At 42.8% G+C, this 144179-nt stretch overlaps 1 protein-coding gene and 1 long non-coding RNA gene across 5 annotated transcripts; both read left to right on the top strand.

The window, feature by feature from the left end:
* Window positions 1–23473: 23473 nt before the first annotated feature.
* Window positions 23474–142141, top strand: LYN (LYN proto-oncogene, Src family tyrosine kinase). Of its 4 annotated transcripts, none has more exons than XM_059166422.1 (13): window positions 23474–23620; window positions 79044–79180; window positions 81819–81864; window positions 82630–82735; window positions 84256–84354; window positions 84476–84579; window positions 85111–85260; window positions 86261–86413; window positions 100991–101173; window positions 103187–103263; window positions 128377–128530; window positions 131188–131319; window positions 140657–142141. In XM_059166422.1, the coding sequence occupies exons 2-13, from the start codon at window positions 79049–79051 to the stop codon at window positions 140857–140859; spliced, it is 1539 nt and encodes a 512-aa protein (XP_059022405.1). In that variant the 5' UTR covers window positions 23474–23620; window positions 79044–79048; the 3' UTR covers window positions 140860–142141. The 4 variants fall into 4 exon arrangements, with proteins under 4 accessions (XP_059022405.1, XP_059022407.1, XP_059022408.1 ...); XM_059166424.1 differs by having other exon boundaries at window positions 23475–23620; window positions 79044–79117; XM_059166425.1 differs by lacking the exon at window positions 23474–23620 and adding an exon at window positions 71817–72183 and having other exon boundaries at window positions 79044–79117.
* LOC131826821 (uncharacterized) lies at window positions 103270–107096 on the top strand. The gene is made up of 2 exons (XR_009351770.1): window positions 103270–105935; window positions 106620–107096. It is a non-coding gene; the product is annotated as an uncharacterized LOC131826821 (long non-coding RNA).
* Window positions 142142–144179: the final 2038 nt, after the last annotated feature.

Genomic DNA, 144179 nt, shown 5'->3' with positions numbered 1-144179 from the left:
TCATTTTCTTTAGATAAGCCCTACTGTATCTTTATATTGATTTGGTAGATTAACAAACCTTCACCCTTTTCTTTTATCCTATTTCACACACTGGACAGACATCTAGTCTTCAGATCCAGCTCTTCCCCCTGGAGATGCATTTCCAGTTCCTACTAATTCCCCTGTGAGTCACATCTACCCTGCTACAGCTGTAAGAAGTATTTTGGGGGACACACTCCCCCAGGATGGCCAATGTGCACCTTCCTGCGTGAATGTGCACTGGAACTCCCCGCTGTTCTCCTACCCTTCGCCAGTAACTCCTATCTGAGCTATGTTGTAAGTTTTCCGCCCCGTGATCTGGAGCCATTCATCCATGGATTCTGAATTAGACACAGCAGAAAGAGTTTGAAAGGTCGAAAACAGAACTGTTCCCCTTTCGGTACCAAAATAAAGCATTCCTTGCATTTCCCTGAAATTTCTTCTTCCTCTTCTACCTCTTCTTCTTCTCTTTTGCGATCATCTATTGAGAATTTCCCATGAGCCAAGATACAAAAGATACTGAAGTTTAGTGAGTTCAAAGGTTCCCAAACTTGAGTTCTGGCTGAGACATAACAGAGCCCCTGCCCTTGCCCTCCATATTGTGAGCACTCAGATACGATGAGCAGGGTCCACCTCCCTTCACCCTAGCTTCCCAACCCTGCCATCAAATTCCAGCCCCTTAACCCACAAGAAGCATCAGGACTGCAGTAATTCCCAAAGCTGCTTTATGTCATCCTCTCCCTGTCTTCCTAGCATTGGTCAGTGACTCTCTACTGTCCACTAAATGAAGTCACAACTCCTTGCCTTAGTATTCAAGACAGCGTAATCAGACCTCAGCCATCCCATCATCTTTATTTTCCAGACTACCTCAATGCCTCCCCATGGTGGACCCACATTTCAATATTTCTTCCCCAGATATGACACTCCACACACACACACACACACACACACACACGTATATGCCTGCATGCAAACATACATATGCAATATAACATACCATACACACACATCTGTGTATGTGTGTGTATGTGTATGTACTCCTACATAAACAGACACAGACATCCTTACAACACACTCTTACATACACGTCCTTACCCACACACCCCTGAGCACAACAGGCATCCTACACACACAAATGTCTTTGCACATACTCACACCTTACACACTCATCTATGTACATGCATTCCTCTGTACACACACTTTCCCCTACATACACACACCCTTATACACATACAAATAGCATTCCCATACACATACACCTAAATACATACTCTATAGACACACATGTACATGCAAGCACATACACACCCAACACACATGCATGCGTTCGGCCACTATCTGAAAACAGATGAAAGTGGAAGAAACTAGGGTTACATGTTATCATTTTACATTTCCAATGATGGGACTAAGGGAAATTTTCTCTTTGTTAAATTATTTTCATAATGTTATTTGGCAATTAATATATACGAAGAGGAGAAAGATCACTTCAGGGAATGTAGTCAAGAAGTTTTTGTGCGGTGGAGACATTTTAGGCCACCTAAGTAAGATGGTGTAAATAACTGCATTTTTTTAAAAAAGAGGAAGAAGAAGCACCTTTGTGTGTCTTCATTTTGTTTTTCTTTTTAAAAAGATTATGGAACTGAATTTTTTAATTTAAAATTTTATTTTGGGATACCTGGGTGGCTCAGGTGGTTAAGCATCTCACTCTTGATTTCTGCTCAGGTCATGATCTCAGGATCATGAGATCGAGCCCCGCATCAGGCTCCAGGCTTAACGTGGAGTCTGCTTGTCTCTCTTCCTCTGTTCTTCCTTCCATTCTCTTTCTTTCTCTCCAATAAATTAATAAAGAAAATCTGTAAAATTTCTTAATTTTATTTTATTTTATTTTTTTAATTTAAACTCTAGTTAGTTAACATATAGTTCAATTTTGGTTTCAGGAGTAAAGTTCAGTGTTTCATCATTTACATATAACATCCAGTGTTCATCATCACAAGCGCCCTTCTTTTTTTTTTTTTTTTTTTTAAAGATTTTATTTATTTATCAGAGAGAGAGAGAGGGAGAGAGAGCGAGCACAGGCAGACAGAATGGCAGGCAGAGGCAGAGGGAGAAGCAGGCTCCCCGCTGAGCAAGGAGCCCAATGCGGGACTCGATCCCAGGACGCTGGGATCATGACCTGAGCCGAAGGCAGCTGTTCAGCCAACTGAGCCACCCAGGCATCCCACAAGCGCCCTTCTTAATGCCCATGGCCCAACTAGCCCATCTCCCTGCCCACCTCCCGTCCAGCATACCCCCAGTTTATTCTCTACAGTTAAAAGTCTCCTGTTATTTATTTCCCTCTCACCCTCTTTGTCCCCCTCCGGGAATGTTCATCCATTTTGTTTCTTAAATTTCACATGTAAGTGAAATCACGTGGTATTTTGTCCTTCTCTGACTGAGTTATTTCCCTTAGCATAATTCTCTCTAAGTCTATCCATATCGTTGATATGACAAGATTTCGTTCTTTTTGATGGCTGAATAGTATATGGAATTTGTTCTTCTTCATCACAATGAGAAAGTGTTGCCATTCCTTATGATGTGAGGCTGTTTTTCTTCTTATTCAGTTACTGATGAATTTTTGCAATATGTCACTTTTGTATGGCTCCAGGATTAAGAAATTCTTTAGTAGAGCAAGTGCTATCCTAGCTTTGCAAAGCAATGATGAAACACAGAGATTCCATCAAGAGATATCTTCCTCAGACCACTTACTATCAACCATTCACAGAGGTAGAACTATGAGAGCTTTCGAGAGTTCAGACAGCAGGCTTGACTTCATGCTCTTTATACATTCTGGGTTCTCATCAACTGTATGTGTGAGGTTCAATTTCTTTCATTTGTAAAAGAATTAGAGTAGATACTTTTATATTAGGACAAATATACTTTGTTATCCTCAAATCTATGTATTAATATTTATGAGGAGAAAAGAACTCTGCACAATAAAACCATTTCCGATATGTCAAGTTTTATAGTGAGTCATGGGTCTGTCTAACCAGATAAATGTTAACAGGACATCCTGTAGGCACCATGCAGTTTTTCGAATGCTTCTAAGTTTTTCTTTTTTTCTTTTCTTTTCTTTCCTTATTTTTTTTTTCTGGCTCTGCATGAGACACAAAGGCAACCCAAATTTTACCGAATACTAAAATATGTGCTAATGATAGCTGCAATTATGTACAAAAAGAAAGAATTGTAAAGATACTCTGGAAGGACTTTGTGTTTGATAACATCTCTGCAAAGTAGATTTTTATTTTAGAGCACAAATCCTCTTTCTGGTGACATTTATTCATTTGTACTTTTTCTACCCTTACTTCTACTCTTGCCTTCCCATGTGCTTGGTATTGGCTACTTTTTTTTTTTTTTTTTTTTTTTTTACTTTTACTCAAAAATAAGAGACTTCTCTAAAAGGCTAAAGGGGATATAATTTTGTTTGGTAACGTGCTGTTTTCTACAGAGTTCTCACATCTACTTTGAAATGATTTTACATTTCTTCCCAACAGAATGCTGACAGACTCCTCAGATCAAGTAGACAGTAGACCATGGGCCACTAATGAAAATGGTGTAGGCTTCACCAGAATAGAACAAAAGCCAGCTAATATGTATAAACAAGATGAACAATTAAGAAATTAATAAGTTTATTATTTAGGTTTTCTTTAAAGAATAAACTTTGGGGTTTCTTTAGCAAGAATGACCCTTAGTAAACATTAACAAATTGAATTGTAATTGGTTTTTTCAAGTGTCCTCAAATATCTGAAGTATTTTATTTCATATCAAAAAATGAAAATCATCAATCTAACCTAAAAGATAAACGTGTGGGGCACTTGGGTGGCTCAGTGGGTTAAGCCTCTGCTCAGGTCATGATCTCAGCGTCCTGGAATGGAGTCCCACATCGGGCTCTCTGCTCAGTGGGAAGCCTGCTTCCCCCCCCCCCTCTGCCTGCCTCTCAGCCTACTTGTAATCTCTCTCTCTCTGTCAAATAAAATCTTTAAAAAAAAAAAAAACAAAGATAAACGTGCAATTAGTTGAGCTTCATGCAACATTTAACTACAAGTATTAACATATTTACTTAAGTACTACATGATAATTATTCTTTCTGACTGGCTGTGGGATAGTGGGCAAGTTACTTAGCTTCTCTGAGCCTTACTTTCCCAATCAGCTACCTAGGGATTAACAATACCAACAGCAAATCATTGCTTTGAGAGGTAAATAAAACAACATCCAGCATGTGTCCTGCTTAGCACAGAATGAAAGCAAAGCAATCACGGCAGGTCAAATGACCAGCAAGTTCTGGAGTCAGAACACCTGTGTTCTGGCCAGGAACCACCAATTTACAAGTTTGATACTGGGCAAGGATTTTCTCTTTCCTGACTCCCAGCTTTCTTACGTTGAGATGAAACAAAATGAACACGTGAAGTCCCCTGCGTACGGCTGGCCGTTGGTAGGCAGCTACCGGATTCCCTTTCCTGATCCCTCCTGGTTCTCTATTTACTATAACATTCAAGGGGACAATAGCAAAAAGCTTGACAGATTTCTACTGAGGAGAGGAAATAAGTAGTGTCGTCAGTGTATATAGGTGATTTCAGACTGTAAGAATGGTGGTATTCCCTGAGATAAATCACAGTTTTACACAAAGGAAGCCTTTGTGAAAAATAGGTGGCATCTCAGAGCTGCCTAAGAGGATGCGTGTGGCAAATGCAGCACAATCACCCTAGCGAGATGGAATGGTAGCTACGGCTTCCACATCCACACCATCACTGATCCTATAGCTAGCTCATTTAACGGACTCAGCCTCACTTATGGGAATTGGGTTGCTATTCGCTGGTTAGTGCAATGCGAGGGGTGCAAGATGTATACACTGATCCTAAAGCTGGAAACCGGGGCGCCTGGGTGGCTCAGTCAGTTAAGCATCTGCCTTTGGCTCAGGTCATGATTCCAGGGTCCTGGGATCAAGTCCCTCATCAGGCTTCTTGCTCAGTGGGGAGCCTGCTTCTCCCTCTGTGCATGCACGTGTGCTCTCTCTCTCTGTCAAATAAATAAACAAAATCTTAAAAAGAAAAAAAGTAAGTAAAAAAAGTCTGGAAACAGAATCCAGTTTTCAGAAATCTCATCACATCCTTGAATTTCTCACTTCCAACAGAGTTGTGCCAATGAGGGTCTTAGACTTAAGACCTGCTATACCTTCTGGCCACTTCCAATGGACCCTCTTCCTGGGGGTCAGGGTGGAGAATGGGGGTTTGTGGGGGTATTTCTTATTCCTGTTTCCAATCTTATACCGCACATATGTCATAATACAGGCCGAACACACATATGTACACAGATATACACTTACAGTCTCTTCAACCTCATTTAATAAATTGTCCTAAAATTTGAATTCCACCTCTCCACCTGTCTGTTAGCCTAACATATTTGATGGCTCTAGCATGATTGGTTCTCAATCATTTCCTGAGCCTGTTTCTTTGCAGCCCCCTTTTCTCAGGGCTGAAAGCCAGGCAGACTGACAGAGGAATAAGTAAACATTAAGCCTGATCTCTTGGGGTCATTTTTGTTCTCTTGGGAATATGCCCTAATCAACCATGTACTGGAGCAGTATTCTAAACTTTCAAGTTCAGATCACAAAAACATTCACATGTAAAGGAACTTGAGAAGATGTGGCCTTAGTTTTCCAGTCATCCCATAAAGTTTTCTTTGTTTCCATTTAACAGAAGCATCTAGGTGCACTAGTTTATATGAATTCATAATAGTTAGTGAAGATTTAATCTCCCTAATATGAGTAATCTTCTTACCACCTCTTTTGCATGCAGATGCCCCTCAAATGATTTTCCTTATTGAAGCCAAAAGCTGCTTCTGATTGGTCTAGGCAAAAATGGGGTTTTATGCTGCTCACATAATTGCTGCAGGTTGGTCTCCCGGAATTATCTTCTCAGGGAAAGTGCTCTGAACAGGCAAGAGAAGTCCTCTGACCACGTCTTGCTATCAGAGGCATAGACTCTGAAACCTGGAAGTTCCTCCAGATGCCATACAGACCAGCCTCTTAGTTTAAGTGAGGAAACCAAGGTTTCATAGCTAATGAATGGTGAAGCCAGAGCTGAAACAGAAATCTTACAAGTCCTATGCAATGTCCTTTCTTTTAAAGAAAGGTTATATTTTTTTTTATTTAATTTTTTATTTTTTATAAACATATATTTTTATCCCCAGGGGTACAGGTCTGTGAATCGCCAGGTTTACACACTTCACAGCACTCACCAAAGCACATACCCTCCCCAATGTCCATAATCCCACCCCCTTCTCCCAACCCCCCTCCCCCCAGAAACCCTCAGTTTGTTTTGTGAGATTAAGAGTCACTTATGGTTTGTCTCCCTCCCAATCCCATCTTGTTTCATTGATTCTTCTCCTACCCACTTAAGCCCCCATGTTGCATCACCACTTCCTCATATCAGGGAGATCATATGATAGTTGTCTTTCTCTGCTTGACTTATTTCGCTAAGCATGATACGCTCTAGTTCCATCCATGTTGTTGCAAGATTTCATTTCTTTTGATGGCTGCATAGTATCCCATTGTGTATATATACCACATCTTCTTGATCCATTCATCTGTTGATGGACATCTAGGTTCTTTCCATAGTTTGGCTATTGTGGACATTGCTGCTATAAACATTCGGGTGCACGTGCCCCTTTGGATCACTACGTTTGTATCTTTAGGGTAAATACCCAATAGTGCAATTGCTGGGTCATAGGGCAGTTCTATTTTCAACATTTTGAGGAACCTCCATGCTGTTTTCCAGAGTGGCTGCACCAGCTTGCATTCCCACCAACAGTGTAGGAGGGTTGCCTTTCAAAGAAAGGTTATATTTTTTATTTTTATTTTTATTTTATTTTATTTTATTTTTTTTAAGATTTTATTTATTTATTTGACAGAGAGAGATCACAAGTAGGCAGAGAGGCAGGCAGAGAGAGAGGAGGAAGCAGGCTCCCTGCTGAGCAGAGAGCCTGATGCGGGACTCGATCCCAGGACCCTGAGATCATGACCTGAGCCGAAGGCAGCGGCTCAACCCACTGAGCCACCCAGGCGCCCGAAAGGTTATATTTTTTAAAGAATTTTAAATTTATTTATGAGAAAGACTGTGCAGGAGTAGGGGGGTTGGGGGCAGAGGGAGAGGGAGAAGCAGACTCCCCACTGAGCAAGGAGCCTGATGCAGGACTCTATCCCAAGACCCCAGATCATGATGTGAGCCAAAGACAGGCACTTAACCGACTAAGTCACCCAGGCACTCAAAGACAGGTTATTTTTTATCACCAGCTTAAATCCCAGAGAACTTGGGCTTTATTGATACACCAAAACATAACATTATTTTGTTTATAAAATTAATTTTTAATATACTGGAAAACTCATATCTAAGAACTATTCATTGAGCAGCTTCACATGTCTGGCATTGCACCAGACACGGGGACAGAAAGGTTTGGAAGACACCATCCTCAGCTGAAAGAAGCTCAGGGTCCTCCTGGATATACCTGTTGAACACGACTTGGGATGTTCATGTCCATCTGCATTTGAAGCTGGAAACAGACAGGTAAGGTAGGTTGTCGTTAAAGACTAGTGCATCATGGAAAGCAATGGAATGCCCCCTGTTCTGGTTCAGAAGACATGAGTTGAGTCCCAGTCTCTCATTCATGAGTTACATGACTTGGAGCAAGACTCTTTAATCTTTCTGTGTCACACTTCCTTCATTTGTAGAATAAGGGTCAGAGTAGCCAGAGTGATTTTGAGGGCTAAATGATATAATACATGCAATGTGCCTTGAACTCATTAATTGTTACTTACATTCCCTGTTGTTGAAAAGCAGATGTAGAAATCACATCTACCTTCTGTACTTAAAAGACTTTTTTAAAATTTCAAGTTAGTTAACATATAGTGTATTATTAGTTTCAGAGGTAAAATTTAGTGATTCATCAGTTGCATTTAACGCCCAGTGCTCACCATGCCAAATGCCCTCCTTAATGCCCATCACCCAGTTAGCCCAACCCTCCACCTTCCCCCCGACAAAACACCTCAGTGTGTTCCATATAATTAAGAGTCTCTTATGATTAGCCTCTCTCTGCTTTTAAGTTGAATGAAACAATGTGTTCCAAAATAATTTGTAAAATATTATTGTTATGTTTCTTTTACCCCAATATTATCATGACCGTTAGCTTACTCGTTTCTTTCCAATTCAAGCATTCCAAGCACTTAACCAAAATCCATCTGTCCACCTTCCAAAAACCACAAAGACCAGAATAAGGAGAGGATAATTTAAGGAAGAAGTTGTGTTTCTGTCTGCCTGACTTCGTTGCTATTGGTTCAAAGTCATTTTTGCATTCACTAAGCTCCCAGAGAATTTAGGTGGTAATTCCAGTCTTTGATCATATCAAGATTTTGTTTTTGTTTTTTGTTTTATCTCTGTGGTGTTTACTGAAACACTAATCTATATTTGTCATAAATATATTAAAGATACTAAGATATTAAGGATTAATAAAGATATTAATACTTTTGTAACATGTTGAACCATGTAAAATTGCCAATATTCAACCATGTTTGGATATGTAAAAATGGCAGTTTCATATGGTCAAACCCAAATTTTTTTTAAGATTTTATATATTTATTTGACAGAGAGAGAGATCACAACTAGGTAGAGAGGCAGGCAGAGAGAGAGAGGGGGAAGTGGGCTCCCTGCTGAGCAGAGAGCCTGACACGGGGCTCCATTCCAGGACCCTGAGATCATGACCAGAGCTGAAGGCAGAGGCTTAACCCACTGAGCCACCCAGGTGCCCCTCAAACCCAATATTTATTCAAGAGCAGTGATCATAGGAATATTAGAAAGTGTCTTGGGGTGCCTAGGTGGCTCAGTCAGTTGAGTGTCTGCCTTTCACTCAGGTCATGATCTCAGGATTCCGGGATCAAGTCCCACATCAGGTTCCCTGCTCGGTGGAGAGTCTGTTTCTTCCTCACCCTCTGCCCCTCTGCCGGCTTGTGGTCTCTCTCTCAAATAAATAAATAAAATCTTTAAAAAGAAAGACTCTCCCTTGATAAACATTTAGCTATAAGATGGTTTCATAACACATACCTGAGGGCAGCTTATAGGGATCTTTCAAGCAATCCATTTGGGATGAAACTAAGCCCAGTGTCTAGAGTGGAATGCTAAATGAAATAATGGAGGTTGTACTAGTTGGGAATTAGGATATGCAGGTAGCAGTGCCTGTCGTGCACTGGATGAGTTGAATCTCTGAGTCATATCATGGAAGCTCTCTGAATCACAGGTCCTCACACCCAGTAGAAGAAACCTTGAATGCATGGCTCTGCCTATTTCTTGGAGTCGGGCAAGAAGAGCCTGGCCTGCCTCTACATGGTAGAGGCCCTGCCCCGGCACACCTTGTCCCTCCCAAGAGGAGTCTGTGAGTTCATGCTTTCCTGGAGCTTGTGCCTCCTCCCAACCCATGTTCCAAGTACCACTAACCACAGAGTCCCTGCTCAGATCTCCACCCCCAGGGAACAGAGCATGGCAGCATGCACTGCCCTATGTGGAGAGGTGGCCGAGACCATTGTCTGCGGAGATGCAGATCCATGTGGATATGTGGGTTAGAAAGACCACACTGCTACATGAAGACTGCCCAGAGTGAGGACCAGAGGGGAGAGGAGCAGGGTGGGTGGCAGTGCACAGGAAGGGGCTTCAGCCAGCCCTGGTACTGCCACACTCTGATGCACTCCTTCTAGGGGTCTGAGAATTCTAATGTCATAAGTCCTTTTGAAGGTTCTCATGTGTCATCTTGGCTAGGCCATGTACCCAGATATCTGGTCGCACACCAGTGTAAATGTTGCTGTGAGGGCATTTTTAAGATGTGGTGACAATTTCAATTAGTGGATTTTGAGTAAAGTAGATTACCCTTTCTGCCATGGGTGGGCCTTTTCCAAGCAGTTGAAGTCCTTGATGGCAAAGACTGTGGTCCCCTGAGAAAGGAGGAATTCTGCTCCTACATTGCCTTTGAACTTGAGCTGCAACTGGAGATTTGGGACTTCTATCTTCCATAACTGCATGAGCTGATTTCCCTAAAATAAATTTCTCTCTTCTGCTCTCATACTACATGATATTGATTCTGATTCTCTGAAGTATCTAATACAAAGGTTTACTTTTCAAGGGAAGAGGATAGATCATATTTTATCCAGCACTGAATTTATGGAGATTATATATGTATATGTTAGACGTGTATTATTTGGACCTCTCACAAATGGTCCCACAAATATTAGGGCTGAGCCTGAGAATATGTCTGCAGTTCCCACATTGTGAACACAGAGGTCCTAAATATGTGTGCTTTAGCTAAGTACAGCGAGTGCTGTGTAGATCCCCATTGCTACCAGATGGTCAAACCTTGACATTAAATGTACAGAAGAATCAAGAAAAGAAGGCAATAGGAAGAAGTAGTAGGGTGCGGTGGAAAGGCCGTAGACTTGGCTAATTAAACCTAGAGCCAAATTGTGCTTCTGTTATCCACAAGGTGTGAGTGAATGATCCACGTGAAAATGGCTTGTAACTCCTCTGTGGCATCGTTTTCATCATGTGGAAGACAGAGGAAACAAGATGGGTCTCAAAGATTGTTGTGAAAACTACATATGTGATATCTCTAAGTGACTTGCCCAGCTCCTGAAGCAGAGTAGGGACCCAAGAACTAGATACTTTGCTAGGGCTGCTGTAACAAAGGCCTACAAACTAGTGGCTTAAGCAGTAGAAATCTGCTGGCTCACAGTTCTGGAGGCCAGAAGTCCAAGATCAAGGTTTTGACAGGCTTGATTCCTTCTGAGGCTGCGAGGAAGAGCCTGCACGGTGCCTCCTTCCTAGCTTCTGCTGGCTTGCTGGCAACATCTGGCAATCCTTGGCTTCATCTTTATGCAGCATTCTCCCTGTGTGTAGGCATGGCTATCTATTCACATTTTCCTTTTTTTTTCTTACAAGGACAGTCATATTGAATTGGGGCCCACCCTAGGGACCTCTCTTAACTTGATTATCTACAAAGATCCTGTTTCCAAATAATGTCACATCCATGGGCACTGGAGATAAGGACTTCAACATCTTTTGGAGGACATGATTCAACCCAGAACAACAACTATTAGCAGCTGTTACCTATGAGCCAAAGTAAAATACTGCTTCTCTGGGTTCCAACAGAGCAGCAGTAGCCTCTCCTGCCATATTAACTCTTCATTTGGCAAACTCGCTCTCAAGACCTGCTGCTTCCATGCGCTGTGCTCAGTGCTAAGGGTAACAGCACACAAAATCAAAAAACAAGAAACAGACCTGGACCCTCCATCAGGAGCTCGCCTTCTGTAGGAAGGAGCTCTGGTGTAGGAGCTCCATGTAGATAAATAACAATATTAGAAGAAAGGCATAAAGTGACAAGTGTCAACAGAGCTAGAGGTGACTTCCCACAGGATTCTAAGGTCTGAAGAGATGCAATGAATCTAAAGAAGCTTTAGGGAATTTTTGAGGAGCTGGCATTTGAACCGGTCCTTGAAAGATGGTTACAAATTGGCCAGGTAAAGATGGAGGGAAAAGGCGACACATGAAAAGGAGGACATAAAGCTGTATGTCCGTGTGAACTAAGACACATAAAAATGTCCTCAGTATCTCGTGCACTTCAAGTCTTAGCTGGGCTTCTGTTCCTCCTTCCCACCTCTTCCCCTCGCACCATCGCTTTATGCAGAGACTAGGAAAATCGAGTCATTTGCCAGACTTCACAGGACCTAGATGAGCTAGATATGACTCACTTTATAGATGTGCAAACCAAATCAAATTAAGTATAGTCTACCCAGTAATCACAAAGGACCTCTTTTGATATCCTTGGGTCATGTAAATGAGCAATTCAGGCTCAAAATTATATCTTTTAATCAAAACTCTCCCATTGGGTAGTAAGACAAATACATATACTCTTAAGTCCTGAATTAATGTGATTTTTTTCTCTTATGACTTTGAATCTTATCTACAATCAGATCTGAAGAATTCTTAAGTAAGAACCAAATATTATATCTCATAGGACAGTATATTTTTAGGATAGTGGTATCCTCAGAGCTTAACAATAGCGAATCAAAATAAACAGGACTTGAAAGGAACAGACACACATAAACTATTTAGATCAACAAAAAGTCACACCCAGTGTCAGAGAAAATCATAAACCCACCCTGGAATGAACTCTACCTTTAGAGGATGGTTGAGATTTTCCCAAGGGACCTGCAGGAATCCTCTGCATTTTGTGGACATTTGAATAATGTGCAGGTGCAGTTGAATAATGACCACAGTGAGGCCACGGAGGTCCCCCATAACAGTTCAGCTATCACTAGCTTGTTGGTCTGTGCTGTTCTGTGAAGACAAGTCAATGGGGTTTAAATTAAAGCACACCAAAAGGGGTGCCTGGGTGGCTCAGTTGGTTAAGTGTCTGTCTTCAGCTTAGGTCATGATCTCGGGGTCTTGGGATCAAGCTCTACGTTGATCTCCCTGCTCAGTGGGGAGCCTGCTTCTGCCTCTCCCTCTGCCCCCACCCCACTCATGCTCTTGCTCTCTCTCTCTGTCAAATAAATTAATAAAATCATTTCTAAAAAACCCCAAACAAATAAAAAATAAAGCACACCAACACCTCTTTCCACATAGTTAGAATCTTAGAGTCCACTGAAATACTCCCCTTCTCACAGCAGTGGTAATAACCAAATCATGTTATCAGGCAGGCTCTCCAGAGAACTGGGAGTACTCAGCTGGGAGGACTTAGGGCGAAGAACAGAAGTAGCCTTTGGAACTAAATTCATTCAAAGGCAGCACAGACAGAGAGACAACATCCAAGGCGGTCACCAGTGACCATAATTTCCATAAAAATGACATTAACATTGGTCAATGCAGATAAAGAATGTCACCAGAACATGAAATCGTGATCAACTTGACACAATCATCTTCATCTTCATCTGCCTATGTCTTCACACGACAGCCCTTCGGGAGGAATTGTATTCAGCATATGTCTTCTTTCTGGTCTGTGACGAGTACTTGGTGAACAGAAATATGGGGGGGGGGGACTGAAACGGTAGGGGGATGAATGACAGGTGATAGCAATAGCTAGACCCCAGGGGACCAGCACATCATCAAAGTTTCTGAGGGACAATTCTGTCAACACAGAGTGACATAGAGTTCTGGGAAGAAGGCTGGGTTTGTTTTCATACTGGGAAAGGAGTGCAAACATCCACAGGCATGTCATTCATGCTCACGATTTAAACTAGTTCACTGTCATGTCTATGATTGTGGGCAAGGCAGCAGCATAGTCCCAGGGTCCTGCCTCAGACACATTGCGCTGCTCGCACCAGGCGACAGTGAGGGCTCTTGAAGATCAGGAGCAGCTGTGTTCTCTCTGACAGCTGGTCCCAAGTGCATTTCTCGGGACACGCATCCCCTACGCCCATGAGTTGGGACACAGGCACACTTGGGCCCCTTCCTAAAGACCCACAGTGACATCACTGTGCTACTTGGTGCCTGTGAGGCTGGTTTCATCTCAAGATCCCCCAAATAATTTAATCATGACAACTTTCTACATGTAACGCCTATTCATATTTGATGAACAGTTTGAGAAATTCTGCTTTGCGGTAATTTACGCATAAACAATATTTTATGAAAATCTTTTGAAACCTGAAAGGGCTTTTATTATTTTTCTTTTTCCTTATTTATTCCCTTTTTATTAAGAAGCATTTGTGCTAAACTCACTTCTTTTTTTTTTCTTTTTCTGGTAACACAGGATTGACTTTTTTAAAAGCTTAATGTTTTACTCACCCATTTTTATGTATACAAGCAATTCTGTTACAAATGGAGGTGCTGGGGCGACGGGGAGGCCCTGGGTGAAGTTGTTGCTATGAGGATGGCCGGTTTTCAGATGCGGAGCATGGTGGAGCCCACTACAAGACTAGAAGTGAACCTCTGAGACACAGAGAAGAGACAAGGGGAGAAAGGATGGAATGGGCAGAGCCGTGTATCCAGGAAGGAGGAAAATTCAGGTCCTAAGCCTGGACCAAAGCCTACACCCACAGCTCTGGGGCTGGAATCCAGCCTACTGGGCAAGCCCTCTTTCAGACACACTTACGTCATGGTGGTACCCAACCCAACTCAGGTAGCCTGTGCTTTCTGGATGAGGAGAAGAACTTAAAAGAAGATGGTGTAGAAACAGTTGGGAGGGCCTCAAAGCACCGCAGCTGAACACTGACTGCTACACCTTGTCTGCCCCCACGGCTCAACCCACTTGAGCCGGATGCTGCCCAGTTTCTGACAGTGGGCTTGCTGGCCTCTGCTCGCCCTTTGAGACCAGCACCCCAACCTCTGCCCCCTTTGTTAATGGCTTGTTTGTTGCTCTAACATTAAATGTGATTAAGAGAGCTGGATCTTCCAGAGGAAATTAAGTTTTCAACCAAGCTTTCAAGCTTGTTATCTCTATGTTGCTCCCCTGGACTTCCAAAGCGACAGGCCACACTTGCCCTGGGTCAGGAGGTGGGGGAGAGGGAGTCTCTTTCTGCAGCTCTTTCCTACCCAGCACCTCCCCAGGCTCCAGCCCTGCTTCTAGACTCTTCTTCCCTCAAAGCCCACCTCTTCCTGCATGATGTCCCAGGCACCATGTGACCCCTTACCATCAGTCCTCCCACCACCACCTTCATCCAAACTGTCAGGCTTAATGCTCAAAACATCCTAAGAACTTTCTGATTCAGCTACATCATGGGGTACCTTGGTTGGCTCAGTTGGTAGAGCATGTGACTCTTGATCTCAGGGTTGTGAATTCAAGTCCCACACCAAGTGTAGAGATTACAATAAATAAATAAATAAACAAACAAACAAACTGCCTCATGAGGCTGCTCTGAAAATTAAGTGGTTTTTATGCTTTTTTGTTTGATACTTGCTACTTATTTTTCAAAGCTCTATAACTCCTTTGACAGACACAATCCAATTCCAGAAAGTTCTTTCTGTTCGAATGTCGTAAGTTCCATCATTTGGCAACCATCACAGCAGTTATTGACTCAGGCAAGAATCATCAATGGGTGATGCTAAGCTAGTGGGTAAAGTTTGATGAAAAACAGGAGACTTATACAATTATCAAGGTATTTCCCTACAAGATACTGACTCATTATAAAGGGAAAAATAGTGACTTTAGAGTAGAAAAACTAGGCAGATACCACCTTAATTAAGTGACCAAACTTCACCTCACTGGCAAGGACAGAAATGAGCCATCTGTGACTCCTGATAGCTGCACTGACAAGAATGAGCAGCGCTTCATTTGAGGGATGCTTCTGCCAGATATGCATAGCCTGAACCTAATTATGAGGAAATACCACATAAGTCCAAAACAAAGCGTGATTCGGGATGTTCTTTTGCTATGAAGTGTATTTGTGGGACAATTGCTGAGATATGAATGGCTGCAGATTAATTAATAGTGTCATATCACTGTTATTTTCATGATAAGATAATGTTTTTAGGAAATACCCACCAAAGGATTTAGGAGTAAAAGGGCATCAGGTCTGTAACTTACTCTCAAACAACAGTTCAGAAAAACTTACCGATTGATAAAGAGCACAAATCATTTGGAGAATCTGACTGAAGGACAGATCGTGATTCTTTGTGCTCATTTTGGAACTTTTCTTTAAGTCTGAGGTTATGAAAAGCTAAATACACGAGTACCTAGATACCATAAGAGCACCTAGAAAGGAAGTTTGGGCTCTCTAGAATTAGAACTGGGGACAGAGCATATCCCAGATTGGGAGACCAGCTTGGTTTGAGGGGCTAGGCACCCTTCCTAAAGATCAAAGATCTGGAAGGAGGGGAATGTGGCACTGGAGCCTCCTCCCTCCAAGAGAAAACAGAAATGAAGTCACAGGCAATTCTCCCTCTTACCTTCTGGACATTCCCCAGTAAACCCCCAGACCCCCAATCTGACCACACAAGACTTTTTTGTACACATAGTTTACTATTGTGGTCTAATTGTCATGTATCACAATCTTGTGTTTCATCAAGTGACAAATAATTTTATTATAAGTTTGACAAGATTCTAACCTCAATTAGGTTATTGGTATGCTTGCCATTATTATTTAACTCAGTTTTTTAAATAACTGCTCGTTCAGGTAGTTTGGTTATTCCTTTAGAAAGTCCAAGGATTGATAAGGATTCAGCTCAGGCACGTTGCATTGCTTCTGTGGTATTCCAGGCTGAGAAGCTGGGACTTTCCAGAAGGCATTGTAAGCCAAGTGTTGGAGCTTGAGCTATGATGTCAGGTGGAGAGAATGGAGTTTAAATCCAGTGTGTACCACTTCAAGGTGAAGTTGGGTGGGTCATCTTCCTTTTTTGAGGCTCTCTTCTTATCTATCAAACACAGAAAAGAAAGCCCAGTTGTTGTGAGGAGTGGTAGGTAAGTGTTAACATAAAACAGCCCAACCTGTCCGGTTCTTCACTGCTAGTTGTGACAGAAATGCCTGGAAATCACCCTCTTCCCAGCGAACTCTGGATGAGTCAGCACTCAAGCTTGCCTCTGTAAACACCTGCAGGATCCCTCCAGCAAAGTGAACCCTCTCCGGCCTGCAACCTTTCCAGCTGTTTTTAGGTCAGTGGATGCCTGATATGATAAATAGACAGTTTAATTAAATTGAAACTTAGAAAAATGAGTGAAAGAGTTGTTTCTATGTAAACTAAGCTGAATATTTGGAAAGAGTTACAGGTAAAATGGTAAAAATAATAATTCTGCTGATTTAGGAATTATTTAGGTGAGGGTGAAGAGGCTCTGGCCAGAGACTGTGGGAGAGATGGCTTTGGGAACCCTTCCTCTGCTTCCACAAAGCTGTAACTGTAAATAAGAGAGGAGGGTTCATGGGTGTGGTTTAGGGAAGAAAGATGACACAGAAGGCCAAGCTGGGGATTCATACTCAGGGGCAATCTCCTGGCATCACCTGAGAGATGGGCAGTGAGGGAAGGAATGTGAATGCAATTTTAGGTTGAAGTTCAAGTCAAATATCTAAGGCACATTTACATTACCTTTTTTTTTTTTAATTTCCCCCCCTTTAAACATCTTTTTTGATTCATTAGTCCCTTAGACTAATTAGTCCCTTAGTACACATTAGATGAAAGGCCTTCTGATATATTTTATTAGGAACACTGCTGGTAGGTAGAAACCATTTTTTGGGCATATACAAGTAGCCCGTATTCTCCGAGGGTGTTGACTGGGCTCCTTCCCAGTGGTTCCTCATCTTTGCTGCTCATCAGCACAAGCTGGGGAGCTCTGATGATCTAGTCCCTCTCACTCCATCCCGGGACTTTGATTCAATTATCTGAGTAGGGCCTGGGTAGGTGATTCTCATGTGCCACCAGGGTGAGGGACCACTGCTCTGTATGATTTGCAACGTGGGCCTCAAGTCTGTGACCATCTTTGCGAGAGTCAGATGAAGAGTCTTAGCCTCCACTCTGTTCCTCCCTGCAAAGCCAACCAGGAAGGGAGCTTGTGGAGAAAATCGGTAAGACTCCCTGAGTTGTTGGAAGGAGTCTGATCTCCTGGAAGGCAGCTCCCAGAAAAGTAAAAGGGGCATTGGGACAGTCCACGCCATGGCAGTGGGACAAGCGGCAGGTCAGATGGCAGGATGGGTAGGATGGCGTGAGAGTATGGGCTGAGATTGTCATTCCTCATCAGCCCTAAAGTGCCACGATCCAGCACAGAAAGATGAAGATTGTGTTGGAGGAACATTTCCTTGAAGTCAGACATTTTATTTTCCTCTCAGTGGATTTTGGATGGTCTTATGCACAATCGATTCTCATTGTTTGTGGTCATCACAGTCTGTAAAGTTGCCACACACAGTGAATTAGCTAATATTGAACCACTGTTCCTGGGAGGAAGACAGGGTTCAGTTGCTGAGAGCCTCTGGCCATCGCATGTTCATCAATTGATGGATAAGCGATCTCATTTTGTGTGGTTCTGTTTAAAGACACTTTATTTAATGTATACGGTTGACGCACTGACATTGAACTCATGGCCAACAGCACCATAACTCACGCCTGAATAAAGCTTATCTAACACATGCCTTTCATCCATAAGGTACATCCCAGCTTTCTTGTGCTCAGAGCACTAGACAGCATTTCGGCACTACCCTCAGGAGACATTTTAAACAGTGAAATCAACACAAAGCAGAAAAATGCAAAAAACCTGGCACTAAACAAATCCTCAAAGGATATGGGTTTATGGTACAAGAGCTTGAACAAAAAGGCAGAGCATCGCCTTCTTTGACCTCTGCGGGGTACGTGTGCATGAGGAGATGAAGATTCTCACTGCTGTGCTCATGCCCATGCCTGGCTGTGAGAGCACTGTGAGTATTGATTTTGGGGTTATGCTTAAGTTTTTGTGAGTAGGTGAATTTGCAGATATGGAATTTGAAAGAACGAGGATTGCCTATCCATACTTGGTGCCATTTCCACTACTTCTTCCTCTTGTCCTGCTCAGTCATATCCCTCACTTTCTTCAAAAGTCTGCTTTCCCTGCCAAGAGGGATCTTTGTTGATTTACAACCTTCCTCTGATCATTTGTGTGTTCAATTCCCATCTGAGAATACCCTTGAGACAACTCAGTCCATCAGTCAATGAACCAACCAATACTAATGAAGTATTTTAAAGCACCCAACAGAACTTTTCTGTTTCAAGATTTTATTTTTAAGTAATCTTTACACCCAATGTGAGGCTTGAACTCACAATTCCGAGAACAACAGTCGCATGCTTTACTATCTGAGCGAATAGAACTTTTGAGAAGTATGGTGGGAGAAAGATAAATACAAGAAGCAATGACTTCCAAAGAGTGGTTTGCTATTTACTAGCAGTTGAGGAGAGAAAGTTACCATGTGAAACAAAGGCAAAACATGTTGGAAAGGACCTACGTCTAGTTTACAGAGAATGTTGCACACTACAGGTGCTCTAGATGTCTAGAAAAGAAAGATACCAATGAAGTCTTTAAATAAAGCTTTTCTAAGACATGGAACTTTCATGGGACTTTTAAAAAATGTTATATTTTATTTATTTGACAGAGCAAGAGAGCACAAGCAGGGAGAATACCAGAGGGAGAAGGAGCAGACTCCCGCTGAGCAGGGACCCCGATGCAGGACTCGATCCCAGGATCCTGAGATCATGACCTGAGCTGAAGGCAGACACCTGACCATCTGAACCACACAGAAGCCCCTAGAACTTTCATGGGACTTAAGAGAGACACATATGGAGAGTAGGTGGGGAAATTTTCAGGATATATGAATGCAGCCTGAGAAGTGGGAATAGATATTGATTTCTTCCCCCACCCCAAATAAGAATAATGACAGGAACCTAGGAACAGGAACCTATATACATGCTTGATGTAAGGAGTTAGAAGTGATAGAGCTGAGTGTAAGCCCCGCTCTGCCTGATGATGCTTTGTTCCTTGTTCTGTCAGACATTTTCCCAAAACCACTGACAGGACACTCCAGATGGATGAACCAGCACCAAACATTTTGTGTCCCAATCACATGTCTTTTGTCAGGATCTCAAGGACTCATTGGTAATAGGAGCTATTTTAATTTAGGGCCGTTATATTTGAGAGGTCATCCTGAAGAAAGATCCAAGAAACGGGGTCTAAGGTAGTGCATTACTCCATAGGATCCGTAACATATTTCATTCACACATTCAATACTTTCCAACATGTAACCCACTCCCTCCTCTTTAGCAGTAAACTAAGCAGCTACATACTAGTGAACATCACGGGTATAAACCATCCTACCTCCTCTTGTTGCCTGAGGCAATACTTTGCAAACCTTCACTGTCTGTTACCAGTAATCAACTACTGCTGTAGAGGATTCTGTTATGGTGGCTACGTGACCATGGCCCTAGCCTCGCGGGGGGGGGGGGGGGACCAGCCTCCTAAGAATGTTGTTAATAACCCACACTTACATGGTCAATTAATCTACAGTAAAGAGGGTAAGAATATTCATTGTGGGAAAAGACAGCCTCTTCAATAAATTGTGCTGGGAAAAAGAAACAGCTACATGCAAAAGAATGAAACTGGTCCACTTTCTTACATCATACACAAAAATGAACTCAAAATGGATTAAAGACCTAAATGTAAGACCTGAACCCATAAAACTCCTAGGAGAAAACATAGGCAGTAAACTCTTGGACATCAGCTAGAGCTGTTTTTCTAGATATGTCTCCTGAAGCAAGGGAAACAAAAGCAAAAACAAAATATTGGGACTTCATCAAAATAAAAAGCCTCTGCACAGCAAAGGAAGCCATCATCATGATGAAAAGGCAACCTCTTGAAGAGAAAAGGATATTTGCAGATGATATACCTGATTCAAAATCTATAAAAAACTTATACAACTCAACACCAAAAACCCCAAAACAAAACAAAAACCCACCCCAAATAATCTGATTAAAAAAAGGTAGGGGTGAGCCTGCTGGTGGGTATTAAGGAGCACACTGGAGCACTAGGTGTCGTACGTAAACAATGAATTTTGGAACACTGAAAAAGTAAAATTTAAAAAAAAATGTACAGGAAACTGAACAGGTATTTTTCCAAAGAAGACATCCAGATGGCCAGCAGACACATGAAAAGATGCTCAGCATCACTAATCTTCAGGGAAATAAAATTAAAACCCCAATGAGAGCACCTCACACCTGTAAGAATGGCTAAAATCAAAAATTGGTGGGAATGCAAGCTGGTGGGAATGCAAGCTGGTACAGCCACTCTGGAAAATAGCATGGAGGTTCCTCAAAATGTTGAAAATAGAGCTACCCTATGACCCAGCAATCACACTACTGGGTATTTACCCTAAAGATACAAACGTAGTGATCCAAAGGAGCACGTGCACCCGAATGTTTATAGCAGCAATGTCCACAATAGCCCAACTATGGAAAGAACCTAGATGTCCATCAACAGATGAATGGATCAAGAAGATGTGGTATATATACACAATGGAATACTATGCAGCCATCAAAAGAAATGAAATCTTGCCATTTGCAACAACATGGATGGAACTAGAGCGTATCATGCTTAGCGAAATAAGTCAAGCAGAGAAAGACAACTATAATATGATCTCCCTGATATGAGGAAGAGGTGATGCAACATGGGGGCTTAAGTGGGTAGGAGAAGAATCAATGAAACAAGATGGGATTGGGAGGGAGACAAACCATAAGTGACTCTTAATCTCACAAAACAAACTGAGGATTGCTGGGGGGAGGAGGGTTGGGAGAAGGGGGGGTGGGGTTATGGACATTGGGGAGGGTATGTGCTTTGGTGAGTGCTGTGAAGTGTGTAAACCTGGCGATTCACAGACCTGTACCCCTGGGGATAAAAATACATGTTTATAAAAAAATTAAAAATTAATAAAAAAAAGAAAAGAAAATAAATAAAGCAAGAAATAACAGATGTTGGGGAGGATGTGGAGAAAAAGGAACCTTCATACACTGTTGGTGGGAATGTAAACTGATGCACCCACTGTGGAAAACAGTATGGAGGTTCCTCAAAAAATTAAAAATAGTTTGTGTGTGCACACACACAATAGAACATCATTCAGCCATAAAAATAGGATAAGATCTTGTCATTTGTGACAACATGGATGGATCTATAGAGCATTGTGCTAAGTGAAATAAGTCAGACTGAGAAAGACAAATACCATATGATTTCACTTATATGTGGGATCTAAAAGATAAAACAAGTGAACAAACAAAGCAGAAACAGACCCCTAAATACAGAGGACAAACTGATGGTTGCCAGAGGAGATAGGGGTGGTGTTGGGCAAAAGAGGTGAAGGGGAGTGGGAACTAACAGGCTTTCAGTTATGGAATGAATAAGTCATGGGAATGAAAAGTACAGCATAGGGAATATAGTCAATGATATTGCAATAGTGTTATATGATAGCAGATTGTAACTACACTAGTGGTGAGCATAGCATTAACGTATAGACTTGTTGAATTACCATAAATGTAACATTGTGTGTCAACTACAGTTTGATTTTTAATTTAAAAAAATTTTTAGGATTATTTATTCAATAATTTGAGACAGAGAGAGCATGCCTGCGGGTGTGTGGTGCACAAGCAGGGGGGAGGGGCAGAGGGGAGAGGAAGAAGCAGATTCCTGGCTGAGCAGGAATCCTTAGGAGGGGCTCAATCCCAGGACCCTGGGATCAAGACCCCAGCTGAAGGCAGACACTTAACCGACTTGGCCACCCAGGCGCCCCTATACTTTAATTTAAAAGAATAGTAATTTAAAGAAAGAACATATTAATGAAAGGTAATCAATCTAAAGGGCTTAGTGAAATGTCTGGCACCTGATAGGCCCTATGTGTTTGCTGTTATTAATACAAAGAGGAAATCTCCTACAGGGCACTGTTTATTTCCCTGTAAATTCTACACTGCAGTGTAATGTTGGGATACTAGTGACTCTCGCTTAGAACAATTGGTCATCCGCTGTGACTGGGACTAATATTATAATTTTGGATTTCTATGTGGCTTTTACCGAGTAGAACATGGGCTTGACGATGCAATCATTCTTTCCACAAACATTGATTATGCGCTTGCTGTGTGCCCAGCACTGTGCTTCATGCCGGGAGGGAGAGAGCGCAGGAATGAACGGGTAACAGCTACTATCACTGTGTTCTAGGCACAGTGAGAACCCTTTACAAAGGCATTTCATCCTCCCAGTGGCCCTCCGAGGTAGGCACCCTCATCTCCATTTTCCTGGGAGGACATCGAAGTTTTGAGGAATTGACAGGCCATTCAACTCCATAGTCACCCTCCGCCCCCAACTCTACACACGGAACATCCCCGTGCACAACCTTAGGCAGCTTATTCTGTACTGATTACTAAGAACTCAGTGAGACCCTGAACACCCACTCGGCACAACTCATCCCTCTTGTTTGAGAACTCCAGATGTGGGGGATCAGAGCGCGCCCCCTCTGCTGCCAGGGCCACCCAGCTTCCTGACAATACGGAGTAGGATGTTAAAGAAGCAAAGGAGACGCGAGAGGTTTTCTCGCCAGGCTACCACGTCCAGGCTCCAGAGATCTCCTTGGAAGATCCTTCTGTCCCCGTAACAGGAGGAAACAGGAGGATGCTGGGCCCCAGCGGCTCCACATTCTCGAGCACCACGATGAGAGGCTAAGTTTCTCTGCCATCAAAGCTCGCGCGACGGCCACACCAAAGACCCAAACCTTGGGCAGGGGCCAAACGGTCACTTCCCCGCCCTCCCGGCGCAGTATGCAAATCCGAGCACCAGGAAGTAGCTGGGACCTCTCGGCGGAGCCCTGCGACAGCCAGTTCCTCTCCCGCCGCTCCGGCCAGTCCGCCGCTCGATCCCCTGCCGTGGCGCCGCCGGGCCCGACGCGCTGCAGCCTCCAGCCCGCGGCAGGCGCGGCGGCCGCGCCACCCAGGGCCCCGAGCCCGCAGCCTGCCCTGCGCGGGCCCCGCGGGGCCGCCCCGTCGCGCCCCCGGCTCTGAACTCGAGTCACCGTGGAGCGCCGCCGCCGCCGCCCCGCAACTTTCACCCGGAGCTGGTGAGTCCCAAGGGCGAGCCCTGGGGTGGGCTCCGGCGCCGGGGCGGGGCGGGCGGGAGAGGCGGCGGTGCCACTGGCCGGAGTCCCGTGTGCCCGGGCGGCCCTGGGCCGGGGGTTGGGGTGGCCGCCAGCGCGCGCCGCCTCCTGGCAGCACGGGCGCGGACCCGGGCGGTGAGGGCACCCAGGTGCCTCCAGCCTGTGGGTGGCCGGGCCCTGGAGAGCGGGGGACGCGGGGGCGGGCAGCTCCGCAGGTGTCCTTCCCGCGGCGGCGCACACGGGGGCGGTGGGAGGTGTGGGCGCCGACCAGAGGGCTGGTTGCGGTCCCAGTTCTGGCCACTATCGGTGCGCCTCGGGGAAGCCCATCTCCGCGCAGAGCGGGCGCGCGGCGGGGATCCTGGCAGGGACTCCTCGGGTTGCACAATCCGGTCTCCCCTCTGGGCTCCGGGCTCCCCGAGGTGAGGGATGGGACTCTGCTTGGGCTGTCTGCCGGGCCCGCGGGCAGTTCCACTCCTCGGGAGCCCCGGGCGGGAGCGTGACGTCGAGGGGCTGCGGCAAAGGCTGGTGCGCACCCTCCGGTGGAGCCCGGCGCCTCCCGGCCTGCAGACCGGCAGTCCGGTGCCTTAGCCCGCCGAGAGGAAGCGAGAGTTATTTTAAGAATTCAGGGGTTGCCTTTCCTTCGCCCTGGGGGAAGGGTGAAAGCGTCAGTTCCCGCTTTCCGGCGTTATCTCAGCCCAGCGCGGCGTCTTCTCCAAGCTGTGCGTTTGTAACGTTCCTGCTAATAGCTGACGTGGTCGTCTGGTTGTATTTCCTTGAGTGTTTGTATGTGTGTGTGTTTGAATTATCCCAAACCCACCCAGCTTCTTTGCCAGAAACTCCAGTTGAGTCTGGGCCTTGCAGTTTCCTAGCTGCACGTCAACTTGGGCCTATTATTGAAATTACCTTTGTGGGTTTTTTTCATCTCTGGGAGAACATGTTTACCTTCGGAGCTATTTATTGCATGTAAAGCCCCAAGCGCATACACAGGCTTTCCATAAATGGCGCTGTTATTAATACATTGCAAATAATTCTATCCATTAAAGCAAGGGTTCTCTGGTTCTTTGCAGTTTGTTGATTTTAAAGCTGGAACTTTGTGTCTGATTCAGCCATCTGACCTTCCTAGTAAAGCTGCTTAATAAATACACCAGAGATTTGCTGTCTGCGAAGCTACGTCTGGGAATCTCACTCACCCTGAGCACTAGCACTTAAGGATGTTTGGCTTTTTTTCTGATTTGTTGGCTGCTCCTCATGCTGCCTGTAGCGTTTAGGAGGGCAGACCTATTTGTCCCGGTATAGGTGAAAGCTAAGGGGAACAGGCACTGAAGGAGTATAGGAATTTCCTAAGTCCCCAGAAGTCCTTCCTGAGGAAGCGAACTTTGCTGGAAAACGGTGGGGTTTAGTTAGTCCTGGATTTTCCTTTTGAGGTAAGGAGATAAATGTCTTGAGGCTTGAAGAAATTTAATTTGATCCCAAGGGACTTTTGGTGACCAGGCCTCTTTGGATGCAGAGTAGGGTAAAACCCTCTTCCTGAGTGAAGGGTAGAGGTCAGCCCATGTAAGGAAAGAGAGAACAGGAGCTGGAAAACCTAAATTTGGGTCTCTCCCATCATTGACTAGAGCTGTGATACAGAATAAGTTGGGTTAATGACTTGGGTCATTTATGCAGCCAACATTTCCTTCACAGCAGTAACCAGAGTTATATTCTGATTTGTCCGTGTGTGTCTAGTGTTTTCACCACTGCAGTGAAAGCTCTCTGAAAACAGCTCTGTCTTGTCCAAAACGCTAGCTAACCCCAATGCCTATCATGCAGTCAGGCTTACTTGGAAGAGGGAATGAAGGTTGGCTCTGAGTTTGGCTCTGCGCAAGGCCAAGGAACAAGGCTGGTTCCTTAGGCATTTGAAGCCCTCTGGCCTCTCTCCTGGTTTCTAAAACAGGGATTTTTGACTGTCTAGTTAACCCAGTGTCAGTGTTCTAAGTGGGAATCTTTACACAGGACAATTTATTCTGCTGTTTTCCTGGGGCCAAGGGTTTGACCTGGAGTGGTGAGGTGTAACTTGGAAAAGTAGTTCATCTAATCAAAAAGACCTACTTTATTTTAGAGTCATAGATGTTGCCAAGATATATGAAGACTTTGCAATATCCCCCCCCCCCCCCGCCAAACACCAGGGTGTTATTGTTGATTTTTTTTTTTTTAGTAGAAAAGTGGTCCACAGTTTTGTGAAGCTATGACTCTCAAAACCCCCTTAGTTCCATTCTATTTGTATTAAAAAATAAATCACCAAAACATCTGAGATGTCAGTTGGTTCAAATGAATACACAGAGATATAATTTAACAACCTTAAAGGATATTGTCCATAAACCCATACAAATGTAAATCGGTATAAATAAGAATACAATGTGTACATGTCTACGGTATGAAAAGTTGTTACATCTCAATCACACTGCTGATCCCATGACCTCCATGTCCTCAGGCATGGATAGTATTAACATTGAAAGGTCACTACAGTCATTAGTTGGGACACTGACCAATGACTCATTGATGACAGAGGTGGCCTCAGATCACTCTTGGGCTCTACCCGGCAGTGACTGTGCTCACACCTTTTGCTTGTTGGAAGAGATTCCTGAGAATTGCTGATTCCAGTCTCAAAAGCATACTGAGCTCTGATTTCATTTGAACCTCCCATGGATCCCAGGGTAGGCAGGGACAGGTACAAAAAAAAAGAGGCTTGGTGTCATGTCCAAGGTTACAGACCTGGTTAAGTGGCACCACTGGGCAGAGTAGGTATGTTTTCTGGCTCTAACTTTAGAGTGTTCCCCACTTTTCTGCCTTTGCTTCTGTAATAGGTATTCAATTACATAAAAGAAATTATCACTTAATAAACATTTTTAAACAGGGAACCACAAGGTAATTTTCTTTTATGACTTGGTAATTGTATCGTCAAGCTGGGCATTAAAGGCATACTCAGGAGGTGAGTTTCTGTGCCTTTCAGCACTGCTTCCTGCTTGGGGAGGGAGTAGCCCTAGTAACAGCCAAGGTGACAGCTATATGGGCTGTTGCCCAAACAGCTCTAGTGACTGTCTTGGGGCTATCAGGGCTTACTGGTTCAAAAAGAAACACCCAGGTAACACTTTACCAAAGGGTTATCTGCGACTAGAAGTTCCTTCCCTGAACCATGCAGGCCTCCTTGTGTGGTGGTTAGAACAGTGAGAGCATCATTTGCAGTGAAAATATAAAGTAGGGGAGACAGGATCCATAAGATGCTCATTAAAGTATGCATTCCTTTACTGAGCACCTGCTATGGGCCAGGCGCCCCTCAAAGCCCACACTTTTACAATGGACACACACTGCCTACCATCTCTAAAGATTGGTGATGAAGAGAAGGACATACAAGAGGAAGTTCCTTTTTTTTTTTTTTCCCAGTCAGAACTATTGAAAGATTTCTTACAGCTGTCCAGTTTCCTGATACTTAAATTGTGAAATGTTGAGTTGACGCTATCATCATTTCTGAAATTTATTTTGAGTAAGTTCCCATTTAGAGGAGAAGCCCAAGTGTAGACAATGTATGGGAATCTGCCAGTTGAGGAATTAGAATTTTTGGAACAGCCCCATTTTAAGACTTGGACCTTCTTTTGGATATCTTTGGCTTAAGTTAGCTGGAAGGGCTGTCTTGTAATTTAGAAGAGCAAGTTCGAATAATGACTTGGGATGATGTGTTAAAAATGTATGTCCATGCTGACAAGTTGCAGGGCCAGAGAATATAGCCTTTGTTCTTTATTCTTGGACTTTTTCCTCAACCTTGTTCTGTGCTTCACTTTCTCTTAGTACTGTCAACGTTCCTTATCTGCCACAAAACTATTTCTTGAAAGTTCTGTTTGCCATGGGGATGTCATTTTCATTTATATAGAATTCGTTCAGAGTTTTATTATTTGACTGTCTTTGTTAACATTCACGTATTCCCAGTCTCCCTTCTCTGGCCCCTCTCCTCAGCTCTCTGCCTGTCTCCTTTCAAGGTCCCCAAACCATGAATTGACACAAGAGGAGCTGAGCATTTATGGGAAGAGATTATTAGTTTGTTTGTGTTGTTGTAACTGTTCATTTCTTGTGATGCTGACTTATATAAATGATGCCCAGTAAAATTATATGAATAAGGAGGATCCCTTTACAGAATCCACCTGAGAGGGTGTTTCTTAATGTTCTAGGCTCTGCCCCCATTGGCTTGTAGAACACTGGGCAGAGGTCTGAGCTATTCCTGCAGCTCAGAGGGTCTTTTAAATTTGTCTTCTCTCCTTTTGACAGTTCACACCTCAGGCAAGTCAAGTAATGCAGTGTCTGCCCACACTCCCACCCTTCCGTGAACATCTGAACTCATTCTTGATCCCAAGCCATGCTGATTGAAAGGTCTTTGCCAACATGTCGCTCCAGCCCTCCTTCCTCTATCTGTTGGTACAACATCTGGTGGGGAGCTGTCACGACTTCCTTGGGCCCACTTTTCAGCACTGGTGAGGTGATCTGCATCCAACTGATGCAATGACGTTCTTCTTGGCTTTTGGGCCTTCAGGGTGCCTCTGCTCTTCCTGTAAATGTTAACCCCCACGGGGGTGAGGGGAACAGAGAAGCTCGTCTGAGAGAGACCCTCTGGAGAGGGAGGACCACTTCTGCTTTCCAAGGGGAAGCTGTGTCACGGAGAGCAGAACTGTAGCCAGCAGCCTGACAGGAGGCCCGAGGGAGGGGGCCGGCAAGGAAGTGATACTTCCTCCTGCTTCAAAGGCCCCAGACCCAGTCATTTGCCTGCAGCCCCACCTTCCATACCATAGAACGCGGCTTTTTCCTCAGGGTTTTTTCTACCACCCTCTACTCTGTTCATTTTCAGCTTGCCCCTGAGAGAGGGGGAGGAAGGAAAAGAATGAATGTAGTCATCGCTGGAGAGCCTTCTGAGGTGAAACCCATGGTGGCCATGCTTGATTTTCAACATCAGAAAGATGTACCTTTTGATATTCATCATGGTGGAAACCATTGTGAAAATCTTAGTGGGTGTTTTGAAATCTTTTAATATTCAGGCAATAAAATAGTTTCTTAATCTAGTTATAATGGTTCAGTTCTATTTTTAAAATTATTTAAGCTCTATCCTCTAATTTTTGGGGATAGAACAGTGACTTTCATGCTTCTTTGACCACACCCCACATCAAAAAATAGGTTTTATCTTGTGCCCGAATGCAAAGAAGAAAAGAGAAAGAAAGAAACACAATTTGGTAAAGAATGCCTCCTTCTAGCTCATTGGGTAGTATTACCCAGAGCAGTCCCTTTGAGACCAGCAGCATGGAAGAGTCTATTAGAGTTTAAAACCAATGGGGGAGGGGCACCTGGGTGTCTCAGTGGGTTAAGCCTCTGTCTTCCTCTCTGGTCATGATCTCAGGGTTCTGGGATGGAGCCCTGCATCCTGTGGGCCCTCTGTGCAGCAGGGAGCCTGCTTCCCCCCTCTCTCTGCCTGTCTCTAATAAATAAATAAAATCTTTGAAAAATAAATAAATAAACCCATGGAGGAGCCCAGAATTCCACAAGCTCCAGTCCGTTAGGAGACTTATTAAGCAAATACAAATTCAGATACATCCATAACAATGGAACACCTTGAATATATCTTTAAACATAGTATTAAATTACATTGCTAAAATGAAAAGTGTTTTTAAAAAGTTGAATCACTATATTGTACACCAGAAACTAATATAACATTGTATGTTAGCTCTACTAGAATTAAAATTTAAAAAATAAAAATAAATAAATTAACAAATTAAAAAAAAATAAAAGGTTTAACACATATGTGTAGGTAACTATGGTACTATTTTTGAAATAAAATATGCATTGGTGGGACACTAATCTGTAAGCTATGTATATCAGTAATTATACTAAAGTTTTAATAGGGATTATTTCTGCGTTATCGGTGAATGCTGGGGTTTTTTTTTTTTTTTGCCTTTGTACGTCTTTTTATTTTTAAATTTTTTTAATTTTTCTAAAATTTTTATTTATTTTTAAAAATATTTTATGTATGTATGTATGTATTTCAGATAGAGAGAGAGCGAGAGCATGAGTGGGAGCAGGAACAGAAAGAGGGAAAAGGGAGCCTGATGCAAGGCTTGGCCCCAAGACCCCAGCATCCTGGGACCATGACCTGAGCTGAAGGCAGCCACTTAACTGAGTGAACTACCCAGGTGCCCACATCTTTATTTTTTTAAAAAGAGAATCACTTACATGATTTGAAAATAGCAGTATAATGAGTGATGACACGAAGCCAGTGTGAGTGCAAGGGAAAGGGAAGAGCAATCAGAAAACACTGGGGCAAAAGTGGCCGTTATGGCTCTTGTGTGGATATAATTGTAAGCAGACCTGCCCCTGGAGGAATTTATGCATTATGAATGTTGTAAATAGATATAATATTTTCTTTTTCTTTCTTACTTTTTAAAAAGATTTTATTTATTTATTTATTTGAAACAAAGAAAGTGTGTGCGCATAATGGGGCAGAGGGAGGGGGAAAGGTGGGGCTCCATCTCTAGATCACCACCTGAGCTGATGGCAGACGCCTAACCCACTGAGCCACCCAGGTGCCCCAGATACAACATTTTCTTAAGGGAATGTCCACTTCTTATGTTTAGTTGTATTTAGTATGGAACTTATTTCTTGAGTAACTTGTGCAGGAGTCATTCCAAGGCCCAAGAACTTGTTCTAGTAAGGTGGCAGTTGGCGTGGAAAATCATTGCCCAGAATATGAAATGTTGGATTTTATTGTGTAAAAGGGAAACTTATTGGAGCCTTTTGGTGAGAAGCCAGTTTTGTTTCCATCACAATCAACTTACTACCTAGACTCTTGGCTGCATTTGGTGCTGCCAAATGATGAAGAGATAATAAGCACTTGTTGACTGCTCTGAATTAGGTGGATGATTTGCCCAGGAGCTAACAGGCGCTTCCACAGAGATTAATTTGGGGTCGAAAAGTAACATTTATTGTTGTTTTACATGACATTGGAAGGCGTAAGCTATTAGTCACAAACACTTAGGTATTTGGTCCCTGTCCTAAATGGTCATCTTACCCAACATACTCTTGGTAATGGTAGCACTGTTAAAGAAGTAAGCAGTTAATTTAAGGTCTAAGTTTCTGTGATATTTAAAAGGAGAATATGTTGTAAAGCAGCAGCTTGGTATTGGGATCATGTTTATGATATATAAATTAGTTTATCAGAAGAATTACCATAACTAGGAATGGCAGTATCTGACAAATGGCAAAGATGCCAGCAACTAACTACCTTGCATAATCAGATATGTCAGACTGATCATCTGTTGTATTCAGTGCCTTTGAGGGATGATTAATTTGACGGGAAATAATATAAAATGGTAAAAAGAAAATGGGCTTCCAAGTTAAACAGATCTGAGTGCCTGTCTTGGTTCCCCTGCTTAGGACTTTAGGTAAGTTACTTAAGCTCACCATTTATAATACCCAAGTCTGTGGTGGTGATTGGCAGAGTTCTCATCTCCTAATGCTGTTTCTGGTACACAGTAGGTACAGAATAAAAGGGACTGCATCCTTAAATAATGAGAGGCTTCATGAGAGAGTGACAGACATATAGTATTATAGACACAGTCCCTGGCTTCAAATGAAATTTTAATACGGAATTCATGGTCATCAGTATAATCAAATGAGCACTGTTAAGAGTTGGTTTTTGTCTTTCTAAACAAAAGCCTGGTTGTTGTCTCTCTGGATAATGGGCCACATTGGCTTTTTGAATTGTTCCAAACTTAATAGATTAAAATGTATATAAAAAAGAAACTCTAACAAATTAAATCTCCTAACTGCCTGTGTATCTTTTACTTTATGGAGTTCAGTTATTTTTTAAAGTTTTAAATGAATTATTATGAATATATTACCAAATGAATTAATATAACCACTAAATGAGAATTGTAATTTTCCTTAAATTTGTTTACATGTGGATAATCTTTCTAAAGTCTAGTAGAAAAAAAATTTCTGAACACTTTAGTGAATGACCCTCAAATGTTACTTTGTTGCTATGGTTATAAGTCTTCAGCAAAGATAGGACTATACAATTAAACAAATGACATGACCCATCCAGTGTCACGTGTCAACCCTTGGGCTCTTGACGCCACCTCTCTGCCTTGTTATTTGATAGTTGAATCATAGAATCTTGTAGAAGGAGGAGATTTTGGTGGTGTGTCTTAAGATAACCCTTAGCAGGTAGTCACTTTCCCTTGAACCTAAGGTCTCAAATGTTAGTTTCTTCCCAGGTTTATCCCTAATGCAGGTGGTGGAAGCCACATAATGAGAAGCACCAGGACCAGGATAAGGTGCTCAAAGTGGCCCATTTCATTTGTGGACAGCTGTAGGTATTAGAAAGCTCTCTCTATCATGCTATAATTTTTCATCTCCATAATTTCTGCCTTCTGCTTCTAGTTCTACCTTCTAGCACTGTTTTGATACATTTGAAGCTGTGGCTGTCACTTTGGGATATGGAAGGACATTATCGATTGCCTGTCCACCCAGCAAGCACCTCTCTTGCTAACAGAACCCAGATTGTTTCAGGATCCATCTTCTCTGTGGAAGGCTCAGCAGAAGTTTTCTCCATCCCCATTGATAGGGTGGCCCTAACTGGTCAGAGGCTCCTACTCTGGTTGTTTCATAAATGGGTGTACTTTGGTATGGACAAAATCAGTAAAGCAAAGTAATGTTCCATAGATGGTCCCAAGATATAAATAGAAAAGGAGTGGAAGGGGGGAAGAGAAGAGAAGTGAGAGATAAATGGGGAATAAAGAAACAAAATAAACCTCACTGGAGAGTCAAGAAATTGGAAGAAAAATACTATAAGTTATCTTGATTACTAATTTGTAATGTGCACAGTATGTGGTTGTTCACTCTGTATTCTTTTTTTCTCTAGTCACACAGACTGGCATGGGATTATTAGTAATTACTGGGTTTCCATAACTACAATTTATTTTTCAAATGTCTATTTATTGAGTATTGTGTGTTGAACATTTTAGTGGGTGCTCTGGGGAAAACAAACATTGGATGTGTGAGATTCCTATCCTTAAGAGTTTATTGTACTCTTTTCTCTCTGGCTGGTTCACCGATCACAAGGCTGACAAATTAATATGCCATAAGGCAGGACAGGAACCTTGCTCAGGAGGTCCCTGGGCATCTTAATCAGTGCCCAGAAACCAATACCTTTGGGAAGAAAGAAGGCAGCATATGAGGTGGATAGAACACAGGATGTGGAATTATCACCTTTGGGCTCAAATTCCAGTTCTGTCCCTTCCTAGCTGTGGGACTGCTGACAAGCTGCTGGCCTTGCTAGCCCCAGGCACCCCTCCCCCCCCGCCGGTTGTGAGGATTCCAAGATGCAATGGATTCAGAACTAGTTACACGTGAAGCACAGAGTCAGTGGTTGCTGTGAAATCGTTAGTATCAAAAGAAATTACATAGCTGCTATCAGAACAACAAAAACAGAAACCAGAAGATAGCAAGTGTCAGTGAGGATGTGGAAAAACTGGAACTCTTGTGCACTGCTAGTGGGAATGTGGGTTGGTGCAGCCACTGTGGAAAACATGGCGGCAGTTCCTCAAAAAATTAAACATAGAATTACCATATGATCCAGCAATTCTATTTTGGTATATACACCCCCAAAATTGAAAGCAGGGTCTCAAAGGATTATTTGTACACCTGTGTTCATAGCAGCATTATTCTCAAGAGCTGAGGGGTGGAAGAAACCCAAGTGTCCATCAGCAGATGCGTGGACAAACAAAATGTGGGATGTACATACACTGGAATATTATTCAGCCCTAAAAAGAACATTCTGACATGTGCTAAATGGTGGATGAACCTTGCGAGAATAGAATAGGAGGGTTAAGAGAGGGTAAGAGCCAGTCACAAAAGGACAAAGACAGATTTCTCTGACTTAAGTTGGAGTTACATCCAAATAAACCCATGCATTTCATATGCACTAACCTGCTGAACTTCAGAGCTGAGCCTCGCCTGCCTGAAATATACTCAGAACACTTAACATTGGCCGATATCATTTAATGAAAGTCTCTTTCATAATAAGGTGTTGAATATCTCATGTAATGTATTGAATTATGTACTACTTGTTGCTAGCCTGTGAAATGATCCCAGTTCACGATTCCAGGTGCAGTTTCTACTGAATGCATATTATTTTGGCACCATTGTAGAGTAAAAAATAAAAATCATAGGTCAGGGACCAACTGTATTGTATGATTTCGCTCACCTGAGGTCCTCCTGGAGAAGTCAGATTCATAGAGACAGAAAGTAGAATGGTGGTTATCAGGGGCTGGGGGCGGAGGACACAGGAGTGTATGTTTAACGGCTTTAGAGTTTTAGTTTTGCAAGATGAAAGGAGTTCTGGAAGTGGATGGTGGTGATAGTAACACAAGAGGAATGAGCTTAATGCTGCTGAGTTGAACACTTAAGAACTGTTAAGATGTCAATATGTGTATTTTATCACAATTAAAAAAAATTTTTTTTAATATCTTTTATTTATTTATTTGAGAGAGAGAGAGCCGGAGAGGGGAGAGGGTCTGAGGGAGAAGCAGACTCTCTGCGGAGCGGGGAGCCCAACACAGGGCTTGATCCTGAAACTCTGGGATCATGGCCTGAACAGAAGGTAGACCATTACCCGACTGAGCCACCCAGGACCCTCATTGGGTCCCCTGCAGGACCTTTTAGAACAGGTTGGACTAGATAGCTTTAAAAGGTGCTTTCTGATTTGATCATGCTGTTTTTTTTCTGGCCACGTACTCACCGATACTGATACGGAGGACTATTACTGATGGAATTTTTTCTCCTAGGTTCAAAGGGGAGCTTTTTTAAAAGCTTTCCCCAGGCAGGAGTGGTCTTTTTCTTTTAACTGGAGATTAACGTACATGTAGCAAAGCAGCTTAAGGCCAACCCTTGTGTAACCAACCCCACAGCCCAGCTCAAAAAGCAGATCGGTGCCCATCCCAGCGTCTCCCTGTGGCACCCCCAAAGAATACTTGTTTCCCTCAAAGGCATCTCGTCCCGCTCCTAGTTTTAATTTAGTTTCCAGTGTCGGCTTTTTAACAATAAGGTGTAAGCAACTGAAAAGCAGTACAAAGCCATTTGGTTTGGCAGATAAACAGATTTTCAAGCTGTGGGTTTGGCAGGCACTGGCCTCTCTCCCCCGTGTGTGGAATGACTGCAGTTCAGTCAGAGAGCAAGTCCTTGTCCTGTTTCAGACCCTGGCTATTCAGCTGCAAAAATTCTCACAGGGGAGTTTGATCAGAGCCTCATTTAAAGACCTTTTTATTCAACCATTAGTTAGTAAAATGAGGCGGCCCTAGCCACGTACAGCTTGCTTTTCTGCCCATCTCTGCCCAGTTAAGAGAATTTATAAATACAAAGATGTAAATGTGGGTGTGATAAACGTAGTTTCCAGTGACTTTCATGTAATCAAACATCGTGCTGTGTGCCACAAAACCCACCTGTGCACAGACATTGGAAAGAACTAGTAGTTTTGGGAATTCTGTGATACTATTCCTCAGGAAAATAGGACTTCTTTTTCTGACATGAAGGTGCACAGTACCCTCATTACTGACTGTTCTGGCTCACATAGTTTTGACATTTATTTTTGCTGGAGGGGAGAGAAAGCCAAGATTTGACCTGTGGAATATATTAACCCATGAAGGAATGCTTCGTTTATTCATCATTCAGAAAATAGTTCTTGGACATTCAGCAGTCATGATATGTAAGCATATGACCCATGGTCACATCCATTTTGCTCTAAGTGGCAGGATCGTGCCATATAGACTCAAGAAGTACAAATATTTTAAAAACTAGACTGAGGAGTACAAGTTTCTAGCTCATGTGAAAAAGGAAGAACACATGCAGTACTGAAGTGAGGTCTTCCTGCGAGAAGGTCACAGGCTGTGGTCTGGGTCAAGGTCCGGGGGAACCACATGCTGGGAGGCCAGGAGGAACCCAAGGATTGACTGCCTGCAGCCCACAGCCTTTGGCCACAGCGTCTGAGCATGGCCCCTCAGTGCTCTCACCACGTACATCTCCTGGCAGCTGCGGGCACTACAGAAGAGTTGAAGACACACTGAGCCTGGAAACGGAGGGAGGGCAGGGCTAGGCGCAGGAGTCTGACCACAGCAGGACCATTTTCGGGTGAGACGTGTGTTCTTCACTTGAGGACAAAAAAAGTGGAGAAGCAACTTCGTGGTATTCCTTACTTACCCAACTGAAGAACTAGGGGTGTGCACCAGTGGAAGCATGGTCACTTGCGAGGAATGGGGTGGCCATGGCATGAACTTGGAGTGTCTGAGGAACAGGGTGATGTCATGGTTTCATAGATTCGGGAATCAGGACTTGGGTTCTAATCCACGGATGTCCTGCTCTTGGCTCAAGGCCGGAGCTGAAGCCCTTTTCCATTCCCAAGTCAGTAATGATACTTTTGTCTCCTACTCCAGCCCATTGTTGCAGAGATGAAATGGGGTAATAGACCTGATAGGCCTGGGCTAAATCTAACTCACCACACACTTGTGGCTGTTGTTTGGGGCTCAACTTTACTACCCCTGGCCTTTTCTTTTCTTTCTTTCTTTCTTTCTTTCTTTCTTTCTTTCTGTCTTTCTTTCTTTCTTTCTTTTCCTTCTTTTCAGGCAAAAGGCAAAGGGAAAACATTTCCTTTATTATTAGGCTGTCCTTAAGCATGGGAAGTAAAGCAGTTAAAAAAAAAAAAAAAAAAAGAGCTAGTTTTATGGGTAAAGAAACAGAGGGAATAAAAACCTTGCCAAATTTGGTCAGGATTCATCCTTAGGCTCCCTCATCTCGATTTAAATGCCCTGGTTGCAGGACCCCAGTGAAATCAATGGTGTGAGTAGTTCCAGGGACCCCTGTGCCCTGGCCGGAGAGGGGGTTCCATGCAGGCTCTCCCTCCATGCAAACCTTCTCATTGACCTTGGAGCAACCTTGACCCTCCCGACAAGGAGATGAGGGACAAGTGTTAGTACATTGGCCTTGATTCATGTGACTTCTATCATGCCATATAAATCCAGATTTTAGGCTAAGGAAAATGGTCTTCTCTATTGTATCTTAAAAGATACTTTTTCTCCTTCTAATAATAGATTACATGATGTTTGACATCTTGCTGAATTAGAAACACTTTGAGATCAGAACAAGCTTCTCAGATGCTAAGCAGACCTCTGAGTTCACCTGTGGCATTCAGGAGGGTCTTGACTGCATGGGACCCTCCAGTTCTAACAGTAGAAGGGCTGGTAAACCCCCCACCCCACCTTACTACTTTGGCTTTCTCCCCATGTAATAAAAAGTGTACTATTTAATATGTGCTCCAAAATATTTAAAAAATCCCTTTGGTAGAGAGATACAGCACTCTAAGCCATCAGAATAACTTTTAAGATCAATAAACATTATTTTAAGAGTAACAAATTTAAATGAAAATAGATTTGCTTTTAAGAGACAATTAAGTTTTGGGTGCCTGGGTGGCTCAGTGGGTTAGGCCACTGCCTTCGGCTCAGGTCGTGATCTCAGGGTCCTGGGATCGAGTCCCGCATCGGGCTCTCTGCTCAGCGGGGAGCCTGCTTCCCTCTCTCTCTCTCTGCCTGCCTCTCCATCTATTTGTGACCTCTCTCTGTCAAATAAATAAAATCTTAAAAAAAAGAAACAACTAAGGTTTTTTTTTGTGTTTTTTTTTAAGTTGACTTTTAAAATTTTGCTCTACAGTTCTGATTTTAAATAAATGTATATAGATTCATTCAACCACCATCTTAATAAGGTTGCAGAATGTTCTGTCTGCCCCCGGCATCTGACAACTGTTGATCTGCTCTCTGTCACTGTTTTGCCTTTTTCAGAATGTAATAGAAATTGAATCCTAATGTCTGTGACCTTTTTTACAGTATGGCCTTATTGAGATATAATTCATGTACCATATAATTTACCCATTTAAGTAAGGTATGCAATTCAGGGAGTTTTAATTCATTCACAGAAGTGAGTTACCATTACCACAGTCAATTGAAGAATATTTTGATAACACCTTAGAGAAATACTGTACCCATGAACAGTCACTGCCATTTCCCCCAAGCCCCTGAACTTCCCTTGCCCTGGGCAGCCACCACTCATCCACTTTCTTTTCATATAGATTCCAGGCAACTGTTTTTAATGATATTTTGTGCATGGCTTTTGATGTTTCCCAGACTGAACTGTTTACAGTTTTATTAATTTAACATTGCAGAATTTCTGTGTAATTCATAATGCAGTTTCTGTAAAGCTCAATATTGTTAGCTGGGTGAGAACCTTTATTCTGTCTTTTATCAAGAAGGATACTCAAAGTAGTTTTTTCCCTTTTAGATCTTCAACCTAAAATAAATAAAGTTCCTCTCCAAGAGAAGACTCTAAGATTGTAAAGGGCAGTGTTATTAACACTGGAACATAAATCATTTGGGAGGGAATCCTGGAAAGCTGAGCTTTAAATTCTGAGGGTAAACTGGGCATTTTGCCCTGCCACATTCTGCTGTCCAGCCCTCCCTGCTGCCCGAGGGCGATGACGATGCTTTTAACTACCAGGTTTACTTTGTGGGGAGATGGTATCTGGAAGCCCCAGCTTCCCCACCTGGAGAATGGCCGTGACGGTTGCTTCTCACAGACTCTCAGAAGCATCAAGTGAAATATGATCATTTGAGCCAGTGCTTCTTAGTGAGAGGTAATGTCATGTAGGGACAGTGGATAGAGGACCTGGTCACATGACCTGGCTCTACATTTGCAGGTATAAATTCTCACTGTGGGAGGTATAATCTTGGGCAAGGCACTTGACTTCTGGTCATCTCCATGTGGCCATCTGTTCTGTGACGATTAATTATAGATGGTCTTTGGAAGTTTAGCTGTGATCATTTATGTGGATATACTCAAAACATAATAGAGTTGTAACAATATTTAATATTGCTTTTCTTTTGGTAAAGTAATCATTTTTGGCCATCAGAGTCTTCAGGGAGCTTATTCCTTGCAACTCTATGTAAATTACTGAAAAGATTTTGCAAAGGCCGTGGCAGTCTGAACTTAGATGCATGCTTGGACTTGAGCCAACACTGCGTTTTGAAATGTTTGTTGAGGCTTAGAAGCACAGTGTGTTGCCAAAAGGGAAAGAATGTTTGGATGAACGATGGACAAAGGAGAAACCCATACCAGGATGACTTAAAGTTTTCCATGCATTGCTTAGAGTCTTTAGGGAGCAAAAGGAACTTTCTGGTCTTTAGGTCTTCAAATCCAGACTGTCTTACTGAACAAGAGCTAATGATGAGACACAGGATCCAATTTGCAATCATTTTTTTTAGACAAAAGACTGACCTTTCAGAATCAGGGAGGAAAAGGAGCTGGAAATGATTAGTTTTGGTGCAGAAGGGTTCTTAATTCCAAGAGTTTTATAATTATGCCAGCACAGTTATGACTTGTTTTACTTTTGTATCAAACAATATTTGCCTTTCACAGAAAATATAATGGAAATAGCAATTTTATTGACAATGTGTCCTCTTTTAGGTGACTGATTCCTTACAAGGTGTGTTATTGATATTCTTGTTATTGATAAGGAAACCAAGGCTCAGAGATAACAAATTATCTTTGTTAGCTCCTTTAGCTAAGCTCCTAAGTAAATAGAACCTGATCCAGCTTGACTCCCAAGTTGGTATGTTTCGCAGGCATACCTCAGAGATACTCCAAGTTCAGTTCCCAACCACCGCAGTAAGGCGCAAATTGCAATCAAGAGAGTCAAATGAATTTTTTGCTTTCCCAGTGCATAAAAAAGTTCTGTTCACACTATACTGTGGTCTTTTAGGTGTGCAATAGCATATGTCTAAAAAGAATGTACATACCTTAGTGAAAGAATACTTATTGTTAAAAAATGCTAACCATCATCTGAGCTTTCAGTGAGTTATAATCACTGCTCACAGATTGCCCTAACAGGTATAATCATAATGAAAAAGTTTAAAATATTGTGAGAATTACCAAAGTGTGACATAGGGGCATGGAATCAGTAAATGTTGTTGGAAAAAGCAAAGTGTAATAAAATGAGATACCTGTATTTAACTTTGAAAGTTTATTTTCATTTATTTATTTTTTAAAGATTTTATTTATTTAGTTCAGAGAGAGAGAGGGAGAAGCAGACTCCCTGCTGAGCAGGGAGCTGACAGCCCTGGGATCCTTGTTTGAGCCAAAGGCAGATGCTTCACTGAGCCACCTCGCCATACCTGAAAGGCTATTATTATTTTTTTAAAATTGTGACTATAACATGTAGAAGGTAATGTTCACTTTAGCTTATCAAGTGGACTTTATACATTTACTTAAATGAAAATAGAGGAACATGGTTGCTCCTGAGAGATTAATAATAAAAATGACACGGCAGACATTTTTTGAGCACACACGGTGCGTCATTAACACTTGCTAAGTTCTTCTTCTTTTAATCCTCACAACAAACCTTTTGAAATCGGTACAGTTATCTTCCCGTTTTTGCAGACAAATAAAGATTAATTAACCACAGCATCACATGGCTCTGCTGGCTGGAGCTGGAACTTGAACCCAGAAAGTCTGGCTGTCAAGCTCAGCGCTGCGGCTGAATCTAATGTCTATTTGATCTTGCAGAAGACAGAAGCCTGGACACTAGAAACCAGCCAGAGCAAGAGAGAGCCCCTGCCCCCAGTTCTGCCAGTCTGGTGTGGCTTTTACTATGGCCACCGCTTGAAATGATGAAGAGCAAAAATTGTGTTGGAATTGCACTGAAACTTTATATGAACATCACATTAGAAGTTTAAAGCTCCATCAAGGGGCGCCTGGATGGCTCAGTGGGTTAAGCCTCTGCCTTCAGCTCAGGTCATGATCTCAGGGTCCTGGGATCAAGCCGCCGCATCCATCGGACTCTCTGCTCAGCAGGGGGCCTGCTTTCCCTTCTCTCTGCCTGCCTGCCTACTTGTGATCTCTGTCAAATACATGAATAAAAAATTAAGAAAAAAAAAAAAGCTCCATCAAGATTAAGCCGGTTGAATTTATCCACATTAACTTCAGCTGGCGACTCAGTCAGATCTATTAGAGTTGCCACCCCTTGCTGGGAAGGAATAATTTTCCTCTTCCACCAAAGCAAAGCAAATAATTTGTTGAACCATGATTGGATTAAGGCTTTTCTTCAGTACTTAGCTCACATTTTTCTTTTGCTAATTACTTCCGTAGCTTGCATTTTTCTTGCCATTAAGCAGTAACTCTTCAGTATCACACACTTACTTGCTGACTCTATACCTTGAAATGCTGCTGCAAATCCTCACCGTTAGGAAGGTTAAGACTGTGGTTAATAGATGACGAGTGGCAATGGGTGGGATAATAGAGAACTTCAGACAGGGGAGTTGTACGGCCATCTCCAGCTCGTTCCCCTTCGCTTTTCTTTGTGGCATTCATGCCATGGGTCTCGATGCCTGAGTCAAGCTGCTTTATTCCCTGGGAGGCTGTGGGAACTATAGGGCCAGTACATTTGCTCATCACTTGGGCACATCATGGTGGACTGTCCCCTACCTAGCTTTTTCCATTTCTGAATGGTGGCTCTCTGAAAGGAATTTTTAAAAAATGGATAAGACTTCCTTTTCCTTTAAAAAAGGAAAACACTTTGGACTCTTTTTGCTTTCTTTCACTGCTGGGGTGTCAGCTGGTTCTTTGAGTAAACCCCAGATTTGTCTTGAGGAAGTCGGTCTAAGTAAAAGTGCTTTGACATTGACTTTAACAGAAGCAGAGCTCTTAACTCTCAAGGCCAGCCCTTGTGCTCATTCTTGAACTCGTGCAGGATTTTTTCTTGGTACACCCTGTGGCTAACCGGAAACACTTCTGGTGATTTCCCTGGACTAACAGTCTCTAAATATAGCAGCTTCAGGCTTGATGTTGAGTAAAGGTGCTGTGTTATGCTTGTTTTCTGTGGGGTGAAGGTCTTGGCGCCAACATTTTTCATGCCAATACAGAAGAAACACCGGGCGTACATTTAAATAAACTTCGTCGACTGATGGTTCAGAATCCTTGCTGGACCTTCGAGAACCTTCGGGAACCTTTGGGCCATAAAACCACTGCGCCATCCTGAACCTGAGTTGGAGGCAGCAAGGAGGGAGCTCCCAGCCTAATAGCTGGTGCTGAGTCCTTATCTGGGTTCCTAACTCAACCAAGACAACAGATGAGAACAGCCAAAATCAAAACAGGCTGAGGACTGTGATTTGGGTTAATATACTTCCCCAGGGCAATGACGGATTCATTCCAGGACAGACATAGCGGGGAATCTGGGGTTAGAAAAGCCAGATGAGTCACTGATTACATATCGTCATTTAAAAAGTGTCTTGTATTGATATGAATGGGAAGGTGTCTTCACATTGGAGCAAAGAGAAGAGTAGAGCCCTACTTTGAGATATTTCTTTCAAGCCGTTGAAAGAACCAAGTGACCTCGTGACGAAGAGTGAAAATGGTAAGGCTTCTGCGCGCATGACTTGTGGGACAAAGTTGAAAAAGATGAAGTATACTTTAATAAGAGAACAGTGATGCACTGGATTACTTCTGGTTTTGACAGCCAGTGCTTCAGGAAATGAACAGGTTGGAAATTTTCTACTGTTCTACATTTTATTTTTAAAGTCAGGGGAGAAATTATTTCTGTGGAAGCTTCTTTTTATTTCTGTGTTGATAGTTTTAATGTAAGGATATTGGAGTTTATTGAGACCCTCCCGTTTAAAAGTGATTTCTACCTATTTATGGTTAGCCCATTGTTTGCTAATGTAGAATGTAGAGTGTTTTATCCTTTATGCAGATTTTGAGGTCTCAAACATGAAGTGGCTTTGTTTTATCAGTCATAAAAGCATTTGTTCTCTGACTGATTATAAACAATGAGGTTGAATGACTCTTGACATAAAGGAAAATGATAGCAATAGTTTTATAATAGATAAATCTGAGATAAGTATAAGAATTCTGTTTTTCCTAAAATGTACCCCAAAGCTAATCCTTTGTAATTTTTTTTTAATGGCTATAGTATAACCTTACTGTTGGCTGTCAGGTTTATAAGAACTGAGATAAAGTTCACAGCAGCAAAAATATAATTAGAAGACAACTCTCCAGCATACTAGCAAATACATCATAATTATGGACTCTGTAGATAAATTAGAGCTTTACTTTCTTTCCTGAGCACTGTTTTCTGTTTTGCGTTCAGGTATGGGGTCAGACTGGCAGTAGATAAATCCTAATCCCCATTCCTGAATAAGGGCAGGGAATTGTAATGCCATTTGGGATCGTTATTGTTGTAGTTAACCGGCAGGGCAACTGAAATTCAATCATCCATGGCATTCCCATTGCTGTGATTTCAGTCCTGGCATGGAGTTCAGGATTTGCTAAAGTTTCCTAACAAAATTGGATAGTGCCTTTCTTTTCAAAAGCAGGTGAGGGGGTGCCTGGGTGGCTCAGTGGGTTAAGCCTCTGCCTTCGGCTCAAGTCATGATCTCAGGGTCCTGGGATCAAGCCCTGCCTGGGCCTCTCTGCTCAGTAGGGAGCCTGCTTCCACCTCTCTCTCTGCCTACCTGTGATCTCTCTCTCTCTGTCTGTCAAATAAATAAGATTAAAAAAAAAAAAAAAGCAAGTGAGGTTGTAGTGTGGGGGTTTTGTAGTTAGTTCTCAATCCTGGCTGCTCATGGGAATCAGTGGGAAGGCATTTAAACCTTCCCATGCCAAGCTGGACCTCCAATTAGATGGGAATAGTGGGAAATCCAGATTCTGTCCTTTTGAGAGTTCTCCTCAAGATTCTGCTTACGTATCAAGGTTGACAACCATTTCACTAGATCTGGCCATCATAGATTTTTTGGGCTATTGTAAGAAAACATTCAGATCAATGAATTAGGGTGGAACTGTTAATGCCTGGTCATTTTCCAGACGAATGACTTATGTCCTGCAGTGTGGAGACATGCCCAGGGAAGGTGCCTAGCTAGGAGTTCCCCCTTCGCAGAAAGTAACTGCAGTGGGCACGAATTAGGAGGGTGGACAGTTTCCGGGGTTCAGAGTGCTTGTTCCACTATCTCCCCCACACACTTAGAAGCATCTGGAATGGTACAGGGACATACCACCTGCTGGGACAGTCTCATTCACCAAAACAGCTTTGTCTTGGCTGTGTTTTAAGGTGTATGGGGTCCACAGAGCTTCCGTCACTCAGGGACCTCACATTCAGGCATGGAGTGTCTCCCATGTGCAAGGGGCTCACTCCCTTTTCCTTCAGGACATGGCTCCAGCAGTCCTGAAGGTTTTACACTGGTCTTGACTTCTGTCAAAGTGACCCATGAGTGAGAAGGGAGTATGTGTAGGAAACTACAATAGCATAGTTCCATCAGAAATCATCATTCAGTAGGATTTTTTTTTTCTTCTCTTTCAACATGCAACAGGTTGACTGTTGGGCTCAGAAATAGGGAACCTGTTTAGTCAGAGGCATGGGATGACAAGGTCTGCCCTGTGAACCCAGGGCACCTTACCCCATCTCAGAGCTACTCTTTTGTCAGATGTTAGAATTCATGATCAAGATTCGTTTCTGTTTTTGTTTTAAGATTTTATTTATTTATTTGAGAGAGAGAGTGAGAGTGAGCATGATGGGGGGTGGGGTAGAGGGAGAAACAGACTCTGTGATGAGCAGGAAGCCTGATGTGGGACTCAGTCCCAGGACCCCGGGATCATGACCTGAGCTGAAGGCAGACACCCTACCAACTGAGCCACCCAGGCGCCCTCAGGATTCATTCTGAAAGAGTATATGAATGCGCTTTGTTGAAAAAGTAAGGAATGAAATAAATCCTATTTAATCTCCAGCTGAGCTGTGGTAAGAAACCTCCTGCCTGAGAGAGAAGGAACAGCCCTCTGGGAAACCAGTAACCCTGTCCAAGAGGGGTTACTTTCCTCTTTCTGCAGCATTCATGGTGGTTCAGTGAGCCATCAGTGTCCATTAAAAAAAAAAATCATCCCAAAATGCTAGCAAGGATGTAGGGACACAAGAGTAAAAAATGGGACAGCTCCTGCCAGACACCCTTTGGCAGCTTCATATAAAATTCAACATCCATCTGCCTCACAATCCAACATCTCCACGCCTAGGTATTTATGCAGGAGGAATGAAAACATACATCCGCAAAATGACATGTGCAAAGATGTATGTAGCACCCTTTTTCATAATATGTCTAAAAGAACCAAAAACCCTAGAAATGTCTTGAATACCCATCATCAGAAGAGTGGTTCAATACATTTGGATCGCAGACTCATAACATGGAGTACGACGAGACCAAAAAAAAAGAGATGCCGACACATGCAAGAACTGGGGGAGGCTCACAAACATGTTAAGGAAAAGAAATGCACATCCTGGATGATTGCATTTGCGTGAAGTTCAAGAGAAGTGCTCCCAGGGAGATTGTGACTTGGGAAAGGACAGAGGGGACTGTCTGGGGTGACAGGAATGTTTTGTATCTTGTTTTGGAAGCTGGGTAGGTGGATGTGGACATACACCGATATCAATCTCAGATAGCATTGAAGAACTGTGCATTTCATTAGATATACATACTTGTTTGGGTGGATCATCAGAATTTATTTTTCTTGATTTTTTACAATTGTGGTAGAATATACATAAATGCAACATTTAGCATTGTATCCATTTTTAAGTGTGCTGTGGCATTAAGTACATTCATACTCTTGGGCAGCCATCACCACCGTTCATCTCCAGAACACGATATGAATACATTTTGCTTCAATAAGAAAAGCAAACTGAAGATAATGTCATGTGGTTAGGTCCAGTTAAGCTCTAACTGAGGTAGTAACCTGGTGCATGGGTGAAGCCAACCCTGACGCTACTTTTGTCTGTGGCCCCGAAGCATGTTGAGCGTATGTCTGCTGTGGTATCTGTCATATTTTACCAGCATTAGCATTGATTTGCCTGTTTCTCCTGCTGGTCCCTGAATTCCCGAGGGTGGAGAGTGTCTTGCTCATCCTCTTTTCCCCAGCATCCATGTAAGTGAGGTTTTCGTGAAAGTGTGCTGAACGCCAAATGGTCCCAATGTCAGATTTTGGCTTGGTACACTTCCATGCTCTTCTTCTTCTTTTTAAAATTTTATTTACTTATTTGACAGGCAGAGAGAGAGAGAGAGAGAGAGAGAGCACAAGCAGGTGGAGTGGCAGGCAGAGGGAGAGGGAGAAACGGGTTCCCTGCTGAGCAGGGAGCCCAACGCAGGGCTTTGATCCCAGCGCCTGAGATCCTGACCCGAGCCAAAGGCAGACGCTTAACTGACTGAGCCACACAGGTGCCCTCTCCACGCTCGTCTTAAAGAAAATATGAGTCTGTATTTTTCACAACTCCCTCTGTAAAATGGTTAAAGAAACTGTGAGAACTTAGAATTTTGAAATGGGGAATATTTAGTAGGACTTCCTGGAACTGCTTGATTCTGTTTAACATGCGTGTTTTATCTCTTTTCTTCCTTCTTGCCGGAGTCTGCTTCTGGACTCCCACACCCAACACCATGACTTAGGAACTTCCCTTTCTCCTGTGCCCTGTGGTTTCCTGTCCTGCCTCCAAATCATCTATCTAAACAACACAAAAGAGCCTGAGCGACCACTGAAAATATTTTATCCTCCTAACAGCTCAGAAGGGTTGAAACTAAAACTTAAGGTTTTTCTTCTTTAGAAACTCCACGATTTCCCAGGAATAAGGAGGAGCATAAACTCGTGGAGGGTAACCATACGATGCTGTTTAAGGCCACGGCCATGGTTCTCTTGGGCTGTGCCACAGATGGTCTACTGGCAGCCCCTTCTCCCTCTTCTGAGCCTAAAAGCCAAAAATAGGGTTAAACGTGATAAGGGCTTCCATCTCCAGGCAGCTGAACAATTTGTACCATTTCTAATTGTGCATTCCCGTTTGGATATAATTTTCAATATAGATTAAGCATTTTATCCTGGATCTCCAATTTTATGCATTTTCTTCACAATAAGGCTATCAGCTTAGATTTTAAAAAAGTGATTTGCTTAGGGCTCAAAGGGTCCTTGTTTTCAACCTGTCTTGTGATTTTCATCTTGTTACCTTTGAATTAGGCTTATGGCATCTCTGCTTTTTATAGCATTCATATCAACACTTGGGTCTTTTGGCTTGCTCCTAAATTTTTTGAATTACAGATTTAAAATATAATGAAACCCTCCACTATCATCGTGTACTGAGTAAGACACTGCTCCTGATGACTCTGAACTTGGACCGGTGGGCAGCACCACCGTGCAATCGTTGGAAAGGCGTATTTGCTGGCTGTTAGGAGAAAGTCTGCATTTGGTGCAGGAAAGGTCATTCAGGGATGCCACCATTTTACCGTAGACGTTGAACATGTGGAAGTGAAGACCATTTGGAATTTAAGGAAATTTGTTTCATTTATTTATTCACCTCATTTATTTCATCTCGTTTATTCAACTCATTTATTTATTCATCAGCAAATACATAAAGAGAGATTGTTAAATGCCAGGTTCCGTTCTGGAGACAGTGAACAAAAGACAGAGGGTTCTGCTCTAATGATGCATACATTGCCAATAGGATGGAAAGACAGTATGCTAATAAATGTTTTCAAGCTGGATGAAGGGGCTCTGAGGAAAGTAAGACTGGGTAATGTGACAGAGAGCATGTTGAGAAGGGCACTAGTTTAGCTAGGTTGGTGGGGGGAGGATCTCTTTTGAGTTGTGATCTGCATGATGTGGAAGACAAGGAGAGGAAGAGGATTTTAGAGAAAGGGGATGGCAAGTGCAAAGGTCCTGAGGTGGGGATGAACTTGAGTGTCTGCAGGGAAGAAGGACATCTCCTATGGCTGAAGCCAGGGGGTGGGAGACTTTGGAGAGGCAAGCAGAGGGCCCTCTCCAAGTACTCCCACATTCTCTGATCACAGGCCTTCAAGACTTTGGTAAAGAACTTAGTTTTTATTCTAAATTCTGAAGAAAGCTGTGGGAGGGTTTTAATCTGTAAAGATTTGGCTATGTGGGGAATACAGGGGCAGACAAGGCTGGGTGATTGAGCAAAGAAAATACAGGATGTAAGAAAATACAGGATGTAAGATTCAATTTACTTATCAGGTAAACGATGAATCATTTTTTAGTGTAAGTGTGTCCCGTGCAAAAATGAATTACCGTAACTGTGAAATTCCGATGTCACTGGGTGTCTTGTGTTTTATCTGGTGGTTGGGGCACCTGTGCCCTTGGAGCTGAGGAGGGTCAGACTGGGGACAGTTTATGCTTGTCGATGACAAAACCTTGCTGCTGAGTTGGGTTTGGGGACTGAGAAAAAGAAGAATCAGGGTGAGTTGGTTTTCATCCTCAAGAGTTGAGGGTGCCCTTCACTGAGATGGAGATGGTGGGAGTGGTCTTGTGTGTGTGTGATGAGGACATGTCTTATTTAAGGGTATAGCAAACAGGAAGTGGAGACACAGAAGCCTGATTCTGAGTGAGCTGAATGTCATTGTGATTTGTTCCCCGTCCGTCCTCATCTCCTCCAGCATTTTCTCTTCCCTTTCCCCATCTATTTCTACTCAGAGAATAGCATGACGGGCACAAGCCACTTTCTAAATGAACCCCAAAATGGGAAAAGTCAGTGCACTTCATAGGAGCCTAAAGTATATTTCTGTTTCACTGTGTAACAGATTTCTGTGTGCCTCTTTTGTCATGTACCTTTAGGGATACCTTGATAGGCTTAGTGAAGGAAAATGATTTTTGCAACAAAGAGGTTATGTGGGCGGTGAAAGAGAAGATAAACCAGGCTCAAAGTGTCTGAGTTACAACATTTACAAAATCCAGCATTACAACTAGACCCGACCATGGTTGCACTTAAGTGCTTTCTGAAACTGTAGCTCAAATAGGAAATTCTTTCATTTGGAGTAAAAAGCAAGAGTTTATAAGCACAGCTGCAAAAATGAATTTCCTGATAAAAAATATCTTTTGAAAAAATGGACTATAAATATTATAATTTCCTTTAAGGTGGCCATTGTAAAAAGTTTATTCACCTTGACTTTATTATTACAATTATTATTTTTTTCTGTGCGGGGCTCGATCCCAGGACCTGGGACCATGACCTGAGCCGAAGGCAGAGGCCTAATCCACTGAGCCACCCAGGCATCCCTTGACTTTTTTCTTTATAGTATAATAGCACTTTAGCATATAAGCATTTTGATTAGAGAGGATTTGGATGTAAGATGGCTTCGGATCCAGAGAATGTTTTTTTTGTTTGTTTGTTTGTTTGTTTGTTTGTTTTTTAAGATTTTTTCTTTATTTATTTGAGCAGAGTGGGAGCCTCAAGCAGACTCCCTGCTGAGCGGGGAGTCCAAAGACTGGTCCCATGCCAAGACCCCAGGATCATGACCTGAGCTGAAAGCAGAGACTTAACCAACTGAGCTACCCAGACACCCCCAGAGAATGTTATAAACCAAAATTGGATGTATTCCATGACTTTTTCTGTTTTCCCTACCCATTCTTTTCTCTCTCTGTCTCTCGTTTTTTCCCCTCTACCCCTTCTATTTAAATCTTTTAGGTAGGAATTTTACCAAAAATTCACATTAAAGTACAAAGAGTTAATGAAGTTTACTATGTCATTCTCTTTCCAAAGAATCTCACATTTTGTAGGGGACTCAGTATCACCTAAGTCAAATCACTGTAAGAATTACCTGTATTGTTTGCTACCTATGCCCTCAACTCCCATACGGATGCTACTTCCATGGTCTGTCGAGTGCAGGGCCCAAGAATCTTTCTCACCAACGTGCGGGTCATTCCTGTGAACAGGCAGGTCTGGAATGCACTGGATTGCATGAGGGGATGACAGTGTCACAGTTAGATTCCAGCTAGGGTAGAGGTATGAGTGGGGAAGCCTTTGGAGAGGCTGGAGGAGAAATAATTGGACTCAAATGATTTCATTAGTTACAAGGTTCAGCCAAGTTTATCCGTGTCTTCTCATGGACTTGACAGCATCTTGGGCACTGAGGACACTCCGGTGGACTGAACAGTGAAGTGAGGGCTGGGCCCGAGACGGCTGGGGAGAGGGAAGGACGGAGGTGCCCTTCGGCCTAAAGGGGGAGGTCAGTGTTTCCTGCAGGACGTGTGCTTGAGACGGGTGCATGGTAACAAGAAGGAGGCTGCTTGTAGAGGGGGGTATTGCAGGGGGGGCAGGTGCCCAGGCATGGAGGAGGAAGAGGAGGTGGACAAGGGATGAAAGGCTGCAGGGTCCTGGAGGTGGCTGGTGTGTAGGATCGATGGGAAGGGGAAGAGTGGCCTGTAAAACCAGGAAAGTAGGTCACTGTGGAAGGAGCTTCTTGCCAGGCTCTGCGGAACGAGGAGGCAGAGGGGAGGGAAAGAATTGTAGTTGTTTTTGGAAAGATGCTTGGGGCAGCCCAGGAGCGTGTAGTGTGGGGAATGGAAGGTGGTGGTGACGGAGTGTGTGCGTGTGCGTGTGCGTGTGTGTAGGGGACACTGGGGAGAACAGGAACGGGAACGCAGGAGGAAGGAAAGCCGGGTCGGAGAGTTTCTAGTACAGTTCTGTGAGGTCAGAGGGGGTCCTGAAGTAAGCCAGCAGGATTCGGGCACTCATTCTAACGGGATTGGGGGAACCCTGTGTGTGTGCTCACAGGCAACCCTGCTGCCTCCACAAGCGTTTTATGTATTTAACGTGAAGTATGCTGAGATGACCCCAAACTTTTGGGTACAAGCGTTTTCTTAAGATGAGAGTGAAAAGGCAAAGGCGGGAATGTTCTGATTCCCTGATGGAAGATGCGCTCCGTTCCCTTGGAGTTAAGGGAGGGACTGACTGCATGAGTGGATCAGGCCCCATCCCCTGTCCCCAGCCGGCCCTGGGGAGACCGTGGCCCTTCCAGCCATCTGCATGCACTCCCAGGAGTAGCCTGAGCTCTGGGACCTTTCCCTGAGGTTGCCAGGACTTTGGGTGGCCATCCAGGCAGTGGAATCATCATGGCAGTTGTGTTCCTTGTACCTCCTTCCGGTCAGCCTCAGTCTCCCGTTCCAGACACAAGGATACACTGTTTCAGAACGAAATCCAGTAGACTGACCTACTTGGTAAAATAAGAAGGATCCAGGAAGTTGCTGTTCTGTGAACTCCCCCATCCCTGTTCATTTTGTTTGTAACAGTGAAGCCAAGTTTCAAACAAATGCAGAAAAGGTGAACAATGCTAATGGGATCTGGGCCAGTTAAACTTAACATGGGCTCTCCGCCATCTGCTTGTATGCCTGAGATTTCACCTGCTTTGAATTAGGATAATTTAATAAAGTCCAATTAGAGTGGGAGAGTACTAATGGGTTTGTTAATTAGATGAAAAAATTATACTTTATGATACTTAGGCTAACCGCGGGTTGATGGCTGAGGCCATACCTTGTCTTAAAGCACTATCTATTAGCTGTCCTTCTGTCTCTGTCTTATTTAATTTCTGTCACGCTGTGTTGGGGCTGTGTAGTCTCCAGCATTCTAGAATTGGGTGCTATAACTCTTATGCTCTTTGCTTGATCTTCTGTGAACGTTCTCTCTGTGATTCCAGATGTCCTCAGGCCTTTTTCTTTCTTTTTTTTTTTTTTTTAGATTTCATTTATTTATTTAACAGAGAGCAAGAGAGGGAGCACAAGCAAGAGGAGTGGGAGAGGGAGAAGCATGCTCCCCACTGAGCAGGGAGCCTGATATGGGGCTCAATGAGGGGCTCAATCTCTGGGCCCTGTGATCCTGAGCCGAGCCGAAGGCAGATTAATGACTGAGCCACCCGGGCTTCCCAACCCAGATCGCAGCTCCACCCAGAGACTCTGATTCCAAAGGTCCCAGTTGGGCCAGAGTATTTGCATTTTTTGCCCATTCCCAGGGGGTCCTGAGCTTGCTGGTCTCGACTGACCTTTCAGAGATCTTCTTTAGCTCAAGAATTTTGATTCTGTTTTCCTCTATAAAGCACCAAGTGGCGCCTGGTAACATTTCTTAAATGGGGGATGGTGTCTTCCCATTTCTGCCCTCAACTTCATGGGTGTTTTCTCTAATTTCTCCTTCTTTCTCCTGCAGACTTCTGCCAGTCACAGGCCTGGGGCCCTGGGTCTCTGCTCCAACAGCTCCCTCCAGCCCCTAAAACACCCTTTACCTGGCAGCACCCAGAGGCCAAGGCACACCACATTTACAGTGTGCAGCCATCCTGGGGCGGATGGTGGCACCCAGTGGCCCTCACTTCTGTAGTCTGAAGTGAGGACTCTTGGAGTTTTTTTGCAGTACACCCTGGAGAGCAGATGGTGCTTACCTAACAGCTCACGTCTCAACTCTGGCTCCATTGCTTACTGTTTCGGTCACCTTGAAAAAGTCTCTTTACCTCTCTGAGCTGCAACTTTCTCATCTGTTAAATGGGATGAATAATAGTATCCACAGGATTGTTCTAAGGATTGAGTGAAACAATCCACGTAAAGTGCTTGATGCAGTACCAGGTACCTAGCAAGCATTATGTAGATGTTAACTTTTCTCAGGTGTGGTCAGCAGCAATGTTTACATGGGAAAACAAGTTCCTCATGGATTAGAGATGATAATACCATTACCCTGCATGAACCAGGCAGCAGGCTTTTGAAATACTACTCATTTCACCCTTAAATGGGAAAAAGAGACCTTCTCGCTTAAATTTATTAAAATTTCTTTAATAATAATTAAATTCTCTGTATTTAAAAAGAATGTGAAGCAGCACTACCAGAAAAAGGTAAGGGTAAAGCAGAATGTGGATTATGATTTCTAAAATAAGTGGATATTCAGTAAGCACGTACTTACTATATCTCACAAGCTCTAAGGCAAGCATATTTTTACATTTTAATACCTCTGAAATTAAAGACATCTTAATAATTTGAAGGGTAGCCATTCTGTTTTGTTTTGTTTTTTTAAGATTTTATTTATTTTGAGAGAGAGAGAGAGACCACACAAGCAGGGGGAGAGGCAAAGGGCGAGGGAGAGAGAGAATCTCAAGCAGAGTCTACAGGAAGTGTGGAGCCTCACACGGGGCTCGATCCTACAACCCTGACATCATGACCTGAGCCGAAATCAAGAGTCAGATGCTTACCAAATTGAGCGACTCAGGTGCCCCCTATTTTGTTTTCTTTAACAGTACATAATATAATGATGTAAAAGTCGACAGTATTTTAGGTTCAGGAAAACATAACACTTTGAGCAAATCAATTTGGTAATTCTATTTTATGTAAATTATTTCTGTGATAGTCCCATTTGTTAGCTAAATCTTGAGAGAAGATTTTATTGAGTCGATCATTGGTTAAAGAAGTACTGGTTTTAAATAAATATTTTATTTTGGTTTTGGAGGGCAGAAAGGGAAAATGTTGGAGAGAAATATTGGGTGTGTTGAACATTAGTGTGCTTTTAATTTCAATAAATTACAGCTGATGAGGCTATGTTTCCAATGTAAACAGTCCTATTTCATTTAAAAATAGTGCTTCTAAGGTTAAATCTATTTCTTCTAGACTTCGTCAGATTACTTTGGGTGAATTGGATTTCCAAACATAAGATTTCCAAACATAAGACCTGATTTCCAAACCTAAGGCCAGTGTGGAAGGATGTAGGCAAAATGTAGATCACAGAGCAGTGGAGACCTGTATTTACATCACAGGGCAATGATGTAGACTCTTACCCTGGAACAATTGTTCTGGATGGGTATCCTGTCTTTGATGATGATTCCTGAGCACCAGATGTGAAGGAAGATATAAATCCCTCATCATGTGCTGAATTTCCCAATGCCCCACCCCTGAGAGAAGAGCACGGACTGACCTCTCTCTGGCTCTATCCTAGGAATGTGGGTATAGTGACCCTTCTGGAGACTGTGCAGAATGATTAAATGCAGCCTCAGGCGGTGTGTGTGTTTGGTGTGTTATATCAGAGAGAAGACTTACAAATTATCAGAGAAAATTAAAAAATAAAAATTTAACTTGGGGTGATGGTTAAGGTCAGGGAGAGTTGTTATTTTGAAACTGCCCTTTTAAACGTTTGATATGCCGGAGACACTAATAATAACATTTTGTCAAACATGCGAAGTTGCGGGAGTGAGAAAGGAGAAGCTGGTGTTAATGGGCTGATGATGTGAACTAAAGACAGAAGGAAAGGAAAAGACTTTCCTAAATATGCACGCACTGGGTAATTACCTTCCATTAATATGAAGATGTACTCGACTCCTAGGAGATGGCCATGTCTTACAATATTTATGCCTCCAGTGTCTCTCTTCTATGTTCAACAAATAAAAAAGATACCAGATTCATGGATGGGTAAAACTCGAGCTGGAAGAGATGGCTATTTTGTTTGACCCATGTGTTTTACCAATGAGGAGATGGTGTAGGTCCAGAAACAGTTAAGGAATATATTTGAGATGCTCAGTGATCGAGACTTTAAGGAGATTCCTCCCAAATATCTTGAAGTTCCATGTTTGTCAGAGATGGTTACATAAAAAAGAGTGACTTAAACTGAATAACCTTTGTCTTGGTAGAAGTTTGTTGGGTTTCCATGGAGACCTCCTTTGGCTGGCTTAAGCAGAAATGGGGAATTATTGGAAGGAAGCTGCGAGACATTGTCCAGAATTGCCCCGAACCGAAGGAAACGCTGAGCAAACAGAGCTGCAGTGGGAAGGAACCTGGGTGGCCTCTGGACAGTCCAGCTCATGGATCTCCTGCTGCTGCTGCCTCAGCCCTGCTCCCTGGCCACTCCTCTGCCTCTGATCCAGATGTAAGACTTCGCAAGGCTGGCCTCACCTTGAGCGTGGTCTGCTAACACGGGCCTTGCTGACCAACCCTCCCAACTCTCCCTCTCCTGTGACCCTGTCTTTTCTTCACTGTATGTACCATCACCTACCAGTCTTCCATTTACATGTCTGCCTTTGGAGATTTTCAGATACTGATGCCCAGGCCTAACCCCCAAAGATTCTGACATACCTGATCTGGGCACTTATTTTTTAAAGCCCCCACATTGTGTTCTAAGGCGCAGACAAGGTTAATAAGAATCGTGGCCTTGATGCATTTCTAGACCAAAGACAGAGTGCTCTAACCTGTCTTTGTTGCCCTAACCACTGCTGCTGAAAATACGCTTAAAAGAATTAAGGATCATTAAGGAATAGTGAGGGAGTTACTTGTATATAACCACCAAGGAATGAAATTGACAAGAGCCCTCTCCTCCTGAGTGCCTGCTAGGTGGTCCTTCACAGTGGCCTTACTACAGTGGCAACATTTTCATTTTCCAAATGACTGAATGGAGACCGAGGGGTTGAAGAACGTCCTAAGATCGACCAGTAGCTTGGGATCCAAGCTCAGCCTGTACCCACAGTTCTTGGACAAAAGTGACCATTACGCTGAGAGTGCCGAGATCCTGAGGGCCTCTGTCCTGCGTTCCCCTGTGGGACGACACAGGGGCGGTGGTGAGGATCCTCCACCCGTCTGGAGGTTCAAACAGCCAACCATGACCCATCTCTGACAGGATGACGGCTGATTGTTGGGATACGTTGTCAAGGGAGAACACATCTTTAGTAAAGATGCTGGGCGAGAAAGAGGATCTCAATTATTGCAAGAAAAGCAGAACATGCTGGGAGTTCAAGGCTCATTAACGGAAATGGGAAGAATGTGAGTGAGGGAGAGCCTGAACCTAAAAGTAGTTTAGTTCAGAGAAGAGAAATAAGTCGTGGGGGTGGGGTGGGGGGGATGAAATTTTGAATTTTATCTTTTTTAGGAAATCGAGATGTTGTGTAGTGTTTGGTGAGGAGAATGGGAAACATGAATACGAATGGTCTGTTGATATAGTGCTTGTCATAAAAATAACGGAATAGAAGAGACTTCACTGGAGAGCCTAGACAGCCAGCCTCGCCTCTGCCTGGGTGATTTGGAAATGGACTGCTTTTAACACCCAGGGATGGACAACAGGCTTCTGAGGGTTCTTGAAGAAAGAATCTGTAATCCTTTTGGGTTTAACCATTAGGCAAATTTAGCTTCCTGGTTTCAGAAAGAGAAAACACACCCACAAAAAGAAAAACCCAGGCCCGTGGGAACAAGTAACTTCCTCCTCCTGGGGCTGCTTGAAAACCCTAATCTGCCTGTCATGAGTCCCTTTCCTGCTCAGCATGATGCTGGTTGGGGAGGCATCCAAGAGGCAGTGAGTGAGAGAGAGAGAGAGAGAGAGAGTGAGTGAGAGAGAGAGCACGCCAGCTTGGATAAGTAACTGAATACACTTTGGCCCAGAGGTAGGTTTGGAACGTGGTTCTCAAGGCAAAGAAACTGGTGAGAGGCGCCCTTCTAGCTGTGCGAGCTGCTGGGGGAACAAAGGACGGGAGTGACTGCCGAGTGCCCCCTCCTTGCTCCCCTGCCTCTTCTGCCCTTTCGTCTAACACATCTTGAAGCCGAAAAATCGGATTCTTCATTTCTTACTTGCTTGGTGACAGAATCCAAGAAGAGCCAAGGCCAAGTGAAAAAGAAATATTCGCAAACACAGAGCTCATTTTCCTGCCAAATATGCCAGTGTGTGCTGTTCAGTCCAGTAAAGCGGTTTAGCAGGTTAATTGGGGGGAGCCCCGTGTGAGCTGGGGAAAGGTCTGCAGTCGGGGCCACTTAGATTTCAGTAAAGCACACAGAGGGTAAGAATTGAGGTGGAGATGAGGGGGTTCATTAGAAGTTATCTGGGGTACTGTGGAAATTGGAGTGGCTTTAGTTGTAAGTGGAATCCACACTCAGGAAGACTCCTTAGCAATTTTTATTTAACAATTTTGTTTGTGCCAAAGGTTGCAGGACGTATTCTTTGCTTAAGTATGATAATGTCACTATAATCTGGCCCTCCTTGTTTTAGGGGACAGGGAGGGAAAACGGGAAGTAACACATTGTTTACTTGTTTTGGGAGGAGCATTCAACAGATGCTGTTTCGTTTAATCCTCACAGCAACCCTTGAAGGAGGAATATTATTTACATTTTATAGATGAGTAAAGTGAAAATTAAGTTTAAAAATTGAGTAACTTGGGGTTCCTGGGAGGCTCAGTGGGTTAAAGCCTCTGCCTGATTCAGCCCAGGTCATGATCCCAGGGTCCTGGGATCAAGCCCCGCATTGGGCTCTCTGCTCAGCAGGGAGCCTGCTTCCTCTTCTCTCTCTGCCTGCCTCTCTGCCTACTTGTGATCTGTCCATCAAATAAATAAGTAAAATCTTTAAAAAAAAAATTGAGTAACTTGCTGATGTTTATATGGCTATTAATAAATAGAGGAAACAGATTGGATCCAGGTTTCCTCATCCCAAAGCCCTTTGCTACTTCACTTCAGAAAAATTCTTTTTTTAATGGAGAGATTTACAGTCCAAATTCTTTGAATGGTCACAGACTCCCAGTTAATGAGAGCTTTTTGGTTGTTTTCACGGTCTAGATAGGTCTGAAACTGGAACGGTTTTGGGGACTAACATTTACTGATCACCTATTAAAAACTAAAAAAGTACCGGTAATTAGTCTTACTTAGAGAACTGCTTCGATTGGGATTTCTAAGTTCAGCTTTCATTCAGAAAATGGTGTTTTATTGATGACTCAGTAACTGGATAGTGGTTCTGTGTGAGTTTGGGTGGTGGAAGCAAGGTGTCTACAGAAAGACAGAATATGGACTTTCTGCCCTCAAGGAGTTTCTAGTCTAGCAAGGAGAGCTCTACACACAAGTCTCAGACAGGCAATTGAAGAGTTAGGTAACAATATCAAATAGTACTATAAGAGATGTCTTGGGGCTTGCGCCTAAGTTCCAAACTGATTATAGAGAGAAGCAGTCAGAGGAAGAGAAGGATGTGTTCTGAGGGGATCAGGCAAGATGGGGTGTGAGTTAGGGTTTGGAGGGTACACAGGATTTGCGCGTATAGGTAAGAGCCAAGATGCCAATCAAGGCAGGCTCAGGCTGCCATGCCAATACATACCTGTGTCCATCAGGGGCCAATACATACCTGTGTCCATCAGGAGCGTTCCGTTGGGAGTAACACAAGTGCTGGCAAGGTGGACCGTTGCCAGGCTGTGGGGGGCTGTGTGGCAAATTAAATATTTGAGATTTTATCTTATGGCTTTGGCAGTGGGGCTAATGGCAGTATTAGAGGCAATGGTGTACCATCAGTAACTGTAAACCCACATGTAACATTTGTTGAGTGTTTGTTCTGTGGGGTGCTCTATTCAACAAATGAACATTTATAGAACACTTCCAAGTGCCCAGCCCTGTTCTCTGTTCTGGCAATATGCCAGTGTCCAGAATTAATAAAAATCCCTGCTCTCCCGAGAGGAGAGACAGACAGATGATAAAATAGATCTTGTAATCTGAATTCTTGTAATGATGCTGCAGAGAAACGGAAATGGGGAAGTGAGCAGGGTGGGGATGACTGATAGGACATCGCCATTGTAAAACTGCAGATATGTACTAACTCATTGAAATGGTGAACTGTTAGAAGGTGGTCTGAGGAACGCTGATTGAGAGGAACTCAAAGATGACGTCATTTGCAAAGATGAGCAGGGAGCAGGGGAAGGACTGATGCTGTAGGGACTAGTCCGGAGGAGGCGACTGCAATGATCAAGACGAGTTTTCCCTAAAATGCTATGATGTTAGTAATTAACATCATGTAGGTTTTCGTAGAGAAAGAAAACTCATGTAGGAAAAACCACTGCAATACACAGTTTTTCTGATCCACGCCTTTCCCTAAGCTTTGAAACCAAGCACAATGTATATTGCAGAAGGGACAGGGCTTGATGGGGAGTTGTTTCTGCTGCATAGAGTGTGATGTGGAGGTCACAAAGATGACAGAGGTTCTGAGCGTGGGTGAGTAGGATGCACAGAAAAAGGAGATTTCATTAAGGAAAATGGAAATTCAACAGAGTATTTGTCATGCTGTTTCCACGATTTGAAAATTTTGAGATTAATTGGGGCATCCTCTGGTGTATTCGAACTAAGAATCAGTGGCTTCTCCTTATAACGGGGTAGGCAAGATGAAGTTAAGGTGCTGGGTTCCAGGGCCAGGAGACCTTGCCTCTCCTCCCCGGTGCACCTGGCCAGCCTCCCCACCCTCAGCTGTCTTTCTGCCTCGCTGCTCAGCCCGACGACACCCACCTAGTCTGTCTTAACCTGCCATCTGCTGCTGCTCACATTTTAAAGATTACTGACCCTGACTGACGGTAATTTTTACATGGCCATCCTAGAGCAGAAGAAACACCCCAGAGTTCCATTTGTTGGGTTGTTGGGTCTAAAGAACTTAATACATATTTGTTGTAACAACTTAGTACCATTTGAAAAAACAGTACACACACTGAAAGCAAAAAATATTATTTTATGTTATTCTTAAATGAACACAAGTGTGTGCTCATTTAAGATGTATATACCTATGTCGTGCAGTCTCTCAAGTTTTGGAAATATATTTGGACACCACCACCCTTACTTTCTGTTCCATGTTTATCTTCATATTTCTGTTCCGTGTGATACTTCCTTTTTATCACAGTAACCACAGAAAACCCTGTTTCACCCAGATACAAAGTTGTTGAAAGGAATACAGTACAATCTAGTGTTGAAAGTGAACTACCTTGAGCTGTTAGCTCTCCTGGTGTCCAACAGATGTCATTATGTTTCCCTTGAAAATTTGAAGTATCCCCAGGCACCCCTTGAGTTTGCTAATGCACCCTGGGTGCTTTGGCACACAGTTTGGGAACTGTGGTACTGACCTGTTCTCTAGCATCTCTTTATCTTTTCCCCACCCTTATGACACTTCTTGGCCATACCCATTTTAATTAAAAAAGTAACTTTATTGTTTTTAAGATTTTATTTATTTATTTGAGAGAGAGAGAGAGAGAGAGAGACAGAATGAGAGAAAGAGAGCATGAGAGGAGAGGTCAGTGGGAGAAGCAGACTCCCTGCCGAGCAGGGAGCCGGATGTGGGACTCCATCCTGGGACTCCAGGATCATGACCTGAGCCAAAGGCAGTCGCTTAACCAACTGAGTCACCCAAGTGCCCAAGAAAGTAACTTTAGACTCAGCCATGGCCTCATCTCCTCTTTTTCACTTGCAGACTCCAGGCGTGAGCTTAAAGTCACTCTCTCAAGTCCATTCCTGGTATCTTACATCACACTTGATAAGTCATTGCTTTGACTTCAAGTTTAGTCCAAGGAATTGTTTCCAGTTCTTCATCCTCACATCTTTTGTAAATAAAATCATGACCTTGTGACCTCTGGTTTTCTGGCTTAGAATCATGGCTTTGAATCAATTATTTTAACCATGATTCATAAAAGCCTGGCTTTGAACCATCATACTTTATTGACCACAGGCTCACATGGGTGCCAGGCCATAGGGAAGATGGGCTTCCAGTACCTTTAGCTCTCTTGAAAACATTGAGAGTCCACCACAATGCCATGGGGATGAATACCATTACCAGTCCATTCCTATCTGAGGAAACTGAGGCAGGCTGACATCAAGGCATTGCAGCAGGACAGAACATCATATGGGTGTTGCTTGTCTCCCAGGTAATGAGAAAGCCCCAGAGGTCACTCTGGGTGGAGGTAACTAATACAAATGAATGGCTCACCATGTTTGATTTTTAATTTTACAGCTTTACTTTTATAAAAGTAGAACTCTGAGTGTTTTTTTTTTTTTAAAGATTTTTTTTTATTTGTCAGAGAGAGCCAGGGGAGTGGCAGACAGAGGGAGAAGCAGACTCCCTGCTGAGCAAGGAGCCGGATGCGGAACTCCATCCCAGGACTCTGGGATCATGACCTGCGGCCGAGGGTAGATGCTTAACCTACTGAGCCACCCAGGTGTCCCCACTGTAGCTTTTTTTAAAAAATTAAGATATTTATTAATTTATTTTAGAGAGAGAGAGCACACATGAGTGGGGGTGGAAGAGGGGCAGAGGGAGAGAGAAAATAGTAAGCAGACTCCCCATTGAGTGCGGAGCCCTTTGAGGGGCTCGATCCCACAACCCTGAGATCATGACCTCAGCAGAAATCAAAAGTTGATGCTTAACTGACTGCGCCACTCAGGCAGCCCAGCACTAGCTTTTTGTAGACATTGTGTCAATGCAGAAAGAGAAGATTAAAAACTGACCAACCATAGAAGCATTAAAGTGTTTTTAGTTCTAATTTTAATTTGATTTTAATATTCTTTCCAAACTTTTTTCTACATATGAAATCGTAATGTATATAACACCAGTCTTACTTTTTAAAAAAGTTACATTATAAACAATTTTTTTTTTTAGTTTAGGTACATAATTCTTTAGCTATTCTTAAAAAATTCTGAAATCACTATCAAGGTAATACTTGCATATAATTTGAAAACCAAAACAGCTAAAAAGCTTTAACAAAAAACAGCAAACTCCTACCCCACCTTCCTAACGTCCCCGATTCAGTTTTACTGGATAGAACCAACCACTTTCTTGTCCTCAATTTCAGTGGCTCTGTAATAGTCCCTTAAATGGACCACATCATTTATGTACCTGCTACCTGGCCCATTTTTACTTTTTGACTTAAGTGAACTATCAATTGACAGTGATTCTTCAGGATTACTAATTGCTGATAAAATCCTGTTCACTGTGCAAATGTATATGGGTAAACTCATATCATATGTACATACATTACCATATGTACTTTGCCCTGCCATTTTTATAAGCCTAACTCAGTTTCACCTTTCATTTATCATCACTGGCCATAGGCATGTTGTTAGGATTCGTGGCTTTTTATTAAACATTATCAGAGCTCCCATCTTTTACCAGTTATTTTCCCAAGTTAATGTAGGAGTTTAGGAATTCAGCTGAGGAGATTTAATGAAATTCTATTGCATTTTACACCATACTCATTAAGCAGGTAACAGCCTGCCCTTGGTAATCGAAAAATTTGGGGTGTTGGGAAGGAGCATAGTATATGGATATATGCACATTTTTTCAACTAGACTTCCATATTTTAAGGCAATCATCTTTTCAAAATTGAGGATCTGTTTTCTGAAATACTGACTCAAAATGGTACCTATTCTGTTACAATATACTTAACAAATTAATAGATTACTTTTTTCCAGGCAGTTGTAGGCTTACAGAGTGGTTTATGGAATGGAAAGTACAGAGACTTTCCCATGTATCACTCACCACTCCCCAGCTTCCCCAAATTATGACCATCTTGCATTTGTGTGTACGTTTATTACAAATAAGGAGCCAATATTGATACATTGTTATTAATGAAAGTCTGGTTTTCATTAGGTTTTGTTCTTTGTGTTGTGCATTCTGTGGGTTTTGACCAATACCTAATGACATGTATCCATCATTGCAGCACTGTATGGCATAGTTCACTGCCCTAAAAATCCCCTGTGCTCCACCTAGTTATTCCTTCCTCCCTCTTAACTCTGGGTGAGCACTGATCTTCCTGTTTCCAGTAAACAGCGCTGTTTTGCCTTTTTCAGAATGTCATATAGCTGCAATCATGCAATATGTAGCCTTTTCAGATTGGCTTCTTTCATGTATCATTATGCATTTACCGTTTCTCCATGTCTCTTTGTAGTTTGATGGTCCATTTCTTTTAATTTATGAGTAATATTTTCTGCATGGACGTACCATCGTTTCTTTATTCATTCCCACAATGATGCAACTTCCTAGTTGCATCACACCTGCTTGGCGGTTGTGAATAAAGTTGCTATAAACATCCATGTGCAATTTCTTGTGTGAACTTAAGTTTTCAATTCATTTGGGTAAATGCAAAGAAGTACAATTACTGAATCATATGTTAAGAGAAAATTTTTAGTTTTGTAAATGGTCGTGCCATTTTACATTCCCCCAGTTGGGAGTGAGAGTTCCTTTTACTTCAGATCTTCAGCAGCATTTGTTGTTGTCAGTGTTTTGGATTTTTGCCATTTGAATAGGTGTGTGTTGGTACGTATCATTATTGTTTTAATTTGCAATTCCTTCATGATGTGTGGTGTTTAGCATCTTTTCAGATGCTTATTGACTATATCTGCTTCACTCGTGTCTATTCAGATCATTTGCACGTTTTTAAGTTGGATTTTTTGTTTTCTTATTATTGAGTTTTAAGAGTTTTTGTAACTTTTGGCTACCAGTTCTTTGTTTGCATTTTGCGAAGATTTCCTCCCAGTCTGTAGTTTGCCTTTTTATTTTCTCCAGTGTCTTTTACAGAACAGAAGTTTTAAATTTAAAGAAATCCACCTTACCATTTTTTTTCATGGATTGTGCTTTGGGTGTTGTATCTAAAAGTCATCACCAAACCCAAGGTCATCTAGATTTTCTAGATGCTTTCGCATTTTACATTTAGTTCTGTTATTCATGTTGAGCTAATTTTTGTAAAAGATTTAAGATCTGGGTGTAGGTTAATTTCTTTTTCATGCAGATGTCCAGTTGTTCAACACCATTTTCTGAAAAGATTCATTTCTCCATTGGATTGTATGTGCCCCTCTGTTAAAGATCAGTTGACCATTTATCTGTAGGTCTAGATCTGGACTCTCTATTCTGTTCACAGTAAACTTTTAAAGGAAGTTTTGTGTTCACTTCAGTGAAAATAAAATACATTTTAATAAGAGGGGGTAGGTAGAATAGGTCATTCTTATTGTTCTAGCTTTATCTCGTGAGACTAGTTTCCATTGAGGTACAGAATCAGGCCAGTGATTTTCTTGTAAAAAGTTTCTGGGTCACCTCCAACAAACTCCACATCGGTGTGTGTATGTCCTTGTGTGTATAGGCCAGGTGACAGACGTGAACTGCACAAGATTTCTGGGGATGCCCTTGAAGTTTTATAATGGGTTGTTAAACCTGTCTTGCACTGTTGACTAACAAAGCATTTTGTTCTACCTCAATCTGTAACAGAAAATATACTTAAGGTCATTGCCAGTAATTAAAACATCTGATGTCCTGTCCATGCAGCTTTCATTGGGGGACATTTGGCAATGTCTGGAGACATTTTGGTTCTCGCCGGTTGTGAGGAGGCGGGGGAGAAGGGTGTTACTAGCTTCTTGGGTAGAGGCCAAGGATGTGGAGAACTGCCCTACAGTGTACAGGACAGACCCCACGACAAGTAATTTTCTGGGCTCAAAATGTCAGTAGTGCCGAGGTTGAGAAATTCTATTGAAGAGTACCTGATTTATTTATATCCGTGGCATGTTTTCTTTGCATTAACCTCTAGAAAACCTACATTTTTGTAGATTTACAGTTGTACCAAAACTTAATGGCTCATTTTTACTTTTTTACTTTTAATGGTGTGCTGTAGCATTCAGCTGCCTTCAGATGTCTTGGGCTTAGTTTCACTTTTTTTCTGATTTCACAGTAGCCTGCATTATGCCTACATAAGGCCTACATAGCCTGCATAGTAGCCTACATAAAGCTGCCTTAACTCTGAAACTGGAATATAAATACGTAATTTTATATAATTTTGAATATATGTGGCAGAATTCTTGATCACAGAAATCTGATGCTAGATACAAAGTCGATGTTTATACTGCTTCTTAGTTGATTGTACATACATAGTTCAGACTCTGCTTCTCATTTCCTCTTCTGGTCCTTTAAATGACACGTTTGATACATAAGTTTCTATGATACATAAGTTTCCATTAGCTCATCTTGTTTTCAGTGTGTTCCCTTTTATTGTTAAGAGAAACAAAACCAAAAACCCCATTGTTTCAGCAATCCCCCGTTGCCTTCCTTTGTGTGAAATTGCTCAACTAAGAGTTATGCAAATCAGGATGAGCCCTGCGAGTGAGGCTTCTTACTGCACATTGATCCAGGGAAATGTCACCAGTCTCTGGTGTATTTGCCATCAGCCACGCACTGGTCATAAGAAGATCAGGACGCAGGCATTTCTGACCACTCAGCCCCTTGCTTGCTTCCCTACAGCCAATCCAGCTTCCTTTTCTGCACCTCACCTCATTCCAGCCACAAGACCTTTGCATGGCCTCCAGCTCCCTTCTCCGAGACCTCCCAACTTTGCTAGAAGTCGAAGAGAATCGCTTCTTCTGTTCACATGGGGGCCTGAGTGGCTGTCACCTCTTGAGACACCTGAGAGAGCCCTTGCTGTCTCTTCAGGGCCCACTTCAGTGCATCTCCTGGACGTTGAGCAGTTTTCTTTATGTCTAGTAAAAATCTTCATGATTGACAGTTTATTTCTGTTTGAATTCTTAGCAAAGACTGTGACTCCAGTCACTCCAGACTGTGACTCCAAATTCTTTATTCCCACAGATTTCCAGAGTTTGAAAGATCTTAGGCCATGGGTTCAGATTCTCTTGTTTGTTCAGTTGTTTATTTCCTATGCTGTACTTTTCATCCCTGTGGCTTATGCAAATTGGACAAATTGGTACAAATTGGAATTTTGTACCTTTTAACCTTCTTCACTTATTTTGCCTATCCCCTAACCCCCCTCCTCTGCTAACCACCAGTTTTCTGAATTTATGAGTCTGTATCTGTTTGTTCATTTGTTTTATATTTTAGAATCCAGATGTAAGTGAAATCATATGGTATTCGTCTTTCTGTCTGACTTACTTCACTTAACATAATACCTTCTAGGTCCATCTATGCTGTTGCGAATAGCAAGATCTCATTCTTTTTTATGGCTGGGTAATATTCCTTTGTGTGTGTGTGTGTGTGTGTGTGTGTGTGTGTGTGTGTGTGTGTTTACACACCACTTCCTTATCCATTTATCCACTGATGGACATTTCAGTTGCTTTCATATCTTGGCTGTTGTAAATAATGAAGCAGTAAAAACAGAGGGGTGCATGTTTCTTTTTGAATTAGTGTTTTCATTTTCTTTGGGTAAATATCCAGAAGAGGAATTGTTGGATCATATGGTATTTCTATTTTAAATTATTTGAGGAATTTCCATACTGTTTTCCACAGTGGCTCCACAAATTTACATTCCACCAATAGTACACAAGCATTCCTTTTTCTCAACATCCTCACCAACGCTTGTTATTTCTTGCATTTTTTATTTTAGCCATTCTGAATGGTATAAGGTGATATCTCGTTCGGGTTCTGATTTCTATTCTCCTGACATCATGAGTGATGTTGAGCATCTTTTCATGTGTCTGTTTTTAGCCATCTGGATGTCTTCTTTGGAAAAATGTCTAGTGCCCTGCCCATTTTTAAATCAAATTGTTTATTTTTTTGGTGTTGAGTTGTAGGAATTCTTTATATATTTTGGATATTAAACCCTCACTGGATATATCATTTACAAACACTTCTCCCATTCAGTAGGTTGCCTTTTCATTTTGTTGATGATCTCTTTCACTGTACCAAAACTTTTTAGCTTTGTGTAGTCCCAATTGTTTATTTTTGCTTTCATTTCACTTCCTTGGAAAGACAGAAAAATAATGCTAATTCTGATGTCCAAGAGTTTATTGCCTAAGTTTTCTCAGGGAAGTTTTGTAAGGTTTCAAGTCTTACATTTAGGTCTCTAATTCATTTTGGGTTTATTTTTGTGCATGGTGTAAGAAAGGGGTCCAATTTTATTCTTCTGCACATAGTTGTCCAGTTTTCCCAACAGCATTTGTTGAAGAGACTGTATTTTCTTTTTTTTTTTTTTTTTTTTTTTTTAAAGATTTTATTTATTTATTTGACAGAGAGAAATTACAAGTAAGCAGAGAGGCAGGCAGAGAGAGGAGGAAGCAGGCTCCCTGCTGAGCAGAGAGCCCGATGCGGGACTCGATCCCAGGACCCTGAGATCATGACCTGAGCCGAAGGCAGCGGCTTAACCCACTGAGCCACCCAGGCGCCCGAGACTGTATTTTCTTCATTGTATTTTCTTGCCTTCTTTATCATAGATAAATTGACCATATAAGCATGGGTTTATTTCTGGACTCTCTGCTCTGTTCCATTGACCTATGTGTATTTTGTTTTAAATTTCTAAAAAATGTTTTTCATTTTTGTACAAGTTCATATATGTACATATATTACATATTATAGATGTATAATAAAAATATAAAAATACACATATAGGGGCGCCTGGGTGGCTCAGTGGGTTAAAGCCTCTGCCTTCAGCTCAGGTCATGGTCCCGGGGTCCTGGGATCGAGCCCTGCGTCGGGCTCTCTGCTCGGCGGGGAACCTGCTTCCTCCTCTCTCTCTGCCTTCTTGTGATTTCTGTCTGTCAAATAAAAAAATCTAAAAAAAAAAAAATACACATATATGTATAATAAAAATGCATTGTGTGTATATATATATATAATTATATATATATATATAATTTATATAAAACAGAAACAGCTTTAAAAATTTTTGAATAAGGGTAACGGAATACATGACCTAAGGTCCTTCAAACTCTTATATATGTATATATATTCGGAAAATCATATTTGTGTGTGTGTGTGTGTGTGTGTGTGTAAAATTTAAAACTTGGAAAGGAGAAACCAAAAATGCTTGCAGTCCTATCATTGGGAACATTGTGATATTTTAGGGTATTTCTTCCTAGACTTTTTTTTGCTCAATTTCCCCCAACAAAAATGCTGTCATGCTGTATATATGTGAATATCTTTTTTTTAAAGATTCATTTATTTGAGAGAGAGAGAGAGAATGCGCACACAGAGGAGAGGGAGAGGCAGAAAGAGGTTTTTTTTTTTTTAAGATTTTTATTTATTTGACAGACAGAGATCACAAATAGGCAGAGAGGCAGACAGAGAGAGAGGGGCAGCAGGTACCCTGGCAAGCAATCCCAGTGCGGGACTTAATCCCAGGACCCTGGGATCATGACCTGAGTTAAAGGCAGAGGCTTTAACCCACTGAGCCACCCAGAGGCCCCAGGGAGAGAGAGAGTGTTAAGCAGACTCCAAGCTGAGCTCAGAATCCGAGGCAAGGCTAGAATGACCTGAGCCAGAGTCAGGCTCTTCACCAACTGCACCACCCACCACCCAAGTGCACCGTACTGTGAATATCTTTTTGTCTTTCTCTCTCTCCTATATACACACACACACATTATTTTAATAACTACATAGTATTCTTTTGTGTTAATGTATCATCTTCTAGGTCAGTTTTCCAAAAGTCAGTTGCCTAAAGGCCAGTCTGATATATTTAATCAGATTTTCCAATATACCAGAAGACTTTTTTTTTTAACTTATAGAATATTATGTCCATTTTTTAAAAAAGCATATTCACTTTTTAATGTTTCTCTTGCTAGTTTTCAAATGGCAGGCATATCAACCTTGTTGTTTCTGTACTTAAAAGAATAAAATTTTAATTTAAGCTTAAATTTAAATTTAGAAGCATTCAAAAGAAATTACAAGTGACCAAAACATTCCCACCACATATGACAGGCTAATGCTGTAGTTTCTAAAAAGAAATTAGGATGTGTTGACCCAGAAACTGTTTGCAAAACCGTCTGACACAGAAGGATAACACTGTCTTGAGATAAGGAAGGAAAAGTGAGGATGTATAGAGGAATTTCTGGACAGAAGCAGGAGATTTGCACCTCAGATGTAACAAAAACATGTCACCAGGGTTGATGAATTTTTAGAAATTAGTTTAGAATCCTAAAAATGTAAGGATGAGTAAAGTAAGAAAAGAATGAACTAGGAATCTAAAGAAACAACCATATCTCAGAAGACACTTAAGCTACTTGTTAAAATTTGAAAAATTATGTCTATAAATATTTTCATTTTAATCTCTAAAAGAAAAAGCTCTTTTTAAATATAAATTTAATACCAATATATTAAACATAAAAGTGATAATAATTCCTTATAATCAAGTAGCCAGTAAATGATCTAGTTTATCCATTTATCTTAGAGTTATTTTTAATAATTAAGCTACTTATTACTATCAACTAATGTTAATATAGTCCTAAGAAGATTCAACAGTCTTGTTTTTAAAAATAGAACATTTTGAGGTGCCTGGGTGGCTCGGTCAGTTAAGCATCCAACTTTTGATTTCAGCTCAGGTCATGATCTCAGGGTTGTGAGATTAAGCCCCGAGTCAGGGTCTGTGCTGGGCATGAAGCCTGCTGAACATTCTCTTTCCTTCTTCCTCTGCCCCTCTCCTCCTTAAAAAAAAAGCAAAATTTCTTAAAAAGCATCAGAGATGGAACACCTGGGTGGCTCAGTGGGTTAAGCCTCTGCCTTGGGCTCAGGTCATGGTCTCACGGTTCTGGGATCAAGCCGCATCTGGCTCTCTGCTCAGCAGGGAGCCTGATTCCCCCCTCCCTCTGCCTGCCTCTCTGCCTACTTGTGATCTCTCTCTCTCTCTCTGTCAAATAAATAAATAAATTTTTTTAAAAAGGCTTCATAGAAACTTTCAAAAGCTTTTAAAACAATTACATTTGATAAGAATTGTTATATCCTTAAGCTATTAAACCACTTCAACTAATATACAGTTGTAAACTTAAGCAGTCCCATAAAAAATACCCTTTGCTACAGAGCTTTGTGTAACTGACCAGTTATTTCTGTAGAAACAATGTGTTGCTAGAAGTGAAGTATTAAAACGTGCATACATGTTAAAGGACTTTAATATGTATTGTCAAATTAAAGGTAGTGTCATTTACTCTCTCATGTCAAGCTCAACCATTTCATTTTATGGTGAGGAAATTAGAGCTGAGAAAAGAAAGTGGTTTTGTCCATATTCCTGCTTCCCAATTCCTAATTTGCTGCATCTGTCATTATCCATGGCCTTCTTCCAAGCAGGAGTCAAATTACCCTTCAACTTCTGTGCTCTAGATTCCAAACTGTCAGGTATTTGAACCCTCACCTACCTCTTAAATGTCTTTTTCGGACTCACTGTAATAAAATCCGTGACTCAAACTGTACTGGCCTATTAGGGTGCTGATAAATGCAGTCAGTTTGCTCTTTTATGCATCATTATTTCAGAATATCTCAGTATCGGCTTAGCATTAGTTATGCTACACATTCCTGGTACAGCTAAGTGCATAGTACCTAGGTCTTCCTGCTGCTATGCATATGTCCTACAGCGTATAATAGAGAAAAAAAAGATGCTTTCAAACCAGGTGAAGACATTGGCAAACACAAGGTAAATTAAAATGTATCAGATTCATCTGATCAGATCAGATCACAAAAAACAAAATATAATGAGAAGGAAGCCAGCCTACTGCACTACATCTCTCTGGGGGGGGGGGGGGAGCGTATTTTTGAATTAATTTTTTATTAAAAATTAATAAATTCATGCTTTCAAAGTGTACAGTTCAGTGGGTTTTAGCGTACTCACACGCTTGTTACACCATCACCACTCTCTAATTCCACAATCCTCCGCATCTCGTGTGGAGCGTGCTTGCAGAATGTACACACTGCAGTTCAGCTGTGCAAAAACAAAGGTGAAAAAAGCTTTCACATTCTTTAACTATCTCTCTTCATCCCTCTGAATAGCGGCAGGTGGGAAAACAGCCTTAAGTTTGCCAACAGGGTTTGAATTTTTCCCGTTTAATCTTTTTTCCATCATGCCACTGCTTCTTTAACCTAGGAGCTTCGTCCTTCACGTGTCTTCTGCTCCCGTCTGAGATGGTACCTAAGTAGATAAAAGGTTTCTGTTGTACTGTTTGCAGAGAAAAAGCCACAGATTCTCTCCATATTCTTTGTATGTCTGCTGACATATGACTGGGCACTGCTGATTGTAGGGAGTGTCACCCTAACAGTGCCCCCAAAGCCAACGGATCACATCGGGACACTTGAAAAGTTCCAGAGGCCCCGTATACCTTGAACAGGCTGAGTGAGGGGAGCCTGGAGACAGCCGCTCTGCGTGCTTCTCTCCATGTGAGGTGGGAGGCAGCGGCTCTTTGAGATTTCTCTATAGCCTCCTGCAGGCTGGGTCTAGGTGTGTGGACCTAAAACTAGTAAATAAATGTTCTTCAAGCCACCCTCACTTTCCCAATTGGCATTTCCTATTCAGCGTTGTTGGGGGTGGCACCCTTGGACACACATTCTGTCCCATTCATGCTGTTTCTAATGCTCCTTCGGGCTCCTCTTGGTCACGTTTTCTAACTCAAGAAGTACTTGTAAAGCACACCTCCCTCCCTTCTAGGGGGCACCCAACCTTTCTCTCAGACTAGAGAGGATATCGCATCATAGAGGAGCCCCGGGATCTGAGTTGTCAAGGATTTGCTCTTAATATGGAACCCAGAGGGGATGCCTGGGTGGCTCAGTTGGTTAAGCAGCTGCCTTGGGCTCAGGTCATGATCCCAGCGTCCTGGGATCGAGTCCCACATGGGGCTCCTTGCTCAGCAGGAGCCTGCTTCTCCCTCTGCCTCTGCCTGCCACTCTGTCTGCCTGTGCTCGCTCTCTCTCCTTCTCTCTCTCTGATAAATAAATAAAATCTTTAAAAAAAAAAAAATGGAACCCAGAGGAACACCCGGAGCTAGGATTACCAGATACCAAAATGACATTGACTTAATTGCCCCAAGATACTGTTCCTGTTACATATGGTATTTAAACCTTAGGGACATCATGTTGGAGGCTGGTCAAAGCCAGGGTCTGGACCTAGGTGGACCTGGGTTATCAGCTTACTAACCATGTCAACAATGGCTTTCTGGGAGATTTCACAGAAGAAGAAGATTGAGAACGTTTGAAAATGATTACCATGACATACATAGGAGAGAAATCTTAGTTGTCTAAGTAGAGAGCCTGGCTATACCCTTTTCAGTTTTATCTTTAAAAAAAATTTTTTTTTTAGGAACTTGGGCAAAAGAAAAGAAAGTCACTTAAGGCAGGAACCAATGGAATTGACTGTGGAGTTTAGTTCTGGAGTTTTCTCCTTCTCTGCTGTCCTGAGGCTGCTTCTGAGGCTTCTCAGACCCCTTTCCTCTCTGATAGGTTATTTGAAGAAACATTGCAACTTTTCCGTACTAGACTTTGCTTCTCTGAGGTCTCCTTCTTGAAAGTAAAGAAAGGAAGAAAACAATCAAAGGGTGTCGATAAGACTTCTACTTGGGCAGGCAAAGTGAGGCTCTTAAGTTAACTAGCTGGTCTTGGAATGCAAGCGTGAGGTGTGGACTTTGTTTTAGGCATACATTCCTCTGAAGGACCCTTGAACCAAACTCAGCCTACTTTGGAAGCTCAAGATCACTTTTGTTTGGGATTGTTACCACCCATCTCTAAGTCCTTGGGACTTCCTTTCCCTTGCTCCTGTTTTTCTAAGCTCCCTAATTCCAAGATAAAACTCACTCCATGGAGAGGTTGCAAAGCTTTGGGTAGGTAAAGAAATGCAGCTTTGGGAATGCTTGGATGGCTCAGTTGGTTAAGCCTCCGCCTTCGGCTCAGGTCATGATCCCAGGGTCCTGGGATGGAGCATGCATAGGGCTCCTCGCTCAGCAGGGAGTCGGCTTTTCCCTCTGCCTGCTGCTCCTCCTGCTTGTGCGCTCTCTGACAAATAAATAAATAAAATCTTAAAAAGAAGAAGAAGAAGAGGAGGAAGAAGAAGAAGCAGCAGCCGCCGATGGATCAAGTTTCACTTTTACCTAAAACCTTTGATAGCCTGGCACAGGTTCACATCAGGGCTTGCTTTCCTCATCTGGGCAATGCCAGGGACAAAGTAAGTACTTACATGTTCTTCTCTTTTTTCCCTACCAGCACAGATATTTCCAGTAACTCCAGAATGACCACTTGATATTGCAAGGTCAGGCAAAAAGTCGCTAACAAGAGAAAGATTTCAGAGCTCCCAGTGAGTCTTTGGATGAGTAATTGGCTTATTGCCGGAAAACTCAATGCAAATTGAAGCCGTCAGTTTGGGAAGTGGTGGTGAAATTCAATGCCCCCCAAAAGTTTCTAGTTTCTTTTTGGTGGCTGCTGAAATAAAGAGAGAAAATTTACAAGTCATAAGAAGAACCAAATATGATACCAACACAGTTTCTTTGTAGCATTTTGTAAAGGCTGGAAATAGAGGTTCTGAGAAGTTAAATTCTAGTAACTTTGTTTTTAAATTTTAAGATCTATGATTGTGTGGAATCATTGTATGTCATGTATGTGGAATGATCGTGTGTCAACACACGGATTCAGCTTCCATAGGGGGGGGTGGCATACGGTGGGATGTAATACTTTTCAAGCTTAGGAAATCTATGACAAACAAAGTATTACCCAAAATGTATGTAATACTAATTACATACATTTAGTATTAGGAACCTTTCTCACTGCACAGCTTCCCACCCCCCATTTCAGTTACAGAGTAATGCATACATTTACATTCAGGTCATTCTGCAATACCAAAGTATACAACAGAGTAGCAAGTGCCTGCCCAGAAGTGAGGAGGAAGGGTGGGGGGTTGGGGGGGAGGTGGAAGAAAACCTTCCTTTAGAGGGTCCAAGTGGTCTGGGTGCCCCCCTGAGGGCGGGATGGAAGATGTGCTCCTACTGTTCCCTCTTTGGGGTGGGAGGGGGTTATATGTGTGCTTCTCAACAATGGGAGTGTTTCTCTTGCAATGTTGCAGGGAAAACTAGTACTTAGACCTCGTTTATTTATGTGTTTAACAAACATGTATATAGCTCTTACTGTGTGCTGTTTAAAGCATCCTTTTAAGCACTTTGCAAATATCAGCTAATTTAATTCATTTAATCATCATAACAATGCAACAAGCCAGTCATCTCCATTGTTCAGAAGGATATTGAGAGAGGGAGAGGTTTGGCAGTTTGCCAAAGATCATACAGTTAATGATTGATGGACCCAGGATTTGAGATCTATAATCCTTACTTCAAAATACTTTATAAATTGGAGTGTCTTCCTTAGCAGTTTTTAAGAGAGAACTTCTGTATAGGATCTTGTGGCTTTAAGTGGACTTTAGAACCTAACCACCAGGGTGGTGGGAATCCTTTCTTCTTCTGTGGATATGTGGATTGCTTTCATGTGGATATGTGTGTGTAACTATGTATATGTGCATTTTTCCAATCCATAATGATTAATGGTCAAGAATGCCCAAATTATATAAATCTCTTTTTAATTCACCCTGGTCTCAGAATAGAATAAGTCAGTTTGACCCAATCTAATGAACTCTCCCCTATTTATGGATGTCTAGATTGTCCCTCTGTGTAATACAAATAACATTCATGTGAACATCCTTGTGCCCTATTCAAGTGTATCTCAAGAACAAAACCTTTTTTAAACTCCTTACCGTAAAAAAAAAATAAACTAAACCTGACAGTCGCATGAAGTGATGAATGTGTTAGCGAACTTGACTGTGGCCAGCACTTCACAATACATAGTTTATGAAATCACTATGTCATGTACCTTAAACTTACACAAAGTCATGTGTCAGTTTTAGCTCCATAAAGCTGGAGGGGGAAAAAAAGAACAAATCGATCCCCGGAAGTAGAATTCTGAGTGGACTGTTCCTTCTTTTTTGAGCACGTGGGTAATTGTAAGGCATTATTGGATCTGACCACAGGCAGCGGGGGTGATGAATGAAGACTCATACTTAGTCTTTTCTCCAAAATCTTTTTTTTTTTTTTTTTAATTAAGGATTTTGGTATTCTAAGTCCCTTCTGTGAGGATAAACCTCCCAGTGGATATTTGTTCCAGTGACCAACAGACATTTTTGGGAAAGAAAAGTTACCTGCCTCCCATTTCCTGGATGTGTGGGTGGAAGTCCCTTTGTGAGCGAATGGTTGCCCAGCTGTTTGTGTCTCTCCAGACAGTATAGTGGAGCTCATGAAATGAATATCCCAGGACTGTATTTGCATGTCAACCCCCCTGTTATTATCATTATTAAATGAAGATCTCTACATAGGAAATGTGCCTTCATTTACTGCTAAAAAAAATTGAAGATATTGCCATAGGACTTGATGATATTTACATCTGAAGGACTTGATGTAAAGCCCGTCATAAGAAACCTTAAGCATTTGTGCCGGGGCCTCGCCCTCCTCTGACAAGCTCGGGTCCACTTCCTCTTCCCTTCCTGAAAGCACCGTCACCCACCCTGCACTCTAGCTGTTCCTGACAGGAAACCTATTCTAGCAAATCTGGTGCCCGCCATGTTACCCCATCTCCATTCCCTTCTTTTCCTGGGTTCAGTTTTTTCTGTTTTCATTTTTTAAAAACTCATTATTGTCCTTTTTTGGTGAAAGCATTTCAAGTCCTTCTGAGAAAGAAGCAAGCCACAAAAATAACCCCTTCATTGAACAGTGTTAGTACACAGATAAAGCACAAGTTTCAAAATAGCCATCATATGGCAAAATGGAGGGTGGAGCATGGACTTTGAGCTAAAGCTGTGTGTGAGTCCTGGAGCCAGCATTCCCCAGTGCTATGGGAACTGGTCATATGACCTCTGTAGGCCTCAGTGTACTCCTCTGTAGAGTGGGGTTAGTAATACCTGAGTCAGAGGGTTTCTTCAAGCCATAAATGAAGTGCTTAGAAAATGATTAATGTCTAATTAAAAAATACTAAGTGGTGAGTCATTGTACATTGTAGCTCATATCATTTGCAAAGGTATAACCACTTTCTGGTTTTTATTGTTGGGGGTGCATTTTCTTTCTGGTACCTTACCAGAGTAGAAAGCATTGGTAAACCTGGTCTGAGTTCATCCCTGTGTCACAGCAAGGAGCTCTGTGAGCTTTCTTGCTGTATTGTGAACAACTGTAGGGTCCCAACCCAGAGCTCCCTGCTGGGTGGGCAGTCAGCAGAGGGTGGCTCAGCCTGAGCGACCAAGGACGGATTCTCCGTGTGGAGTTCTCCACGTGGAGCAGTGTTGTAATTATTTCCATCTATGGCCCATGCATTCGTTCTCAGAGATCCATGGTGGTGGGGAAGGGGAAATATGAAATAAGCATAAAGAAATGATAATCCATGGACTCTCTCCACCCCTCACACATCTACCTGCTTTCTATTTCTATCCTTTGTCTTCTTCCCAGGGACCCTGCCCTTGGACAGTCACCACTGTCTCTTTGTCTCATTCTCTCAGAGGTCTGGGTCGCAGATGTCCCCATCCAGCTCTCTTCTCCCCTCTGGCTCTTACAGAGTTCTCTCTGGGAAGGAGTGATCTCATTGTATTATTTCCCTGGGTAACAAACTCTCCATGGCTTCCTACTGAAATCAAGTCTGAACTCCTTGGCATGATCTAGAAACAATAGCCCTCAGAGGACTTTTCTTATCTCATCCCCTATGACCCTGTGTACCCGCGCATGTGCGCGCGCGCACACACACACACACACACACACACACAGCAGGGGTTTCTAACATTTTGAACAATTTTTATGAAAAAAAAGTAGTATAATATTTCTTTATTTTCCCCCAACTCCAACATTTTATTTTGAAAATAACAAAGCCCCGGTGGCGGGGTGGGGGGAGATGAAAGAACATCCTCACCTAGATTCACTGATTTTTTTTTTTTTTTTGGATTCACTGATTTTTTTTAATGTTATGCCACTTTTGTCTCCCCACTCCCTTGTCTTTTTCATCTTTGGCCAAAGTGTTGTAACTTGCAGACACCATGAGACTCCATCTCTGCACACAACTGTAGGCATCTCCTAAAACACGGACATTCTTCTGCACAACCACAGTGCTATCATCATATCACCTATGAAACCCAGCAATTCCCTAACACCATGATCAAATATATTCAGATGTCCCCAATTATCCCAATCTGTGTCCTCTACCCGCACCCCCATCCAGGATTCATTCAATGTTCGCCCATTGTGTTTCTTTAATCTCTTAATTTTGAATAGTTCTGTCCTAGCCCCCCAACCCCCTTTTCAGAGTATCCAGGCTAGTTACAGACCATGGACTTGGCTGATAATTTTGTTCCTCTGACCTCTGTGTTTCCTATCAACTAGAAGTTAGTTCTAGAGGTTTCTGTCCTTTTAAAACAACTGAGGTGGGTTTCACCGCCTTTCATTTTTCTTGTCCGCGTTTTGCAAGGGGGTCTCGGGATGAGCATGTGGGAAGGCTGAGGCAGAGCGGGTCCATCCCTTCATTCCCGCCCCGCATGTCCCCTGAGCACCTGCTCTCCGCAGGTGCTCTGCAGTTGCTGGGAATACTGCCCGGAAGAAACAGGCTGGGGATCTCCCCATCTGCCTCAATTCTGGTAGGGACTGACCGGGAATTAGCCAAAATGTTATGGGATGTCGGTCACAATTTAAAAAAGAAGAGTGAAAAGCCTGCGGCATGGGCAGAGGGGTGATCTTTTCCGTAGGATCCTTAGTGAAGACTAGTCTGGGCAAATCACATTGTATCCAGATGGGGGTGGGAGTGAGGGACAGAGATGAAGAGACAGAGACACACTGAGAGGGAAAGAGAGAGAGACAGGAAGAGACAGAGACAGAGAGAGAGACAGAGAGATGGAGACAAGGAGAGATCTGGAGTGTGCTCTGCAGTGGGGCAGCTGGCCAGGCGACAAGAGTGGGGGTGCATCAGTGTGAGGGGAAGAGCAACGGGCAGTGGCGGTCAGGTGGACCCTCCAGGGCTTCCTCTTGGAGCCAGCTGTGTGCTCAGCAGCCAGTTCCATTTTCCCTTCTTGAACAGCATCATCTTATTGAATGATCAGTGAAACAGCTTTTTGGGAAGTGGGTGGGGGTTGAGACTAGTGAAAAAGAGCTTGTCTGTTTAGTTACAAATCAGCTCTATAACCCATCTCGCTTATTTACAGATCAACTTAAGCACTTTAGCTTATTTAAAAAAAAAAAAAAAAAAAAGGCTGTTTTGAATCAAAGAAGCACTTGCTTCCCCTTTATTTTGGGAACTGCAGCTTACTAGTTTCGGAAAGAGGTGTGACTGTCCTTTAGAGGCGGTGTATCTCCGTGATGAGATGATAAACAAGTTGAAGGCTGCAGGCCCACTGGAATCTCGCAGGACAAGGTGCAGAATCCGACTGTGGCCTGTGGTAGACAGTCTGACAGTTGGACAGTTTGGAGATCTTGAGGTTTCCTAGAACAATTCCTCCTCCGGGAGTTATTTCCGGATTCCCACCACCGCCTCCCCAAACTCCGAGTCATCTCTCCCTCCTCTAAAGTTCTAAGCAGTGGTCCCCCAGTGGCAGTGCTTCGGAATTCCACAGATTACGCCCCTCCCGGGGGAGGGGACATGATTGGGCCCCAAGGAATTAACTGGAGTGCATCCAGGAAATCTGTTCTGTTGAGTTTGGTGATCCTGGTGTTCCTTCAGCTTTTAGAACCACTGCCTTGCGAGATGTTCTAACGGAGCTCAAACAGATTTTTTTTGTTTTTAATGTACAGATTTAACCATGAGACTATGCTGTAAGGCAAGATTCATAACCTGATTTTAGTTTTTAAATTCATCTCTTTAGTCCCCAGAGTGCTTGGTGCAGTGCTCTATACATCCTAGTATTAACCAGAGAAACAAATAAAGGAGTTCAACGTTCGGAAGCACGGTTAATGTTGTTCTGCCCTGGTCAGGCGCCAGCCCCAGCTGTCACGTTCTTCCTCTGGGTTAGTAGGCACAGTCACAGTGTGCTGATGCCTTCATTTGTGCCTCCAGCTCCACCATCTCTCCTGGTTTCCACAGTCACATACCTTACTGGGAAGCCCACGGGAGCTGATCCGCTCATGTTCCTCCAGGCATCGCCTCTCCCACATGGGCATCTCCTCGTTTATTTCCAGTCTTGGTGGAGGGGCACTACCATTTTCCGAGGCCCCAAGCCACCTTCATTTGGAGGCAGGTTCTGCACCATCTAGCTCTTAATCATGCTTGCCTTTGACGCCTCAGCCCCCTCACTTGATCCTGTCCATTGTGTCCTTGTGCAATGATGAAGTAAGAAAAACAGCTCCCCAGCCTGGCACCCAAGGTGTGTTTCTGTGTCCATCCCAGCTCCTGGCCTTCCCTACCTGCTCCTGGCCTCCAGGGTTTCTCATCATAGACCTAGTTCCCTGAAGGGATCTGTTTGAACCTGTTCCGCAAAGGAGTGAGATGAACCAGTTCCCCAGAGGCCAGTGAGGAACTAGTTCCCTGAACGGCCTTGTTATCTCTGGATCAGTATTTTGCATATGAAGTTCCTTCTTCCTGGAATCCCTTTACTGCCTCTGCCACGTGACTGTGACTGACATCCCTCCCATTGTGACTTATAGAGATTTTCTTGGGGATGTTTCCCCTCACTACCTCTTTTTCCACTTGCCTGAGTTAGGTACTCTTTTCTAGGTCCTGTGCATCCTCTGTCACTGATTCTACTATAATTTTAATTCTCGAATTTCTGTCACGAGAATAGGAGCAACTTTAGGGCATGAACGATGTCTTCTGACCTAAGATTGGTGCTCAATTAATAGTTGTTGAATGAATAAATGAATGAATGAATAAGCAAATGGGTATGTGAACTGTATTCACATTTGAGTTTGTTAAGCTATCTATAATAAAAAATAAAAATGTATTGTTTTTATTCTTCATGAATGGAGATATTTTGGTCGCTTGAAGCCATTTCTAAAATGGTAAAACAATGTCATTGCCTTTATATTCCTACAGGAAATATGGGATGTATAAAATCAAAAAGGAAAGACAATCTGAATGACGATGGAATAGATTTGAAGACTCAACCAGTACGTAATACTGACCGAACTATTTATGTGAGAGATCCAACGTCCAATAAACAGCAAAGGCCAGTAAGTAGATAGTCTCAGGGGAGAATTCCCACAGCAAGATCAACGCATGGCTGCTTAATTTAAACACCAAATCTGTAACATGTGCATGCAAAAAAATTACATCCATTTCTTGGGCCTCAAATAATTTTTGATTTGCTTTATAACTTAATCTTTTAAAGAGTTTGTAAACATTTTAGAGATTTTACCAGACCACTTTTTGTACAATTAATGGCCTTTGATCACCTTCTCATGTGTAAAGAAAAAATCTTTCATATCACTGGTGCGAAGACCCAGTTTATATATATATATATATATATATATATATATAGATAAATTGATCTGTCTATTTGAACTTCTGTGACTTAGGATAGGTAGTGAGATTAGCGCAGTGGTCTGGAGGCAAAGGAAATTTTGGATTTGAGTCAGAAGCTAAAATAAATGCTGATATGCTCCTTGTAGTGTATCATATTTTATCCCATATTTTGTCATTCTTCAGTTAACTCCAAACAGTAGATTCTGAAGTTGTCATGACTTATTATAGAGAATTAAATGATTAAAAAAGTACACAGCTAATTCTGCCCCCTAACCTTGGACAAATATCTGTACCAGAAATTTCATATGAGTGATGTGCTATTCAATTCAGTTGGGCACTGCTTGGCCAAGGAAGACCTAATACTCTATCTAATTTCATGGAGAAGAGGACCAGAGCTTTGGATAGTTGCTACATTAAATGTAATTTACTTCCGATCTTTTATCCTTCCTATCAACATATATACATATATATATGTATACACACACACACACACACGTATACACACATGTATGTCAAAGTCTCATGCCATTGCTGAAATTGAGAAGTTACTGTTGGCATTCTCAAACAGTGGAGATGAAAAGTGAATATATTATTGCTGTTAATTATTGTACATGATGTTTCTAGATAGATAAATTAATGTTATATAGAAAAAACCAAAAGGTATAAGACGATTGCTTTAATAATTTAGTGATATACATATAAATATAGTCTTTAATAACATTATATAAACCAGTATAAGTATAGGACTATATTACATAAAAATGCTTAATAGAAAAGAAAACGATTGGAAAAATTGGAGTCATAGGTGGTTTCCTCATTATAGACTTGAAGAGCTCTCATGGAAAGAATCTGGCTTTTCCTGATATCACGTGCTAGGTATTTTACTTGCTTAGAACCCAAGTTCTCTTTTTGAAATGATCAACGAGATACCTTGATTCAGAAAAACAAAGGCAAATCATATAAACGTGCCATTTTTCCTCCTCCTCAGAGTAAGGGAGGTTAAACATGGGGTTGGAAGGTGAAGTAGTAAACAGGTTTGCAATACGGCAGTCCCTCCTGGATTCCGTCTGTTAGTCTGTGCCTTCTCTGGCTGCCCTTGTTTCCTGCGCCCGGAGGGTTGCCTTATCCCATGGCCATAGATAACAGTCCCAGGTGTGGCCAGATGTACCAAAATTGGACGCCCTGGCTCCGCGACAGCGGAACTGTGATGAGCTGGTGAGGTGGGATTGATGAAATTCAGCAAAGCTCCGAGGAAAAGACATTTTAAGGAAAGAGTTAAATGGCAGATGAGTTGGCCTATATGTGTGTTGGTCTTCTAGAAAGTCTATTAAAACATTTGTAAATTAAGGACTCTTTGATATTTGACAATCAGCTTGCTGCTTTCAAAGTGATTTAATTAGTTTCTCATCTTCTGATTATTTCCTCTAAATCATTTATAATTTATCATGTAATCCTAATTATGCAAATCCCCATGATTAAAAAATCAGTGTAGGACTTCTTAAAGTAAGTATTTAAGGATAACACGGACCTCCGATTTTCAGATAGCAGGACACAGAATAATGTTCCTTCCCCCACTGGCCCAGCCTCATAATTGGAGATTTTATGGGCTTTCACCCGAAATTTAAATTAAAAAAATAATTTAAATTTCAGTGCAAACTGGTTTGGTCCATTCCTTTGAGCCACTGAATCAAAGGCAAAAGTTGCATGATTTGTGGATATAGGCCTTGGACAGTACTTTCCTGAAAAAGGGCCCACGAGGTCTTATCATCCTCCCCATGGTCACTGGGAGAAAAAGGAATTTGATTTGAAAGGTCATTGAGGTGGCCTTTTGTCCCACAGACCCTTCCTGCTAATCCACCTCAAAGCCGAAGTAACGGGATGCCATCTGTCCCGTGACAGGAGCAGGGTCAGCCTTAGGAAGCCTGGATCCGTTAGGACCTATTCTCAGTGTCTAGTGACAGAACCCTGACTCATTTTCTGAACAAGTCTGGGAAACCCGGAGATCAGCAGTTCTGGCCAAAGTCCTACCAAGCCAGCAGGGGCTCAAGCCATTTCCATCTTTCGCTCTGGGTTTCCATGCTGAGACTCCAGCCTGCACCTGCTCACTTCCTGCTACCCCCGACAAATGACTGCTTTTTAGAAGGGGGAGCCATTCTGCTGAGCTGTGTGGGATGGGGCGCAGCTCCGCAAAATGTTTGCTCTGTTCTTCTCTTCTTTCCGGCTTCCTCAATTAGCCGTTCTAAACCTCATTTGCTACTGTGAGAAAAATGACATAACACACAACATGACTGTGAGGAAGAAAAGCTAAACGTCAAAATCCTTTTCCTAACCAATATTCTCTCGTAGGTTCCAGAATCTCAGCTTTTACCAGGACAGAGGTTTCAGACTAAAGGTATGTTTCCATAGCAACATGGTCGTTTTCCTTTCTTTACTGTTACAGATGCTGTAAGGGAGTCAGCGTGGGTGTTTTTATTTATACTTTCATTGCCAAAAAATACATGGGATATAAAATTTATCATTGTAACTATTTTTACGTGTCCAATTGAGTAGTTAAGTACATTCCGTTACTGGACAGCCAGCATCCCCATCCATCTCCAACTTCTTCATCTCCCTGAGCTGAAACTCTGTCCAAGTTTAACACGAACTCCCCGTCCCCCTACTCCCCTCAGCCCCTGCCAGCCACCATTCCACTGTCCGTCTCAATGCGTTTGGCCACTTCAGGTACCTCAAAAAGTGGCATCATAAAGTGTTTGTCTTTTCGTGTCTGGTGTATTTCACTCCTCATAATGTCTTCAGGGTTCATCCATGTTGAATGAGTCCTGTTGTGTGGACACACCGTATTTTGCTTATCCTCATTTGTCACTGAACATTTGGACTTTTCCTTTCAGCTCTTGAAAATAATGCTGCTCTGAACATGGCTATATCATTTCTGAAATACAGGGCGGGAATTAATTATAGTTGTAGGTCTATATGCCTGGGGATAACACAAACTATATCCAGTGTGGTTAATACGTTGTTTACTGTAGACCATGTGGGCTGTGAGCCCCACTAGGCAGGAAACACATGTCATCATCCATCTTTTGTGCCAGGTAAAGACTTGTTAAAACGTTTCCATTGATGGATTCTTGAAGGTCTTCCCTTTCGTCCTTCCTTATAGATCCGGAGGAGCAAGGAGACATCGTGATAGCCTTGTACCCCTATGATGGCATCCATCCAGACGACTTGTCTTTCAAGAAAGGAGAGAAGATGAAGGTCCTGGAGGAGTAAGTATGCCCACACACCCTGTGCCTGCTGGCCCTTTACTCAGGCTCCTGAGTCCTGGCCCCTTCCTTCTGCTCCCAGCAGCATAGCAGCAACAAGCAGCCTCGAAGCCTCCTTGCTGCTAGCAGCGCTTTGGGAGTGCAAGGATTGGGGCCACAGGAATCTTCTCTCACATTCTTCAGTTTTCCCTTTGAATAAAGACACTGGTTTCTTTCCTTATCCATCTGTGCCAGCTTAAGAAGTTTGTGTCTGTGGGTATTTGCGTGTTATTTTAATGCCATGTTTATCTAGTTATATTGCTCAAATTCAGACTGGGTTTATGGGTCTGACTTAGTTTGATTTGTAAGGGCACTGTGCTGAAGCAGCCATCATTTTGGAAAAGCCCCTACTCAGCAGTTGTAGTCCTTCTGCAAGACACTTAGACGTCGTCATGTCCTTGGTCCACCCTTCCCCCTGCCTTACTGACTCACAGACCTGTGGCTCAGACCACAGGGACTTGGAACTGAGAACAAGGATTTCCCAAGGATTTCCCCCTAATCTTGCATTCGTTGTCACCCTGGCCCCACCCACCAGGGTTGGAGGAGGGAGACTCCTTAGTAAGTACAAGGTACTAAGTGGTTAAGAGGAGTTTCTGCTTACTGGTGAGTGTGAACTCCGGCCTAATCCTGGCCCTGCCTCTTGATAGTTGTGTGACCTTGATAAGCCACGTCTGCTCCGTGCCTTTATTTTTTCACTTAGGAAATGGGAGCAGCAGCGGCCGTGTCATGGGGTTGATGTGACAATGTGGTGTGTGTGCATGTATGTGAACACAGCATAGACGTACAGTAGGCAGCAGCTCTGTGTCCGTGTGGCTGTCCTTCACGTCTTGCAAACAAGCAGCCCGACTGTGTGTGGGAATTTGAACATCATAGTTGAGGCTCATGGGGACCCTTCCATTCCTGCCTCCTGCCTCAGCCCCCAGCCTCCTCCTCGGCTCCATGTTGAGGGCAAGAACGTGGGAATGAGCCTACCTGCTTGGGATTAGTTTTGGTTTTCCATTTATTTTCTTCACAGCCTCTCTCTATTGATATTAGATGTTTCAACAAAGGAGTTTATAATATGAGAGCTATGCTTCGTTGTTCCCTTGCATCCTGTTTCTATAAGGATCCCACAGCATTTCTTAGAGATCCTGAGGGAAATTACAAACATGTTGCTTCTGCAAGATAGGAACCATTTTTACCAACTCTTGTGTGTGCAGCGCTGAGCACAGGGACTCAGTTGTGAAGCTGTTTCCCTTTGCCTTAGTCTCTAAACATAGTTTTATTTCAGCAAAAGGAGTGAATTTTTCTGCTGGATTCTGGGGTTCCAGGGATCTTCCCATATTCCCTTACCCCCCCAAAACAGACACCTTCAGACAATTGCTATTGCAGTTCTTGACTCATCGGATACACACACTTATTTCTTTAAAAACTTAAAAAAAAAAAAAAAAAGTAATCTACCCACAAGCCCAAGGACAAGAGTCCCATGTCTGTTTCTCTTCCAGGCATGGAGAATGGTGGAAAGCTAAATCCCTTTCAACAAAGAGAGAAGGGTTCATCCCCAGCAACTACGTCGCCAAAGTCAACACCCTGGAAACAGAAGAGTGAGTCCTTACCCATTGTCATCTTGGATGGCTTTGCTTGCTGCCTGGGCTTTCTTATGCATTCGTACCTTTTTCCTTCCCTGGAGCATAACATCCATGAAATGTAACAATGTCTTCTCAGGTGGTTTTTCAAGGACATAACCAGGAAGGATGCAGAAAGGCAGCTGCTGGCACCAGGGAACGGTCCTGGAGCTTTTCTGATCAGAGAAAGCGAAACCTTAAAAGGTAAGAAGTGGTTTAAGTCCCCCTCTAAATGACTATTTAGAAATTCATTCTTAGAAACTAGCATAATATATCTTTTTTTAAGAAAAAGATACATTATATTCTGGTAGTGAAAGCTTTAATGGCTTGATAACAAATAAACTCAATAGTGTTGCTATGAAAAGTACCATAGCAGACATAATTATGGCCATTTCTCACCATGCTTTAAGTTTGTTGCGGAGCTTCTTACATTATGATTGAGAGTAAATCTTGAAATTTTAAGAGAAAGAAAATCAAAATGACTTTTCAATTCAGTGAAATAATTAAAAAAAAAACTAGCACAAAGAAGGAAAACGGTGTGTTGGTAAGCTTCATAGCAACAAAATGGTAGCTTCATTTGTCAAGTAGACTTCTTATAGGACTTAAATTATGCACTACATACATACTTATTTTACATTTTGCATATTTTATTGCAAATTGTGTACCATGGTGTTTATAAGGCAGATCTTACTTATAAAATATAAGCATAATCTTTCCTTGTGCTTTCCCCCACAGGAAGCTACTCTCTTTCTGTCAGAGATTATGACCCTGTGCATGGTGATGTTATTAAGCACTACAAAATTAGAAGTCTGGACAATGGAGGGTATTACATTTCTCCACGAATCACTTTCCCTTGTATCAGTGACATGATTAAACATTACCAAAGTAAGTAAAAACTAAAGGTCGGACAAGACAAAACAGATTTATTATGAAATGCAGGGTTCAAACTCTCTTTTATATTAAAATTCTTCTACCTTACATTTCTTTTGGATGAAGTTGGAGGATCATATTCTGTAATTGATTCTAAATTAATCTATAATTACCTATGCATGTGAATTCAGAATGGATCTTAGTGAATAATTATCCCAGTTCTTCCCACCCAATCTGTGCTGTTTGACAGTTAATGTTCCAAAACTGAGAAGAGAAAAGTGAATATTCTTTTCATGTAGTGCATATTTTTACAATACATCTTTAAATATTTGGAATCAGAATGCAGATTTGCAGATCTGTGTCTTTATATATATGTGTGTGTGTGTGTATATGTGTGTAAAAGTAATCCATAGTCTGGGTAAAAGAAAACAGAAATAACAATGATAGGAAAATATTTAGAGGTGATGAGTCCATGGTCCTCTGTCTCCAGCGCTTTGGAATCAGAATGCAGATTTGCAGATCTGTGTCTTTATATATATATGTGTGTGTATATGTGTGTAAAAGTAATCCATAGTCTGGGTAAAAGAAAACAGAAATAACAATGACAGGAAAATATTTAGAGGTGACGAGTCCATGGTCCTCTGTCTCCAGCGCTTCTCAGTTTGCCCTGTGAAGCCAAACCCATGGGTGGCCTTTAGGTTCATTCCCGGTGTGATTGAAGTCGGTTGTGGTGGGTAGCTGCTGGTACTGTGTACTTCTGCCACCCACTCTCAAGGGATACACATTGTAGGTTTGCAAACAGTACTAATGGATAAAATCAAGTATTTTCAGAATTGTCTTTCAGGTAAGAATTTCCAAAATCACGATTATACAAAAGATACCCCCATAGAATTTTAGGTTCACAGACTACATTGAGCTGGAAATGATCCCACTAGTAGCCAAAATTTCTTCATAGATACTGGTAAATTACAAAGTAGGACATTTTGTAACTTTTTTTCCCCCTCTTTCACATTAGAGCAGTCGGATGGCTTATGCAGAAGATTGGAAAAGGCATGCATTAGCCCCAAACCACAAAAGCCATGGGACAAAGATGCCTGGGAGATCCCACGGGATTCCATCAAGTTGGTGAAAAGGCTCGGTGCTGGGCAGTTCGGGGAAGTCTGGATGGGTGAGTGTGGGGCTCTGGAGGAGGCAACCAGGGAATTAAGGGCTCAAGCCAATGTCCAGCCGTGTTCTCAGCCAAACATTAAACCATGTCCGAAGCATCACTTCTTTTGTTTTGCTCTGCCCACGTGGCACCAAGGGCTACAGAATGGTTTGATCGGACTCTCTTCCTTGCAACGCTCCTCTTTTAAAAAATTTTCTAAAAAACAACTTTTTAAAATTTTTAGTGAATTACAGTTGACACACAATGTTATGTTCGTTTCAGATGTATAACAGTGATTTGACAATTCTGTATGTTGTGCTTTGCTCACCCCGAGAAGTGTAGTAGCCACCTGTCACCATATGACATTATTACAGTGTTATTGACTCTGTCTTCCGTGCTGTACTTTTCATCCTGGGAACTTAATTGTTTTATAACTGGATGTTCATATCTCTTTCTCTCTGTCTCCTGCTTCACTTCTCCTCCCTGCCTACCCCCCGCCATAGTAGCTCTTTTAGAATGAACGTTTATAAGGAAGAGGACAGTGGGTTTTTATCCTGACGTTCTGTCTACTTGTTCATGATTCTCTCATCACCAGATTCTCAGTACACATATTTTAAGGGCAAGAAATTGGTTTCCATCTCAGGGAAAATTTTATTTGGGGTGAGGATTGTCCTTACTAGTGGGCCTAATTGGAAGCATCAATTTATTGCACTTCCTCACCAAGAAAGCTTCTAAAGATGCTCCAGGTGCTGCCGTTAATGAATCATTCCTTACGTTAAGTCCTGCCTTCTTAGGCTGACGAGAGATAATGATGAAATTAGAGCAGTGACTTCTTCAGGGATTTATCCCCCCGTGCCTTTTCTAAAGTTTTTGTAGTGAATGTGAATTTTCTTTTTCTTTTGTGATAGAATTTTTAAAACCCTTTTTAAAAAAGCCATGCTCTCCTCGAGGTTCTAACTGAAAAACGCCGTTGCTCTTGTGAAGGATAACCTGTGGGGTCGCACACATTCTTACTAGATCACCTTATCCATGCCAGCTCTGAGTGAAAAGCAGCTGTGATTTCCAGAGAGATGAGGGGGAGGCAGCTTTTAACCCCGTGCAGTCCCAGCCGAGCAGAAGCTAGAGACTCAGCCTGCTGTGACCATGTAGGCACCTGCATCCAGGGGTCTGTCGAGGGAGAGGTTTCTCCTCTAACATGTTTGCCTCTGGGATTGCCGTATTGCCTCCTTTGTCCTGTTGCTGTTGCTTTAGCTGAAGCATCTTTTAAATACGGCAGATACTGAACCAGAGGAGAATGAGCTCTCGCCGCACTGTTTGTGAACTTGTTAAGGAATCCAGGTAAATGATTATTACACAATTGGACAGTCTTCATTTTTGCTTGGCATATTCCAGAACCAGTCAGTAGCCCCCGTCAGGCACACCATCCCAGTCAGCAGATTCGTCGGTGTGAGTGTGCTCTCCGGACGCGGCCGCTTCTCATTCGCACTCTGTGGCCCAGGTCATAGAATCAAACCTCGCCTTTACCTGCCTGCCCTTTTGCTTTTTATTGAGGTAACATTTGTGTCACATAAAATCAGTAATTTTAAAGTAAACGATTCAGTGACATTTACTACATTCACATTGTTGTGTAACCACCACCTCCATCTAGTTCAGAATAGGTTCATCTCCCCATAAGGAAGCACTGCACCCGTGAAGCAGTTATTTCCCATTTTCCCTTCCCCGGTCCCCCCAGACCCTGGCAGCCACCATTCTACTTTCTGTCTCAATGAACTTGACTAGTCTAGGTCCCTCATGGAAGTGGAATCATAGTTCATTTGCCCTTGTGACTGGCTTATGTCACTTAACAGAATATCCTCGAGACTCATCCATGTTGTAGCATATGTCAGAATTTATCTTTTTTTTATGGCCGAATAATGTCCTACCATATGGCTACACCACACTTTATTTATTTATCTGCCATTGGATATTTGGGTTGTTTCTACCTTTTGGCTATTGTGAATAGTGCTGCTGCAAATATTCATGTACAAGTTGTGTAGACAAATGATTTTATTTCTCTTGGGTGTGTATGTTCTTGTAGAAGTGAAATTGCCGAGTCAGACAGTAATTCTATCATTAAATTTTTGAGGGATCATCAAGCTGTTATCTGCTCATTAAAAAAGAAAAAAGCCACCTTCTTTATTCCTCTGAGGTATTTGTATTTATTTCTTAATATGTTTTTTTTTCTTGCAAATCCACAGGGGAGGGGTTGGAATTGTATAACAAACAGTGCAGACCCTTCACCTGGATCCACCAGTTAGTAGTTTGCTCTATTTGCTTTTTCTCTCTTCTACATACACACACGTATTTTATTTTTCTTGTTGTTGTTGAACCACTTGAGAGTGAGTTGCAGATGTGATGACTTTTCACCCCTAAATACTGAAATATGTGTCTCCTAAGAGCAGGACCATTATCTTAGATGATGTATTGTCCACATTTAGCAATCTAACACGGATACATACTATTACCAGTACAGAGTCTAGAATTTCTTTCGTTGACCCAGTAATTCCCTTGAGCTCCTAGGATCATGTGTTTGCATCGAGTTGACATGTCTTCACTATCCTCTAATCTGGAACAGTCCCTCAGTCATTCTTCATCCTTTATGATACTGACATTTTACAGAACATGGGTCAGTTGCTCTGTAGAATGTTCCTTGTTTGGATTTCTCCAGGGTTTGGCTCAGGCGATGCCTTTGTGTATGAATAGTATCTGAGTAGTTAGCGATGTTCTGTCCTCAGGGCATCTACCAGGAGGCACGAAATATTAGTTGGTCCCATTATTGCTCATGGTCTGTTTGGTTTTAAGGAGGTCTGCCAGATTTCTCCATTGTATATATTACTTTTTAGTTCCTTTTCATGATTAATTAATAGTCTGTGGGGAGATCGTTTAAGATCATACAAATATCCTCTGCTCCAAAAGAACTTTCATCACATGGTTTCAGCATTATCTGCTCATGTTGAGTTCTCTTTCTTCTTAGAAGCTATCACTTCTCTAAGGAGAAGCTGCCCCTGTGTTCCTTCATTCTCCCCCAAACATGTCTTCTCTCGCCCACTGGCTCACTGAGGGAACCAGATACCTGCTTTCTCCCTCCGGCCATCGGAGTGCTCTTTCCTCCCTGTATTTACCATGTCTTTGAGTGGGAGGAGGCGATGAAGTGGGGGATGAGGGAGAAGGACAGGAGGAGAAGAGGAAGCTGTACATTGTTCACTGGCCCCCTTCTAGGTCCATACTCATCGATTATCCCTCATAGTCACCACAGTAGCACTGTGCGATAGGAATTATTGTAATCATTTGTAATCTAGAGCAAGGACTCTAGATTCAGACAAGTGTCTTGCCCAAAGTCATTCAAGGCAGTGAAGAAGCCAGTTGCTTTGGCATCCCAGAGACCTGGACTCTCTTGCTTGCTAATAAGCTATTTACACAAATTAATTTGACCTCCTCACTTTCCTCATCAGTAAAATGGGTAAGCAGCCACCTTCTCAGTTGCTGAAAAGAGAATGAGATTTATATAGCTGTTGTGTTTCTTATACAATATGGTTCTGTGCACTCTAGTTTTATTTTCTTTATTTTATTATATTTGGCCATAGTCACTGGAAGCTATATTTCAGTGGATTTTCCCCAATTTCAGTCATGAGTTCAAACTATGAATAACCCAGTTAGACCTTCCTGTGAATATTTGCCAGCAAAGGAATTGCATACCTGTCATGAAGAGAAAAGTAGAGGCAGCTTAAGGGGGTGTATTCATCTGCTATAAAACAGTAACCCTGCATATGAAGTGATGGTTTGGAGTTTTGTTCCAGCCTCCTCGTGTTCAGCTGTGAAGCTAGGATAAAGGCATCAAACGACAGGCTTTTTGCACCGGCGAGATAAGGAGAAGAACCGCTAGTCTGGGAAGTTATTGCTTTGAGGGGAAGAGACTATGCTAGTCCTTTTGTGTTTTCTTAAAATTTTCTTCTTTTTTAAATATTAAAGATTTATTCTTTACTTATTTCTCAGACAGAGAGAGAGCACAAGCAGAGGGAGTGGCGGGCAGAGGGAGAAGCAGACTCACTGCTGAGCAAGGACCACCCCCCCCCCGCCACTTTCACCCCCACCCCAAACTCGGGACTCAGTCCCGGGACCCTGGGATCATGACCTGAGTCGAAGACAGATGCTTAACCCAGTGAGCCACCCAGGTGCCCCTTCTTAAAATTTTCTTGAGCACTACTGGCTCAAGAAATCCCTTTGGTAATCTCTTTGCCACCTTGGCCATGGTGGTGGTCACAGGGGCCATTTGCCAGCCCAGCTCAGCCAGAGAAACTGACGAGGGGGTGAGCTACCATAGCACGGGGGTGAGGGAGGGCACAAGCCTGAGTCACCGGCTCACAGTACATTTCTGTCCTGAGTGGCCCAAGCATCACCTGCAGATCAAGCTCATTGGTCCTTCTGAGATTAGGAAAAACCTCGATGTCCAATTCCAGATACACAAGATCCTCCTGCCCGTTTCTCACCTTTTCCTGTTCCTGCACTTCCACTGGCCACCTGATAAGTCTTCACTCCGATTTTAGAGAACATTATTTAGCATGTGCCCAGGTGGAGGGAGAAACTGAGCTTTCGAGGAGAGGAGAAATGTGGCATTGGAAAATACGTAATTGTTCTCTCTAGAGTGTTATTTGGATTTAAACTGTTTGAAAGAGGTAAATATCTGGTGAAAATTCATCATGTGAATAGATTACTAATAATTGTGTTTGTGGGTGGGTAAAATGCATATAATATAAAAATATCCATCTCAGTCATTTTTAAGTGTACAATTTCAGTACTGTTACGGACATTCCCATTAGACAGCCAATTTCCAAAGCTCTTTTTGTCTTGCAAAATTGAGCTTCTTTACTCTTTAAACAACAATTCCCCTTAATGCTCTTCACAGACCCTGTCAACCACCATTCTACTTTCTGTTTTTGTAAATATGACCAGCCTCAGTACCTCAAATAAGCAGAATCATAAAGCATGTATTTCGTGTGACTGGCTTCTTTCACTTAGCACGGCCTCCACGTTCATCCATGTTGTAGCCTGTGACAGAATTTCTTTCCATTCTAAAGCTGACTTACATTCCATTGTATGTATATACCATGTTTTGTTGATCCGTTCATCCACTGGTAGACACTGGGTTGATTCCACCTTTTTGGCTATTGTGAATAATGCTGCTATGCATGCACAAATGTCTCTTTGAGACCCTGCTCCCAATTCTTTGGGGTATATACCCAGGAGTGGGATCACTGGATCACAGGGAAATGCTGTATTTAATTTTTCTGAGGAACTGCCATACTGTTTTCCATGGTGGCTACACTTTACATTCCTACCAACAGTGCACAAGGATTCTGATCTCTCCACACCTTCACCAGCACTTACCCTTTACTTCTCTCTCTCTCTTTTGCTTTTCTAAGGTAGCCATCCTAATGGGTGTTAGTTGTATCTTACTGTGGTTTTGATTTGCATTTCCCCAGTGATTAGTTATGTTGAGCATATGTGTTTATCTTTTCGTGTGTTTACTGGCCATTTATATATCTTCTTTGGTGAAATATCTTTTCAAGTCCTTTGCTCAGGTTTCAGTCGGGTTGTTTGATTTGCTAATAATGTTTTACAAGACAGAGGTAGCAGAAGCTCATCTAAAAACATATAGTACAACCTAGCTTTTGTAGGTATCGTGTGAGGATCAAATGAGGTGATTCAGGTAAGCGCTTAGTTGACAGCATTCAGAGAACTATTGTTATTATTAAATACTGAATTTTTTTATAAAGAAAGTATGGTAACATTAGTGCAAAGACTGAAATAGGAAAGATTACCCAGGATTTCCTCACTCAACAAAGTTTCTTGTTTTTTTTTTAAAGATTTATTTATTTATTTGAGAGAGAGAGCGAGCTCACACATGCATGTATGTGTGCACAAGTGTGGGGAGGGGTAGTGGGAGAGAATCTTCAAGCAGACTCTCTGCTGAGTGTGGAGCCCCGTGTAGGGCTCAATCACACAACGAAAGAGATGTTAACCTGAGCTGAAACCAAGAGTCAGACATTTAACTGACTGAGCAACACAGGCACCCCTGTTTCTTGGGGTTTTTTAATTAAACTTTTTATTTTGAGATATTATAGGTTTATATGCAATTGTAAGAAATGATACAGAAATTAAAACAGATCCATTCAAACACTTTTACATGAATATTTGTGAGAACATTATTATTCATAATCATTAAGGAGTGTAAAAAGGGGTGTCTGGGTGGCTCAGTGGGTTAAGCCTCTGCCTTTGGCTTAGGTCCTGATCCCTGGGATCAAGCCCTACATTGGGGGGGTTCCCTGCTCAGCAGGGCTCCTGTTCCCCACCCCAGCTCCCTGCCTGCCTCTCTGCCTACTGTGATCTCTGTCAAGCAAATAAAATCTTAAAAAAAAAAAAAAGAATGTAAACAACCCACATGTCCATCAGTTGAATGGATAGACAAAATGTGATATATCCATACCATGGAATATTATTCAGCAATAAAAAGAAATAAAGTACTGACACATGCTACAATGTGGCTAACCCTTGAAAACACTATGTTGAATGACAGAGGCCAGACAGACAGAAAGGACCACATATTGTGTGATTCCATGTATGTGAAATGTTGTGAATAGGCAAATCTGTAAAGACAAAGGAAATGAGTGGTTGCCTCAAGTGAGAGACTGGAAGGATGGGGGTATGACTGTCAGTGGATATGGGGTTTCTTTTGGGGGTGATGCAGATGTTTCAATAATTGTGCTCTTGGGCTCACAACTCTGAATATATGGGAACCAATGAATTATATAATTTAAATGGGCCCATGGCTTTCATATATATGTTATATATATATATATATATATATATATATATATATATATATATATATTACAGAGAGATCCCTTGTAATCTTTATCCAGTTTCCCCAGTACTAACATCTTGCAAAACTGCAGTATGATATCATAGCCAGGACACTGACATTGATGATTATTTTTTAATTGTGCTTTTCTCTTTCTAGTCTTGTATAAAAGAAAGGAAGGAAGAGGAGGTAGTAACAGGGTGGGGCAGGAAGGGAGGAAAGAAGGAAGAAAAAAAAGAAAGAAAAGAACAACATTGAAATTTTGATCTGGGCTCTTTTGTAGATACAGTTTTGGGAATTTGGCTGTCAGGGAGCTCTTCCTTAGCTCTTGAAATAACGTCAGTATGTTGTGCATTTAGCAGAAGAATACCGGGAATAAAACCAAAAGAATAATGATTGGTGACATTATATTATGCATCAGAGGTCAAAGATGCCCCCTCTTCTAGGCGTGTCCGTGTGTCTCAGTCCAGCTGTGTGAGGGCTGGTGTAATAGCAAAGTCTGCCATTTAGAACTGCCTGAATTTTGTTTTTATTTCTCTTTTTATTTCTCTGTTTTATTTCTCAAGAGATGGGCAGGACAGTTTTTATCAGTGATAGAAAAAGAAGAACAAATTTAAAATGATATTCCTGTTAACCAAGTAAATTAATGTTTTTGTGAAGCTTGAGGTTCATAGACCACCAGTCACATTTATGGTCCAGATCTTTTTGGTCTGAAATGCAGTGAAAAATACTAGGAAGTGACCTGTTCTGGGGGAGGAGGGGTGGGGATAAAAGAAAGGAGTTTCTCCCTCAAGCTGTTTCCTCTCGTTCGTGTGATCCTCTTGACATCTGGCTTGGTGACACGTTCCCCCCCACCCCTCCCGTGGATTATTGGATTCCAAGGGAACTGACTAGTCAGTGAAGCCAAGGATGATGTTTCCTGTTACCACTTGGTCTATGAAGAGACTTTATAGAAAAAAGGGAACTTGTTTTCAATTGAATTTTGCTTAATATATTGTCATTTGAACAACTACGTTGAAATTAATCACCAGCCAACTTGCAAAATCAACCCTGTGCATCTTTTTTAAAAACCAGCTTTCATTTTGTGGTACTTAGGTGCTCTTTAGCAAATTAGTCACCCCTGAAAATTTGAGAGCTTTCTCAAATTGTCACCCCAACTTTCTTCAACTGTGCCAAAGTGGCACTCTTCAAGATATTCTTTACTTTCAAATGATTTTTAAAAAAATTGCAATCTGTAATGCCAACCCAAATCTCCATGACTAGGTTAATTGAACCTACACCCTACTGGAGAATATCTTTGTAAAGTACGACTCAATCCGTAGCTCCAAATAAAAATCATACCTTTAGTGCAAGTTGGAAACCTGCCCTGTTGTTTAAATCCCACAGCCCCAAGATACCAGTAAAGGGGAGTTGTTGCCATTCTTGAGCTCCGCTCGACACAGCTGTTTTAGTCACTGTTCATCTCAAACTCCTTATCAGCACTTTTAATATCTTTAGCAGCAGTGCTGTTTCCTGGTAACTTTTCCCCTACCCTTGGAACGCATTTTTTCCTTCATCCTTTACCCATAATTTTATATGATGCAAAAGTCTCGGTGAATTCCATTGTTTGATGACAGAGAGAGACAGAGAGAGAGAACAGTTTTGTTTCTTTTGCTTTTATTGCTGTGTAATATAACAAGCAGACTGGAAAGTATATACAACACAAATACTCAATATCACAAATAATCACAAAAGGAAAACTGGTGCGGTCGATACTGACTGAGATAACATGCTGGAAACTTGCCAGCACCCAAAAGACCCCACTTACCCCTTCCCAACCCCTTCCCAACCCCAACCTCGCCGTCCCCCGAAGGCAGCTGCCATTCTGACTTTTGTGGCAATTTCCATTTCTTTACACTTCTGCTACTTTTGTATGTGGGAGTGTGCATCCTCAAACAATGTAGTTTAGTTTTGCCTGTTTTTAAACTTTATGTGAATGAATCCTACCAAATGGACTCTTGTATTAGTCATGCCTCTTGTGTTCAGCATTATCCTTATGAGATTCATCCATGTTTTGGGGGTGTCGCTAGAGTTCATTTACCTTCGTTGCTCTATAGGGCCGTGTTATATCTGTACATACATAGTACGGTGGCTTATCCATTGATTTCACTGTTTATTGATGGAACTGGACATGTTCCCAGTTTTAAGCCTCTATGAACAATTCTGCCAAGAACATTTTCGTACTGGTGCGAGGGTACATGGTTTTCTCTAGGGTGGCCAGGAATTCTTTTGCTGGATCATGGGAGTATGAATCTTCCGCTCTCCTAAATACTGCCAACTCTGTTTCCAAAGTGCTTGTCCCAGCAAAATGTTCAAGAGATCTCAGTGTGCCATTTCCTGATCAACAGAATTGTATCTAGAAGGAGGTGGGCCGCAGGTCAGCACAGCCTTTGGGGTGTGTGTGTGTGTGTGGTTACTCAAGGTAATTGCACTTGAAAGAAGGCAGCTCTGTCAACATCCGTTATGGGCCCCTGGGAATGTTGGTAAAGATAGAAGCTTACCAGCTGAACTTCACTGATGTTCAGAAAAGAGCACAGATGAAGGCAGCCTTGGGGAGCTGTCCCAGTTTCCCCGCTAGGGTCGTGTGCTCACCAGCACTCACATGGTCAGTGGTTGATATCTGGGTGGTGGTGTGTCTTCCTATGGCTTTGTTTGTATGTCTCTGATTACTAATAAGATTGAGTTCTTTTTACATGTTTCTTAGCCATTGGGACTTCTTTTTTTTTTTTTTTAATTTAAATTCAATTAATTAACACATAGTGTATTGTTAGTTGCAGAGGTAGAGTTCATGATTCATCAGTCTTATATAAGACCCAGTGTCCATTACATCACTTGCCCTACTTAAGGTCCATCACCCAGTGGACTTCTTTTTAAAATGTCTGCAAGTCTTTGCCTATTTTCCAATTTTTCTTATTGATTTATAGGAATTCTTTATATATTCTGGACACTAGTCCTTTGTTATTTACATGTTTCAAGAATGTATTTTCTTGCTGTTTTGCCACTGGTACAATCATGTAACTGAGGATCCATGTATAAATTTTTTTTTTTGCATTTTATGTAATTTATTTCTTGTATTTGTTATTGGAGGATAGTTGGCACACAATGTTACATTGCTTGTCGATGCACAAAATAGTGATTTGACCATTCTGTGTATTACTCACTGCTCACCCTGGTAAGTACAGTCACCATCTGTCACCACGTAATGTAATTACAATATTATCGACAATATTCCCTGTGCTCTCCTTTTCATCTCTGTGACTTACATATTTTATAACTGGACGTTGTACCTCTTTATTCTCTACACTTATTCCTTCCTCACACTCCTTCCCCTCTGGCAACCATCAGTTTGTTCTCTGTTGAGCCTATTTTTTGTTGTTGTTTGTTTGTTCATTTGTTTTGTTTTTTTAGATTCCACATCTAAGAGAAATCATACAGTATTTGTCTTTCTTTGTCTGACATATTTCACTTAGCATAATGCTCTCTAGGTCCATTTATGCTGTCGCTGATGGCAAGATCTAATCTTTTTTATGGCCGAGTAAATTCCTGTGTGTGTGTACGTGTGTGTGTGTGTGTACGTGTGTCTACCACTTCCTAATCTATTCATCTACTGATGGACACTTAGGTTGCTTCCATATCTTGGCTATTGTAAATAATTCTGTAAGAAACATAGGCATGCATTTGTCTTTTACAATTCGTGTTTCATTTTCTCTGGGTAAATACCCAAAAGTGGAGTTGCTGGATCATACAGTATTTCTATTTTTAATTTTTTGAGAAACCTCCATGCTGTTTTCCACAGTGGCTGCAGAAATTTACATCCCTACCAACAGTGCATGAGGGTTCCTTTTTCTCCACATCCTCACCAACACTTACTGTTTCTTGTCTTTTTGATACTAGCCATTCTGACAGGTGTCAGAATGTGAAGTGAGATCTAACTGTAGTTTTGATGTGCATTTTCCTGTTAATTAGTGATGTTGAGCATCTTTTCATATGTCTGTAAGTCTTTGAAAAAATGTCTGTTCAGGCCCCCTACCCATTTTTAATCAGATTATTTGGTTTTTCTGGTGTTGAGCTATAGAAGTTTCTTATATATTTGAATATTAACCCTTTATTGGATATATCACTTGCAAATATCTTCTCCCATTGAGTAGCTGTCTTTTCATTTTGTTGATGGTTTCCTTTGCTATGCAAAAGCTGTTTATTTTGATGTAGTCCCAGTAGATTAGTTTTGCTTTTGTTTTCCTTTCCTGAGGAGACATTTTTATAAATATGTTGTGAAGGCTGATGTCCAAGTGTTGACTGGCTATATTTTCTTTTAGGAGTTTTATAGTTTTAGGTCTTATATCTAAGTCTTTAATCCATTTTGAGTTTACTTTTGTGTATGGTATAAGAAAGTATTCCAGTTTCATTGTTTTGTCTGTAGCTGTCCAATTCTCTTAACTCCATTTATTATAAAAACTACCTTTTCTCCATTGTATAAATTCTTGCCTTCTTTGTCATAGATTAATTGACCATACAAGTATGAGTTTATTTCTGGGCTCTCTATTCTGTTCTGTTGATGTGTATGTCTGTTTTTGTGCCAGTACCATACTGTTTTGATTACTATAACTTTATGCTATACCTTAAAACCTGGGATTGTGATGCCTCCAGCTTTGTTTTTTCTCAGAATTGTTTTGGCTATTCAGGGTCTTTTGTGGTTCCATACAAATTTTCAGGTTATTTGTTCCACTTCTATAAAAAATGTTATTGGCATTTTGATTGAGATTACATTGAATCTGTAGATTGCTTTGCATAGTAAGTTCATTTTAACAATATTAATTCTTCTAATCCATGAGCACAGTGTATCTTTCTGTTGGTTTATATCATCTTTAATTTCTTTCATCCATGTTTTATAGTATTCAGAGTATAGGTCTTTTACCTCCTTGATTAAATTTATTCCTAGATATTTTATTCTTTTTGGTACAATTATAAGTGGGATTGTTTCCTTAACTACTCTTCCTGCTACTTCACTAATAGTATATAGAGATACAACAGATTTCTGTTTATTAACTTTGTATCCTCTTACTTCCTAAATTTATTTATTGGATTTATTCCTGTAACTGAATACCTGTATATAAACCTTTATACAAATTTATAATGTATCTTTTTTATTTTAATTTTTTTTTAATTTTTAATTTTTTTATGATGAGTGTGCTCTTAATCCCCATCACCTATTTCATCCTTCCCACCATTCCTCCCCCCTCTGGTAACCCCCAGTTTGTTCTCAACAGTTAAGAGTCTATTTCTTGATTTGTCTCTCTCTCTTTTTTTTTTCTTTGCTTGTTTGTTTTGTTTCCTTAATTCCACATATGAGTGAAATCATATGCTATTTTCTCTCTCTGACTTATTTCAGTTAGCATTATACCCTCTAGCTCCATCCATGTTGTTGCAGATGACAAGATTGCATTCTTTTTTATGACTGTATAGTATCCCATTGTGTGTGTGTGTGTGTGTGTGTGTGTGTGTGTGTGTGTGTAAAGAAGATATGAGATATCTTCTTTATCTATTAATCTATCAATGAACACTTGGGCTGCTTCCATTGTTTGGCTGTTTAAATAATGCTACTATGGACATAGGGGTGCATGTTTCCCTTTGAATTAGTGTTTTTATATTTTAGGGGTAGATACCCAATAGTGTGATTCCTGGATCATGGGGTAGTTTCATATTTATTTATTTTTATTTATTTTTTTTTTTAGGAACCCCCATACCATTTTCCATAGTGGCTACACCAGTTTGCATTCCCACCAACTATGCAATAGGGTTCGCTTTTCCCCACATCCTGGCCAACGCTTGATGTTTTTCTTTTTTATTTTAGCCATTCTGACAAGTGTGAGGTGAATCTTACTGTAGTTTTGAGATAATGACTTTTCTTGGTTCAAATGCAGGACTTTTATTGGTGGCATTTACTCTAAATTTACACTTAAGATCTGTAAGAAAGATCATATTGTGTGTAATTATGCATTTAAATGGAAAATAAATTTAATAGATTCATGATTCCATTATTTTTTATAGGTTGTGGCTTTTGAAAATAACCTAGTACAGTTTTCTATTTTGTCAGCTTTCTATTACTGGCCTATCCATAATTCTAATACTTACTTTACTTCGCATATTACATTTTTTCATTTTCCTGTACAACACTATAAGCGACTATTAAATACAAATCAAAGTAAAATATCAAGGGAAAAGTTTTAACAGAGTAATAAGTATCAATGATCAGAAGAAAAGTTAGGAAGTATGGTCAACTGTTAGCTGTAAACTAATAACTTTTTCTGACACATTTGGAAGTGTGGAAATAGAGACATCATTTCCTTTAAAAAAAAAAAAATTCCCTTTGTAAAGAAAGATACATACTCATTCACAAACTGAATCAAAATGGAACAGAACAAAAGAAAGTAAAAGTCACTCCAATTTCTGCCACCCAGAGATCCTCATCACTGTTGATGTTTTATTGAGCATGCTTCCAGTCATTGTGTGTTCTGTACAGACTCAGATAGTTATATGATCTAACAAAGAGACCAGACACTAGACCCTAGACATCACCATTTCATAGCGCAAGTTAAACAAAACAAAAACTGTAATAGGGGTAGAACAACCCGCAGGGAACCTGCTGCCACTCCTCCCCTCACCTTTTTCTTGCACTTCTAAGACAAGTACAGAAAGAGAGGAAAGGAAAGGGGAATGTGATTATCTCGATTTCTGCTTTGTCAAACCACTGAGAAGAGGGGGCCCCAGGAGAAAATGAGGTTCAGAATTAAGCACACCACTGGGGGCAGGTTCCAGAAAAAGGGACCTTGGGGAAACTATATGAAGGAGTTAGTATTTCCCAAAGTGCATTTCGCAGGGTGTGAAAAGGTACATGACAGTGTGTCCTGTGATCAAGAAGGTGTGGAAAGCGCTGAGGGTAGCCAGGCCTGACAGGTTTCTTTACTGCAGGACTCTCTGCTCCTGGGCATGGGAAGGAGTGGCAAGTGGTAGGTCCCAGACATTTTGATACAGAAGCCTTTGCTCATGGAGAGTCACCCAAGTCCAGTTCTCTTGGGAAGCTTGAGGAAGCGCTTATTTAACTCTAGTATATTATACTTCAAAGTTAGTATATACAATTTCTTAAAATGCAAACCTTTTTTTCCCTGATTACAAAAATAATACATATTCAATGTAGAAAATTTGGTAGTTAAAAGTATCATGAACACAAATGAAGTCACTCTAATTGTGCCATTGGAGATGGCTGGCACTTGGCATATTTTACTGTTTTCTTCCAGACCTGTGAGTGTGTGTGTGTGTGTGTAAGAGAGCTGTGCTATGCATTTTGTTGTTGTTGTTGTTCTTGGATAAAGAACATTTTATTCATTAGAGGAAAATCTTTGTCCCCATGATGGATTGCATACAGAAGCTTGTGGGGTTTTATTTTTCCAAAATAATGCTTTATGAAACCTTGTTGATTTTGCAATAATTTTGGATTTTTTGTAAAGATGGTACAGAGAATTCTCATACACCCTTGACTTGGCCTCCCCTCATGTTAACACTGTCTAGAGTTTTGTGTCAGGTTTTTTTTCTCTTTTAACCCTGCATGAACTTTTTGGTTTTCAGTTGGATCAAACATGCCCTCTCTTCTGCTGTCTTGCTAGGTTACTATAACAATAGTACCAAAGTGGCTGTGAAAACCCTGAAACCAGGCACTATGTCTGTGCAAGCATTCCTGGAGGAAGCCAACCTCATGAAAACCCTTCAGCACGACAAGCTCGTGAGGCTCTATGCCGTGGTTACCAGAGAAGAGCCTATCTACATCATCACCGAGTATATGGCCAAGGGTAAGTGCATCCCCCTAACCCAGGGCTTTTGAAAGGCTTCAGGCTCCAAAAGTAAAACGTTTATTTTTCTTTAAATTTTTTCTTTTATTTTTTTCTTTATTTATTTGAGAGAGAGAGATCACAAACAGCGAGTGAGGGGAGGAGTAGAGGAAGAAGCAGACTCCTCACTAAGCAGAGAGCCCCATGTGGGCCTCAATCCCAGGACCCTGGGATCCTGACCGGAGCCAAAAGCAGATGCTTAACGGACCTAGCCACTCCGGTGTCCCAAAGTAAAAAGTTTAAATGTTCACAGAATATTCCAATAATTTTAATTCCAAAACAGCATGCCCACTAGTGAAAAATCAGAACCCATGGGGAAACAAAGCATTTTCATAAACCACCTCACCAGAAATATTGTTGAGTGTTATCTATATTGTAGAAATAATACATGATCTTTCTATATTCTCTGCGTTTGTCTTCTTAGTCATATTAGCCATAAGAATCGCACGCAAAATGTAGAAGCCCCCTAATAAATATTTGTCAAAAAATATGTATCTCAAATAAGAATATTTTTGTTATGTCTTTAAAGTGGGAGTTCTCAGGATCCTAAAATGCATTCATTTTCCTCTCTAATTTATCTATGTGTTCAGGGTGTCACTTTAAAATGGGAACATTTTTGAAACTGTTGGAGGTTATATTCCTCTGTAATCAGAATCACTAACCAAGAGGTGTCCAGCAACCATGTTTTCTCTGGCTGATATTACCTTCAGATAACAGGGTGTGAGTTACTACCCTTCTTCCTCCAGATCAGGTAGACATACTACCAAACTACCAAATGGTTCTTTAAAATTCTTTAGAAGGAATGAAGGAAGAAAGGGGAAAAAAAAATAGTACCAAATTAAGAATCCTGCATCATGGAGATCATACTGTGATGTCTCCACTGAGTAGATTAGAAAGATCAATATAACATTTTCTTATTTAATATATGTAAATATTTCAGAGTATTAGTCACTGAGAGTCCTTCCAAAAAAAAGGAAGTTGTTTAAAAACAAACAAAAAAACTACCCCTGTGGCTTAGGTTGCCATAACCTAGAAACTGAACTTTGTGGTTCAGTAAGTACTTGTTGAATTAAGTGGCTGGAAGTATTTGAATCATAAATGTAAATACGAATTTCTCCTCATAACATCACTTAGCCTCTACTGAGTACTTACTGTATACCAGAGTGTTCTTGATGTGTTCCTTGAGTGATCTCCCATAATCTTCTTAGCAGTCTCAGAGCTAAGTGCCACTGTTCTGTGTTGAGGATGAAGTAGCAGAACATTTACTGAGTACTTAACCACTCGCCAGGTACCATGGCACGTGCTTTTTAGATCTGTCCCCACAAGACCTCTGACAATAGCTGGTAGGACATGCCCTCTTTACAGGCACAAAGGCGTTATGGGTAAGCAGCTTGTCCAAGGTTGATACTTTAAGTTCTAGGAGAAAAAGCAGGGCTTGTTTTAGCGATGAAGCCGTAGGAAGTAGGAGGGTTTATCGACACACTTTCTTTTAGGTACAAAGTACAGTATGTTCACCAGCTACTCATTGAGCCCCTGTCACAGGCGCTGGCTTCTGTACTTAGGCTGGACACGGATAGGAGAGAGCCTCACCCAGTGCTGCTCCAGGCAGGCCCCTTGGGAGGACCTGCTGGTTTCTGTCTCTGGGCAGCTCTGAAGATCAGACAGCTGCTCTAGGTGGATTGTGGTGGCAGGTGCAAAGTGCCCTGAAATACAGAGCTAGAGAAACACTGTCCCCCCACCCCCTGTCACCCTTTTTTACCTGGCCCACATGCTACATTTCACATCAGGTCGAAGGTAACAGGTTAGAGGGGCCTGGATTTGACCAACTTCTGGAAAAGGCACTATGGCCATACAGAATCGCAAAGGCAATCATTGTGTGCGCTCCCTCACTAATAGTCATGATCCTTTGACTTTTGTTCGGCTTTTGGTCTTGTGTGTTTGAACTACACTCACTGGTCCCTCCCCTACCAACAGGCAGTTTGCTGGATTTCCTGAAGAGTGACGAAGGGGGCAAGGTGCTGCTTCCCAAGCTAATTGACTTCTCTGCCCAGGTGAAGTATTAAAAATCCAGGGTGCATGTAAGTTCGCCGAGACTCCCCGCTTCCGAGTCACGATGTTCCAGGGAGAAGGCATTTGTGCTGGCTGTTTCCTAGTAGTAGTTCCCAGAAAAAGGCCTTGCAAAGTGCACTTCCTTGGAGAGAATGATGGGTGTTTCACACTGAAGGCACATGTGTGTGCGTGTGTCTGGCTCTGGCTTGGGTGTCACCTTCCCTAAAACAAGGCAGCCTCTTATGTTCACACCTGCACCAGCTAGAGAGACAGTGCGAGGGAAGGGGTCACTTGTTGCTGCTTTCTGGAGACGCAGTCCCAAGCGGTCTGAGCACAGCACATTCTAAGTGATGAGCACGCAGTAGTAAGTTACTAACCTAAGGTACAGGTGCTTTTTAAGTCCTTAGTATTCTTGAAAACAGAGGAACTATATTCTTTTCCTTATTCTTCTTGCTGGATACATCTTTTGGGTTCTAAGAAATATTCATTTATAATATTTCTAGTCCTAGCCTAGAAGTTGCAAGTTTGTTTCATTTGGAACCATACATTTCCTGGAGCGCATTTAAGGGCAGAGGGAAGTTACCCAGAAACCCAGCAATTTACCTGGTGTGTCAAGGAAATGTGCGTTTGAATGATGCCAGCTACTGAATATTAATAGTCTAATTGTATCTGATAGTCATTTTCAGTAATTTGCTTGTTTTGTTTCTTGATACTGGCCATGGGCAGTTCATGTTGGGAAGGCCATATGCCATAAAGCCTGAAGTGGCCCAAGAGATTTCCAGAAGTTCCTTTTGAAAAGGGTTGCCTTTATGATCTTCATTTCTTACTCCATTTCTTCCCTCAGACCCTCCTTAAGTTGGGAAATTGATAAGGCCTTCTTGGGAAGATGAGCTCAAAGGAAAGAATTAGTACGCGGTAAAGTACTTCAAGAAAGAGAGGATCAGAACCCATGTTCTACAGTAGCGTATCGTGGGCTGAGTTGGGGATCAATGTTCGAAAACTGGCGTGTGTCGTGGCTCGTGGCTCTGACTCAATAGCCATAACCACTTAGGAAGTCCGTTTATTCACACATCAAATATTGGAATGGTAATTCCTGTTTTTAGGAGATGTTGTTGGGGGTCTAATCTGATCACAGAGTAGCATGCACACGAGCGCTTCCGAGCCTCTTGGTGGAAGCTGAGGGAATCTTAGGGATGACAGTCCCCACCTTTATCATTCTGGTAAAGGTGTGTGATGAAGTCCCCCAGCTCAGCCCCCAGCTCATCTACCCAAACCTGGCAAGCTTTCAGAGGTTCCTTATCTGAGTAAGAAATTCAAAGGTGGTCTGGAATCCCAACCTGTAATGTGGAATGAAGCAAGATTGCTATGGTAGAGTCCTGACTTTACTCAGACTCTCTACACTGGCCCCTGAGAAGATCTGTAGACTCCAAAGGTTCCAAGACCATAGTTTGAAAACCACTGTTCTATGGTAAGAGGATGATTACTTGGATGGATGCAGCTCTAGATCCTATGTAGATAGGGAGTCAGAAATGGAGAAAGCAGAAATTGTCACACTTGACATTGATCAAGAAGGCCCTCGATTGGGGCGGCAAGTTAGGTATTCCACATGGATGAGACACTTGAGGAATGTAGTGAAGGTTGGTTGTATCCACTGCTCAGAAAGGGAAGGGGGTTGATAGGAATATGGAAAAGTGGGCCATGTGGCCTGGAGGCCTGAGTGGTCCTAGCTCAAGTGCGGCGGAGGGTCGGATCTGTGTGTGCCCGCAATTCTATAGGGTTGTGTAGGGTGTACGGTTATATGGAAATTATGCCCATCGGGGTGTGTACCATACCTGGAGAAGGACTTTAATTTGTCACATGGGTATTTTTTATTTGATTTTGCGTGGCTTACCTCATAAAGCCTTATCTTGACATAGTCCAAGTTTTTAAGGTCCAACTTGGGGCCTCTGTATCCTTTAACTTTCTACTTTACTACTGTGCAAAAAAAGGTAACTTTGTCTAACTTACAAGTGCGTTGGGGAAAAAAGTTTCTTTCTAAAACTTTGTAGTTTGCCAGGAAGATTATCCCAGAGCCTAGCATTGACCATGACTTTCAAATTGTAGGTTCCAGGTGGCTTCAGTTGACTCCTCTGTCAGTTGTGGTGGGGCTGAGCACACACCTCTGGCAGTAATGGGAGGGGCCTGGGATAATCAATGCCGCCACCAAACCAGTGTTCCAAATCTAGCTCCTGCTGGATAAGCTCTTGTTTCCCTGCCAGGGTCTCTTTCCCAGCAGTGGCCACTGGGTAGAACTGGTGGGACATCCAAAGTGCATGGGGGGGTGAAGTGACAGTGGGATGGTCAGCCAGTCAGCATCACCCAGGATGTCACTAAGCACGTGGTTCTTCACAAAATTCAACAATTTTTTTTGCAACCAAATAGAATTTCCTTTTGAGTCCATCTTTGTTCACGGTGCAAATCTCACCCAGACTCTTCCCAATCCTTCCCTCAAGGTGGACTTCCTGAGACCCCATGTTGCCCCACCTTTGCTTACCATCTGCTTCGTTTGCTTGTGGCTTTTCTTGTTATGATATTGATACCACGAGAAGAGGGCCTGAACCTTGGCAAGAATGAGTAAGGCCTACAGGCCTGAAATCATGTACCTTACACATCGGCTTCCTGTTGACTATACTCGGTACGCATTTCCACTGTGATCCTGTCTGTTCCCTTTGGGATAGTACTACAACATTCCTCTGAAATTATTTCTCTGTTAACTCTATCACTTCTCCCTAATGGATGAGATGAGAATAATAAATATTAATAACGTCGGCCCAGGGAGATAGAGGAAACCTGGAGCCCGCCTACTGGAATCATCCGTCCTTTCTATACCTTCTTCCGCTTGACTCTTCGGAGTGGACTTAGGGTAAAGCAGAAGATTCATTAACGTTCACACTTGAACTCTAAACTAAAAAACAAGCAGGCTGTAGTTTGTATTTTCTTCTGTTAGTATTTTCAGTAGCACAAGAGGATATAATTCAACTTAGCTGCTTTGCACAATAAGGGGTGGAGAGTAGAAACAAACCAGCTTACTTATCTCAGCCCCAGAAGGCTGAGGGAACAGGGGTAAGGGACAGCGCTGGGACTTTTCCCACAGCCTCTCATCAGCTTCTTCTTCCCTCTCCCTACAACCTACTTCCCCAAGCTCTGCTTTCCCCTCACCAACCTCCTCTTACACCAGTCGAGACAGGAAGTGGGTGAGTGCACATGACAGCCTCTCAGTTCATGTGAGAGCTGATTTCATCACTTCCTGTCTCAGGATGAGTCCTAAAAAGCTCTTCTGAGCCCAAGTGTAATTCACTCTGTGCACCCTGTCTCTCAGCTCACTCACCTTCCTGGGCATTTAGTGGAGATGAAGAAATCCCAACTAAAGTAGTTTTACCAGTCCTTTCCCTCTGGTGTGAGATGAAGCGATATTGTGCTCTTCGTGCTAACATCGGAAAATCACCCCTTTGTGGAGGAAATCTGATACTTTGAGAGCAGAGAGACCGCCTCATTCCCTCCTAGCCTTTTCCTCCAGCAGGAGAAGAAAAATGAACTTGTTAAGGCCAGGGGTTGAAATCTGCGGGAATTCCCTTCAAGGGAAGTGGAAGTGGAATCATAGACTTGTACAACTGAGGGGACAGAAGGGGGAAATTCACAGTTGCAAGATGGATGGTCAAAGAAATCATCTTGTAATTCCTGCCAAGTGAACCAAAACGTTTTCTTGCTCTTCGGGGGCAACATCACTGAAGGCCAAGAGTTACCAGAAATGCAATGGACAATTGTGTGTGAGTAAAACTGCAGGAGAAACAGAAAAGTCCGTGTTTATTACAGTCGTGATAACAAGTACCCTTTCTTTAGCTCCTTCCAGTTGATAAAGCACTTCTCAGTCCATTATCTAATTTGAACCCGACTACTTTGAAAGCATTCACGTCTTTATTTACTGCATTTTACAAATGAGGAGGTGACCTTGGGTTTGTCTAAGCTTACAGAGCTAGTGGCTGGAATTGCTGCACTCAGTCCTGGGTCTTCTGACTTCAGATAACTTGTTCTTTCCTCTGCACTGTTTCACACTTGTATTCCAAGGTTGGAGTTGCTCCTAGGATGGTTTTGTACCTGACACCGTGCTGATAGCGCATTTTTACCCCTTGATGGGTTTTGCTTGATATCTAGCTCCTTCCCCACCCCCCAAAAATCTCTATTGCCAAACATAGATCTTTCTTTCACATAGTAATTATGCTTAACTATATTTCCTCCTACATTACATTTAACACACATTTTAAGTTGGAATTTGGTAAACTGAGGAAGGTTGGAAATCTCTGTCCGTGTAAATCTCAACCTTTTTGAGAAGGAAGGCCACTCGCCACCAGAGCTTCTTAAGTACCTGCTCACTATAATGTCTGCTGACTGAGGAAACAAGACTAGACTGGAATCTCTTGCATTAACTCTGGTTTGGGACCCACCCGTCTGTTAGTGGTAAATGAGTGTCTGGAGGGAATTTGCCGCAGAAGTTTGCAGAGCATTTGCCAATACCATCAGGTAATGTGTCTGCTCATCTTCCCTCTTCATAAAGAACCTAAAAGATAGGTTCTCATTCTGCAGCGCATGGCTACCTTCACCCCTCTCCCCACCATGAAATATAAGGAAGCAACTACTTTATTTCCCAAACCTTTATTAATCAACTCCTCATTGATAGTGTCATCCCATTTACTTTACTTAAACTGGAGGAAAAATTATGTAGAGATAATGAATCAGATCCAGGAGCAAGAGAAAGCCTCAGGTCACAGACTTGGTTCGCCCGGCATCGGGCGTGCAGATGTCCTTTCCACTCCATATTTGGTCTCCCTTTCTTTTTTTTTTTTTTTAATTTTTAATTTTTTATTTTTTATAAACATATATTTTTATCCCCAGGGGTACAGGTCTGTGAATCACCATGTTTACACACTTCACAGCACTCACCAAAGCACATACCCTCCCCAATCTTATCCTGGGATTCTCCTGCGTGACACCGCATTGAGGGAACTTGCTGCTGCCTGGGGGCAGTCATTTCATAGGCCCGGCCCTCATCTCTAAAATGAGAGGCACAGGTTGGGTCTCCCACAGCCTGATGCTCTAACTCTAAAATTCCACGACTAAGAAAATCTACGGAGACCATCTGTGTGAATCATCACCCAAAGTGAAATGAATGATTTTTGGGGCGTGTTCAGATGACACTGATGTAAGATTTTGACATGGCTGTACCTAAAGGACGATGAATGTATCACAGGGATGTAGTACTCTGGGGCCTGCAAATGCTCTGTATCTGTTTTTCATTGTGAGTTTTATGTCTGAGACTTGAACTTTGACTATGAAAACTTGCAAAGGCACACCGGGGTGGCTTAGTCCCTTAAGTGTCTGCCTTCGTCTCAGGTCATGAGCCCAGTCCTGGGATGAGCCCTGAATCAGATTCCCTGCTCAGCGGGAAGTCTGTTCTCCCTCTGCCTGCTGCTCCTGTTTGTGCGCACGCGCTCTCTCGCTCTCTCGCTCTCTCTCTCTCTCTGTGTGTATCAAATAAATAAGAATCTTTGGGGGAAAAAAAAAGAAAACTTGCAAAGTGGGCAAATGAAACCAGAGGTCCTGTGAGAATTGCAAAACTGGACCGTATGCAGTTTCCTTCTGAAAAAGTTGAAAGAATGGGAAACTGCCATTTAAAAATAGTATAAAATGAGAACTCTCTTTTTTCCCACTTTGCTAGGTGGGGGTGGGGATGTTTGGTGGGTTTACATGGAGGAACTATATGACTGGTTGTTCAAAATAGCAAGGAAGGCAGACAGCGTTACTCGTTTCAATTTTTTTTTTTAAAGATTTTATTTATTTGACAGATATCACAAGCAGGCAGAGAGGCAGAGAGAGAGAGAGAGGAGGAAGCAGGCTCCCTGCTGAGCAGAGAGCCCGATGTGGGGTTCGATCCCAGGACCCTGGGATCATGACCTGAACTGAAGGCAGAGACTTTAACCCACTGAGCCACCCAGGTGCCCCTCTTGTTTCAATTTTGATTGGAAGACTTTCTAGCAGCAGTGACAAGCGTTAAGCTAATGTAAATGGTCCTTCTGGTCTGCATGCCAGATCTTCCTCTTAGCTCAAATATTTTGTCCAGGAGTGGCAATTTCTGGGCAGTGCTACTGTAAGTCACAGAATAATTTCCTCTTTAGGGACTCATTGCAGAAGCCTGCAAGGCCAGAATTAAATTGAAGTAGTTTAGAAGAGGGCAGAGTTTATTGCCAGCTGCTCACAATTTAAAAAAGGAGATGGGAGCACTTTGAAAGGAGCCGCAGAGTGTGAATTCCAGTTGATCTTTGTCGGAAGCCCTTGGCTTGCTTTCCGCATGTTCCCCTCACCCTCTTGGGACACCTCCCCCTTTTTCACCCATGAGCATCTAGAGAGAGCAGCCTGGCAGATCACTGCACAAGGAATAGGTCAGAGCTTTCTGGGATGGGTGCAGCGGAATGGAACCCATTCTGGGACAAGGTCACAGGAAGAGGTAGGCTTCCTGGAGGAGGTGACCCTAAAAGCCAGGGTTGGCCCTGCTAGCCTGGAAGGGGTTGGATGCAGGGAGGCGTCTTTGAGGGAATTTGATGCACAAGGACAGAAAGGGGGCGTGAGGGGATGCAAATGGGGTGTGTGGTAAGAATGGGAGAGGGAGCACGGAGCTGAGAGAGACTGGAAATACTGTCCTCTCTTGAGTTACATAGGAGGCACAGTTAACTATTTTCTGACTGACTCTAGAAAGATATATTTGTGCCTCCACACCCACTACACACATGTCCTCACGGCGCTTGCTGTAGCCGGGAGCTGGAGGGTGGACAGGAGCTGGAGACCATCCTTTCAGTGGGGATTTGATGACTTCCAGGGAGAATGGGTGAAGGGAGCAGAGCCCCAGGGAGACAGCAGAGTCCAGCCAGGGACAGCAGGAGCATCGTCCTGGGAGACAGCCCTGTAAGGGGGAGGGAGGGAACGTCCATTGGATTTTGCAAAGAGGAAGTCCTTGGAGAACTTGGAACTTGGTTGCACCCTGTGAGTATAGCAGTTTAGGTGGAAGCCAGGCGCCTGGCCTCATCATCCCTCTCTATTCCTGCCTCTCCTCCACAGCTCCCAGTTCTCTGCATCCTTTTCTTTGTCTCTGCAGCTTCCTCTCACAGCTTGATTGGCTCCTCACTCTCCCTCCTTCTCCGTCCTCCCCGTGCCGTTCCCCAGCCACACTCTATAAACAGCCAGTTTCTGTCATCCAATGCAGTTGGATAGTCCTTATTTTCAAATGTAAGTTCCTACTGATTTTTTTTTCTATGAAGGTAAAAAAGAGGAAATAAAATTACTTAAAGAGAGATTTTTAAATGATTGATCTTTTTATTAAAAAAATGCTTGTGTAGGGTACTGTACCAAAAAAACAAAACAAAACAAAAACAAAAAAACTTTCTTCCCCTATCCTTGGAATGTGGACCTTAAGACTGTTAACATTGTTCATGGGGTTTCGTAAAATATAAAAATTGTTTTAAATTGTGTCATCAAAAGTCATCCCCCCTCCCCAACTTAAGAATGGTTTGGTGTCTTTAGAGTTTATTCTGTGGTCAGTTTGGCAGCTGGAATGCATTTCCCCGGTTTCATTGTGGTGGCTTCACAGCCTCTGGCCAGCAAAACCAGAGGCCCGATTCACTGTCTCCTACCCAGAAAACTGCACTTCTGATCCCCCGATGCAGCTCAGAAGCAGGACTGAGTTTCTGCCCCAGGAACAGAGGGGCCGGGATGCCGCAGCAAGCAAGGGGCCTCTGGAGGGCAGCTGAGCCGCAGGTGCCGCTGTGTGGTCTCACCCTCGCCTTCAGGAGGACACCCCTTTCTAGGAAACCCCTTGCTGTCTCCCTCCTGCAGCCCCCAGAACTCCTGCCCTCAGGCAGCGGCGAGGTTGCAGTCCCCAGGGTGCAGGCCTGCAGGGGCCTCCCAGCCAGGCTTCTTCCCGCCACACCTCCCTCACTCTGGGGGCAACTCCTGAGCCTCTCTTCACCATCAAGTCTCTTCTGAACAATGGTGGTTGCCTGTTAACTGTGTTGCTGGACTGAGGGAGTAGAAATACAGGGCTCCTGGGGGCATGTGACTTTCCGGTAAACAAGGAACAATGTTGCAGGAGCAGTGCTCCCTTTGTATTTTACCTGGCAACCTCTTCTCAAGGTCTTTCTGGCTTCTTCCTCCCAAGCCGCACAGAGGAGGCAAGGCCAGTTAGATAAACATATGTGTGCATTTTGTTTTGCGGTCAGATACACATAACATAAGATTTTACCACTTTAACCATTTTTAAGTGTACAGTTCAGTGGCATGAAATGCTTCCACACTGTTAGGAACCTGCTCCCAGTATCCGTCCCAGAACTTCTCCATCTTCACGAACTGGAAGTCCCACCCATTGAGCCCTGACTCCCCATTGCCCTCTCCCCCCGCCCGTTTCTTCTCTGTCCCTATGCAGTAGACCGTCTGAGGGGTCTCACCAGTACGATGATTCTGCATCCCTGCTTCGCACCTTCCATGGATTCTCATCCCATTTGTAAAATGCCCTAATGGCCTATGAGCCCAGCTCCCTAGCATCTTGCCTTACTCCCACCAGGCACCCACCATGCTCTGTCCTATCTTACTGCCTCTCCTAGGCCCCCTCCCAGAAGCTACCCCTTCTGCTCCATGCCTCCCCCCACCTCCTGTTCAGGGACACCTTCCCCAGCCATCTCTCCTAAAACAATTCCATCCCAAGCCCCTGCTCACTCCATTCTTCTCCATCTTGGCCTCTTGTTCCTTTTTTTCAAACACTTAACAGCAATTTGAATGTTTTGATAAGTTCATGTTTACCTTTTGTATCCGCAGCACTTGGTGCAGCTAAGTAGTAGGTGCTCAGTAATACATGTTGAATGACTATATCGACCCAAGTAGGGACTGCCTCTAATCAGTTGAAGACAATAAACTCTTTATTCTCTGCTTTATAAGCTCTAGGTCACGATGCAGGTGTATTTCAACGTAAAATATTTTCCTGATACATTTTATTCTTCCTCTTCCTCCAAGTATGTTTACTTTCCTGCCCAAGACTTACCTTGTTGGCCTAAATAGAAGTGAGAAAAGAAAAAGGAAGTAAAATACAAATATCTGGGCCTTGATGCAAAGACAAAGAGCTGCTTTGTTTCTCCTTGTCGATGGAATAGAGAAGAATGCCAGGAGGAATGAGAAAGGATCAGCAAAACATTTAACACTGAAGCCAGTAGGCAGAGGCAGATGCATTTAACTTGGGGAGGGGGAGCACCGAGTAAGGCTTTCCTCCCAAGGTGCCTTTTGGGTCCTTTGGTGGCCTTTCCCTGGGGCTGGGGAGAGCCCTGTGTCTGTGCTTACAGCAGCTGGCAGAGGTGAGTATGCTGGAATTCAGTGGCAGTGGAGCTGGCTGAATCTTCTTCCAACATCAGGGTTTCCAGCTCCTGTTAAGCATTCTATCCACATCTCCCTCCCGTATCCAGAACATAATTGTCTAGGCGAGGCTTTATGTTACAGAACCGACTGCTTGCACATTTGCTAATGAAAATCATTTTCATACCTTCTCCCTGTGGAAGATCTAGATCTTCTATCTCCCTGCCCTCACCACCCCCACCCACTGCCAGGACGCCACCTCTGAGGTCCACCCTCCCTCTTCATTGTAGCTGTCCTCGGACCCCTGGACACTTGTCACTGCCATACTTCAGCACTTTCTCGCTCTAGCCCCTGGAGACCCTGCCATTGTTTGTAGGAACCTAGGCCTTCAGACTCAGGCCTCTATGTCTCTTGACTTTTCTCCTTCAGGACTCTGTCCTCTCTCCTCCACTGTCCCATGCAGCCCACTCCATGCCGACGACCAAAAGCTGCACCCCTCAAGTCCCAGCTGGTCCATCAGCCCCCGTCTGTCTCACTCCCCGCCCTGCCCCCCACCCCGGGACTCCACCTCCAGCAATTGCTTCCCAGCACTCCTGGCCAGTCAGAGCCTCCAACTCTTCCCACATCTCCATTACCCTCGTGTTTCTCTTCTGTCCTGAGCTGACTTCTGTAGACCCACTTAGGCCTCTCCCTTTGTCATACGTGCTGTAAGTCCAACTCTTTACCTGTTTTGGCCCCATGAGTCATAGCTGTCACCAGCGCTGATGTGACATGCTGGCTTTTCACATGTGTAATTCAAGGCCAGTGATGGAGGTGCCTCCTCGGGCTTCTAGACAACTGTTTCTCACCTTCTCCTTCTCTTCCACACCCAAGCCTTACCTCCAACCCCTTCCCTCCCTCGCTTGCTGTCTTTTTCACCAGCAGCAGAAAGCCGCCCCAGCTCCTCCTTCCTGGTGTGACAGCACCCTGCAGCAGGCACCAGGTCCTATCCCCTCCTGCCATTTCAAGACATTGTTCTAGAAATTCTGCATTAGCATTTCCACCTCATTTCGGTGCCATTCTCAGGGAATTGAAAGAAGTTCTCCCTCTCCTCCGTCTCTTTCCTCAGCTAGCTCCACTTCTGTTTTTCTCCTCCCGTTTTGTAGGATCAAAAGCCCTGGAAGGTCGTCCTCATTTCCCCCGATTCTTTTCCTCACTTTCCTCTTGAACTCAGCACCATTCAGCCAAACAGGTCCCGGCAGGTCGTAGGTGATCCCACCAGACTGAGTTCAAGGGCGTTCCTCTGCCTCTTCTCTGGTGGCCCATTGGCAGTGGTTGGTGCAGCTGGTCCTTCCCTCCTCCCAGACATGCTCTCTTCATTTGGCTTCTGGGATGCCATTCCCCTGGCCATTTCTTCTTCATCTCCCAACATTTAAACATGGGAGGGTCCCAGAGCTCAGCCCTAGGACCTTCTTTTTCTCCACATTGACCTTCCAAGTGATCTCACTGAAAGTGTTGTGTTACTTTCCTGGAGCCTCCAAAACTAAGTCCCTCCACCGGGTGGCCTAAAACATCAGAGATTTATTCTCTCACAGTTCTGAGCACCAGAAGTTGTAAATAAAGATGTCGGTCCGACTCCACTCACTCTGAAGGTTCTAGGGGAGAACCCTTAGCTGCCTGTCCACCTCCTGGTTCCTTGCGCTCCCTGGCTTGTTGCAACAGTGCTTCAGTCTATCTCTTTCCTCACAGGCCTGGTCCTCTGCATCCGTGTCTCAAATCCCCCTCTGCCATTACCTTGTAGACACCAGTCTTGGACACCAGTCATTGGATTTAGGACCTGCTCTAAACCCAGGGTGGGACTCCATGGTGAGATCATTAACTAATTGAATCCACAAAGACTCTGTTGCCAAGTAGAGGGCCCAGGTGGTCATGAATTCGAGGGGGGACTCTATCTGACCCAACACAGTTGGTTATACTCTGAGCTCTCTGAAGTGCTCCTCTCTAGCTTGATCTGCTCCCCAAGCTGAGTGCTTACTCAGCATCTCCACATGGATGTGTATCAGGCATGTCCAACTCAGCACAGCCTGAGCTGAGCGCCTTTCTTTCCCCCTCCAGAACCTGCCCATCCAGAGCTTTCTTCCCTTCTGGTGGAGGTAACTTCATCCTTCTAGGGCCCAGACTTGAAGTCATTGTTGACCCTCTTCTCCTATGTTGCATATCCAGTCCTTCTGCAAATTGGGTGATTCTACCTTTACCACAGATTCATATTCCTAACTCCTCCACCGCTGTCACTCTGACCCAAGTCCCACGCTCTCTCTCAAAACAAATTACTGAGGCGCTGCCTGATTGGTCTTGTGCTTCAGCTCTTGCTTCCTCCAGAGCCCACGTGTGATGCAGCAGCCAGAGCACTGCCCTCAAAACCTAAGTCAGATCAACATCCTCCTCTTCTCAGCCTCCAGTTGCTCTTTGCCTCACTGGAAAATGGGCCGAAGACCCCACAGTGGCTATCTGCCTGCAGTGGTAGTCTTGCCATAGACTGTGTTTCAGAAGTTCCATCATTTAATAAATGTTTTATTCTTTTATTTGTGTGGAAGTCTGTGTGTCAGGCCTTCCTTGGACTTGCCTTATTGGAAGACTCCCTTGGGGTCTTGTTTAAAGTCTATAGGTTTCTGGATCCTTCTCTTTGAGATCAGTAATTAAGAAGCAGGGCCCAGGACAAGCTGTAGATGTCTTGGGGGCTTGGATATGTCTAGAAAGCGTTGCCCTTGAAAATTTGCTGAACTAAGTGAGTGATCGTTTTTGAGGTCATACATCTTGAAAAGTTGACCCTTGGACAACACAGACATTATGGCCACTGACGACCCCGCAGGTCCCTGAAAATCTGTGTATAACTTGTGACTCTCACTAGATGTAACTAATAGATCAAAGCCTTACTGATAACATGAAGTTGATTAACACATATATTGTTATGTTATACATATTACATACTGTATTATGATAAAGTAAGCTAAAGAGAAAGAAAATGTTATTAAGAAAATCATAAGGAGGGGGCAGCTGGGTGACTCAGTCAGTTAAGCATCTCCCTTCAACTCAAGTCATGATCCCAGGGTCCTGGGATAGAGTCCCACATCTGGCTCCCTGCTCAAGGGGGAGGCCTGTTTCCCCACTCCCTCTCCCTCTGTGTGCTCACTCTCCTAAATAAATAAATAAATAAATAAATAAATAAATAAATCTTTTTTAAAAAGAAGAAAATCATACTCAGGATACATTTGTAGTGCTTTCCTGTATTTATCCACAGAAATTCACATATGATCCCATGCAATTAGAACCTGTGCTGTTCAAGGGTAAAATGTACTGCTGCTTTTCCTGTAGCCAGTAGGGAGGATTGAATTTCTCTCCCTACTTTGAGATCATGAAGACAGGTGACTCTTTCCTCCAGTCATTAGGCACAGAGGAATTCTACCTGGTAAACAAAATACTTGACGGTGCTTTTCCCCCAGATTCAGCCATTCCGGCTTCCCCTCCTGCTCCCATACCCTCAGGAAAGGGAAGACGACACGAGAGGCAGCCTTCACGGGCTCCGTTCATAAATGCAGGTTATTTTGGAAACTTATTTCAAGAGGGTTGGAATACAAAAATTATGGCAAATCTGTCTCAGGTATATTGGAATTGATCAGATCTCATGGTGGACTTCTTTAAATGGGTCACAGGAAAAATAAGTCAGGGATTAATTTCAGAGCTAGAACTCAGGCTTTGCCTGGGAGGTCTTTCCACCCAGTGAAACACAAGTTCTCTTGAGTATTTTGTTGGAGTTGAAATAAGGCACCTGTGACTAGATTTTTTCTTGGCTGTCGGGCATAGGGTATGTGTGTTGGCGCCACTGGGAAGTCAACTCCATGAGATTAGGAACTATGTTCAGTTGCCCACGGCACCTGGAAAAGGATGAGGATCCCAGAGGGCAGCTGGACAGGGTGCAAATAAATGGAAGATGGTCCTCAAGATTGTCTAATGGAAGACCCTGCCTCAGAACGACGGTGATCTTCAGTCTTTTAACATACTAAGAGTATCCTGTGAAGCTACAAGTGACTAGACACTCAGTTACACCCCTCGCTGCTCTCTGTCAACTTGTGGCATCTGTATGTATGACATGATCATATAAATGAATATGTACTTAGTGAATAACCCTGGAGGTCTTTCAAGGTTCCTATAGCACAAAACAAGTATTTATGCTCTGGGATATTCTGAGAAAATGTAATCTATATCAGATCTCATTTTTTTTCTTTTTACATAGGGTTTTTTTTTTTTTTTCCTTTTAGAAGTCAGTGCAGGGGTGCTTGGGTGGCTCAGCGGGTTAAGCATCTGTCTGTCTTCTGCTCAGATCATGATCTCAGGGTCCTGGGATCAAGCTCCAAATCGAGCTCTCTGCTCAGTGGTTAGTCACTTCTCCCCTCTCTCCCTGTGATCTCTCTCACTTTTCCCCTCTCTCAAATAAATAAATAAAATCTTTTTTTTTTTAAGTCAATTCATACTTATGATAGAATTATTGAAAAAAAAAAGAAAAGAGTATTCAGATCTTATTATTCTCTTGTAAGCGTTTTTGTGTGTTCTTATGCTATATTTCAGTTTTGTTTTATTTGTTCAATGACTTCTTAAATATCATATCAATAGTGGGTTAAAAAAGAAAAGTCGAGGGACGCCTGGGTGGCTTAGTTGGTTAAGCAGCTGCCTTCGGCTCAGGTCATGATCCCAGCGTCCTGGGATCGAGTCCCAGTGGGGCTCCTTGCTCGGCAGGGAGCCGGCTTCTCCCTCTGCCTCTGCCTGCCATTCTGTCTGCCTGTGCTCGCTCTCTCTCCTTCTCTCTCTCTGATAAATAAATAAAATCTTTAAAAAGAAAAGAAAAGTCGAATTATACTATAGCTTAGAAACTAAAAACCTTATACGCCAATTCCTTGGTCCTAATTTTAACAACTCAAATGCATCTTTCCAGGTACCAGCATAGATTATGGCCATTCCTCCCCAGCCCCCATGGAAATCCACCATATGTACCATGCTGCAATTCTGTAACATATCTGAACTATTTTTTTTTTTTATTTTTTTTTTAAAGATTTTATTTATTTATTTGACAGAGGGAGATCACAAGTAGGCAGAGAGGCAGGCAGAGAGAGAGAGGAGGAAGCAGGCTCCCCGCTGAGCAGAGAGCCCGATGCGGGACTCGATCCCAGGACCCTGAGATCATGACCTGAGCCGAAGGCAGCGGCTTAACCCACTGAGCCACCCAGGCGCCCCTGAACTATTTTTTTTTATATCAGTTTAGAACGATCCCTTCTCATTCTTTTTTTTTTTTTTTTTAAAGATTTATTTATTTATTTATTTGACACAGAGAGATTACAAGTAGGCAGAGAGGCAGGCAGAGAGAGAGAGGAGGAAGCAGGCTCCCTGCCGAGCAGAGAGCCCGATGCGGGACTCGATCCCAGGACCCTGAGATCATGACCTGAGCCGAAGGCAGCGGCTTAACCCACTGAGCCACCCAGGCGCCCCCCTTCTCATTCTTTTAAAGCCATTTATTTCTGTTCCTCTCTAGATGTCCTATGATTTATTTAACTATTGCCTTATTGATGGACATTTGTGTTATTTTCTGGGGCTTTCTTGTTTTTGTTTTTACTGTAGGAAAATGTATATGGGGAAGAGCCTTCTCTGCATGTTTGTATACTTGTGCAAGTGTGCTTGGATGATAAGTTGTAGGTTGTAGATCTGCCAAAAGTGTGTATACATTTTCAGCTTTAATAGTTATCTCTGAACGTCTTTCCAAAAACATGAGGGTATCTTTAGCTTCATCCCCTTGCCCAAACTGAGTTTTGTTAGCATTCTCTGATCCAGTCTGATAAGTCAGATTTAGCAGTCTTTATTACAACTTGTGTTTATTCAACATAGATGAGGTCAGACAGCTTTTTCTATATTTATTCTTTGCAGTTCATTTTTCTGGAAACTCTTTCTTTAAACTTTTGCTCATTTTTTCAGTTAGCTCATCACCATCCATTTTAAGTATTTCTAATTACACATTCGATTTGTTCTGTATGTGCTATTTTATATGTATTGGACTGAATATTATAATTTTTCATGTTATGAAAAAGCCTTCACTAATACGTCTGTATCTTTATAGTACACTACTCTACTCCTGCGATTGTATTGCAATTTCCTTAACAGTCCTTTACAGATAACATAAGAAGAGTCTCCAGTGCTCACTAGTACAAATAACAATACAAACCATTTCTGTGGACAAACCTTTACTTATTTTATTTCCCCTGTCCTTCCCCTGCCCCTGGTAGCCAGATAACCAGATCAGAACATGAATGTTTGTAAGTCTCTTAATATTCCCAACTTGTTTTCACTGGGCAAAACCTGGCATGTGAGTGGAGTGAATTGTTTTTCAGTTTGAGTTTTTTGGGGGCAAATATCTGGGTTGGTTCACACTCCACCGCAGAGGCTATCCACATTCAAGCTCAGAAATGAGAGCAGAGCAATTTTTTTCTCTCTCTTTCTTTTCCTCCCTCAGTGGGAGAAGTCGTGAACTATGTGGTTCCTTCTCTTTTCAAGCTGATGAGCAGTTTCGTGGCTTATTAGCCGCAGATCAAGGAATAGTTCACTTAGATTGTCGTAGTAACAGCAAAATTAATGCAGCAGAGGGGACAATAAGCAAAGGCTATTTCCAATCCCCGAGTGCCATTTATCCATTGTACAGAGGGGGTGAGTCTCTTTCACAACGGCCAGGGCAGGTTGTGATCTTTGGCAGATCATCCCTTTACCTTCTCAGGCATTTGGTAGAAGGGAGCTGGCTGGTCACGCAGAGTCCGGAAGTCAGCTTCTGCCAAGGTTGGTGGCAGCCTCTCAGCCAGAGAGAGCTGGCCGGCGGAGGACTGCCAGCTGGCGTGCTCAGGGCTGCCCTGGCGTACCGCGTTGGCAGCTTCCCGCCACTGGCCCCGTGGCTCTCCAAAATCAAGATCAGCTCTGCTGTTTGTCAGTTTGCCATTATGAGCCAAATCTGGATTTGGGTCTTTCTGAGATTAAGATTAGCAGCAGGAGTAGTCATGAGAGTAATAATCTCTCATTGAGCATTTTTCCATACTCCTTGTCATTCTCATCTGGGCTTTACCAGGTTGCTACTATTATTAGCACCATTTAACAGAATGGAAAGCTTGAGGCTTCAAGAAGAAACTCACCCCTGTTTTATATAAACCCAACCTGAGTCAGTCTAAAGTTTCAGAACCCTCATCACATCTGTCCCACTCTCCTGTGGCATCATCGGTAACCCTCTGCTTCCTGCCAGTCCCTAGTTACGCATTCTCATCGTAGCCAGGTTTAGCTGAGGCTGGACTGAGGAACTGCCAAGGGGGAAGAAGTGACATGGGAGGAGCTGCGGCTGCTTGGCACTTTGGTCTGGTCCCACCCGGTGTACGTGCATGCGCCCATCTGGTGTGCCACCATGAGCTGCCAAAGGCAAAAGAGCCTTTCCTGGGTGCTCATCCTGCTTTCCTACAGTGGGAGGCTTCCAGGACAGTTTTATGTGTGTGTGTTTGAGAGCAGAGGGGGGCTAAAATACACAGAACATAAAATTCACCATTTTCATCATTTTTAGGGGCCCAGTTCAATGGCAATAAGTACATTCATGTTGTGCAATCATTACCATCGTCCATCTCCAGAACTCTCTTCATCTGGCAAAAATAAAACTCTATACCCACTAAACACCTTCCCATTCTCCCTCCCACTGCCCTTTGACAACCGTTCTCTTCTGTCTCTATGAATTCAATTGCTCGAAGTATGTACTATGAGTGGATCGTACAGTATTTGCCATTTTGTGACTGGCTTATTTCCTTTAATATAATGTCCTTAATTTTCATCCACACATGTGTCAAAGTTCCATTCCTTTTTAAAGCTAAATAATAATAGATCACATTTTGGTTATCCATTCTTTCATCAGTGGACACTTAGGTGGTTTCCACCTTTTGGCTTTTGTGAAAAATGTTACTATAAACAGAGGTGTACAAATATCTGTTACATATTATACAAACACCTGCTTTTAATTTTGGTGGGGGGGGGGATATACCCAGAAGTGGAATTGATGGATCACAGGGTAATTCCATGTTTGTATGGTAATTTTTTTGAAGAATACCCATTCTGTTTTCCATATGGCTGTACCATTTTACATTCCCACCAGCATTACACAAGGGCTCCAGTTTTTCCACATACTCACCAACACTTATTTTCTGCTTTTTTGTTTGTTTTTTGCTTGTTTGTTTGTCTTTGTAATAGCCATCCTCATGGGTGTGAAGTACTCAAACAAGTTTCCATAAGAGAACATCTATGGGTATTAGTTGAAAAACGTGTTTTCCTTTTTTGCTAAAGAAGCAAAAGAAGTTTCCTTCATGGAAACTTACTGATTTGAATATGATATTCATTGATACTGTCGGTGTCCCCCTGATACATCCTTGCATACTGTTGCATGAATTAAATGTTGACCAGTCACAGGAACCTCACCAGCCCTAAGTTTGCATATAGGAAACTGCCCTCATCTTTGAGCTTTGAAGGTAGTCTGACAGACTGCAAACTTGAACTTGGCCACTCTATAAATTATCCTGTTTCTTAATTTCTCTTTTCCCTCCTTGTACTTTCCCGTGAGCATTCCACTGTTTGTACCTCTTTGTAAAGAAAGAAGCCAGTTTGGATGAATGGTTAAGAACACAGATGGTGAGACCAGCCAAACTTGGATTCAAATCCAAGTTTATCCAAGAAAAAAAAAATTGCCTTCTCCAAGACTCAGCTTCCTTATCTGTGAATATTGCCTGCCTCCTAGGCTTGTTTTAGGGATTATAAATGCCTGGCCATGTGCCTGGGCAGAGTTAGGGTGCTAGCTATAATCATCACTGTCACCACCCCCATCAAAGGGATATACTCCACTGCTTCTTAGCAGTTTCACTTGAAAGAGAAGAGTAAAGAAAAATATAATAACCAAATAAAGCTAAAACATTTCTAAGGAATTTTCACCCCAATGGGCTCTCTGTCCCATCCCTTCCTCTACCAAATTACAGATTGAAGAGCGTAGGACTCCAGTACGGAAAGTTCAATGAATATAAATAGAAAAGTGTTTCTACAAAAACTATCAAGGGCTACAAAACAAATGCTGTCGTATTTGTAGTACAGAGGAGATGTGTTCTTCCTTAGGCTTTTTTTTTTTTTTTTTTTTTTTTTTCCCGAAAGTTCCCTGTTGTCTTTACAGTCTATTTTACTGTGGTCATTAAATGGTCTTTAGGTCAGACTGACCCCAGGGGGCCCCCTGACACAAAGGGTCCTTCACATAGACTGTAGGTTTTACCCAATTTCTTTTCATTGGTTCCATTCCAGCTGACTAATATTATCATTATCATTATTTCACACGCTTCCTAGGACTTTGGAAAGGGATTAAGTATTTGAATTCTATTTTTCCAAAGTGTAGGAAGGTAATACATATCTAAAGAATAAAGTTTTTGATGCCTACTAGAACAGGTAAAGCAATTAAACCAGATTTTTACTCTTTCCTGCCTTTTGGCACTTTTCTTGTTTAATTTCTCTCATTGCTTGTCGAGATGACAAATGTTTTCCAACCAGCCAATTCTAAGACAGGTTGTATTTTCAGTTCCAGATTCTCATTTAGGCTGGAATTTCCTGGGGCAGATTTTAGCTTTGCTTGAGAGATCACATTGAGTCCCTCAATTAGGTTCCTTTCATTCCTTTATTTCCTCCGTCGTCTGACTCAAATGTGGGCTTCTTCTCATTAAAATAATAAATAACACTAAGCAAGATAGCTTGTTATTTGCCAATTTCGCAGAAAAGTGATAGTAATTAGGATGAATCATAAGACCACCAGAGCAAGACTTCCAGAGCAAGGCAGTCCACACAAACATTTTGTTATTTGTCCAAGTCATCACTCAGATTCTCTGGGGAAAGCAACCCAGTGTGGGTGCCAAGCAACCCATCCACAGAGCACAGGCTTGGGACAGGCCACTGAAGGCTCGGAGCCCGAGCATCTGAATGGGAGAGAGCCTGCTGGAAACGGGATCGTGTGCACTGTGTGAGATGCTGGGTTGACACACTTCGGATTGGTCCTCTGAGAAAAGCAGGAAGAGATGAGTGACCTCTGTGGTCATTGCTAGCAAGGAAGGTCACTTGCGAGGAGAATTATTTGAGCTCCGCTTTGGTATGCAAAAACATAACTGAGATTTTTTTTCCCCTCTAGGGTTGTATTCCCCATAAAATAAGCCCATTGGGCATTTATCCAGAAGCTGAAGTCCTTAGGTATTTCCTGCCCCAAGCAGAACTGTACTGAGGTCCCCAATTGACCACTGGCAACTCACTTCTCAGTCAACGTATTTGACAAGGGAAGGTATGCGTCACTCAGAGAGCGGGGAGCCCTGTTGCCTTCCTCAGAGCAGCCCAGGCAGGGATGTGTGAAGTGGGTCTGCTGAGCTGCCCGCCATGTTTACTCCTCGTTTTAGGAAGAGGAACGCAGACCTTCCATCTGAATGTTCATGCGGGAAAAGGAATTCATATTTGTTAGTTCAGCTCACATGCGTCTGACAACTTTGGTCTGATTTCTGACCTTGTACTCTGGGGAAAGAAATGTATTTGCAAAGTAAATAGAACTCTAGATTTTGTGTTCCGTCCCCACTATGGGCATCGTCAGCATGCACACAGGCGTGATGGGTGTATGCATGTTTGTGTCCTCGAACGTGATAAGCAGAGGACACAGAGGCCTCAGTGCTTTACAGAATGTTGGCATTCTGAAAGCTGGCCGTATGCATCTACGTATTTGCGTGTGTGTAAAATAGCATCTGTAGATAGGAATATATCAGGAAATAGACACATGCTAGCAACGTTACCGTGTGGAGTGTGCCAGTAGGGGCCCTCTGAGAGGCTGAGGAGGGTCTGAAATCCACCCCTGATCCAGCTACCCCACCAGCAAAGACAGCTGGGTCACCACCCCCAGAGGACATGGCGCCCTCAACCTTGTTGTGGGCCGTGGAGAGTACATCTGCTGGGACCAGATGAGCAATTCCTTTTCTTCTAACACAGCATCCAAACAGCCTCAGAAAAACTTGCAGTGCATGGGCCTGGAAGTCTGCTCCTGGAGCCCCTGACAAGGAGACTGTCCTTTATCTTGGGGAGTAGCGTTTTTAATATGGCCCCTGTGCCTAGAACTTGCACCAGGTAGTTGATGCCTAAAAGTTCACCAGAGTCCATGTGGGGTTACTGGCTCAGGGACACTATTTTAATAATTCCTCTTGGCCCTCCCAGGATGGCAGAACACAACACAACACACACACACACACACACACACACAAGGGAGAAATGTCCTCATCGTATATTCCACTGAAGGGGCAAAAAGAGGAACTAGGAAATGTATATTCGCCATGTCTGTGAGCTGAAGGACCTGAGAAATGCAAAGCACACCTAAACGTAAATCAGCTTTAAACCCAGAATAGGAAAACATCACTAACGTTGTCTTCTTATACGAGTGTTCTCGTCTTGGGTAAATGGTGGGGGGGCACTTTTTATTTCAACTTTCCAGTAGCATCACATGCAGACTCTCTCCTACAGAGTTAGGAATGAGCACATGATCATGAGAGACTTGTTTCATTCCTTTGGTAGCCTGAGCAGGGAGTTTACAAGAGTTGAGGTCTTCTCGAGTTTGTACCTCACCAGGCCTGGCCGTGTGAGGCCGCTGTGGTCCAGGATGAAGACAATCTTTTCATATGATTCAAAACATAAAGATCAAATCATTCCCAAGTCCTCGAGGTAATGGCCCAGCCCCAGAAGCAAGATACAGAGAGAGTGATGCCACGGTCCCCTGTCCCTAAGGCGTAGATTGGTAGTAGTTTCCTATCACCTCTCCCTGGGTGATAGGAAACACAGAGGCTCAGCACACACATGTTGAGCTGTTGATGGACTAGGTCTTCAGCCAGGGCATTCCCAGCACCTCTGTCATCAGGCCCCGAACCTTAGCAGGCTTGCTCCTAGCCCAGGCTCGTTACTGCCATCTGTGCTCACCCTGCTCATTCTGTGGCTTAAGCGGAGTTGTGTGAGCTTCCTTTCGCAGGCATTATGAGGTTGTAGGTAACGTGTTGAGACCAAGAGCTCCTTCCAGTGTAAGTAGAATTTTTTTTCTTTTAGATCTTAAAAGAGACAGCGAAAAAGAACACGAGCAGGGGAGAGGGAGAAGCAGGCTCCCCACTGAGCACGGAGTCTGATGCAGGGCTTGATGCCAGAACCCAGGGATCATGACCTGAGCCAAAGGCAGATACTTAACCAACTGAACCACCCAGGCGCCCCCACCATGTAGAACTTTGAATCATAAAATAGCTTAAGTTTAAAAGCGTATGATCTAGTGTGGTACTTCTGAAACTTTAATGTGCAGGCACATCACCTAGGAATCTTGTTAAAATTCGGATTCTGAATGAACACATCTGGGTCCAAGTCCAAAATGCCACACTTCTGCCAAGCTAACACTGGATGTTAAGGCTGCTCCTGGCCTGAAGGCCATACTTCGTATCACAAGGGTCTAGAGCCGTTCTGCACCTGGGTTGTCTGTTGAAATCACCTGGGGAGGCCCCACTCCCATAGTTCAGGTTTAATTGAGTGAGAGTGAGGCCTAGGTGAGCCAAAGTTAAGAAATACTAGCATAGGGGGGCGCCTGGGTGGCTCAGAGGGTTAAGGCCTCTGCCTTTGGTTCAGGTCATGATCTCAGGGTCCTGAGATCGAGCCCCGCATCGGGCTCTCTGCTTAGCAGGGAGCCTGCTTCCCTTCCTCTCTCTCTGCCTGCCTCTCTGCCTGCCTCTCTGCCTGCCTCTCTGCCTACTTGTGTTCTCTGTCTGTCAAATAAATAAATAAAATCTTTTAAAAAAAAAAGAAAGAAAGAAATACTAGCATAGGATTGAGACTTAACTGCTAAATGCACAGAAGGGAAATTCAGCTGACTTCAAACCACTGCACTAACCTGTGGTGTGACTCTGGGAAAGAAATTTCCTTTCAGTCTCTTCAGAGTTCTGAGGAGAATGAAAGATATAATAGGTAGGTCATTAAAATCCACCAGCAAGAATAAGTGAGACGTGGATAGTTGGTGCTGTGTCCTGGAGGCTCTGTCCATGCCACCAGCACGCGTCTGTGTGGGTCATTCTGCATCCCTAGAGAAGGGCCCAGCACAGGTTCCTCACGGCTACAGCCAAATGCAGGTGCAGGCCCTGCCTGAGATGGCAGCCAGCTTTGGCTCTTTGGGGTTTCTGCCCCTGTCTATATATAGCTATGTTCCCATAGCTATATATGTGACCTAAGGGCCCAAGGATAGGAATGTGCACGCATTACACCTGCTCTGAGGGATTTACATTCCTGCAGGTAAACAGGAGGAGCGGGTGTCCAGGAAGGCTCCCTGGAAGAAGTGACATCTCCACTGAGGCCTACAGAATGAGTTGGCCTAGCCCAAGGGCCAAGACTGAATGTTCCAAGCAGAGGCAGCTGTGGAACCAGGTTACAGGATACAGGACAGGAGCTGGGCCCCGGGGAGAAGGCGGGAGAGCTGAGCAGGGGCCGGGTCACACAGGGCTGCAGAGCAGTGGTAAGGAGTTCCGACGCTGGGCCCCTGGTAGCTCAGTCAATTAAGCGTCTGCCTTTTTTTTTTTTTTTGGCATAACAGTATTCATTATTTTTTCACCACTCCCAGTGCTCCATGCAATCTGTGCCCTCTATAATACCCACCACCTGGTACCCCGACCTCCCACCCACCCGTGAATTCAAACCCCTCAGATTGTTTTTCAGAGTCCATAGTCTCTCATGGTTCACCTCCCCTTCCAACTTCCCCCAACTCCCTTCTCTCTAACTCAGGTTGTGATCCCAGGGTCCTGGGACCAAGCCCCAAGTGGGGCTCCCTGCTCTGCTTCTCCCTCTCCAGCTTCCCCTGCTTGTGCTCACTCTCTCTCTCTACAAATAATTAAGTAAAATTGTTTAAAAAAAAAAAAAAGTTCAGACTTATCCTGAAGCTAGCTTTAAGCAGAGAGTGACCTGGTCGGACTCGCACAGAGGATTAAAGTATTCTTGCCGAGGGATGCCGTGGCCCAGGGTGAGGGCAGGGACCTGACTCCAGCGTCACTGGTCGGGGTCACACAGCCTGGGTCTTCTGCACTTGACCAGCACTGTTCTAGGGCCGCACGTGCTACTTTTGCTTGGAAACGCTGTACGTTATTAAATTGTCATTCTGCAGAAACAAAAGATCTGACCTCTGTTGTTCTTCCTGATGTACGATTTTCTCGGTTCAAAACGGTGTTCCTCGGGGTCGGTCAGATGCAAGCTGTCGGGCTGAAGGGACACTGAGAGACTGCCCTCCTGTTGTGCTGATTATTACACGCCAGACTTTTGCAGCCGTGAAAATCTCATCTGCCCAATTCCTGCAGCCAGTGTGCTGGCAACGTAGTACTCTGGTAGTGCTGAAAACCCAGCGCATTTCCTGAAGAACTTTCTGAGAAGCAGTCTGGTGACAAGGTTGAGGGTTCCGATAGGTACACGTGAAGACTGACAAGGTCCAAGGGGCGGTCTCTGTCCCGGAGGCAGGCATGACAGCGGTAAGCTCGCGGAACCGCAGGAAAATACAGACAGGGCTCTGATCAGTAGGGGCCGATGGTTTTCCTACGAATCCACCATTGAGGGTGGGCAGAGAGCGAAGAGAAATCAGCCAAGAGGAGTTCAGGGAAGGCCTTGTGGGCGGAAGGTAAATGAAGGGATCAGCCAAGGGGAGGTGAGGGTCCAGGAGAAGCACAGCCAGGAAGCCGAGCTCCCTAGAAAGCAAAGCAGCAGGGCCTCACTGAAAGGGGGTGTGAACGGAGGGCACCAGTGGGGGAAATCAGGTCCTCCAAGCTGAGACTGCCGGAATTCGAGGTAGAATCCAGATGTATACACTCATTCCTCTGTGACAGAATCCTAATTAGAGCTGCCTTGTCACTGCTCACCAGAGCCGGGGACATCGTTCTTGCCTGCCTTCCTTACAGATCTTTATCTTTATGCTCCCTAAACATCGCTTTTTGATTTCCTTAAAAAACCAATTTTCTAGCATGCAATGAAGGAGGAGTTTCACCTCCCCTACTTTATGGTTCTGTTTAAATCTTGGATGCTTTCCTGCTGTCCTGCTCTGTGGTCAGGGTGAATCTGTTCCTTCTGGAACGTGGAGCGGGGAGAACTCAGAGAACCGGTTCTGCGGGCTGCTGTTGATTAACCGGCCCGCATGGATGCTGCTGACCAAGGACATCCTGTTCTTGATACCCCAATCACTTAATCATATTCGCATGTCGCCTTCTCCAGCTCTGTTTTCTCATTTGAAACCCTGGGATCATGATACCTGTGTATCTCCGTGCAAGAATATAGCAGGGTCTTAAAAAGACCCCCTCAGTTAGAAAATGTCAAGGCATGCAGCTGTGTTAAAAATCACATGGAGATGTGACCCCTATATTGGAGATTTGGGGTGGGGGCAGCTATTTTAAAAAGGACTCAAAATATTAATTGTCATGTACCTACTGTGCTTAAAACTTGGGATGAACAATCCATGAAGGGTTTCAGGAACTCGTACATATTTTGGTTTTCCTTGATGGTCCTCTGTGATAGCCGACCCTAAACTGAAAATGAGAGCCTCTTTCTGGTTTCAGATTGCAGAGGGAATGGCATACATCGAGAGGAAGAACTACATTCACCGAGACCTCCGAGCGGCTAACGTTCTGGTCTCTGAGTCGCTCATGTGCAAAATTGCAGATTTTGGCCTTGCCCGAGTGATCGAAGATAATGAGTACACAGCAAGGGAAGGTACGGCGTCCTCACCGTCTTTACCGTCTTTCCGTGTTTGGTTACTTAGTTCTGTTTTTGTCTGTTAGGTTTTGTTTTTTACAAAGCAATTACAGTAGTCATCCTTAAAAAGAACTCATTTGGCAAAATGTTCACAATGGACCATAGTTGCTGTTTGTGGGTTTGTTCTCATATCTGTTCTTAGAAATTACTCTCCCGATTAACTCCACATACTGTTTGTAAAGTTTACAGATGTTGTCATTTGTATTTCACTTAAGCAGGGGAAAACAAAAAGAGGCTTGGCAAGTTCAGAATTCTTTGTTTATATTGTATGTTCAAGCTTTTTACCCAAACAAAGAAGTATACTGTTCCTAACTGTAGAGAAGACATTTGCAACAATAATTCTGTATCCTGTATTCTGGCCTTTTCATTGCAAATTAAAACTCGGAAATTATCACATACAGAGAAGTAAATGTAATGCACTCCTTGATTTAACCATGTTCCATATTCCACACATATTAAAACACACGGAGAGGGCGCCTGGGTGGCTCAGTAGGTTGGGCGTCTGCCTTCGGCTCAGGTCATGATCCCAGGGTCCTGAGATTGAGTCCCACATTGGGCTGAGCAAGGAGTCCGCTTCTCCCCCTGCTGCTCCCCCTGCCTGTGACCTCTCTCTTGCTCTCTGACAAATAAGTGACTAAAATATAAAGAAATAAGATGGCAGCTTGAGAACATCATTTTGATTTGTTTAGCATCTCTTGTGCCCATGATGTTTCGGGCGGTTCTCCTCCTGCCTCAAGATTGCATTCTCTTAGGTGGGTGACAACTGGTTCTCAGCAAAAAGGCAGGTGAAGGAAAACAGTTTGAGGAAGGGGAGTGAAAAATAATAGCTAAAATGTAGTGAGTAGTTGCAGTATGGCGGTCACTATTCTAAGTGCTTTTCTTTCTTTTTAATTTTAAAGATTTATTTATTTATTTTAGACGGAGAGAGCACAAAGCAGGGAGGGGCAGAGGGAGAGGGAGAAGGAGAGAGAGAATCTCAAGCAGGCTGCCCACTAATTGTGGAACCCAACGTGGGGCTCGATCCCAGGACCCTGAAATCATGCCTTGAGCCAAAATCAGGAGTCAGATTCTTAACTGACTGAGCCACCCAGGCGCCCCTCTAAGTGGTTTTCATATGTTATCTCATTATGTTTACAATAACCCTATGTAATAAGCCCTATTGTTGTTGCTATTATTATTATCATTCCCACCTTATAAGTGAGGCCACAGAGAGATTCAGCGGCTTCTAAGGTCCGATGGTAAGAGGGAGAGCCAAGAACCAAAGCCAGGAGATGTAACCTCAAAGTTCACCAGCTGAAACATAGTCCACTGGCTCTGTTGAATTAGAGAAGCCTGGTGCCTCACAAAAATAACTTAACGATTCTTTTTTTTCTGAAGATTTTATTTATTTACTTGACAGAGAGAGAGAGAACACAAGTAGGCAGAGTGAGCGCAGACAGAGGAAGAGGGAGAAGCAGGCTCTCTGCTGAGCAGGAAGCCTGAGGCATGCCACGCATGCAGGTAAACCCACTTAACTCTGGCACCAACCTTAGGGAAGTTCTGTCTCCACGTTTTATAGATGAAGGTGCCGAGAACCCCCAGAGACAATAGTAAGTGGCCTGCCAGGTTCACACCAAGTTGTGTGACACCACCACCACCCCCCCGCCAGCGAGGGCCACCCTGGAGCCACCCTGTCCCATCCCCCCACCCTGCCCCCTTGCTGACGCCCAGCATGCGGGGTCAATCCCCAGATCGTGCAACAGTGAGTACCCTACGTGCCGTACCTAGCAGGTCCATGAGGCTGTCTGCTGTCCTTACTGATCTTGTTCAGATTTCCAGTTTGGGTCTAACACCACAAGAAATTCTAAAGCAAAGACCTAATAAAGGCAAGCGTGTTTAAAATCTTTAATAATAGTTGGTGGAAGCCTAACCTTTCCAGCATATAGGGATGGCATTCTGTGCCTGAGTCCCTTCCTCGAGGTGTCCCTGCAAGTTACCCCTGAGCCAGGTTTGTCCCTTAGGCCCAGCTTCCCGTGTGAATCTTGGTGTCATTACTCTCTCTCTCTCTGTGTGCAGATCATGATGCTACCCAATTCCTAAAAGTAGTGCTGTTTGGGCTCAGCAAGTGAAAGCAGGAGATACCTTAACCTGTGAAGTAGTATCTAAATTTCCTATTGGTATGGGCTTACAGAGATGTCCGAAAGAATGTGTGCATCAAGAGATAATTTATATTCCATATAAACATAGTATGGGCTCATTGGAGAACATTTGAACACTGAAGATACATGCTTTAGGAGCTGCTGTTGAGGGACAAATACACAAGCTAAGAACAAATGCCTTTACATTCTGTGCCATATTCTTTTGTTTAAAGTGGGCTCGTTATGATGTCTCTGGGAAGATACACAAGAAACTTTGCTTCTCATAGGGGGAATGCCCAAAAGGGAAGTAGGGGAGGGAGGCAACTATTTTCAGTATGGCATTTTTGTGCCATCTCTGTTCTGTGCTATGTGTGTGCACTACCTATTCAAAAGAAATAGTTAAAATTTTCCCCAAAAGAAAGAAAGTATGAAACCCACATGCCCATGACTTTTTTGGTTCGGCTCAGAGGCCCAAGTAAGACATGTCTTCTCCCTTAGGTGCCAAATTCCCCATTAAGTGGACAGCTCCAGAAGCCATCAACTTTGGATGTTTCACGATTAAGTCTGATGTGTGGTCCTTCGGAATTCTCCTGTATGAAATCGTCACCTATGGGAAAATTCCCTACCCAGGTACTGTTTTCTTACCTATTTCCATTCAAGAGGTCTGCAGGAGAAAAAAAAGAAAGTGGCAGGAGGCTTAAAGACATGAACCCATATCCAAAAGCTAGGAGTAATAAGCCCTTTGTTCCAAAAGACCGTCTTGAGTGGAAAGTGTTCTAAAAATGCTTAGACATTTCTCTGCCTTCTTATTTTATTGAGTGCATCTTCTTTTTCCTCCCCTAACGAATGCCACCTCTTAGTGCCCAGAAAGTGCCTGGCACCGTCATAGGTGTTGCATATACGAGGCGGGATTTCAAGGTGAGACACGGGTGCTTCTCCAAAGCAGGGCACCTGATGAGGGAGGAAACAGACACAGAAATGAGGATTCCCAGTGCTTTTGGATTAGTTTTGAAACTGAGTTTTATACAAAGTACGTTGGAGCCTCTGCCTCTTTGGGAAATAACCATCTCTGTTAATCAGTGAAAGGTCTTTCCCGTCTGTTACTTAACAAATGTGAGGACGTCCATTCAGTGTCTCTAGATTGTGAAAACAGAAAGCCCTTGGAGCCAGATTGCACCAGCCCTCCCTTTCACTGGGATCTGTGCCTCAGTTTGCAAGGAGGATTTCTCCCAAAGTCTTCTAGTTAATGTTAGGCTTTTTACTAAATTGATGGACATGATGAATTTAAAATTAAATCTTTAATGGCCAACTCATTCTCTCTTTCAAAAAGTATCTGAGGTTGCTGGGCACCTGCAAGGGGTCCCGATGCAGCAGTCCCAGGTGCTGCCTTTGAGAGCTGATATTCTAAAGAGTGGGAGGAGACTGGTAACAGTCAGGCGACAGGCTATGAGATGGCACAGCGCCCTATCAAGTGGGTTAAAGATTAGCGAGGAGGAGGAGGGGGGTTGCTGGTTTTCTGCTGTGATCCTGGCAGCAGCAGGTTTGAGGAGAGAGCCACAGGGCAGTTTGGGGGGCTGAGCATCCCGTAGAGGAAACAGGCACTGTATGGGATTCCGAGGCCCCGTGGCTTGGGTCTCGATGAGAATTTGCTGGATGAATGAATGACGTGGTTAAGCCATTTAACATCTAGATAGATACCATGCTATGGATGACAAAGCCTTGTGGAAAGAGCCTCAGTGTGTCCTTCATGCCCCTGATCACCCTCAGTGCTGTTTGGGAAGGAGCCACAGAGAAGTCGGGGACCAGGGGCCAGCGGGGAGGGGAGAGCCTTTGGGTGGCACCTACACAGCTGGTCAACTGTGCCTTGAAATCCCCCGTGCCAACACTTCATAATCTGACTGCCACTCTGCTCTGGATGCTGAATGAATGGAAACATTACTGGAAAATAGGGAAAACCAGGAAAAAGAAATACTTTCTTGATCAGTCCTGATGAATCTGACATTATATATCTATATCTATAATCTCTATCTATAAAATAGGGAAAATATTTCTTGATCAGTCCTGATGCCTGATATTATGCATCTGTGTCTATGACCTATATCTGTCTATAATGATTGTCTGTTCAGATTACATATATAATCCGATATTGGATCAGATAAGCATTTAACTTCATCAAATGATCTGTGATATTTCTGACGTGCTCCAGAATGACACACAAATGATACCCATGAGACTCAGAGAAGGAGACTCTTGACCAGAACTGAAAACCACTAGCTCTTGGCAGAGCTGCTTCTGAACCCCAGGCCCTTATGCCTCCCAAAAACCTTATTCTCATCCACTGTGCTCAATGTCCAGGATTTTAAAATGTTAGGGTAAAAAAAAATTGTTTAAAAAAAGAAAAAAGCAATAGAAAAATGGTAAAAAATAAAATAAAATAAAATGGGTAAAGAAGATGTGGTCCATATATACAATGGAAGATTATTCAGGCATCAGAAAGGATGAATACCCAACTTTTGCATCAACATGGATGGGACTGGAGGAGACTATGCTGAGTGAAATAAGTCAAGCAGAGAAAGTCAGTTATCATATGGTTTCACTTCCTTGTGGAACATAAGGAATAACATGGAGGACAATTAGGAGAAGGAAGGGAAAAGTGAAGGGAGGGAAATCGGAGGGGGAGATGAAGCATGAGAGACTATGGACTCTGAGAAACAAACTGAGGGTTTTGGGGGGTGGGGGGGGTGAGTGAGCCTAGTGATGGGTATTAAGAAGGGCACGTATTGCGTGGAGCACTGGGCCTTATAAGTAAACAATGAATCATGGTACACTACATCAAAAACTAATGATGGGGACACCTGGGTGGCTCAGTGGGTTAAGCCTCTGCCTTCGGCTCAGGTCATGATCTCAGAGTCCTGAGCTTGAGCCCCACATCAGGCTCTCTCTGCTCAGCGGGAAACCTGCTTCCCCCTCTCTCTGTCTGCCTGCCTCTCTGCCTACTTGTGATCTCTCTCTGTGTCAAATAAATAAATAAAATCTCTTTAAAAAAAAAAACTAATGGGCGCCTGGGTGGCTCAATGGGTTAAGCTGCTGCCTTCGGCTCAGGTCATGATCTCAGGGTCCTGAGATCAAGTCTCGCATTGGGCTCTCTGCTCAGCAGGGAGCCTGCTTCCTCTCTGCCTGCCTCTCTGCCTGCTTGTGATCTCTCTCTGTCAAATAAATAAATAAAATCTTTAAAAAAATAAAAATAAAAAATAAAAAAAATTAAAAAAAAAAAAACTAATGATGTACTGTATGGTGACTAAAATAACATAATAAGTAATACAATCTACTAGCTACCCTGGTAGCTTGTCCTTTAAGATACCATCGGGAGCTCTAGATTGGTGATGTATTCTAGTCATGAAAAAAGCCTCTAGCATTAGGAGATGCAAACAGAACTGAACAATCCTACTTACATAAATATCAAAGGATTCGATTCACAGGTCCCACAGAAATTGGTGAATGATGCCAACACAGGCTATGTCCATCAGTTAGAAAGCCACAAGTGGGAGAGACCCCACTGATGATTGAGTTATCTGGGCATATTTTCTTTACCCAGAAGAGTGCTGGATTTGTTAAGTTTGTTTTTTTTTTTTTAAGTGGTTTAGAAACCATATGCCTAGCTTTGCAAAATAATGGAAATAAGAGAGAGGAGAGGACAAAACAAAGAGGAAATAAGGAAAGCAAATATAAAGTGCACATTCCTTTTTTAAAGGAAATAAAAGACTAAAAGATGAAATATGCCAAGATGTTACTATCCTGGGGCAATAAAATGATAGGTTTTATTAATTTTCTTTTTGATAAGCTTCTGAAGTTTCCAGTTTTAATTTTTTTCTAATTTTTAAAAAATTATGTCTTTATTAAATATTTCAGTTCATCTTTAAGTAATATACATGCTTTAAAAAAATCAGGTAGTATGAAATGACTTTTTTTTTTTTAAATTTTATTTATTTATCAGAGAGAGAGAGGGGGAGAGAGCGAGCACAGGCAGACAGAATGGCAGGCAGAGACAGAGGGAGAAGCAGGCTCCCCGCCGAGCAAGGAGCCCGATGTGGGACTCGATCCCAGGATGCTGGGATCATGACCTGAGCCGAAGGCAGCCGCTCAACCAACTGAGCCACCCAGGCGTCCCACGAAATGACTTTTAATGAAAAATTGCCTCCCTGGCTTCATGCTCCTCAAAGGCATTTACTTTCAGGAATTTTAGTTATTTGTTTTAATATTTGTTGCTCAGAATTCAAAACATTATACTATTATCTCTTAAGTAAAAAATTTTCCCATTTTACGTATCATTAAGAGTATGATACCATGGTTCTAATTCAAGGGATACAAAGAAATGTATGGTGGAAGTGGTGTGCCTTTTATTCCTCATCTCCAGTCACCCCTCCTCCCCTTGCCCCCACTGGAACCATTATTATCATTGGAACCATTATTATTTATGGCGAATTGAACAGAAATATTCTAGAAATATCCATGGAGGCACAATTAGAGGTATACCAAATACACATGTTGGCTGGTTGCCAAAACTGCTATCTCCAATGGAGAGCAAACTTCTGGGAATAAGAGAGTAAAATACACAGTTTTGTCAGTGAAAGTTACCTGTCAAAATCCTAGTAGTCAAATACTAAATATGGGACAGTAGAGGGTAGGAGTGTCATTTCCCATTTGCAGTCCTCCGTGTTGAAAGAGATTAGTCAGACAGGTACATCTAATATCCTGAGCTTCTGTGCACACCAAATGTAATTCAGGAGAAGTCTTTTTCTTAACACATTTTTAAGAAAGAGGCCTGTGTCTATCAATCATAATTTTGGCAAATGCCCCAAACCCTTTGTTTTCAACTACTGTTAGTCCATTTCAGTAATTTTCTGTTGAGTTTTAAAATCTTTAGTTTCCCCCCACCCAGGCTCAAAACTATGAGGAATCCTATTCTTAAGGCTTCTCTTTTTCTCATGGATAAGTGAGCACAGAATGACTAAAGACAGTTCATCATGGTTCCTGCTGTACTTGACTTCAGAGTTGGTCCTCATGAAAATTTGAGGCATCAAAGTTAGTATTCTACTTCTAATTCATACTTGGGACTTCGCCCAAATAGGACTTTTTCTTGAGAGACTCACAACCTAGATAGAATTAAATTGCTAAGTAGGTATCATTATCAGTTTTGCTTATGTTGTGAATACTAGTACACCAACCTTTCGCCTAGAATTTTAAACAAATTCCTGCCCTGGATCTGGCTTCTTGTGCAGCTGGGCCAAAGCAGATGGCTTCTGAATCCTGTGCTGTGTCCCGGATCCTGTTTCTTCTGTGGAAGAACTCAGCATCTCTCTTTATGACTGAACTTTCACTGGTTGTTGTTATGTTAGGCTGGGTACTTGTTTTGTCCCTTCTATTTGGAAACCTGTAGCCATGAATTCTGGGAAGTTTGAAAATATCCTCTTCTCCATTTTCTGTTCTCTGAGTTCCATGCTGGAAGGTGGAAGCCGCTCTGAGTCTCCTGTCAGCTCTTCTGTTTCTCTCACTCTGCCCTCAGCACTGCTCGAAGGCTTATCTCCTCACCCTTCCTTTGATGAGATGTTTTATGGGAATGAGGGTCTGTGGTGGTCCCTGGCTTCCTTGTTAGCACCCTCCTGGGTCAGCGTTTCCAGGTCCTGCCTGTGGGGGACGAGCCTGGCTGTCAGCATTCTGGAGGTGCACTAGGGAGGGGGCGTCAGTGTCTTTAGTTGTTGTCATTGTATTTTTTTTATTGTAAAATATACACAGAGTAAAATGTACCATCACTCGGGTGTATCGTTCAGTAGCAGTAAACATACAATGGCACACAACCATCCTCACCCCTAGTTTCCCCAACTTTCTCATCATCACAACCTTAAACTATAGCCATAAATCAATTACTCCCCATTCCTTTACCCTCCAGCCCCTGGTAACTTCTATTTTATTTTTTGTGTCTGTGAATTTGACAACTCTAGGCAGTTCTTCTGAGTGGAATCATACAGTATTTGTCCTTTTGTGTCTGACTTCTGTCCCTGAAGGTGGTGTCCTCAAGGTTCATTCAGGTTGTGGTGTGTGTTAGAAGGGTCTCATTTTTTCCATGTTCTGCCTTTCTCCATCGCACACTTGACTTTTTTCCATCCCCCACTTGACTCCACCTCCACTGGCATTCCTGAGCGGGGCGGAGGAGGGGGGGTTCTTCTCCTGCAGGTTCCCCAGCATTAACCTGGGGCACCTGCCAGGTGGGTTCTGGGTACAGTCTGTCTGCAGCCACCAACCTCTCCCTTCACTCCATGGTGTGGCTCCATGGGGACCCTTCCCAGGGTGGGGTGAAGCATCCTGCCTGTTGATGGGGTTCCTCTCTTGATGGCACTTCAGTTTCATGTTCCTCTTCTTGGCTCAACCGGCTTCTACCTCTGCATGACACCAAAGATGGAGTTTAAGTTTTTGTTTTTTGTTTTCGTTGTTTTAGGATGAATTAAAGGGGGGGAAGGAAGGGAGGCCAAAGATCCTTACCTCACTAGCTTAAAAGCAAGCTATGATAATGTCCATATATGAATTTTCTGAGGAAAATAGAGGGGATCTTTGTGGTTGGGGGTTTGTTTTGCTTTGCTCTTACAGAGAAAAAGGAGGCTTGAAAGTGACAAAATTTTCTGAAGCTTCATGTCTTCTCTGGCTGTTTCTTCCCAGACATGTCCACCATCTTAGTAACACATGTAAATTGGAATCAGAGAACTCAGTCTTCTGTAAATGCTTACTTTGATCACAGGCAGTGCTCAAAACATTGAAAAACTCGCCTTTTTGGAAGTACTACCAGGTGGGAGACTATGTCTCATGGCAGCCCCTACTTCTTGCTCTCACACACAAAAAGGCCCCTTGTCTCTAAAGACTTTGTTTCTGGAGCTGCTGGATTCCCATCCAGAGGAGAGTTGCTCACTCTCTATTTCTTTTCTCTTCTCTGCCATACTGCACTTTTCTCCTCCTCCATCACCAACTTCTAGTCTCTGCTAATTCCTATCCACTCCAGATACCACTTCCTGCCCCCCACCCACCTCCCTCTTCTGGGGTATCTCCCCCACTGGGCTGTGAGCCATTTGTGGACAACGCTCAGTCTTAATCGTCTTTGTATCTGTCAGAGCTTAGTGTTAGCCTGTGTCCCAGGGTAAGCACTCAGGAAATGCTTGTGGAGAGAATGGGGGCTGGAATATGAAACTGCTTGCTTTTCCGATTATGGGCCAGTGGGTGTTTGCTTTCTTTAATCTAGCAACAGAGCAATGACCAAGTATTAAGTTTAATCTTAGGGTTTGGTTGAGGTCTCCCTCCCCTTCTCTTTCTTTCTTCCATAAGACTTGTCACTTAATAGCCTTATTTACTCAGGCATTCAAATTTCTTTCTTATTAGTCCTCTTACCAAGTCAGATTCCCCCAGACAGGATGGAGCACACCTGGCCTTTATCTGCACCATGGAGAGTCCTGCAGAGTTGGGAAAACATATGAGAATGAGGAAGGAGAAATCTGCAGTGGGACAAGGCCGGGGTGGGGCTAGAAAAATCATCTCAGCTGGGGGTTCTCCAGGCAGAAAGTGAAAGAGATATTCCAGAAGGCGGCCATCAGGCTGCCATTTTCTGTCATCTTGAATGTTAGTTCTTCTCCCAGGATCCTAGAGCTTCACCCAGTGCCCATGTAAAAGCATATAGAGGGATTTCACTTGATATTTATCCAAGTGAGCAGGGTTCATGGCAAGAGCCAGAAATATGCTAAAACCACATACTTTCTGGAGACTGGAACCCCAAATGAAGAAAGGGCTGCAAATCAGTCTCTTGGCTTCAAGCAATGAGAATAAATTGAAGTCTTTTCATTAGAACATTCCAGTTTCACAAATATCTAAAGATTGTGGTTCGGAAGACTTCAGCAAAATTAATTCACCATGTAAACAACTTTCAAGAGATCTCCTCATTTATCAAGTGTGCTTGGAACTTTCCATTTCAAAAAAGAAGGACTCTTCCAAGACAGAAGTAATCAGGTCTTCTTTCAAGGGTTTAAATCTAGGCAGGGCCTTCAGTCACTGTTCTTAGAAAAAGAGAGCTTAGATAAGGGCAGAGGAGTTCAAAGGTCACTGATCATGCCCCATGGTTAAGAAATAAACAGAAACCCACTCCACAAATAGAATAAAAGTTTCACAAAATCTCACTAACTCTCACTATATGCAATGCATTCTGGTCTTTGCTATTTCATTTTGTTTTGATTTATTTTTAAGAATACTTGTAGCTGCCTAAAAAATCAATTTGTTGATCTCAAATGGGTAGTGACCCACAATTTGAGAAACACAGATTAGAGGATAAATTCAAAAGAAGGCTCTGTTTCAAATCTAGTAAAATAGCTCTCTTTTAGAATCTTCCCAGTGACCACCAGTGGTAAAAATCTATGGCTGTGGAATGGAAATTGATTGTGATAAATGGAATTCTCCATGTGCCAGGCATCAGACATATTCTGCCTGAAAATACGCTGCATGTAATACCTTTTTCCCTACAGAACGAGGTATCCACAAAACACACAAAACATGCAGATGTGGATAGGTCCTGCTGAACCACTAAATGAGCATATTCCTCTGTCCCATTTTAATCATGGAGGAAAATGATCTTTTTTTCCCTTAAACCTGTTCTTGATATCAAAGGTGGACATTTCAGCTTCTGAACTACCCTGAGTCATTTGGCCATATTAAAAGCTGCCCTTCATTACCAGTCCTCTTGTAGAGCTCAGTAAGAATAATGAACACCCCACTTCCCTCACTGGGTGCTGAGAACATGCATATCCAAAATCAGTGTGAGCTCTGACTCTGGCCTGTATTGAAGACTTTGTAGGGGACAATTTAATGATTGGGACATAATCCATTGGACTAGCTGATTTAAAGATTTTGACTTCTTCTAGTAAACTTACAGGGAGAAGCTGATTTAAAAATATATATATATTGGTATGAGATAACATATATGAAGATAATTTTTTGGTATATGTATTGCAGGTAGAAGCTGGAAACAATACTACAAAAGGAATTGAGACTGAGGATTAGGATTGGGTTTGAGTAGTTCATTTAAGAGTCAGTCAAGTCCATTATGCCTCTGCCATTACGAACTTGCTCTGTCTTCTACTTCCCATTTGGCCTCTTCTCACTCAGACAAACAATACTGTCTTGATTCCCTTCATACTAAAATTTACATTATTTAGTTGCTCACAGATGTCTCCTTAGCCTCCCTATCCATTTGTGAGGGCTGTCATAACAAAATACCACAGACTGAAAAGTTTAAATTAATTTTCTCAGTTTTGGAGGCCAGACATCTGCAACAAGGTGTTGGCAAGTTTGGCTTTTCCTGAGGCTCCTTGTTGGCCTATAGATGGCCACCTTCTGTCTGTGTCTTCACACGGGCATTTCCTTGGTGCCCACACAATGCCCACACATCCCAGGTCTCTGTGTCCTAATCTCTTCTTCTATGGGCATCCGTCAGATTGGGTTAAGGTTCACCCTCAAGGCCTCATTTTAACTTGATTACCTCTTTAAAAACCCTATCTCTACAGGCAGTCATGCTCCAAGGCTGAGAACTGAGGAGTTCACGGTTCCGAGGACTCCAACATATGAATTTATGGGAGGCGGGGCACAATTCAGCCCATAACCACCTCTAAAGCTTGCTTCAAGAATGGATGCCAGATGGGGTGTCTGGGTGGCTCAGTTGGTTAAGCGTCTGCTGTCAGCTTTGGCCCTGATCTCAGGGTCCTGGGATTGAGTCCCTCATCAGGGAGTCTGCTTCTCCTTCTGTGCTCACTCTCACTCTCTCTCAAATAAGTAAAATTAAAAAAAAAAAAAAAAAAGATTTCGGGATGTGAGGATCAGAAAGCCCACTGCAGCACTCTGACCCTGGGTCAGATTTCTCAATGGTACATTTCTTTTGCTTTAGGGAGAACTAATGCCGATGTGATGACCGCCCTGTCCCAGGGCTACAGGATGCCCCGCATGGAGAACTGCCCAGACGAGCTCTATGACATCATGAAAATGTGCTGGAAGGAAAAGGCAGAAGAGAGGCCAACATTTGATTACTTGCAGAGCGTCCTGGATGATTTCTACACCGCCACGGAAGGGCAGTATCAGCAGCAGCCTTAAAGCACAGGAAGACTCAAGGCCGTTCACTGGGACAGCTGCCTCCTACAAAAAGAAAACGGGACAATCCCTGTTTGCGCTAGGATCTCACGCACTAGGACCATCCACCGTCCCTGCTTCCTGAAAGTGAGGCTAGGTTACTCAGGAAGGACACTCTCCACATGGAAGAAAAGTATTCTCATTCTCTTTGGCTGATGCCCACTGATTGCCACTTGGACCCGTCCCAGCTGGCAATCTTGGTTTTCTCGACCAACATCTGCAGACAGCCTTCTGAGAAGAAAACACTTGTTCTGTCCAAAATGCACCCACTCTGGCCTCTTGTTTACAGCTCGATATGTGACTCCAAGGTTCAGAGGCCATTGCAGTGAATCTCAATTAGTAACAGACTTAAACTCATTTATAAAAGTAAAATAACCAGATGCAAATCATGACCCTTCTTTGCATTTTCTCTATGCTTTGGCTTATCTGTTAAAAAAAAATTACTAATCCAATCTGTTACATTTTGCAGGTGAAGTCCGAACCTTAAAATGGTCTCTCCGAGATTTCGGTGAGATCCCCTTCCCCTGAAATCTGAGACTGTTAAACATTTTCCTTCCATGGAGACTGCTCAGGACCCCCACACATGAAGCAGAACAGTCACAATGCTCTTTCTGGTCTGTCCCTGTAGAAATGTCCCTTGTGAGCATGCAGAGCTGCTGTGTGTCCCAGCGTGGACCCTGCCGACCGCCAGGGCTGGCCCAGATCTCTCAGGACAGGGACCAGGGCCTCGGGAATGGCTCTACCCTAAGAAGGAATATCTTTAACAGTCCACCTTTTCAATTCCACAATTTCTTATATAGACACTTTCTTGACAGTTTACTTTGGGAGAGTAATAAGATTCTAATCTCTGCAGGGCCTCTTGGGTCCTTAAAAATGTAAGAATTTTCTTTATTGCTTCCAATGATTTGAACGTTATTTTAATGATGAAATGTTAATTTTAGTTGTACTTGAGAAAAGTAAAAATGCGATCTTTGGGTCTATTTTTGTGATTCAGCAATCTTTTCTAAATTGTGTAAGGCATGTGAGAGATTATTTATACAAAGATATGAAAGCAGAATAAGTGACTAATGAGGCTGGAAAGAGCCCCCCGTAACACAGGATACGAGAGGTTCTGTTTACTAAAGTTTTCTACTGTAACTTTTGAATAGAAAATGCTATGTCACCTCATGTTTCACTTACGCTCTTGTGTATATGCCTAATATTTCTATTTTTTTGATTTTATTTTAATACACCTGGCCCAATAACATCTTGAGCTTTTTCCTTGTGTTTAACATTTTCAGTTATCATCATCATAAAAATGAATATCATTTGGGGAGAAATGGAAGGGGATTCCATATAGTTACACTGTTTAAAGAACTTGTATAAGTTTTACCTCCATCCTTTGATCAAAAAAAAAAAAAAAAAGAAAGAAAAGAAGTGAAAACCAGGAGTTGATAGTCTGAATATCCCTTAATAGAGCCAAATAGGATTTGTTTTCAAATAGGCTTAGCAGGCGTCATTAGGATTTCATTTTATGTGTGTTGCCTAGCTGTGGGTACCTAGAGGAAGGGATAAAATATTCTACTATTCCCTAAATTTTCACCCATTTTCCTGTGCATTTTTTAAAATGCCCTTCCTTAAAATATTCTGAAGTTCTTGATTCACAAATGCCACCTCACGAAGATGGAATATTATCACCATATGATGTCTGCAAAGCTGCTAACTTGATTCACAATGGTCAGTCTTCTGCACACACCCACCTGCTCACATTTCATTTCAGAATCACGCATATGACCCAGCATGTTATGTGGAGAGAGAGTGTAAAGAATCCCTAAGGCAAAAAGAAATCTCTAGAAAATTAGTAAGTTTATCTTCACCTTGTTTTTCTTCTCTGAATTCTGCTTTCTTTTGCCATTTTAATTCAGCTTTTCCTCTCAAGTCTATGAGACTTTCCTCTGTCACCTTGGGCCTCGTCACTCCCAGGATGTGCTCCAGCCACATCATACCCAAGGGACAGCAAGCTCAGTCTCTTTCCTCATCAGGAAGATTTCAGCATCCTCATGACTGGTGGGCAGAATGAGAGGCTGGGTAGGTGTTTGTGTCACAATAGGGTCTCCCGTGGAGTATAGAATGCTTGATATCGTCACATCCCTGATTGTTATGGGGGAGTTGAAAGGTAGAATGCCTGCTCCTCTACCCTCTCAGACCCTGCCTTGGTGGTTCTGCTGTGAGGTGTTTGTGTCACTACTCAAAAAGCTTTCCCATGGATATACTGTGTGCCCAGGCTTGAGAGTCACTCCCTCACTTTGACCCAACATTGCAAAGTTAACTGCTCAAGGGAAGGCCAGTCCTCTCTTTCCTCAGATGGTTGGGTTGCCACTGGAAGGTGGAAGAATGCAGGAGGAAGGAAAAGGAGAAAAGTTGCCTTTTTCCTTTCTTACAACCATGAAGCTCACTAAATCTGAGGTAAAACTCATAAGCTTGACAAGGTTTCCTCAGTAGGAGGGACACTCCACAGCCCCTCTATGCAGACCTCCCTGGGTTCTGTCAGAATCACGCCGGGAAAGCCCAGGCCTTCTCCTATGGAAGATATTATACTGCAGAAACCTCAATTCCTGTCCCCAAGACGTAAAAGAGGTCAATAGAAGAAGGGACCGTATTTATTTACTTACACAGTGGGACAGATTAAGGGCACTGAAATCTAACTATAAACTCTTTTCCAATGTTGCCTGTGATGATGGCTCTCCTTTTATCTTTCCCTTTGCTGGAACTGCCTCATTGGAGAAGTAGCCTCTGGAAAAGCAGTCAGCCCTGAAACACCAGCATCTGGTACTCTGGATGGAAGTAAAGCAGATGCTCCTCCCCTCATTGAGCTCAGGCAACCTTCACCATCATAACAGCAACCATGAGTCCCTCCATGTCCAAAGACACTCAGAGGTGATCACCACACCCACCTCTCCTCTCCGTGTCTTTGCTTTCTACTTCTGCCTGGTTGAATGGAGGTTCCAGTTCTCTATTAACTACATTTTGACTACCTGAAGTTACTAGGTTAAGGGAAGAGCTTTGCCATTTTTCCTGATGGAACTGGTGGTTATAAATACATAAAGCCAACTATACACCCACCATTTGCTCAGTGCTCTTTTGCACTTCCGCACTTTATAAAACAACCTGTAGGGGTGCCAGGTGGCTCAGTGGGTTAAGCGTCTGCCTTCCGCTCAGGTCATGATCTCAAGATCCTCGGGTCGAGTCCCTCATCAGGCTCTCTGCTCAGCAGGGAGCCTGCTTCCCCCTCCCTCTCTGCCTGC

This window comes from Mustela lutreola, chromosome 3 (genome assembly GCF_030435805.1).
Source record: "Mustela lutreola isolate mMusLut2 chromosome 3, mMusLut2.pri, whole genome shotgun sequence".
NCBI lineage: Eukaryota > Metazoa > Chordata > Mammalia > Carnivora > Mustelidae > Mustela > Mustela lutreola.
The sequence above is the reverse complement of the archived record's forward strand: the minus strand, read 5'-3'. Positions and strand labels throughout refer to the sequence as shown.

What these genes read in the sequence shown, in the direction of transcription:
- LYN (XM_059166422.1), top strand. Translation starts at nt 79,049, where the DNA reads ATGGGATGTATAAAATCAAAAAGGAAAGACAATCTGAATGACGATGGA. An exon ending in TAATTGACTTCTCTGCCCAG is followed by an intron (nt 103,264 to 128,376) that starts GTGAAGTATTAA and finishes TTCTGGTTTCAG; the next exon opens with ATTGCAGAGGGAATGGCATA. An exon ending in TGAGTACACAGCAAGGGAAG is followed by an intron (nt 128,531 to 131,187) that starts GTACGGCGTCCT and finishes CTTCTCCCTTAG; the next exon opens with GTGCCAAATTCCCCATTAAG.